At 38.9% G+C, this 144179-nt stretch overlaps 2 protein-coding genes across 3 annotated transcripts; both read left to right on the forward strand.

Annotated features, from left to right (window-relative positions):
• Positions 1-8941: 8941 nt before the first annotated feature.
• LOC118773142 (heparan sulfate 2-O-sulfotransferase 1-like) lies at positions 8942-67921 on the forward strand. The gene is made up of 7 exons (XM_036521928.1): positions 8942-9767; positions 59693-59928; positions 63839-63924; positions 65582-65720; positions 65869-65966; positions 66402-66559; positions 67257-67921. The coding sequence occupies exons 1-7, from the start codon at positions 9644-9646 to the stop codon at positions 67481-67483; spliced, it is 1068 nt and encodes a 355-aa protein (XP_036377821.1). The 5' UTR covers positions 8942-9643; the 3' UTR covers positions 67484-67921.
• A 38265-nt stretch (positions 67922-106186) lies between these two features.
• LOC118772953 (LIM domain transcription factor LMO4) lies at positions 106187-118570 on the forward strand. 2 transcript variants are annotated; one of them, XM_036521647.1, is made up of 5 exons: positions 106187-106611; positions 109049-109295; positions 114793-114889; positions 115153-115368; positions 118330-118570. In XM_036521647.1, exons 2-5 carry the CDS (start codon positions 109060-109062, stop codon positions 118336-118338), a joined length of 558 nt encoding a protein of 185 aa, XP_036377540.1. In that variant the 5' UTR covers positions 106187-106611; positions 109049-109059; the 3' UTR covers positions 118339-118570. The 2 variants fall into 2 exon arrangements, with proteins under 2 accessions (XP_036377540.1, XP_036377541.1); XM_036521648.1 differs by having other exon boundaries at positions 115213-115368.
• The last annotated feature ends 25609 nt before the right edge of the window (positions 118571-144179 follow it).

A 144179-nucleotide genomic window follows, 5' to 3' on the forward strand; every position in this document is an offset into this window, starting at 1 on the left:
CTCAGATCTTCAAGAAAATTGGGCCTTTCAAAATGTACAGTACATTCCTGTGCATAGAAATTAATGTGCCAGCCAGGCTTCAACATGAAAGCACACAGACTATCAGCAGTTTTTAGCTATATATAGCATACAAAGCATACTAGTGGGGGATCGTTTAATTAAATTCTTTAGTTTCCTATATTGAATATGTTTGCACTCAAGGGAGACAATGTTAACCTTGCTTTGTCTCATCAGAGAGTAATCATCTCTGAAATAAAGAAATTCATCTGCTTGGGAATAAGGAATCCTTATTAGTATTAATAAGGAATCCACATGGTTTTATGTGAGATTACATTCAAGTTCTGATGAAAGGATTACTTGGCTTTTATACCATTTAAAATCATGTGTGTTTATAAGTTATGTGCATATTGTTGATATTCCTACCATAAAATTGTTATAATGTTAATACAGTAAAATAATCATTCACCTGTATTTCTGTATTTCTGTTGCCACACTTAATGGTCAGTCTAAAAAAAACTAATTTCAAGAGATTTGTGCACTGTGATTCATCTTACCTTGAAGTGAAAAAAATCAATTGAAAACATTACCTTCAGGTTCAAGCATGTAGTTATTGAGGTCAGTCCAAACAAATGATTCACTTTTTGCTGTGATATCATAACTCTGACTTCCATGTTAAATTCACATAACATTAGGAACTAGAAACAAGAGGTTGTTTTAATCATTATCATTTAGAAAATGAACTTCTGCCTAAGCTGTGGCAACACTGGTATTTTTGGAAGGTTTAACATACTAATGGATCTGTATTGGTCCAGATATGTATCTTTTTGCATACTCCAAATCAAGAAGTTTTTACAAGCCCTGCCCTGAAAATCATCATTTAGGTCTAAGTGGGGCAGGGAGAATCATTCATCAGATCCATGAGTAAGGTGTGAAATGATACTATATGTAGTGTACCTGTAGTAGCTGCGTTTCATGTGTAGCCTGGGCAGCATTCACTTTTTGGGAAAATTTTTTGGTAGGAAATCTCAGTAAAATCTCTCCATCTGTCATTCACTGGAAAACCAATTGAAAAATGTAGTGGGTCAATACATTCTATGCTCTTTATGATTAGTAAACCAAACTTCATTATAACCAATTTTTTGATGTAATGGGGTGATTAAAAGATGAACGGTGATAAATTAATGCGTCATCTTGCAGAAACTAATTGCCTCACTAATATTCAGGAAAATTCATCTTTTTTTAACTCCTATGTCACAAAAAACATTAAGGGCTCGTCATCACCCTCAAAGGTAAATCCTGAAATCTTGACATTTGCCAGTGTTTAAACAAAATCTTTACCCTAACTTATTCAACTTTTGATCAGCCAAAGTAAGAGAATATTACATCTCCCTGCAATTTTCAGATGCCCCAAATAGGAGTAGTCAATGGAAAGTGACCAGCACAGAGCCCCCATCAATGCTACACCAACACATATACTTCTTGATTCCTTCTGTTTTGACACATTACTATATAAGGATTTTCAGTTAGGTTATTCTACAATTCACAGTTCCACCCAATTGTCCTACCCTTACTGTTTAGATTAGATTAGATTAGATTCAACTTTATTGTCATTACACATGTAACAAGTACAAGGCAACAAAATGCAGTTAGCATCTAATCAGAAGTGCAGTAAGTAGCGATGTTGATTTTGCAACCATGTTTCCTGACATACAATACAGTTATTGCTCCTGTCTGACCTAAGGACATTATGTAGCTCCACATGTTTTACTATTATTACAAACACTATACATCAACACATACTTATGTCTATGTGAACAATCATCTAATGAATTCAGTATTCAGAATTCAGAATTCAGTATATGATTATATTAGTGAATAAACAATGGTCCTTCTTAAAAAGCTAAGAGTGTATTTATTATTGTTTTCACTTGTCCTCAAACTTGTTTAATCTGCTATACCCTGTCTTATTTACTTATAAAAACATTTTTCCATCTCCTTTCTTTTGTTTTTAAAGGACTTTTTTGTAATAAGAATCAACTTCTAACAGATAATTCTGATGAAGCTGAGCCTTTGCATGTACACATAACCATGCAGTATTGCCACAGCACATAAGGATATAAGATTTGGAATAATTCATACTAACAGCTCTCTGTTACTTTGTCATGCCAGACTATTATTACATTATTAATGTCAAAAACAGGACCTAGCATCTATGACAGTGCTTAGTAAATTAATTTACAAGTGTACCGCTCATATGCAGTTTTCAGCTTATTTTTGCCAACTTCATTCCTCACTCATTTTTTCAAGTCTAGGAACACCGTCAAAAACCAAAATTAGGGTTAGGGTTAGGGTCATCGTTAGCTTAAGCATGTGATTGGCAAATTGTACCCCATATTTATAATAGTACTATAAATGATACTTGTTTATGTGGTCATAATGTTCACCCATACCACCATTGCTCTGATTTAATTCATACTCTTAACAAATTTTTATTATTATTTAAGTGTACTGAAGTCTCCTCAAGCCACAATTATTTTTGTGCAATGGGTTGTGAAATCATTTGAAAATGTATTTTTCCCTGCTGCAGGGAGGGCAACATCTGCTGTAGAGGGAGCACTGGATCTTTAGGATGTACCGAGTGTGTTCATCTCGGTCATCCTTCCTGTTAAAAATAAGGTAAAATGTAACACGTGAGTAAAAGTGAAAGTATGTGAATTGTTCATTTCTGTAGAGTTTCTCTTTCACTGTCCACACACAGGAATATACTCCTGAGCCTTCACTGCATACATTAGTGAATTGTATACCCTAGTGAATTTCTTGAGTGATTGTATCATCTGGTTGAACAAAGCAATATTAAAGGACTTGGGAAAAGTCTTGGAAAATCTTGGAAAAGCTCCTCACTACTTTCTTCAAAGTACTCCATGAGGCTTTGGATGACTGCGTCTCTTTTCCTCTCGATACTGTGGGTCTGTTAGGAGATGTATTTAGAGTGACCATAGGCTTTATAGATATACCATAACATTGCAAATGTTGTTACACCAAATAAAATAACTACTAAGAGAATTGTGGGCTTAATCAAAATGTACCCGATTCAGAGTATCCAGTTTTGGCCAGATCTTAGTTCCAGCCATTCCTCCCCTGGCTCTTCTGAGTTAAAGCAGACATTGTAGGTAACCATACAGTTAACCCATAAACATTTGCTTCACAAGAATATTTGTAATTGTTCTGAGTTCCTCCACCTTGAAAATCATCAATATAGAGTTTGACTGACAATTTTAACTCCAGATGAAAAAATGTTTTTCTCTTAAGTGTGAGCCATCACGAAAGGACTTGTATCCAGGTGAAACTTCAAAATGCCTTCTGTTCTGGAATACCTTGTCCTGAATATTTCTTTTGTTCAAAAGTTGTGACAATAATGTAGCAGAATTGGCATATACTGGTATGTTTTTGTGTCATCAAGCATGTATTCAACTGGCTCCATGATGGAAAAAATGTTCCTTTAGGAAGTGACCTCTCCTATAAAACATGCCAAGAGGTCCATCAACCCCTAAAGCTGCACTTGCCGGGTTTAACTGGCAAAGATTTTTCACCAATTTTGAGATCACAGGACCATCAATGTTGCAATCATGCTTTCTCAGAGTGCTCGGTATAATTTCTTTAATAACTGGTATTAGTAAATTTTATGCAGTTCATGTGAATTATATTTACCACCGCAAGAAATCATTTTGTCATTTTACAGAAGTAGCAATGTCCATAGAATTGCAGAGTTGTTGATCCTGGGCTCTTGGTAGAGGCACAAAAGCTCCTGACATGAACTTGGCGATCCACGACATGACTCTAATTTATTTCAGAGGACCCTGCTGTTGATGTCTATAGGGGGAAGGCACGTCCTGGTGGAACTGGACTGAAATACCTGCAACTAGAAATAGACCTCAGCAGCACTTGTGGCTCCTACCATCAGTTGTAGAGAGTCTTTTAGCAAGGGGTCGTTACCCTGGCCCAATGTTTTGGTTCATATTCACAGTTCTTGTTACCTACCTGTTGTCTATCCCTTAGAGTCTGTAATGTAAACACCTGCTTAGGGTTTTACTGTCTCCCTTAACATATGTATATCTGAGTAAGCTGCACAGCTCCTTGTCCAGGCTCTTGTCATCTCAAGACTAGGCTACTGCAATGCTCTCTTGGCTGGCCTTCCTGCATGCACCATTAAGCCTCTGCAGTTGATACAAAATGCAGCTGTGTGTCTGGTTTTCAACCAGCAAAAAAGGGCACATGTTACACCTCTCTTTGTCTCACGCCACTGGCTCCCTGTAGCTGCCTGCATCAAGGCCTTGTTGTTTGCTTTCAGAACAAACAACAAATCTGCACCTACCTACCTGAATGCTCTACAACAAGCATATGTTCCCCCCCGACCACTACGACCTGCTACAAAACAGCATTTGGTGGTCCTGTTGCATTGCAGCGCAAAATCACTATCCAGAACTTTCTCTGCCGTTGTCCCCCGATGGTGGAATGACCTTCCACACATCATCCATTCTGCCCAATCCCTCACTGTTTTTAAGAAACATCTGAAGACACAACTCTTCTGTACTGATCACCTAAAGCACTACCAGCGAAAGCAAATTCTTATGTCCTAAACTCCTACACTGTTATCCAACTCTGCACTTATGTCTCTACCAGCTAGCTTGTACCTTGTCTGGCCAACTATTGAAACTTGGTCATGCAGCATTTCTAATATTGTGACTCTGTGTAAGGCTTTCACTTGTGTTGTACTCTGTCTCACTTTTAAGCTGCTTTGGATAAAAGCGTTTGCCAAATGAATAAATGTAAATGTAAATGTAATATTTAAATTGAGGTAGAAGTGGGAGTAGTGGTAGACAACAGCAAGGAGTTGGGAAGCAGGGGTGTTATAATTCAATATGAGACACCAAGGCTACCATGTAGTTATTAGTAAGAATAAGTATTAAGTATAAATACTACAGGGTTGGTGCCAGGTTTTACTATACTCTTATTATGCAGCCCAGCAGCCACAAGCAATGGCAAGGTGACATAGGAGAATAGTTGATTTTCACAGAAATTTGTTTGGCATCTCAGAGCTCTATCACTATACAGAAAGGTTAAAAACAGAACACATTGCATTATATCATCACCTATACTCATAATACATCATTACATTCCAGTACTGGTATAAATGCAAACATCAACATGTGCAAAGGGTAATTTTGTAAATGCACAGGGTTAGCTGTTAGTGGGTTTTTTGTAAGACATACCTCGCAGACAGGAAAACAAGACAAGAAAACATATTTCAACCTATATATGCATGTAGAGCACTCTAATCAGATTTTCTTTTTTTTCCTAAACCAAATCTATTGCTCATCTCAATAATTTATTCTTTTTTATGCAATTTATTATACCTTATATAAAATCATTTTTGTTTCAAGTATGTGTTGTCCTTCTACTTTCTTTTACCAAAATAACAGTACAACTTCCTGTCCCCGCTTTCTCTTTACCACCAACCTAAAGATACCTGGGCAGATCTAGCTGGATCACAACCATGCTTCAACATATCACTTTCCTTCTTCACATATTTTTATTTTGATCATTGCTGCTGCCGAGCCAATGCTTGCATTTGTTGCTTTCTCATTGGCCAAACATTAAAATAACAGCATAAAAAACTAAATAAAACAGAGATATGATTTCCTACGTAGCCATTGCTACAACAATAGCCCAGATATCTCGCCTAGCCTCCCATTATTCAACAAGCACAGCTACAGATGTGTGAACTTGTCCACTGATGCCAGCCATCAGTGGTAACCCTGCGGTCACCATTGTGGAGAAACCACTTGAATCACCTTCGGACAAAAACACACTTCCCCTAGGTAGGTGCTGCCACAACAACCAACTCGGCTAACTACCCACAAACCTGTACAGTGTTCTTATCAGAGTCATCATAAAACACATAATCCTTGAAGATATGGATTATTGTCAACATCTTAAACTCTAATGAATCATATAAAAAATATATTACTAGAGGCCTGCCTAGAATGTCTCCAAAGGATTACATTCCTGTTCCTGATTATATTTTGTGTCATACCACAGTTTTCTTTTTGTATGTTAACTGATTATAGTCAGTAAATTATATGAAGATTAGTAACTATGTGTATCACATCATGAAGTAGCATCTTTCTCTTCTCCAGCAAAGTGTGTTCATCTGTGAGTAGCCTAGACATATCATATGGGCAAACTATACCAATCAGAAGACTGTGCATATTGTGTACAAAGGCAGCACACATATGAAGCTTGTCTCTTATTTTTTATTTAATGGTCAACTGAGAACAGAGAATTTTTTGTTGCACTGACAGTCTAGGAACTGTAATGACCACAATGAGTGACAGCCTTGCCGCTGACACTTTGGCTAGAGCGAAGAATGCTCCCTATGAGCCTACTAACACCACCTCCAGCAGCAATTTGGTCCTCCCAGGTCTCCCATCCAAATACTAATCAAGTCATTCAATCAAATAGCTTCAAAGAACTACAAAAGCAAAATCATACATCATCCACTATACTATCTTTTCTCAGGCTGCATAGAGCTGCACCAACACCCAGGCTCTTATATTTATTTTACATATTGACACAGTTATTGCATGTGCATGTCCGTGTAAGTAAGTATGGTTAAGTGCATGGGACTGTATTTTGTTCCAGACTACCAAAAGGTGATGTTCCAAAGGCTTGGTTGCACCTGTATACATAGGCATATCCTAAAAGTACAACTTAATTACTTGCTTATTATTGCATGTGGAATAGCAGCTGTTTCTTGCTTTGTCCACCTTGACATTTTCTACCCCATTCGCTTTTGCAACTCTTGCATGTCTACAAATACTCAGAACATAAGTTGTGAACAGTAGAGGCTCAATTCCTGCACAGTGGTTCTAGTATGGCCAATTCGCTAGTGCTTTCTGTGGAAAAAAAAAATTCAAGAAAACAAAAAACCCATCTTACAATAAAAGATGTTCCAGGCAAATGAAGTTTCATTTTTCATAGCCCAGAACATGTGCAGATACACTGATACTTTGTCCAACCCTGTTACTACATCACTACATAATTCACAAATATAATCCAATCTGTGATTTTTGCTCAGCACATGCATATTAGCGTCCTCTTCGTGTGCTTCTCCGGTCCGAAGATATCGGCAAAAGTTTTTTTTCACAGGTAAGTTTTTCACTTCACCATGTTCATTTCACATTAAATAGTTCTTTTCCTTATATGACTGTTAAACTGAACTTCGATTGTTGTAATCTTTAATACGTGCTCTAAAAACTGACATATTTCATGTCTTGGTGTCATTCAAAGTTATCGTAGAATCTAGAGAAATGGTCAATGAAACAACTTAAATTATACTAGTACAACTGCATTACCAACTAAGTTATTTCTTTATTGTTTCAGATTTGTAAATTGGCCTTTGACCTGGCTAGTTTTTATGGATTGCCTTTTCCTTCCAAATGGATAGAAAATGGCATGGCAAGTGAAAGTTGGTTTGCCAGTTTCATGAGAAGGAATCCACAACTTTATATTAGAAGGCCTCAGGCAACAAGCTTATCAAGGGCTACACATTTCAATCCAACAAATGTGGTGTCCTTCTTTAATAAGCTGGCCACAGTCCTTTCTAGGCATGGGTTTGAGGGAAACAATATATGGAACATGGATGAGACAGGTATCACAAGAGTCCAGAATCCTGGAGGAATTGTTGCTACAAAGGAAGAGAGATGAGTCGGGAGGCACAGCCAACGGTAGTGGCTCATTAATTGCAATAAATGACAATATCGCAATTAAGATAATGTAAGAACAAAGCTTCCAAACCATAATAAAGTCAGTAAAATCTTTTAAACCGCACAATTCTACACAATTTAGGCTATCATTTAGCAGTATAGCAGGCATAGGAGACATCTTCCGCTTATCTGTACAGGGTTTTTACGAAGGAATGGGCCTTTTAAGGAAGGCACTTTAATAATATGCCTGATTTAAAAATTCTACCTGTGTCTCCATTTCCTTTGTGTTTGATCCATATGATATTAAGGTTTCTAATTTTTAGTGAAACACTATAAAATGTCTGGATGTACGGACGCCAATGCTGTTATCTCGAGATCACGAGTTAATTATTTCGTTATCTTGAGATAACAAAGCTCGTTTTCTCAAGATAACGCATTCATTTATCTCATTATCTTGAGATAAAGCCCGTTTTCTTGTGATAACGAGTTAATTGTTTCCCTATCACAAGGAAACAAAAGGTTGTTTCCTCTTATTACTTATAATGTTTATCAGAGATCAGGAGTGCCATGCCAGCATGCATAGATAGCATCTTGACAACTGTAGCAACTGATTTAAGCTGAAAATGTCAGGAGTACCCATTACTGATCAACGCATCAGACTGTACTTCAGTCAAGGTCTAACACAGGCAGAAATTGCATTGTGTCTTTCTGTTAGAGATAACATTCAGATCCTCCCTGACAGTTATGACAGCGATCTTGAAGGCTGAAATCAGATGTGATCAAATGCAGCATTTCCCAAACTTCTCCTGGAGGACCCCTTGTCCTGCATGTTTTAGATCTCTTCCTGCTCCAACACAGCTGATTCAAATGATCAACTCGTTATGAACTCCCGAAGCTGCTTAATAACAAACCGATCATTTAAATTATGTGTTGAAGCAGAGAGAGATCTAAACCATGCAGGTCAAGGAGAGGTTTGAGAAACGCTGATCAAATGAACCAGGCACTCATTTTCGCGTTGTCCATAATTATCCCGTGATCTCGAGAGAACAAAAGTCGTTTTCTTGTGATAAATTATCTCGTTATCACGAGAAAACGAGCTTTGTTATCTCGAGATAACTGCATTAAAAAAATAATTGCAAGCACGGCCGTTCTCGGCTTCCGTACTGGATGCCGTATTATAAACATGAATTAACAGACTAGTTAGCGAGCTAGATAACGAACTCTAAAACTCGAAAGCATGATTCTCAGTAAAAATGTGTAATTTTATATTTCACTCGGGCAGCTCTGACTGTCATACGGAGCGTCCTATATTTTGCTGTAGAATATGGCAGCATGACCAACATTACCCAATCACGGCGCAGAAAAACGTAATATACCTTACAATTGACAAATAAATGAGAAATGGTGTTTTTGCAGCTACAGCCAATAGTTGTATTCCTGGGTGAGAATATTAATTGGCGTTGGCGTGCATGTGTGGTTATTGTGTGACGCAGGACACTCTTTATAAGATCAGCGGGGAGATAGAGGCGACTGTGTCCAGCACGAAAGCGTTTGGGTCTCCGGAGAAGAACTGAGTCTGAGCGCTTCCCCCACTCACATGGGAGGCGACTCATGGAGCGTCTGTTCTGTAGTTAGCGACATGCCGCTTTGCTCTGACCACCTTCACCCAGCCATAGTCATATCTCAGATACCTAAACTAGCTCTACAGTAATCGAAGGAGCTACACACCCAGTCAGTTAACCTGGAGGAAAAAAGCGTAGCTGGCTAGCTAGCTAGCTGGCTAACGTTAGCTATTGGAGCTGAGCATCATTCTTATTTTTGTTGCCGTTTTCTTTTCTTTAAACAAATCGCGACATGACTTGTGATCAGACAGTTTGATGGGGCTCCTAAGGATTATGATGCCTCCCAAGTTTCAGCTCCTGGCGGTGTTGGTATTTGGAGTGGCAATGCTCTTCCTTGAAAACCAGATACAGAAGCTGGAGGAGTCCCGGGGAAAGCTTGGTAAGTCCGGATGTCGAAACGAGCATCTCACTGCATGTAGCCAGCAGATCACTATGCACAGGAGAATGCTGCAGGGGATCATATCCCGGCGAAAGACCTCCGGGCTGAGCATGCTAGAGAGCGAGATGGAAATAAACAAAGACGTGCTCCGCCAGGTAGTCAGCCAGCTGGCTGGTTCCTTAGTAGAATAGCATGCGAGTGTGAGAGTCCCATGCCAGTTACCTAGTTAAGCAGCGATACCAAGGTTACTGGTTGGCAGGCTTGCAAGCTACATTGCTTTGGAAAAGGCCAGCTGTAGTGCTTGTTGCACATACGTAGCGTCTTTGGACATGGAATGGTGTTTGGGTTCCACAGACACAGCATGGGAATAAACCCGCTGTACAGCTTTTGAAGAATGCTCGTAGTTCCTAAGGTGCATTAGGTAACTAGCAAGATGATTACTATTTTAATTCCCAAAATTGAAAGGATCACGAGCGGCTCTCAAACCAGGGCTGTGGCAAGTGCACGAGGGGCGTATCTAGCAGATTAACCATTGTCTGCTGCCAGTTGTTGCTGCCGGTAAAGTGTCCGTTAGGCAGCTAAGTTGTCTGCTGCGTTACTATCTTTGTAGTATGTAACGTTAGCTAGCTGCGCCATTTAGTCCCGGCTCCTTTATACTTGCAGGTATTGTGGTCATTTTACTCATGCATACGCAAACGACATGCAAATCGATTTTAAATTCAGCATTTCAGATTGTATCTACCCATCTTAATAAAGTGGTTTTATTACAGTGGTGGCCAACTTGACCCAGAGTAGGAACCAGAATTTACCGGTGTCATTACAGTTGCTTGGCAGATACTCCTATCCACAGTAACTGTTATTGCTTACTCTTTGACATTTGCCAGTTATACAGCTGGATAATTACTGAGGTAAATATGCTTTGCTCAAAGATACAAGAGGGTACAACATTAGACAGCATTACTCCTGTGGGGAGTCGGACCAACACCAGTGAATTACGAACTCTCTGACTTATCACAAAACTACGCTGCTGTCAAAACAATTGTAAAATAATATTAACTTATTATATTGAGAACCATAACATGTTTTATTACATTTACTAGTAAGTGTATTTATACACTTTATTATGATTGTTTTTGTATTTATATAATCTATTTATTACATAAATTCATGTATTATTATAAATTATTATCCATCCATTTAATTCAGCTGTATGTTACAACTGTTGCACTTGACATGAGGAAGAGGAGATGTAATGGCTGTTTTGCCAAACGTTTCAGTTCTACTGGTTTTATGTTTCTGGTGAGATGACAAAGCAACCCTGAACATTCCCTGCTTAAGAGTGCTACTGTGTACACTGCATTAACATTTTACAGCACCAGCAATGGCTAATCATGGCATTAATTTAGCAGTTAATGAATGTTTTTTTTTCCTCCACATAAGGAACACACATAATGTTTGGAAGGACCATGTGATGCCACTAGGGCAACAAGTTGGCTACCCATGATTTATAACATGCATTTATTTAAACCTCTGAACAACCAAAAATTGTATGTATAAAATGTATATGTATTTTGCAGTCCTGCAGTTGAGTGAGACATTCTCACTCTGGTGCCAGACCAGATTCTAACATGACACTTATTTTTTACACATTTTATTCTACTTTATAATGATTCTACTTTACAAAAATGTTATTTACCTGCCAAGGCTCAGTGAAAACAAAGTACAGATTACCTTAGCAATTATTTTAAGCAAATTATTTAATCTGTTTTGAAAGGTACTGTATCTTTAGATTAATGGCTTTTTTGCCAGTTAACTTTTGTTTAGTTTTTTATTGAATGTAGAATCAATGTATCTGTTTCTTGGTCATTTCAGAAATTTTGCATCAGTGCATCTGCTCTCAATTTTGCTTTTAGTATAGGAAACAAAGTTGTCCATTGATAAGGTTTCACATAATTTGAGTTTTTTGAGGATGTGCTCCTCGATATTGGATATAACATAGACAGTGTTGAAGCAATGGTGTCCCTATTGATGTTGCCCAAAACCACTGTATACTAGATACAATTAACACAAGGGAACAGTTTTACTGCAAACAGAGGTTTGATCAAGGAAGGGAGAGTAGATTGACTGCATTTCACCTGTTCATTGCTATGGTGTCAATTCTCATTCATTCAATGCGAGGAAAGCTGGCTGTGCTGGACCAAAAAAAAAAAATATATATTTTAACTTTGTTGTAGAGCAGATGCAAACACACAGCAGTGTGGCCATAACATAACACTGCAATATACTGCTGGCAACGTGTCTTTTTCTCTATAACAATTTGAACCCATTGTGCCAAGTAGCACAAGGTCTCCACAGGGTCCCTCCATCTGTTCCTGTCCTGGACTATTTTGGACGCTGCTTTCCATGTGAACCCTAGTCTGATCATGAGCTCAGCTTTAGCAGTTTGGTGCCAGGTCATCCTTTGTCTTTTTTCCTCTTTCCCTCTGGTATCCAGTGTAGGCCTTCCTCTGTGATTGAGTGTGATGGTTTTCTTTGGATCTGTCTAGTCCAGCGTTTCCCAAACCTTTCCTGGAGGACCCCTTGTCCTGCACATTTTAGATCTCTCCCTGCTCCAACACAGCTGATTCAAATGATCAGTTTGTTATTAGGCAGCTTCAGGAGTTCATAACGAGCTCATCATTTGAATCAGCTGTGGTGGAGCAGGGACAGATCTAAAACATGCAGGACAAGGGGTCCTCCAGGAGTGGTTTGGGAAACACTGGTCTAGTCCTTTGCCATTTTTGCCACTTCGACCATGATGTCTTCTTAATTGAATTGCTAACTGATTGTTTAATTTCTGATCTTCATGGGCTATCTGGCTTGCAAAATAATTACCAGGCACTTGTTTATGAAGGCTATTTGTTATTTCCTTTGTGGCTTTCTGTCTTGTTTGATTTGACTGTTTTTATGTTGGTTTTGAGTGATATTGTGTTGGATCTCCAGAGAGGTTTCAGTGTTGCAAACGTGCCTGCACTTGTTCATGCAGCAGTGTATGCCAGCGTCACGGCCTCCTCCACCGTCCATGATGCTTCCTTGGCATTTTTGTTTGTTTACAGCCTCTGTGTCCTGCTTCAGTTGTTTGTGCCTGCTTCACAGTAAATAGATGCCATGTGGCAGTGTAGCATAGTGGTTAAGGAGCAGGAGTCATAGCTTAAAGGTTGCCGGTTGGATTCCCCACAGGGACACTGTTGCTGCATCCTTGGGCAAGGTACTTAATCCACAATTGCCGCAATAAATATCCAGCTATATATAGGGATAATGTATAAAACTGTAATTGATGTAAGTCACTCTGGATAAAAATGTCTGCTAAATACCTGTAATGTAATGTAATGTAATATAATCATCCATGTATGCAAAGTCCTCTTGTTGTGTTGGTAAATTATCTTGTAGATGTTTTTGAAGTTAAATTTAGAAGCATCTTAGAATCAGTGCATTTTATTTGCACCCTTTTGTTTACTTTCAAATACATACCCTCTTATGTAAAAGGGGGGTGGGGGGGGGAGGGGGAGAGGTAGCCTATTGTGGGGGGGATAAGATGGAAAATATGGCAATTCTACACAAGACATGCAGTCTGTTTCTTACAGTATTATAGTACAGATACTATATGAGTAAATCCATGAATCCTGAAAAGTGAATGCTGCCAAATTATATATGATCTGTTATTCAAATGTAGTCCGTTGATTAAAAAAAAAGTGGGTTTTCGATGTGAAGCATTACTATGTTTACAACGTTGAAGGAGGGGCATTTTCTTCAACAGAGATGCCTAATTGAGACCTATTTACAATGAGTGGAAATATCCAAGCAAAAAAGTGTATAGACTAAAGTCTTTTTTTCCTGCCTTGAGCTTTGAGTCACATTTGTGTTATGGATAAGATATGGATCATAAGTCCATTAAGACTTGTTCTAATTGAATGGGATTAAAAGGAATCATCTTGTGGAGGCCCACAGTATGTATGAGAATGTATGAGTACTACAGCTTATGATCCAGGAGCTCTACTGTTCCTAACTTTGTAAGTCAAAATGTGTATTCATGGTTGTTATTCAGAAAAGGTCTAACCCGTTTTTATAATGGTGCAACAACAATCTTTTATGTGTTCATTTGTTTGTTGAATGCTTCAAACAACTAGTGGCCCATGTGCAGGTACACGTAGCAGCTGTTTTCAGAGTAATCAGAAACACAGACTATAAAATGTAGACATCAGAGTGAAATGTTTTTCTCTGCAGCTCCATAATTTAAGGGAATATAAATTGAATCTGTGAAATATTGAATAAAAATCAACACACCATTGTTTAGTTAAGGGGTTAACAGAGGTAATAGCACAATTATCACAACTGGGGAATTTCCTCAAAGCTGCTTATTATTTTAGAAACGTGTTTTATCACAGTTTATCCTGAATGGCAAATGAATAAATTGTGAATGTGTTCAAATATTGTGTCATCAGTGCCTTAATTAGCTGAAATAATTTTAGTTGCTTACATGTGGACACTGTATTAGTTATAGAATAGACACAGATTCAGATCAGTTACCCTTATATTTTATACTGTGCTCTCGCATGCCTTGATACTGGTGATGATAGGCTGTTGAGCATAAAACAAACATTTCCCTGGTGTATATTCAAGTTACTTTCAGAAATGCATACCCAGCAAAATTGCATAGAATTGGAACAATACATAAATGACATGCTGCTCTGTTTGTTGTACATATGTATGAAGGTTTTATGCATCTCAACCTAGCTAGTCTGCTGTTGGATGTAACTGCTTTTGAAAAGTGGTGTTAGTTAAGTGAACATAAACCAGTAATATGCAGCGGGCAGTGATTTAAAAAAAAAAAAAAAAAAACCATGAACGGCTCTTGGAAAGGAATGGAGCCACCCGGCTCCCTTCAAAGAGCCGTTATTCCCATCACTAGATTGAACCTGTTGCAAAACAGGAAAATCAGCGGCCTGTAATACTGTCTATACCCTCTGGCCCTTGCTCTCCTCTTTCAACAGAAGTCTGTCTGGCCCTTCTGTTTAAAAAAGCACTCACAAACACAGGAGAATCTTGCTGCTTCTCAAAGTCAAGGAAGGATCCTTAATGGCTGCATTTCAAGGATGCTACGTCATCGAATCCCACCGAAGGACTGTTCCTTCGTTCAGAGAATTTAAGGATGCATAGCATGTATCCTTAGCGTCCTTAAAGCACCCACAATCCTATGCGCACGTACAAGAGTCTGTGGTGCGTAATTGAAGGCGGGACCTTTTCAATGATGCACACCTGCACACTCGCTAGACTGTTCCATTATCTGTACTCCAAATGCTAGGAAGGAGTCTTGCCTAGCCTCTGAAGGACCTGACTTGGAAGGACCCGTCCTACTAAGGAAGCATCCTTGACTTTGAGAAACAGCCCCAGCCTACAGCCACCAGCACCCAAAATGGGCTCCAGAAGTCTGAACAATTAAACAATTATTAAAAAATCAATCACGATAAACACAAAACCTGTCTACAAAAGCTGTAGTTGATTGATTAAAGCACCTATGCCACAAGATAGAAAATGGACAACATGAGGTTCCTCAGTTTACACAGCTGGACATCCAAACAACCAATTTAACAATTAAACAACCAACATTTAACATTTAGTCTGTTGGGGTGGGGTGAAGGGCTGCTCCTTCACAGTGGTGTTGTTTAAGACTTGCTGTCATGGGACACACATTTCCCTTGTTATCAATAAAACACACAGTTAAATAGTGTCATTTTTGTCACAAAAGTAGTTAAACTGAATATGAAGAATATCAAGAATATGGTTACATTGGTGATGTCTGACATTGAAATTTTTTTCTCCCCTGTTGCAATCTCTGAGAATAAAAAATAACTGTTCTGGCTGTGACAGAAAAACATTGACAAATAATAAGAGAATGGTTGGGTGAAAATGAAATTATACAATTGTGTGAAATAAAGAATGAACGATACGTGTCCTGTTGTGGTGCAGATCATCGCAGAGATTAGAACAAAGAATGTACATATTCATTCATGTCATTTATTAAACAAATTTGGAAAACAAACTCTCCCAGGAGAGTTGCATAGATTTGGACAATATTCTCTATGAATTATTTTACGTTTGCAAGAAAAACAAAGGATATAATCTCCAGATATTCCAAAACTAACAATCAATACTTGTTCAAGGTATCTCTCTCTCTCTCTCTCTATCAAGAAAGTGGGTCAACTGTAATGGTGGGTTGTCAAATTTGATTAGGTGCCATTCCACATATAAACAAGTCCCATTTGAGGCTAAGAATTTTCATCAGGGTCGGCACTGTACAGTGTATTTGTACAATAAATATAACTTCTGGTCATTTGTATATATCTGTAAAAAATGAAGAATGAACTGTTTCAACAATACATCCACATTAGATATAAAGATAATCCACAAATATCAAAGCAGTAAAATCTCAACAGCAACAGATCCATGGTTTGAAAACACTTGGTGCTTAGTAAAGAGACAAGAAATGTATCACAAAATCTCTCCTATTCTCTTGGTGCAGGGTGAAAGTGTCCGCCTGGGCTACCTCTTTCTCATGGCAATAAATGTGACGATACTGTTTCATACTGCTGTGGTTAGAGTCATAGTACAAGCACAGTTGATTGGCCCTGTCCACCCCAACCATGTAACAATTGTTGTTTTTGACACAGTGGGGCTTTTTCAGTCCTGAAGGCAGTAGGGCCCTTACAGCAAACTCTGTTTGTTTTACATTTTTACATTTATTCATTTGGCAGACGCTTTTATCCAAAGCGACTTACATAGGTTACAGTTGTTTTTACAATGTTATCCATTTATACAGCTGGATATTTTTTACTGAGGCAACTGTGGGTTAAGTACCTTGCCCAAGGGTACAACAGCAGCGCCCCAGCGGGGATTGAACCGGCAACCTTTCAGTTACAAGTCCTGCTCCTTAACCACTATGCTATACTGCCGCCCGTATGTCATCATAGAGCTGTCCTGCTTGGTGGTGAGAACTGTTGCTGCCTGTGTCTCGAAATAAGACCGTGAGAAGTAGAGCTCATTCATAAAACACTGGGCAGTAAGTTGGCTTTAGTTCTGACACAGTGGGAGTTTTAACATGCCTCTAGGTAAAGAGGTTGCCAGGTCTACCGCAGAATTCAGGCAGGAAAGTGTGTTCTGAAGGGAAAAATCTTACTAAAAATGAAACATCAATACTCGTTCAAGTGGATAATAGAGAAGAGCATTCTGAACTAGGAGTAATTGCTAGGGTATTTGTTTTACTAAGCTATCTGATTATAATTTGGTGCCTGCAGGTATTTTACTTGCAAGATCCTGTGCTCCAGCCTTTCCCATCTTACATGCGACTGCTGCTTTTTCTTTCTAGAGAGAGAGGCAGTCCGTGCTTACCTCCATTACTCCCAGTTCTTCTGAAGAGATGACTGAATGGAATAAAAAATACGATTGGGATTTTGAGTACTCTCTCAGAAAGATGTCACTCTTGGTTTGAATAATTATGTTGTTATTAGTGTGGCTAAGTGCACTTGAAGCAGGTGTAATTTTGCTTGTCATTTATTACCAGCAAGTAAATTATGTCTAATAACCCTAATGGAAAAGAAACTGAAGTCTACTGATAAATAGCACTGAATTTGTCCTTATTACAGGTCACTCTTCATTCTATAATGTCAATAATTCACTGATTTGCTGACATTGTAAATGGAAGGAATATTAATGGCAATGTGTCTTCATATATCACAGTGCAGCAACAATGCCAGGATTGTCAATGGAGAACTTACCATTGTGACTGAAGGGTTTTTACATGCCTTTACATGGCAGAAAAGGTTAAGGTTCCTTCAGCATTTTACAATAAAATCTACTTTCCCTATGGAAGAGGAAAGAAATGAACTGATTTGTTCAGGCTGTATTCATAATACCTGTATTAGACCCAAATACACAACCACATTATGGCACTGTCCATTAAGGAGACTTTCCACCCTTGTTCTGTACGGCACAATTGGGGTGAGAAAAGTTTAAATGGTTTTTAAGAATAAGCACTTTCATTTTAGGTATATTGTTGAAAATTTGAATTTCACTGTAGAGACCATGAAGAGACCATGAGGCGACCTGGTATTAAGAAGTTCCTCAGCCCAGTAATAATGACAAATAAATAGGCATTCTATAACCAATGACAGAGGAAATTGACAGTGTAAAGTATGCTGAGAAGTGCCATCTGCTTCTGCAGGGCGTATATCACCCTGTTATGTGGACTTTGCATGTTCAGCTTCTATATGCCTGTACCCTGTTTTGCTGCATTAAGACTAACTTGTTGTGAGGAGATTGATCCTTCTACTCATAGTGTATGACAAGTCATTTTTACCAATACATACCTGTTTCAGGGTGCATTTTAGAGATGGATCCAGTGTCTGTTGGAAGATAAGAAACTTGGAACAATAACGGCGATGAATTGAGAATTTCCTTGGCACTTGGTCCAACATTATGCCATTTAAAAAAAAAAAAAACTTTGCATTTTCCCCATTATGTGAGGCAGACTTTTACTATACATACAATTACTATGTGATTGTTGGGAAAGCTGAATACAGTCTAGTCACTAAAGCTGTGGGGGGTGATTGGAATAGTAACCCTTTGCTTTAAATCAGAATGACATTGTTTGTGGTATTGTGATATTCCAACCGAGTAAATTCAATGAGCAAGTGTATTACTGCACATGGATGAGAATGGAACGCTGCTATGCGGGCGGATTGGTATTTTTGTTGTCTGACTTTGCATCATAGAAAAAAATCTGTCCTCAGAGCATCTTAGTTATAATTGCTGAGGCAATTCAATACCCTGTCAAAGCAGAATTATTGTGGTGAGGTTGCTTTTGTTGGATCCAGGAGCTGAACCCAGCTCTAAAAAGCCTGCTTTTATTTAGCCAGGTGAAATACTAATAGTAAATACATTATCAAAGCCCCACATCAACGCTCTTTACATCCACAGTGATTCATGAAACAAATACTGCTCTCATCCTACAGGGAAGGCTGGCATAGGGAGGCTTTTCATGCACAATACTAGGTCACCTACACTGTAACTTGACTTTCAAGAACAGAGAGTCGAACATGACAACTAACAGATGTTTATAAGGAGTTTCAGGCGTTATCAGGTGACAGAATGGGGTTGCAGGTTAAAGGGCCACGTTGAGCGCTACTGTGTGAAATATGTATATGATTTTGATTGTGTGCCGATGGTACTACTGCCAGGTGAAGGCTTTAAAAAGGAGTTCACTTGTATACTGGCACCCCCCTGAATCTGTATAAAGTGTATTACTCATGAAAGAGCAAGGATTTAAGAAATCAACAAATTTTTTTTGCGAATACTTTTTACACCTCAACTTCACAGTGTCCCAAAACTATGTAATTTATTAAATGCAAATAAAGAAAAATGCAAAGCAAAGGCACAAATTGTCGTGAGTTCAGTGCCAATCTTCCCACATAGCTACAACACCTGTTTAGCTAACTGTTATAGCTGGGCTTATCACACATGTGCCTCACATGGACAAACGATTAACCAGATTGAGACAACAATGGAACTCATTGGTGAGATACAGAAGAAAAGGAAGAAAGCTTTGAGAATTTATTGTGTGGCATTATGGAGTATGTGTTCTGAATTATGTGTGTTTAATGAGGTGAGATGGAACAGAAGTAGAAGCTGGGACGGACTCTGACTTTCTGTCCAGTGGCACTTAGGCTGCATCCTTGCTGTGAAAACTAGATAGATAGCTGACATGCACTGTCACTTGATGTGTTAACACAGCAAATGTTTACAGCCTAATTTTGGGGATGTGGAGAAAATTGATAGCTATATTCAGATGGCCATTTCTGAATTGTCTATCCAAGGCTAGACACCCTGTTCAAACACTCTCTGAATAGCCAAGGACAGGTCACTTATTAGCTGGCAAATGAAGCTCTAGATATGGAAAATTCAGGAGAGCTCTATTCAGTATTAAATCCTGGACACTTCCTGTCATTTCTTGTGGAAACTAAAAGTAATTGTATGTGTCTGTGAATTGTGAAAAGCCTTGCACCCTGAAACAATGCACAGTGCATCTAAAATGATGTGATCTGGCAGTTCTGGTAGTTTTGACTCCTCTTGCATTATGTGTAGTCTTTTCTTTTCATGCTGGCAGGGATGCAGGTTTCCTTGGCACTCTCTGTTGTGCTGGAAAGAAATAAGCAACTTAGCCAGTAAATTGCTGGAGCCATTAACCAGTGGAGAACAGGGTATTGCTGTGTTTAAGAATGAGGTAAGTGAATGTATTAGTAGGGATTAATAATATATAAGTTCAATTGTGATGACTGCCTATTTATTATGATAATAAATAATGGAAAAATGGAAATAACCATTTTACCTGTAAACAGTAAAACACTTTACCTATAAATCAGAGTTGTTTTTTTTTTTACTCTTATTATATTTTTACTTGTGAGCTGTGAGCAGACAGGCCTCAGAAGTCTCTTCATAGTGAACACTGTAAATTTGGGGGATAAGGGATAAAAAAAAACAAAAAAAAAACAAGCTTCTGTAGCCATAAGGAATTGTCATCAGGCTGTCTCACTCGTGTGTTATTTGTAAAGACCTTTGTAATCGGAAAGGATCATGTTATGAGTGTCTGTCTACACTCCAGGCCTATATTTTTATGTGAGGTCTTTGGTTATTGCCTTACTGGACACCCATGCCTCTGGGCAAAGAAAGGGAGAGTGAAATTCAGCTTTTTTATGGACTTTGACTCAGAAAGGTCAAGCTATAACTGGTAGCAATGCCTGTGTCTGAATCATGAATATTTAATTTGTGATGTAAGTGGGTAAACTGAAAAAAAAAAAAGTTCTTTCTGGCTGAGAAGTAAATGTACTTAGTATATATGAAGCGTGCTTTGCATCTTTCTTCAGGACAGGCGGGCACACTGCCATTGTAGTGTGCCATTGTGGTTAAAGACCTGCACTTATAACTTATATACTGCACTTATAACCCATTGGTTTTATCCTGGGTGGTACTCTGATGTTGTAACTTTTACAGATGATGGTACTTTTTCTAAATTGCTTTAAATGCCCTCTGCTCCGAATGTTCTGAAGCAGAGAAATGCGTCATTTCACTTTCACTTAAAGTGTCGAATTTTACCTGAGTTGTTTCCCAATATGTTTAAAGCAGGTGTTTTGCTATGCAATTTATTACTGCAGACATATCACAAGCACAAAAATAACTGCAGTAATCTTAAAAGAATGGTTAGTCAATCACTTGGCAGCCCCTACTGTTGCCAAAATGGCTAGTCATGTAGCAGCATTAGCTGATATTCTCCTGCTTCAGCTGATTAAATCCTGTCCAATGCAGATGCCTTGATAATCCTTTCCATTTAGTAATCCTAGGGAATCCTGATCAATTTTTTTATTGGTAACAAATCAAAAGGTATATTCTTTGTGAATCCTTTTGTGTCTGCCTCACTGTGTACTCAGTGCAAATGTGTAAAACTTCTAGTGGGCATTATCTCTCTTTTGTAACTCTGCAAGAAGCGCCTCATCAGCAGTGAACATGATGTCAGTGCAGTGCTTTAAATCAGTTCCCTTCAAATCTTCCATGATTAATAGTATTAATCGCCTTTGATTCTGGGAAGCACGTTTCCCGCATGTGCACAGCTGATAATTATCCCTTGTTTCTCTTGCACTATCACTAGCTTTACTCTTAAAATGGACCAAGGAAGGCTGAAGGAGCAGTGTTTTGGTAGCAAATCTCAGTTTCACCTCCAGAACACGAAAATGTGTATGTTGTTCTCTTACATAATTTTCCTAAATACCATTTGAGCTCAGGCTGCCATGATGTTTGCAGATGGACCTCCTTAAAATATGCACAGAAACCACAATTTTACTTGTATGCTTTAACTAGAGTAAACTTGCTGTCTGAACAAGAGTCTTAAATCCTGGTAAAATTCAGCTGGCATGTACTAATACCTGCAGCTAATAACTGGACTAATAACTGGAAGGTGAGACAGAGCGAAAGTAGGATGTTAGCTCCCTCTCCGCCTCTTTGAGAATTTAGAAGAAGTGGGTGTTCAAACTGACTGCCTAGCAACTGAACAAAAACTACAGGGAGAGTTATGTGGAGGCAGCTCAATGGATTTTTTTTTTCTTTTTTCCTTCCCTTTGTTCCCTTTATTTCCCTTCCCAACTTCAAAGTAGCTGACTGCTTTTTTTGAGCAGACGTTATTGATGACAGGTGGCCCTCCCTGGCAAACACATCATGAGAGAGAGGTGGAAGGGTGATTGACAGGCGCCCCTCACAGCTGTCAGCTTTGTTCTGTGGAATTCTTATCTCAAAGACCGCAACTTCTTACAACAACCTGTGGGAACTAGTGTTGCAGAAATAGAAATCATAACTAAACACACTAATTGCTATTTTTTTTCTAGCAGAGATGTGAATTTGATGTTTGCTGTGCACATAGTTTGGAAAATAAACGATGTTATAATCCACCCCCATTAGTTTGCTCTCTCTCTCTTTGCATTTTCAGGTGGGCCATTATTTTGTGTTGTTGTAGTTTAATTTACTGCTACTGTGTCAATTATTCCACAACAGCATGGCCAACTGAATCAAAAATCATTTTCAGTCTGGTACTGCTTAGAGCAACTGTTGCTCTGTTATAAGGTGTACTGAAAAGAGTATTGGAAGCAGGTAAAAAGAATAGATTTGATTTCCGGGTGTCATATAATTTGTATCCTTCAAATTGCAATGTAATCACCAGACTATTTTCTCTGATTGCTATATTTATCACAGTTGACATCTTAGTTTATATTGAAATGCCTTGATGAATAAGTGTGATTTGGCAATTATAATCATGTCTATGCATTGTAAAATAACAAAGCATTAATAAAACCAATGAATAAGGCCCATGAATGTTTCATCTATACTGTACAGTATTCGGTTAGGGTTAGGGTTAGGGTTAATATATGATTCAGTATGATATATATCGTACCGAATCATATATTCAATGATACATCTATGTCTATTTTATTTTAAAATATTGAAACTCAAAATTAATTGTTTTAAGGTGACATTGGTTTTATGTTAAATATTTTAAGGAAAATAAAAAGAAAAAACTGAAATATGCTGTTGGCATATTCAACTCTCCCATATTAATATTTGGTAGAGCCGCCTTTTGCTCTAATAACAGCTTTTAGTTTTTTGGAGTAAATATATTCCAGTTTGTACATGTTTGCGGACCAGAACTTTTAAATAGTGCCACAGATTCTCTATGGGATTGAGACCAGGACTTTGACTGTGCCACTGTTGGACATTGACCTTTTTGTTCTCGAGCCACTGCAGTGTTGCTTTCTTGCTTTGGCCCTGTGATTGGGATCATTGTCCTGCTGAAAGGTGAACCTTCTCCAAAGCTTCAGTTTATCAGACTGAACCAGGTTCTATTGCAGTATTTCCCTATATTGTGCTTCATCTATTCTTCCTTCAATTTTAACAAGATACCCAGTCACTGCTGATGGAAAGCATCCCCATACCATGCTGCCACCACCATACTTAACGTAGGGAAGGTGTTTCTCAGGGCATGGGCAGTGTTAGGTTTGTGTCACACATAGCAATTTGAATTTTGGATAAAAAAGTCTAACTTTGACTCATCTGACCACAAAACATTTTTCCGCATCTTAGCTGAGTCATTCATGCTTTCAGGCAAACTACAGACGTGCTTTGAGGTGGTTCTGTTTAAGGCTTCTTTCTTGCCACCCTCATTTACAGGCCAGTTTTATGCAGAGCTCTTGATGTTGTTGACTGGTGGACCTCTTCTTCACTCTCAGCCACTGAACCCTATAGTTCATTCAGAGTGATTGTTGGTGTCTCTGTGGCTTCACTCACAAGTCTCCTTGCTTGGATGCTGAGTTTTGAGAGACAGTATTTTTTAGGCAGTGCCTCATTGGTGTGATGCAGCTTTCACTTCCTGATTATTGAAGTGAAAACAGTGCACAGTTCTCAGTGGGATATTCAAACACTTGTATATTACTTTGTGCCCTTTTCCTAATTTATGCATTTGTATTACTTTATTGCTACCTGCTGTAGAATGCTTTTGAGTCTTCAATTGCACACCTTTCCTTCCGATTCACGGGTTGACCAATGATCCTTAAAGAGAGTCTTGTTTTTATCTGTAAAATGTGAATATAACTTAAATGGTTCACAGGCGTAGGCCAATGGTAAGGCAGTTCTGGTCTTGTTGGGGCAATGTTTTCACCTCTGTAAACTTGGAGTTTCCAGAGCATGAGGGTTGAATAATTCTGCAAACAGCATGTTTCAGATTTTTTTTAAAAATTATTTTCTATCATAAAACCATTTTTCCATATCACATTAAACATCATAAATGCTCTCCTGTTTTGCATGATGCAAAAACTGTCAAAAGGTTGCATTAAATTTCAGTTTCTTTATCCTGAGTATCCTCCACAGCCCTGTGGAACACCACTGATGAGCCAACGTTTAGGCTTAATGCATACATAAATGCATGCATATGTATGCAAATGACACTTTAAAATCTTAGGTACTTTAAAACCATGGTCACAGCAGGTGGTCAAACATGAAGCTCCCTGTTTTAAAATGTGCTGTAACTGCTTTAATGTTTGCTTTTCTCTCACCACCATGCCTCTGGGTATAATTTTATATAAGATAGATTGTCTTAAAATGAAATGGGATTGGCATGAACTGCCTTTGTATTAATCTTGCTGCACTTTAATGAATAAAGTTGCAAATGTAGCAACAAGATTGTTAGATCGCAAACTGTGGAGCAGTATAGAAAGATTATAGAGCTAAAGTGCCTAGTTGCTTTAGTGATTCTCCCAAGCACAGACTTGCTGCACCAGGTTGAAAATCCTCAGAATCCATGGGCCACATGCATTCTGTTTTACACTAGAGCATGCTCTTTTTGGGGGAAGGCAGCGTTTGTTTCAGTACGACTCACTGTGCCTAAAAGGACAGGATAATCCTGTTTGGTATTGCATACATTTATATATGGCCAAATGACTGTATGTCCATTGTGCCTTATGAATAAATGGAAGGCCTTCTCTTTGTCAGAAGATATTAATAACTCCTCTGAAATTGGAATGCCAACACATGAATGTTGTGCCAAATGTCGGAATGAGAAGGGCACCATAGAGATCACAATTCCTTCTTTATTCTTGTTAGATCCCTCCCACCTCAGCCATGATGATACCACTCTTTGTGGCCCTGAATACTGCCTGTCGCTGCCAGAAATCAACATGCATTCATAACCTCACATTGTGAAATTATTAGTGTTACCAAAATGAGAAACACTGCTCTTATTTTTGGTGTAGTGTTCTTTGTTATCATTACCAAACTTTCTTAAAAGATTCATCTTTCTTTTTGGAAAGGATGAGAAGGGTTTGTCTATTGCAAAGGGCCGGTATGAAACACTGTGCTCTTATATGTCATACGTTTTTTTTTTTTTTTTTTTAAGGCAGCAGATGTATGTACTAAAATCCAGGTATCTAACTCAGTTACATTTTCTTCATTAGTTTGGCTTTTCTGATTTCCATTTTTCACTTCCTTGAGATTCCCTTGTGTAGTATTGAGGAGTGTGTAACAGTTGAGCAGGTGGATTCCAGTGGCAGAGATCACACATAACACAGATAGGTAGTAAAAGACAAAGAATCTTTACTCATGGGTAGAGACAGTCAAACTTAGTGCACAGGAAAGCACACAAGGCAGAGCAGCTCAAGACTGCGCATTGAACAAAGAAATAGCAGGGCTTATATAGGACACGAAACACATGACTAGACTAACTACACACAGGTGAAAACGGTTAACTAAATTAGGCAAGGCTCAGACAGGAAGAAGGGCCCTCTGGAGGAAGATTGGGGAAGTAGCAGGCAACAGGACTCAAAAGGACACCTGCTTGTTGCATGTAAAAGTCTCTGAAACCCTGACATAGTGTTGAAGAGAGAGGAGAAACTTATTGAGTTCCCACAGCTAGTGATGTCTTCAGCAAGCATGGCCTTATCTCACCCAAACCTGCAGGGGTCTGTGAAGACTAGAGGAGGGTCTGGCTGGACCTGCTTGATATTTTTTTGGTCATTGGATTTTTCATCAATCATTTGAGCCCAGTAAGAATAAACTGAAGACAATATTCCATTTTCAAAGGGGAATATGAACGAGATGTTATTTGCAGTACAAACTACAGCCTTCTGATCACTCGCCATGAGCTGTTTCTTTCTGTGTCAGTGCAAACAAGAGGGAACTGATTCAGCAGTGAATGGGTAATTGTAGAAATAAGAACATGTCACCTCTCTTTCTGTTTGGAAGAATTATCTGTTTCTTCCTTTCAGTCTCCTGGGGAGGCCTGAGGAAGTGAGGCTTTTATATCTGAGAATGGATGAGCTGTTCCTCAGGTTCAGGCCAAGTGTTGTTGAAAACCAGAGTTTGTGCCCCATCATAGTCATCATATTCATATGGTGTTCCCCGTGGCAAGAAATAAATGTGGTCATCCGCTCTTAGAAGCCCTAATGATAAGCTTTACGGGCTGGGTAAATGGGGATTGGCTTCTGGAATTTAGCATGTCCCTCATTACCTAGAACACTGAAAGAATCCTATGGATGTTTATGACTTGATATTGAGTCTGGTCCAAGAGTCCTGAATCTGACAGTATTGGCATTTACTAGACTGATGGCTGTGGTATATGACTCGTCTTTCCCTTTACCTGACCCCTACTATTTCTGGTGTAAAAGACATGCTCTGTTATGGCAAATTAATTTTTTCTCCCACTCAGCTACTCTGGATGCCTATGTAAATAACTTCCTTGTTCCTTGAATCAACAAAGAGAGCTAAAGGTTGCCTCAGTGTCTATGGGTATTAACATTTTTTTGAAATTTTGATAAATGGGGTTTTTGTGAATTAAGGATGGGGTGACCTTCCTATGATTTTCAGTGGAGGAAAGGCCTAGCCCTTGAACACATCGTCTCCTCTAAAAATAATAATATTTGGAAGAGCAGGTTAGAGCTACCGGAACAGATCTACCCCATTTCTCCCAATTTTCAGTGATGAGCTGAACTTGTGCTATGGGAGGGAATAGCAACACCCACACAGCTATTTTTATGGAGACCAGACTATCAGTTATATTTGTTGCAGTTTTAATTGCCATTTTGAGGTTGTGATCTAGATTGAGAATTGTGATAGATGCAAGACTATTGTTCTGGAAATGTAGCTGGGTACTGCAGCTACCACACTGTTTGTGGGGCCCACTGTCAGTTTTACTTATGGGCATTATCGTGAAACTCTGCAAAGGACAATATAGTTAACCTGTTTGGAAGGCAAACACAGCAGGCCCTTTTGATTTTCTGTCCAAAACTATAAATGAACACTACTCATGTGTTTCTCATGCTGCTTTTCCCAGACGTACCTCCTCAAACTCTCCTTACGGTGCTTAAGGGTGAAAGGTGTGGCTTTTGAAGATTGTGATCAGGTGGTTGACTGGCTCCATTAGAGGGTAATGAAAAGCGTCACTCGGTATTCCAGTTGATCTGCTGTCATCTGCTTCTGCAGAGTTCAGTCTTGTAATGCAGGAGAGGAAGCCTCAGTGGGATTCATGCCCTACACACAGACATGCAGGTGCCTCAGACTGCTTGATTCTTAACGAACAAATTATTTAAAAATATGTTAATACAGGAGCGATTCTGTCCTAGTGTTCTTGATCACGATATGTGAATCACTGTATGTGATTCTCATTCATATTAAGTACAACTGGAGTACAACTGGAGTATTTTTTCACCAAATGTCATGGGATACATGTAAGCCAGTGACATGAAGGGAATAAACTTTCCTAAAGTCCTAGGTGATGAGTTTCACATTGTTGGTGAAGAGCTATGGGGTGCCATTTGCAGTTCTCATATCAAGAAAATTTAGGAGCCCAAGGCTGCATGGCAGGGCAATGCAAAGTCAAGGTCACCATAGTGAGAAGTGGTCCTAGTGATCGCTTACTCTGTGTCTGATTATCTTGATCTCATAAACATTGCCTTAGAGAGTTTCATACTTTGTAAATATTTGGTCATTTCATTAAGGAACTTATAAAGAGATGTGTCTTACATTACAAAAAAAAAATCATTGTTTGTCAGATTGATTGACTCTGGATCAGAATTATTAAACAAAAGTAATCATTTTCCCTTTCAGAAGAGTCTGATGGCTAGGTGAAGTAGAGCAAGGGATGTGAGCAGTAATGTCTGTCACTGCCGTGGAAACCAGTAACCTGGGCATTTCACTATTCATACCAAAGCTTAGTCCTACATACTGTGAAGCAGCCGCCCAGCACATTCAGGAAGAGAAGGTCTGTGCTTTGAGGAGGATCCTTCAGGAGAGCCTCCTCAAACTGGTATCTGTAATGTCATTTAAGCAGTGTCCATGAAATCTTTTTTTCTTACTTCTGGCTTTTTTGTGCAAGTGGGTGTTGTGTATATGACAAGTACACACTGTGTGAGAGTTTCTGTATTAAGCACCTCCCTGGTGACTAAGTGGACGTGAAATTAGCGAAATGCATGTGAACAGGAAGTGCCCCCACCACTGCTGGCAGAAAGGCAATACTATGAAAGGCTCTTTCGGCTGGAGGAAACACTTTGGGAAGTTGATACACCAGGTGTCTGGTTTTGTTCTGTAGCATAGCTGGAGGCCAACAGCAGTGTGGCTAGGACTAAAAGCCCATTTCCCCGTAGCATTCTATTCCTACCTGTATAATTCATGTTCTCTGAAATGGTTTCAATGAAAATGGCTTGCCATGAAACAGAGCTTTGGAGATGTAATTCAAAGGCATTTCCATTACAAAGACACGCAATACATAGACATTTGTCATTCCCATTTTTCAGATATTGTTTATTTTACTTCTGCTGGAACACTTTTGTTCTGGTTGCACATTTGGAGAGCTGTTTATAGCTGACAGGAGTGAATGAAAAGTATACACAGAAAAAAATCAGGAGATGCTTGAAATTCTGCATCAGAGAGGGATACAGAAAAAAGGAACTGAGCAGCAGGGTAGGTAAATATTTTTGGTAGGTAAATATTATCCCTCAGTTTTGAAAGTTGAAAGTATTGAGGGGAAAAGATTCCATCTGCCCTGCCCTGATAAAGTAGAAAGTATTTTTAGTACATTATGATAAGTGATATCAGGTTGGTTTTGCTTTGAAGTCTTGTGTGATTTTTACATCCATTACACTGCATTACGTCATTTAGCACATACTCAAAACCAGCAACAACACACAAACACCAATATGCCATACACGTAACGCAAATAGTCTAGTGCAACGCTAGTGCGCTCAAAGTGTCAACAATATTAAAGTATGCATGACGCAATATATGGGCATTTTGCGGATCCATATACAAATAACACACCAAACAAGTCTGCAGGTGCAGTGTGATTGACACATTCCTCAGCAATTCTTTTTTGAATAGTTGGCCCCTGGTTGGCCCACATTTTGCCACCCTTGCCGAAGTGCTGCCCTAGGCAATTGCATAGTTCGCCTATATGGACGCGCCGGCCTTGAGTGCATCACAATGCTAAGAGTAGATCCCTTTCATATTACTGCTTACATTACCCTCAATGCTTCCTATACTTTTGCCATGCGCATGTAATATCAGTCAACTGCCATCATGTATTCATAAACAATATGGATTAAACAAGCATTTGTGAGGCATTGGTATTTAAATGGCTAGATGATCCATTATTTCATATGAAGCTATGCTAAGTTTTTAGAAACCATTTAAAAACAATTAGGGTCATCTAGACTGTCCAAGGAAGTACTATTTTGAAGAAATATGGACTCAGAAGGCAGAGTTATTGTTTTAATGAAATCAACAAATGTGCACATGCAGTCTCATTAATAATTATCATAAAAATGGTCTCAGGTATTATTTTAATGCTGTTATTTTGTTTTTTCTGTTATTTCTAAAAGCTCCTTTTGACAAATACATGCAAATGAAATGCATTCTCTGTAATAAATTAACATATGGCAGCAGGAGCAGTGTTCCTCTGGACCCCTCACTCCTCCTTTCACCAGGTGGTGATAAGGTTAATTCAGCTACAAAATTTCATTGCATTTACATCAATTATATTTCCTTTTTCACCATCTTTTGACCCTGCCCATCTCTGATTAAATTTCCATGATTAAATTCTTTGTGATTTTGAAATACTTGTGTACATTTTGCCCAATAAAACAATGAGATGCACTGGTGTGGTGGTAAAAGGCTTAATGGCTGTCTAAGTCGGTAACCCCAGACAGCAAACAAGTTCATTTAAAAAGTAATATTTCATTTCATGTTTCTTAAATTTAATATTTAATCAGTCCCATACCTTAAAGGCTGTGTTTTCTAAGATGAACAAGATGAACAGGAGGAGAAATAATATAAAAGGTTTTTAGTCAACTTAGCCACATTTCTCACAAACAGAACACTATCACACTTTTTAAAACATTGTGCAAATGCAGCACTGTGTGGAATATTAAGATTTCATTAGCTAATATTTTGTAAGGAAACAAAGATATTTGGCTGGCAAGATACATTTTCAGTTACAAATATTTTTGGCTAAAAGTTCTAATTGACAGAAAAATGCTTTCAGTGATATGCTGCTTAAGAAGTAAAATGTAGTGATACTAAAGAAAAAAACGTGAATTATCTTTTATGCTTTTATGCTTCACTTTATGTAAATAGTAAAGCCAATTTGTTTATAATATTTACCCCTTTTATATACAATGGATTAACTGAATATGTATTTAACTGTAGTTACATCCCCAGTGCACTGAGTGAGTTGTTCTCTGGCAGTGTTGTTCCTGCAACATTTTGTGTTTTCACTCAGCATTCCCACAGTAACATTACTGTTGGCACCTGTCACTTTATTTCAAATACGGAATAAACTGCTGGGTTGTGCTACCTCGCAGAATAGGAGTTCTAATTCTGTTTGGCAGACAGACAGTCAAACGTGCATCACCATTGTACTTGTCATTTGTCATTTTATTTTTGGTACATTTCAAAAAATAAACTACTATTTGAATTATCATAGCTGACCACTATTTTGGCAATTGATTGAGTAATACTCTTTTTGTAATGTTTCAGTCTATTGTGAGGTATATTGTGGTAAACATACCATTCAATTAAGTGAGCAACATAGTGCTTTGAGCGTATAGCGCCCTGGATTTCCACAGTTGATGGTCCATAAGTAGATTGGTGGCAGGATGTTTGTAAAAATGGTGGAAATGAACAACAGTAAACAAAAAGTGTCTGTGACAGCTACCCCATGATTTATGAGGCTGTGACACAGGAGGCCTGACCTCCACATCTCTCTGACTGCTCTACCCATCTACAAATAACATCAGGAGAATCAGTCACATTTGCTGAAATGCAACGTCAGACAAAAAACTCTGGTGGATTCTGGGGTAAATATGTCAAATGGAGGAAAGCATGGTCATAAGTGACAAAACAAGTGTGACCAGAGTCTCGTCTCCCATACAGTTAACTTCCACAGTAGCTTTAATACAGATTAAAGTTCACTGTTGTATGAGGAGAAATGACATTATGCAAGAGAATTACACTTTTATGAAATGATGTCAAACATGAAAATAAAGTGGGACTGTGCTTGAAATGAGTAAGATGGCAAAATATTTTGTCTGGTAAATTCTGATTGATTGATTGAAATAGCTAATAATATCCATATTTTCAGGATTTCTTCTCCGCTTGCCTTTTCTGCCACTTGCCTTTGATGCAGGTAAAATTATACACCATTAATTAACATAAGAACTGAAGTGCACATTAATTATTTTTTTGATTTTCATTTTTATGTTGCCGTTATACTTATCCATTGGATACTTGCCACCGTATACTATGGTCCATAATTTTGTATTTTTTCTGCATTACAGTCTATAAAAAAACACTTAGTTATGAAAAGCTAGTCATATTTTATATATGAACTTGATAATATCTGAAAGTTCAGCTCATTACAGCTCACTATAGGGCCGATTTAGACTTGAGATTAGTGCAGATAAAATCTGCTGTTACCACTAAACATATTCAGACATGGGTTGCTTAAGTTCTTATATGAGAGATGTGCTTCTGGGATGGAGATCTCAGTTCTCTACCAATTCTTAAGCCTTGGTAGGAGATGGAACAAAAGTGTGTGAAAAGATCCTTGTTTGCCAGGTGTGACTTTGTACTGAATTTAATTTACTTTGCCTTTGATACTTTAGTGGGAGCAGGACGTGGACACATGCCTCATTGCATCTTTGGCAGTCAGTGGTGTTCAGTCACACTTTGCCAAATAAATACGGCAATATAATACTTGATTATTATCTCACCTTGTAAGGCATACAGATATAAACAGGCAGAACCGAAACAGGCTAATACACTGAGACAAACTGGCAGAGAACAAAGAAAATAGAGGGATATTTATACACAGACTAATGAATTAACAGGGAACAGGTGAGCAGGATGGGCTTCAGGTGGTGGGTGTGGCAGAACGCAGATAGGCACCTGGGGCTGTAAACAAACACAAAAGCACATGCACGCAAAAACAAAAACAGACACACCCACACTGACAGACAGGAAGACAGAGAAACACAACACAAGCAAGACACCAAGCTGAAGTACTCACACCTTCTTCCTGGAATGGATTACAGAGAGGCATGACATTGCATCAGCTTGTCCCTCTGAATGACTTTAAAGTTATGGTTTCAAACATGGAATAAATTGAAACTGGAGTCTTTAACTGTTTTAACCTGTAGTGGCACCACACCTCTACTGAGCATGTTGACTGTACGCAGTGTCTAAACTGATGTCTTGTTTTAAATTGTAATGCCTTGTGTTTGTATTGTAAGTATGTCATTGTCTGAAATTTCATGTGCTGCTATTTTTTAACCTGGTCTGTCTTGAAAAAGAGATTTTTAATCTCAGTTTGGTAAATCTCAATCTGGTAAAATAAAGGCTAAATTAAAATAAAATAAAAAAAATGTAAAAGTGCAGCTGCCTACTCCTGCTCCTGCACTAAGCCCACATAATGGAGTTGTCTGTTACCTCTCCATGCACCTTTTGTTCCCTAGTGGTATGTGAGGATGTGCAGCAACACAGCATAGTGGAGTGCTGATAGAGGGGCATGTAGCAGTTGTGATGAGAGAGGAGTATGCCATCAGTCAACATGTCTACAGATGGTGGAGAGGAACATGGGGAGGGACCGTTCGAGAGGGATGCTACTCCCAACTCGCTGATCTATGCTCCTGTCCAAAGCAGAGAAGCAGCTAATTCATCAAACCCTTCACGGAGACAAACAAAGGCCTGTCATGGCACATGCCAGTGGCGATGTCTCTGTCCTGGAAGATAAGCGGTAATGTGAGTGTGGTGGAGCTGTGCCCAGGAGCCCCCTTGCTGTGCCGTGCAGTCGGCCGACTGTGACCAGCGTGGGGTACAACTGCACCCCAACTCCCACTGCACACATGTTTATAGAGGCACAAGAACAAGGGCACGCCACTGAGAGTGTGGCGGAAAATCTGCACCGCTAGCAGGATTTACTTCATTTGCTCAGTGGAAATACATTGTGTGCCTTCTCAAGGTAGTTCCCTTTGTGGGTTTGGGGGTCTGAGTTCCACTCAGTGCTTCTATTCTGCCTGTCTGTTAGATATTTAAGTGCTTGCTTTTATCCTTTGTCTCTTCACATTGCAGTTATTTTCTAAATTTGATACACTGGTTTTGTGTACTACAGGAAATGCTTGTTATATTGCTTTTTCCAGTGTCAAAATGCATATGAATGTTAATGTGACTTTAATAAGGGAGAAAGGTCTTATGGAGCAGATATTCTCCCTTCATTGAGATGAATCATTTCCTTTTTGAACCAGATTTCTGCTACATGAATGATAATGGCTCTGTATTTATGAACCTTAGTTTGGATGTCTCTCTTCATAGCTTTCTAGGTGGTGCCTGGGTTGCACTGTTTGATCCTGTAAAATTGGCTTTTGGTTCTGTTTTAATGGTGACCCAACCAGTCACTCAAATTTTGATAGCTGTCATAATTTTCTGTCATAAGATTCAGATTTATCCCTGGATATTCTTCTGGCATGTTTCCATCTCAAGAACACATTCGATGTATATTCCAAAATGAATACTTGATACTTTACATAAGCCTTGCCTGTCAGATGGTTTTTCTGCCATTATGACAAAACTGCATACTAGCAAAAATGGCATTTGATTAGCTGCAAGAGTATTTGCCCCAATTTTCATATATGTAATTTTTTGCATTTATAACCAAAATGGAACAACAATACAACAGAACAAAGTAGAACAAACAAATAACAATGGCAAACAATAACCTATTATTATTATTATCCTTCCTCTCAACCCAGAAGTCCAACAGAAGTGGCATTTAGCTTTTATGGAATGCGAAGGACAATGTGCCACATCAAATAACAAGCAAGTCACAAACCAGGTGGGGAAATTTGTGCTTTTTCAAACATTTTTCAAACAGATCTTTGTTTTTCCCTTTAAAAATGTGATCTAAAACAGGGTAAACCGATAACAGCCAAAACTGATATTTATGTTATGGAAGGAGTAAAACTGATTTCATAAAAAAAACTATCCAGTAAAACACCTTTTTTCAGGCATCATTGTTGTTAGTGAGCATAACTTACTACGTAAGGGGCAGGCAATAAAAGTATGTCTGTGTTCCAGGCACCTGAATTGGAATTGGAATATGCTCCGGCAGATTGTCTTTCTTTTACTGTGTTCCTTTTTGTTTCTCTCTGCAAATTAAACAGGACAGGTGACATACTGTGTTTCTTATGATTACCCTGAGTATTTGATCATACTCAGGGTAATCATAGATTATGTGATAAATTGTGTATTCCTAGCAGGTTTATGCATTCAAAACCACCTATTGAAGAGCAACAATTTTAACATTTAGCAACAATGGAGGTTCATACCCGATATCACATTATAAACACCATGTGTACACTGCTGCATATAAGCAACCCTTGTCGATCGGCTCCCTGGCCTCTTCATAGAGAGGCAAAAAGGGAAAGCAGGAGTGTTTCTGATTCAAGCAGCCCTGGTTCAGCTGTGACAGCTTCCCTCTCTCCTCATCCTCCTGCAGGAGATTACTTAACAAGGTTACTCTGCCCTGGCACATATCTCTGATGGCATTTTCAAGAGCAGCTCTTACAGTGCCACTGATTTTCCTGGCATTCGTTGTTTCCTGTGTGCTGTGGAGGCAAGCCAGTGATGGATGCCTTTATTCTTCACACAAAATCCCAGAACTGCTGCAGAGTGTAGGGCAAGGTCACTGCATTTTATCATACACCTACAAGGTTAAACAAGCTGCTTTAACCCTTGGGCTCACTTCAGCTACTTTATCAGTGGCAGCTGAAAATCAGGGGTCTGCTCACTGCAGTTCATTTGAATAATTGGTCCCTCCTTTCTTCGTGTATGATGTTGGATTGTACAAACTCAGCTTTCATTGCTTGAAGGAGTTGTTAGTGGCATCTGAATCCGTGAATCTATGTAATATTTAGATATGGATATAAAAGTGAATCATTACAGTGACTCTAAATGGTCATTCTCAACAGCTGTATAAATTTCTTTATCCCTGTCTCTCACGTTCCAGCATTACAACATTTTGTCAACATCTGAAATGCCCAAGGAATCCGAAAAGGTCATTAGCAGCCTGTAATGTCCTTGTGGTATATTTTTGGGCAACTAATAAATTAGTCATGTTGGCAATACCAGAAAAAGCAAAGTATTCAGTGGGCACTGCATTGCCATTTTTTTAGTGATGTTTGCACAACCTCAAAAGTGGCCTCTTTATTGTAGTCGTATACGAAGTGCAAAGGAATAGCATATTTATTACACTGCATTATTTATTAACATTAGTTCTGGATAGATCAGTGGTGATTACAGTTGTTATTATGCTGCTGTCAATTTCCAAAAAGTGGACTTGAAGTTGAACTGATCACTTACAAACAGGAAAAAGCTCAAATTGTACCTTCTTGAACTTGACTTGAACAGAACTGTTCAACAAGGTAGAAATTCTGCCAATTTTATTAAGCCTGCGTGTGGCTGCTTCCTTTTAATAAATATATAAAGATTGACTTTAGTGAACATTAAAATTAATTATGCAGTCCAGTGTCCATGCATGAAGTTTGGTTTCAATATACATTGGGTGTCTTAAAAGTCCTTCCGCAAGGTTTGTTCTAAGGGGATGTAAAACAACTATTGTATGGAGTATGGGGGTAGCTTTGTGATATCTCGTGAAAATGGCAATCATTTCACTGAGCAGATATTAGTTTGTGCATTAGGAAAATACTTAGGTAAGGGTGGTAAGAGGGGACTGCAAGGATAAAACTGCTTAAGCTGTGAAGGAGAAACCATTACAAGCCAAAAGTGTTTTCTGTTTGCATCCTGGTTCAAGTGACATGATTGTCAGATAGTGTACATAACCTGTTGCCACGTGTAATGACAGCATGAATCTACTGAACCTTTGCAGGGGAAATGTTGATAATGGTACAATCAAGTGAATCATCCACTGTATAGTGTAATCATCTGGCATCCTTACCCACTGTGCTTTGCACTTTCAGTAGTTGCAGGAGAGCCCAACTGAACAGAAGGAAAAGGGAGCATGGAGAATGAATAAATGAGACTGAATAAGTAGAGAAGGATAGACTACACCATGAACTCTGCCTGCTTGAGACTGATCCTGCTTGTAAAATATATTCCTAATTTAGCTGGGCTAGTCCTGTTTGGATTTATTATTATGCCCACTATTCCTATTGCCACTATTGTCAGATGTTCACTGTAGGGGTGCATGCACTTATTTATGCAGGGCAAAGCCATGAAGGAATAGAACTTTAAGAGAAGATCCGATTATTGCAATTGTATACATGAGCATAGTTGGGAACTTTAGTTCTTTATTCATATGTAAATTAATGAGACCTTCTTGAGTTGAACAAATGTATTCAGTATGAATGAAATGATTGGAGATTGCAGTTTTGTATTGTGATTGGACTTTATTTTCTTTCTATTAACATTTATGGGCAAACCAGGCTAGGCTGAAACCTTCATTGAAGGTTTCTTCATGTTTCATGTGTCATGGGTGAGCACCATGTTTTGAAACATGTTTGATTGACTGGAAGCAGCCACTGTTAGACAGAGTCACACAATGCCATGTCTGGGCATTTGTGCCCTGGATTGGTAGCTGATTGAAATGATAATTTTTTAAACTTTAGGACAAAACTGGATATCAGTTGTCATTATCCCCACCCATTAACCCACCCATTGCTGCAGATGATTTAAAGACAGGATGAAGGCTTGTGTGCTGTAATCAGAAGTCATGATTATTACCGTTTCTGACTAATTTGTCAGAAGAGAGGCACATGGAGATTTTCTCTGTGGACATCTTGGTCAAGATGGCTGCACTGTGCTGTTGATTTTTTGTGCTGAGAAACATTTCTTTAAGTTTGTGCTAGTTTGAAGAGCATTTCATTCTGGTATGTTTGTTTTCTCTTGTGTACAGTTGCATTTTAACCTTTGGATCTGAATTGACAAAATGTGAATATAGGTTGTTGGACTTCTTGCCTTGTTGCAAGCTTCTTAGGACATTTAAGAAGGAATAGTTAAAGCTGGTCTCCAGAGAAGTCAATACTAAAGATACTACTGGGTCACATAATGTTTAGATACAATACAGATTTTTCTATAAACCACATCTCACCCTGAGGACAGTGTATACACACCCTGAGGATGTGCTGGGGGTGTGGTCTGAAAGCTGGGGATGCCAACAGACTGAACAAGCTTGTTAAGAAAGCCAGCTTTGTCATAGGAGATGGAATTGAGCTGGACTTACTGGGGGCGATGGCGGAGAGGACGATGCTTAACAAGCTGGTGAGCATCCTAAACAACACCTCCCATCCCCTCCATGACGGGCTTGTTAAGCTGAAGAGCACGTTCAGTGGCAGGCTGATCTCCCCCAAATGTTCCACCGAGAGACACAGAAGGTCGTTTCTGCCGGCAGCCATCAAACTTTACAACTCCTCCCCTCTCTGCCGCAACATGGATCAGACTGATGCTTGATGCCATGTGCTGTTCCCCTGCACATATATTCATTGCGCAATTAAAATAACTATTTCTACCTATCTCACTCCCTCTCACAGTTAACTGGTTTAAGAATTGCACTATACAGTTATTATTATCGTTATGCACAAGTATAATAATAACAGTGTTTTTCTATTGTGCTCATTGTAAATAGCAATAATTTCTACTCTTGTTTATATTTGGGTCATATGTCATACACTATGTATATATTCATTGCACAATGGACAGTAACCTTTCGTGACCTTTCTATTTTTTATTTATTTTATTTTATTCTATTGTTGTGTTTGACCGACAGATGCAACCTTTTTATTGTTTTTATTTTATTCTATTGTTGTGTTTGATTTGTGCTGGATGGCTGTTGTGACACTCAAATTTCCCTCGGGATTAATAAAGTATTTCTTATTCTTATTCTTATAAGGAAGATTGTTATAGCTGGTTAGACCAATTGCTCTTATATGTGTGGGGAGTTTCGACAACATACTACCTGTTGTGTAATAGAACACAGATATTCTTCCAGCTAGTGGATACTCATCGGAGATTATCCATTGGAGATAATGGATGTGTAATGGGAGGGGTGGATGGTGACTTATGTTTTGCTTCAGGGCTCACATCTATCACATGGAAGGGTCATCCAGGCTGTCATATTTCTTCTATTTTAGTGACTGTGCATACCTGGACTCTTGAAGTTGGGTCAGGCCTGATGTCTTGGTTTATGTTGGTTTTGGCATAGCAGGTGTGGCAGAACAGCTATATCCAGTGGTGATATCTGTCCAGTCTGTGACAGTCCTTGAGAGCAATCAGGATAAAACTATTCTGGTCCAGCTTAGGACGTTCCAGGGTTGTTCAAAAGCATGTACTATGAAATACTATGTGAGGATTTCACCACTTTGTGCATTTACAAAGTGTTGCTGGTTTTGGTTTGTGTAATGCAACTCCTTCCAATGCAACGGACTGAAATAAAGGAGTCATCCCCAGGGCCTTGGAACCGTGAGTCAGAGGTGAGTTGAATGAGCGTCAGATGCTTTCAGTCAGTTCACCTGCTTCAAGTTTGTATTTCAGTTTCTTTTCTTGTTAGTTTTGCAAAATTTTCATAGGCCTTGTGTGTTTAATTCCACATATGTATTATTATTTATTGATGCCTACAGTGCTGTAGCAGTCTTTTTTAAGGGAATTTTGGAATGAACTCTTGAGATGACTGTTTTTCGGTTGTGTCAGTAGACAGTTTTCAATCAGTTTTCCTATAGTTAAGCTGTGTGCTATTCTAAGGCCATTTTAAAGGAATTGACAAGCACCTCCTATTCATTGATGGGGGGACTTTTTCCTGACCATTGGTGAATACTGAGCAGAACTCTTTCGTCTTATGTGTACAGACACATAAAGTATTCTGTTCCATTAATATCTCTGATCTCAAAGTTGCCTACTGCTTTCACCAATCAAAGATGGATGAGTATTGTGACAAAACCAGTCTGTAGTTTTTTTGTCTCTCATGCTTCTGTGTCCCATTTGGTAAGTCAGGGTGCAAATGATTCTGTAAGCCTTGTCCCTCTGTGGGTACTAGGAAGAGTATTCTACCCATATGCCCTTCATTTATAGTCCGTATGGAGATGATGTGACAGAGGGCAGAAAGAGGGGGAACACAACCGCTTACAATGCTGTTATGTGTCACGAAGGGTTTAAAAAACAGCTTTTTCTAAAATAGTCTCTACTGTACATTAACAAGGCCGCATGTCATTTAGTTAGGTCTTCATTCACTGCAACTGCAAATATTAAAAAAACAGGGGAAAATGGATGTAAATGATTGCTCAGGTTAAAGCGACTCCTGCTGTCTCACAGAGAGCCAATGTTATGTCACTGCAGAGGGCATCAGTTTGCATGATGTAAGAAATGGCTGGAATTAGTGTATGTTTGTTCCTTTGAGTAAGTTGGAGTGAGTACTGTAAGTCTACTACTTGCCTTTTACATCCTGATGTCTATGGGGCAAGGAGGTTGAAATTCAGCAGTTAATCTAGTTGCTGCAAAAATTAGTTCATCCATTTAACATGAGTTGATTGCACATGTTGATGGTGTCTTACAAAATCATGCCTTCTTAATTTCTGCAGGGATTTACTCACCAGTCTGTGTTTATCCATTGTGAAGCTGTAGTTTTCCAGTTGTCTCAGTAAGCCATCTGAGGGGAAAGTCCAAAAAGCATTAGGAATTGTGTCTGGGATGTCGAGGGAGAATAGTGTCATACCTCTAGTTAGTCCCTCTAGAATAAAGCAGACAGCAGAAACTGAAAAAGGCCACATGCTTAGATTTCCAGCATTGTCAATATCTCCACTCTTTCATCCACCGTCAGTCACGCAATCCTGGGTCATTGAAGGAGAATACAGTATTACAGCTGCTGTCAAACTCATCATTACCCAACCTGCTGAAGGGATGTGAAGTGCAAGATATACCACGGTGACCACACTTTTCTCTGGAACAAACTGTAAATTTGGTTAATTGAAACTGAATGGTGATACCCATAAATCACAGTTATATTGTTTAGATTGGAAAGGTTTTGCTGTCCATTATGTATATATGTATTTTTTTTTTTCATTTGGCTAAATATCTTAAATGTGAAAAATGAACAGCTGTTATAACCATGTTAAGGGTCCTCCCTTCTCTTAGCTTTGTCCCATGAAAGCTCTGCCCTATCCTTTCACTGCTTTTTGTCCTACCTCTCACCCATTCTTTGCCCCTGATGGTTTTGGTGGCGCAGGCGAGCTGAGGAGAAATGGGCCTAATCATTTTAGCCAGCACTTGTCAGGCTTCTCACAACTTAGATTCAAATCTCAGTAGTTTGTTCCACATTTCATCACATGTACAGAACACCTAAATTACAGCAATCCTAAATTCGCAGTTGCATATCTGATTTACTTCATTGATTTATTTAATATATTATTTAACAGTATTTAATAAGATTATACCACCACAACTACCTGTTAACCAAGCAACTATGTTTTGAGATCCACTGTGAGGTTCCAGATGATGGGAGATTTCTGTTTGTATTGGTTTATTTCTGATTTAAACCAAGAAGGTGGCATGCAGCCATTCCCTTGTCTAGTATTAGATGCTGTGATGTACTCACTTTCAGTGTACTCGGTCCCAGCTGGACATACCCTCATACATCAGTGTCTCTGCCTTTCTAAATGGTTTGCTCCAGCTGTAGCCTGTTTTTATGAGGATTAGATCTTCCCAAAGAAGTGGCAGGGCCCATCAGCCTTCTCCATAAAGCCCTGTACATGCATTGATTTTTTAGATTTATCTGTTTTAATAGCAATTATGACATTATGTGAGAATTATGTGGTACATTTGTATGCAGGCTGATAGTGCACCTGAACAGAGATACTTGGTTGTGTTATTTGGCTACAGGCGAAGATGATTGCTCTCATAAGCAGCAGTGAAATGTGAATGGATTTCAGGCATGCTTGAAATTTTCTGATACCTCAGTGTCAGGTTCCATGAAGCATGAGGAACTGCCAACAATGATGAAAAACGTGTGTATGTGTCCTTGTATTTTTTCTGAAAGATGTTTCCTGTAGTTCCACAATACAAAGCCGTACGAAATCAGGGGAATAATGTCAATATAATTTGATCATTGTGAGTGCCAAAACAAGAATACACATTGGGCAGTAAGGAAAGCTGAGGAGTTTTGAGTTTGAGCTAGAGGGTAAGTGTGAGGTTAAGGTGAGGTGTGGTAAGAGCATAGGGATTATTGCACCCACCCTCAGACAATCACCATGACAAACAATGGAAACATAAGTCAAAAGAAAGAGCCAGGCAGCTTGATAGACGTGTGGTGATTTCTAAGTTAAGTGCTTTTTAAATTTGTAGGGCTGCATCGCTGACCAGTGGCCGACACTCTATGGTGTGGCAGTTGTTGCTGAATCCTGACGTGGTGTCACATTGTATAAATTGCCAAAGTAGAAAGTCATCTGGTGTTATCTTGCTGCCACCTGTTCTTCAGGGGTGCACTTGTAGTGTCAGGGTCACTGGCAGTGCACTTGCTTGCATTTTCACAAGGCAGTAATGAAGCTACAGTTATTTAAAACTGTGCTCCAATTTGTCTAAAGTGAGAAAAGGAGCAATCACATAAGCATTGCTTCAGTTTAACATTGCTTTATGGGGACATTTGAACACAATAATCAACCAAATCCTTTCTTTTTAAACTTTTAGACGCAACCAACTGATGTTTCATAAGGGAGAATAGAAGGACATCTGTCAACTTACTGGAAAAAAAAGTTTTTCTTAAATGACCACTAAGTTGACTTAATTGACCCACATCCAAGATTCTCTTTTGTAAAGGTGCATGTCAAATTTATATGAATAACATTATGCTTAACTCTTTATTTATTTTTATTTTTCTCCTGCTTTAAGTTGACTATGATGCCTTCTAAACACCATAGTCAGTGAGGTAGTATGTGAATATCTGTAATTTAAATGAACTGTACTGTTGGAAAATGTATCATCCATAATTATTGCCCTTTTCACCAGTACATATAGCAGGCAAATGCATACTTAAAATCTTGATAAGCTTGGGACAAGATAAATATTAAAGTTCCAAGAGGTACAATAATTCTATCCTCTGAAAGTTCTGGGGTACACTCAACAATCATATGCAAGGACAAACACTCCTTGTCTCAGTTAATTTTCACTGTGAACTGGGAATATTCTGTTTTGCAGTTATCACTGTGCACATTAGCCCAATTTAATTTGAAATTTGATTTGCCATTGCCCTCATGAAATAGATTGTATTCTTCCATGCTTGACAAAGAGGGGACTGTGTGGTGGTTAAATGGCAGGAGTGAAAATCCCTAGTTTGGAGAATATCATTAATTGTTGGACTTTTGAGAAAAAAAAAAAAAAAAACTAACTGAAACAAAACATTTAAAAAGGGAGGACCATCAGCTGTGGCCTGAAAGTTCCTCTGACCATCTCAACAGGCCTCCAACTTGGCTGATAAAAGCATTTTTTTAAGATGGTTTGTGGATATGGGTAACATGGAGAGTAGCCACAGATATTAAGACTTTGTGGTCTCATATCCAGTCACCCTCCTTCTTTCAGTTGTACTTTGGATACAAAACCTTACTGTGATCCAGTACGTTACAAATGTGTTAGGTACCTAACATACCAAACAACACCTGTTGGGTGCGTTGTGTCACACTTATTGGGCCATGTGTCACATGTATTGGGCCAGATGCACATTTGTGTTGTTAGCCATGTGGCGTTGACAAAGGCTTTTGTTTGTGTGTGGATGTTTGTGTAATGTAGACATTGTCTGATGCATAAATGACCACTGCAACTTTTGGAAACACCTGCTTTCCAGAGATGATCTTTTCTACCACGTCATATAGTGACTCCTCTAATGTAATTATTGGCGGCAGTGTAGCATAATGGTTAATGAGCAGGGCTCGTAACCAAAAGGTTGTCAGTTCAATTCACCGCGAGGGCACTGCCGCTGTACCCTTGGGCAAGGTACTTACCCCACAGTTACATCCAGATGTATACGTGGATAACATTGTAAAGGCGTGTAATTGATGTAAGTCGCTCTGCTAAATGCTAATAATGTAATGGTAATTTTTTTTCCCTTTTAGTGTAGGAAGGGGTTGACCTTGAATCACAGTTTTTATCTAAATAATGTTTTGGATGGGGTTAGGATTAGGATTAACTGTTGGGGGCACCCAAGGAATGGACTCACCATCCTTCAACACTTTTGATTGGGTCTTTGATTGGCTCTTTATGACATAGTTGACACCCTATATCAGTTGGCTGATAACTCAGCCATCCAGTTGGTGAGGTCATTAATACCTTATGAGACATGGGCATCAACATGTTGGAGGTCTTAAAAGAAACCTCCAGGATATTTCTTTTCATGTTTTTTGTCCTCTGCTAAAAACCTTCCATCTCAGCTCTGGCATTGTTTCTTGGCTCCTTTTTGTGAACATGTGTTAAGTTCCTTTTATGTCCTTCCCATCATGCCTGGTAGAAACTGCCATCTGTTAGGAATTAGATGTCATCTGCATTGGGCAGACACCTCACGACCATCCAGATCAGAAATTAATAAGCTATTTTGGATGGGTGCAGGTCACTCTGTTAGAAAGCAGTGATTGGCCAATGAAGACACAGTGAGGGACAGCTATTCTCTCTGAGTAATGCTCCTCTTCTGATGAGGACATTAAAACGAGCTATGGTATTATTATAAAGTTCCAAGTTAAATGGAGTGTAGAGAATTTCAATTATGCCACCAAGCCTCTTAAATGATTTTTGGAATACAATGGGGAAGTGGGCAATCATACTATATGTGTGTTCTGCATTTTCTGTGTCAGATAATGCTGCTTATTGATTTTTCATGCTGAGAATCAACTGGGATCTCCTCCAATCATAGGCTCACAATATGTCACTCTCACTTTTAAGAACATTTCTGAAGGCCAGCCTTTGTTCATTTAATAAGTTTTAAATAGATGTCTCAGAGTTTTGCAGTTGCAGTTTTAATACCAAAACACCCCCCCCCCCGATTTTAAACTTAAATCAATTAAACTTTATTTGCTGAATAAGCACCCTTTTCTAGAGTGATATCATATCAAAGCTTTATTAAGGACACATACACGGCCCATGGCACAAAAAAAAACAAACAATAAAACAAACAAAAAGAAACAAATACAAAGAGGAAAAAAAAAGACATCCATCCAAAATATCATATATTTACACATAGACTAAAATGCCAGTGATTCCACTTACTAGAGAAGAACCTGACAGAACTTAGTGCAGGGTTTGTCAGTGTTGAAATTATGCTGTTAATTTATATGTTGTTCATATTCAGCAATCCATTTATATAACTGGGTATTTCCATGAGGAATTTATATAACATAACTTAGCATAGCTCAGTGGTGTAGCAGCAGTGCTCCACCTACAATTCTACCTACAACTAACACTAATATCCACAAACCAGTGCCCTACCACTACAGATTGCTCAGCAATCATTAAGTGATTTAAATTTGGTGTTATGGGTATTTCCCAGCTGTGTAAAAGAAAGTGGTTTATAACATTGACTATGGAGGAGTGACTAATCTGTTTGTGAGGAAACCACTTGTTTGTCGTCTCTAAATCTAAACACTCAACACAAACACAGAAGACACACGGCTTGCTTACTTGTCTAAGAGCACCACCTCTGGTGCCAAGTTTCCACTCTGACCATCAGCTGTTGTCCTAATCTCCGTATGTTACCTCGATGTAGCTCCGTAGAGTAAATGAGAGGAACGTAGCACTTCTTGCCTGACCTGCAGGTTGTGGTAACCTGTGAACTGTCGTGGGGCGCGTGGTGATGGTTGATGATGAGCCCCCATGCACTGGGTTCTATAGCTTCAAATGGGCAGAAAACTCAAAGGGGGAAGCAGACACCCCGGAGCTGCGACTCATAATTTGGGTTTTTTATCATGAGCCAGCTGTGATGCTGTACTGGCAATGATAACTAAACAGTGCCCCTGAGTTGTTTTCAGCAGATACTGTACAGCTGAAATTTTTCATGGTAAATGGCATGATCCCATTTCCTACACATGTCTGCACCGCTGTCCAACCCCTGTTATGATTTTCAATTAAATGCATCTATCTCAGGAACAATTACACAGATTATTGCGCAGTTTTGGCGTTTTCCTCCATGCAGAATGGTTAAGGCTGGGGAACATGGCTGCAAACTAGGCTGCAGCACAAAGAGAGATTTTGACTCCCTTGTTCCCAATTCTTCTGTTTGATGGCTGTAATTTAAAATTCTGTGTGTATTGCCCCCTGACATACGGTAGAGTGTGGTGTTTTATAATTGGGAACAAGCATTAGAGGGGACCTGTCATTCCTGCTAACTTGATAGTTCTACAGCTGCCAGAGTTGAGAAGGTGGGGTCACCCTAACCACTGAATGCATTGAGGGGACTGACATCAGATTTCTTCAATACATGGAATTTTCACTTGGGGAACAAAGATTTATCAGAGTATGCATAAAGATACATGAGAGCCAACATATCTTTGGCTTCCCAATGTATCTCCCCTGGGCAATTCCATAGCCCATATGCAAATGCAGCACAAATATTTCTCATTTATGGATGATGTATGGCATTGCTAAAACAAAACAGTCATGCCTGACATTTTCAAAAAACAAACCATTGGTGATGGTGAGAAGAATGAAATTGGAAGACAAATCTCCGTGGAAATGAATGAATGCTGCATGCAGTGAACTGGACACAGCCAAGTCAAAAACAGTTCTTATTTTCTGGGAAAATGTCCCATTTTCATGCATAACTTTCAAGTGGAAGGAGTTTTACAGGTTTTGGCATCAAAATATGCATAGGTGTAATCAAATTTAAGAGATTAACTCAGGTATTAATATCTTTAATAAAGACCCACAGATTTCCAGAGAACTTCACTGATCTAAAAAAAATCTGCATTGCTTATTCCCAAGAAATATTGCTTCTTCAGTAACTGTAACAAATGATTTTCACAACCATTACAGCCATCAGTCTTTTTGAATAAGTCTCTATTAATTTTGCACAAGGTGATGGAGCAATATTAGCCCATTCCTCCTTGCAAAATTGCTCAATGGACAGCAATTTTGAGGTCTTTCCACAGATGTTCAATGGGGTTAAGGTGAGGACTCTGACTGGGCCACTCAAGGACATCAATTTTCTTTATTTTTAGCCAGTCCAGTGTTGCTTTGGCAGTGTGCTTTGGGTCGTTGTCCTGCTGAAACGTCCTCCCTAGTTTACACTTTCTGGCAGAGGGTAGTAGGTTTTTATCCAGAATGTCCATGTATTGTGCAGCATTCATCTTACCATCAATCTTGACCAGACTGCCAGTCCCTGTTGCTGAAAACACCCCATAATATGATGTTACCACCAGCGTGTTTCAAGCCCTTTCAATGACATGAAGACACCATAACATTCACTAGTCTTTCAATGTAACCTTTTAAGCACTGTATGGTGCATAATTCAAACTGTAGCTTTGCCAACACTGACATGAAATGCTCACACATGCACATATAAAATGCTCACACACATTCAAATGAAATACCTGACACACAGTCATATGAAACACTTGCACACACACAGATGAAACTCTTGCATGTATACCCAAAGTATTGGCTTGTACACATACAAATGACACATTCATATATGTGAAATTCTCACACACACAGATGAAACATGTTTCATGTGAGTGTGTGTGTGCGACCATTTCACATGAGTGTGTGAGCTTTTCGTATGAGTGTGTACAAGACATTTTATGTATGTGTGCATGAGAGATCATCTGAAAGAACATCTTGGCTGTGAATAATGTGGTTTAAATGTGCACTCATTTCGTCAATTGATTCTGATTGCTATCCACCCTTGGGGATTTTGGTTACAGTCTGTTGGACAGAGACAGGGCTGGCTTGTCGACAGGAATGGCAGTGCATCTTCTTTTCCCACCATCTAGTCACCCCAGCTTACTTTCCCCTGTTAATCACAAGCTGACCTCTCCCTGTATGGAGTGGCTCAGAGGCAAGTGGCCCGCTAACAACTGTGGAGCATTTCTGGCAATATAGTTACCTCTTGAGGTAGGCTGTGTGTTGTGTGGGATAAAGGTGGCTCATTGATGTCAGCCATCAGACAGGAAAAGTGTATAGATAGATGACTGTTTAATTTGTCTCAGTTCGTTGAACAGTGCTTGGGTCACCATTCTGCTGTTTCACAACTGTAAGACTGAAAAAAATGAAAGCTTTCATTGTTTCTCTGTGCCATACCAGTTCTCACATCTATACAGTGTTTCGAGCACTTTAGTGCTGAAAGTCTTCAAATTTAGCTGCGTGTTTTCAGTTATCTGAGCATGTGGTCCGATGTGAAATGTTGTGATGGAGAAAAGACATGACTTAAAGAGAAGACACTAACAGTATAATGAAGATTTTCACCTTTTTCCGTGTTGTTTTCATATATCCATTTATACTGTCTCAGTGTGTAGCCTCAGTTCTTGCTCTCAAGAGTCATTTCTTGATTGTTGATTGTCAAATTGATTCCTTCCCGGGCAATAAAAAGATCTGCACTCAGATATTAGATTGAAATAAACATTACTTTTTTTTGGTAAATAAAGCACAGCGTACATAAATACCACAGCATTTCAAACTGAAGCTATCAGGCTGTAAAAGCAAATGCTTTTAAAATCAGTTCAGCTGAAAGCAAGTCTTAAAACTTCAGTATGCAAACTCTTTTGAGTACATGTGGACCTTAATACTGTACAGCTAATTTTAACCATTTGTCTAAGAATGTTTATCAGTCCTTCTAGCCTTTCTAATAATTGTATTTCCCAAGAGACAGTGCAGGATTTGAAAGGCTGAAGTATTTTAGCGCAGGCCATTCACTGGTCATCCCAATTGCCAAAGCCTCAAGGATCTGGATGAAGCCATTCCACCATAGATACTATTCCCATGTTGCCTGCCATCATAACTCAAAGGCAGTGGTATCTGTACTGTTTAAAATAATACACTGTTTGAAATAATACACTATTAATGTCTTACTCAACAGTATATAAAAGTAAATGCAGGCCAGATATTTCGTATTTTTCTTTGCCCTAGGTCACTGAACTCAGGAGATCTTTAAATCTTCCCCTCCTCACCTCACTTTGTGGGCTTCTTGTTATGTGCTGGTGCTTGGTGGTAGCATACAGGACAGTGAATGGGACAGCCCCCTCCTACCTACGACCACTCTACAAACCCTATGTTCCCTCAAGATCGCTGTGCTCTGCATCTATAGGGCAACTGACTGTCCCGAACAGACGGGGTCACTCTTCTCAGACATAATCCCTGTCTGTACTATCTGTATCTGGAATGGACTCCCCACGGAGGTTAGGACAGCAGAATCACTGGCCATCTTCAGACGCAGACTGAAGACCCACCTCTTCAGACTGCATCTCGGTTCCACTTCAATCCCCGCCCCCTAGCACGTGATACCTCAAGTATTTGATATTTTATTTTACGTGCAGTATTTTGATGCATTTTGGATTCTGCATTCTATGGTCTGTTGTTTCATAGTATACTTGGCCTCCGTCAGATTGCACAAATTAACTTGTGGTAGGGCTCGAATAGTGTTATGCTCACACTCACTGATCTGGGAGTGTTGTTAGTCTGGTCTGACACTGTTGTTTGTTTAAACTGAATGGATACACTTATGTTCTATTGTGCTAGAAGTAGCTCTTGAGCGTCTGCTAAATGCATGTAATGTAATGTAATCTTCCTCTTATGTGTAGGGAAGCGGGGGAATCATGATCAAATCATGATGCACATCCAGCTCAAAACTGAAACCATAATGCTTGGAGACATGTAATCAGATGGAAAATCTGTTTCATTTTTCTGTTTCATTCATTTCTTTGAATTTAAAAGCATTTTAAAGGCCTCTCTTTGGGCAACTGGTCCTTCTGTCCTATGGCACTTTTCAAGAGGCTCATCCTTAGAGGCTAAGCCATCCAAAAAGACTGTCTGCCATCCCTCTCAGGGAGTGGGCTGAAATCAGTTTGCAGTAGATGATGCTGACAAATGTTATAACATTTGGTTGTACTCATAAAATGACACTTATGGAAGTGAGTATTCTCCAAAACTAGGAAAATGGCAGCCTCACATACACATCTTGTGCATCAAGGTCATCTTAACCTTCACAGGCTATACACTTATTACAGTAAAACCCATGCTGGTCCCACAGGACATAGTGGAACATGCTCGCTTTACATTGTAATGAGGTATGGTTGTAGTGTATGAGGACAGTGTTTCATATTAAGATAAGCTGAGTGTCCTTATTCTCGTGAATTGTGAATCATTGCTGCAAGTTAATGAGGAAAATCTTGCTCGAAGTGGAGTGTCAATCATGTTTGCTAGATGTGCTTCATTTAGTATTTTATCATTTGGTAAATGTACTCTAATGATGCTGTGATGACTTATATAGGACCTTCTGCCTTAGTGTTTTACTTCATCTTCAGAATTATAATAAATACCATCATACTCTATTTCCCTTTATCAGATCTGAGCCCATCAAGGCAGCTTTAAAAAAGACACATGGGTTAGTTTGTTCTGGTGAGACACACAGACACACGCTTCTTGCGGCATGCAGATTACTGTGTCATAATGGGTTCTTGATATACTTTATTTATTTACTACAACAAAGAGGTGACAAGAGAACATTTGATGTCAATTCATTAACATCAAGGGTGGCTTAACTACCACTTTGAGGTCTTTTCAAAGACGATGACGATGAAAGAAAACATTGTGAATCTTTAGCCCTGGGAACAAAAAGAGCTGTGATGTGTTATGTCCAGCAGGCAATATGGTTAAAGCAATATCAGTTTTGAAAATTAAAACTCACAATAGGAGGTGTACTTCAGTTTTGTGTGGTATTAAGCCGAGGCTAAGGTGCTTATGCAATTTACAGAGGACTGCAGTAAATTAATTTTACCTGGTAGTTAAATCTTACACTGCAGCGAATGAGTCTTGAAACCTTCTTAAAAGGTATGATTTACTTTGTCCTTTATCTGGTGTGTTCCACAGAGTAAACAGGATTTGCTATTTGGCTGTAATGATGAAATGCAGCTTTAATGTTCTGTGATGTTATGCTATAATAATCCATAAGAACTGCATGGCTCATATTCTATTGATCTAGCTCCCGACACTTTCTCAGGATTTTCCCTACCATAGAAAGGCTTAGGTGCTGCGCCTAAGTGTTTTTGAGGCGCGCCTTAAGCCGAATGAACGTAAAAAGGCATTTAGGTAACACATCAGAATGAATGTAAAAACAACGGTGACAGTTCGATGTGCTGACTAAAAAATTTAAAAAAAGAAAAAAAATAATCTCAAACGGAAAGGTAAGATGGCAACAGGAATGACCTGCCAATCAACAATCAGTCACACACACACACACACACACACACACACACACACACACACACACACACACACACACGACCTAACATAATTGCGTAACAAAGTAACATAGCTAACATAAGTCTTAAAGGAAGATCATTAATCATAAAGAAAAGCAAACAACAAAAAAAGAATCATGGGAACACACACTTCCTTAGCAGCAGTAGCTAACTATCAACCGCTACAATTATGTAGCCTAGTCTAAGCATCATAATTAAAATAATCCACAAAACCACTGTAGTTTACTGAACTATTCAACAGTGATTCAGGTCAGTAGAGGGTAGTTCATGCTGTACTCTTTGGAGTCATATGGAACCATTGTAGTGAGAACATTTTGGGGCATTTCGGGTCTCATCGTCAACATAGTCAGAGAATCTTTCGAGTCTGAACGAACCGTTGTACTGAGAACTTGTCAACAGTTCATCAGGTCAGTAGGGGGAGTTTAGAGTCTTTGTATTCACCGGATCTTCTGAGTCTGCACAAACTGTTGTACTGAGAACTTATCAACAGTACATCAGGTCATTCAGTACAGTGGGGGCGTTTCGAGTCTTCCAGAGTCAGTCACATGCTGTAGTCACCATGGTCAACATAGTCAATGAGCCGCTGTGCCCTCTCCTGTATTTTTCTGACAACTGCTTTTCATATAAAAAAAAAAATGCTGTTCCAAAATGCAGTTGAGAGTGTCCTTTGTTACCATAACTTATACTAACCGAGAGTTAACATTAGGTAACAGGCTAGTTTTGCTAGCGATTGAAATAAACACAAACACCAACCAGAAACTCTTAGGACCCGTCTAGTTTTACTCCACAAATGAATATTGGTGATACACTTTAACTGTCATGTGATGAAATAAATGTTGAAATAAACCAAGACATTTTGTCTCCTTTATGTCCTTTGGTTGCATTTTCAAAATAATTACATATGTATTTCAACATGTTTATTCTTCCCATGTGTACAAGGTAAGGTAATCCACATATATTTTCATTAAATCTCAAACATGTTTGGTGAAATGGATAGACTTTTGACTGTAAGTACAATAAGTGTTGCCAGGTTTCTTTCACAAATATGGTAAGGATAATTGTTGAAAACAATGTGAAAAAAAAAAACTAAAATAACTTCAAATTTCCTTCAAATAATTTTAAACTCCCCAACCACCACCACCACCCTCTGGAACCCAGACAGCACCTAAGCCCTCTGAAAACCTAGGGAAAACTCTGTTTCTGTCCTCTATTCCAGTATCAGCCTATGCATCACTAATGCTGAGCCCGAAACATGTTCTGTTACAGGTGGATATGATTAAGGATCAGCACACGGCAGTGGAATCTGTCTACATCACAGTTCTTCAGCAAACCTTATTTTTCTTCAAGGAACGACAAAGTGGAGTAGCTTTCTCAAATCATTTTACATGCAAGTCTGTGTGTCTCATGCTAATGACACAATCGGCTGCACATTCAGACATGTGCATTAAATCGTGTGGTGACACAATTTGGGGATGGTGAGGAGCTCATTCTCATAATTCTGATTGCATTTGACTGCAGCCTCATTGCTATAGCAGTGGCTGCTTTATCACTCAGCACTTCTGACAAGAAAAAATACAGTCTGGCGGTGAGATATGTGAGTTACTAAAACCTTAACAGGGAAGAAGTGAAAAAGTCATTTTGCTTCCAAATTTATTTTTCCAATTTATTTATTTTTTTCCCCTCAGAATCCATTCTCATAAAACGCTCACAATCCAATGTAAGATGTTTACAAGTTACTGAGTCACTCATATGGCCAGCATTAGTATAATTTATTCCTCTTGCCCAAATGACCTCTTAAAAAACTTTGCTTTTACCCTGGCTGCTGTTGGAGCCTGGGGTCAAGTCATGGAGGGTGGCGGGTGCCTTATCTCCATTTGCAGCTCCACAGAGCTGTCTCCAGTAGCAGTTCAGCAGAGTCTTCACATGAGTGAATTGTGTATGCAGGCCAGCGTGTGACCTTTGTGCATGCTCTTTCATTCCCTGAGTGATGTTGAGCTTTGTATTTTTAAATTTTATTTAATATAGAGAGATGATTGTCAATGGACAGAGGGGCAGGCAGTGTGGGTTGACTCCCATTATAAGGCTCATCATGGTTTATTTTTATCTGCACAGGTGCTTTGATCATTTAATTAATCTGCTGATGGAATCCAGTTCCATCATCACAGGAAAACATTTGCACTTACTTGCAGCTTACCTGCTTTATGTTACTGTGACATTTGCTTTGATGCTATAAAAGTGAATATCATGCAGAAAGAATTATGTTAGTTACGAAAAATGAGCCAGAATTGCTGCCAAGTGCCTAGGATTTGTAAATCTTTGCCTCTAAAAATGTGTAGCAGAAAAGGTGCGCTTCTCACTTACATGATTTCCCCAACAAACTTTGATTGTCACACTAAATCATGAACTAGTCTGTCTGTAGCAGGCTTCAGACAGAAATACACAAGTCTGAACCTGCAGTAATGTGCATGTTCTCTTTTTACATAATCAGATTGTTACACTTCCAACATTCATCCCAGAGCTCTGATTAATAAGCATGTACACAGCCAGACTGCACTTATTCTCCTGCCTATAGCTGACTCTTGTTTTCAGTCATTTTAATTAAATTGAGACCACTCAAATAAACAGGCCTAATTGGCTGACTTTTCACCGAAGTCTGCTTGAAGGCAGAGGTAGAGGGAATCAAATGTTTAAAAAAGTTGTCATTGGAGTCCACAGTGGAGTATCTTTTCCATTTAATGAGAGAGAAGGTGAGTGGCCCGTCAGTGAAATTGTGTCAGACAGGGTCTCCTCTCAGCCACGGTTTGTGAGATAATGTACTGTACCCTTTCCCATCCCTCGTGCCACCAGTGTGTCAGCTATCACTGATAGGCAATAAATCTGTCTATATTCAGTTAAATCAACATGCCTTATATTACCTCTCTTTGCCCTCTCTTTGCCCCCCACTCTGCCCATTGAACACAGCTTTCATAGCCAAACAACCTTGTTGTTTATACCCCTCTGTCACTGGTAGAGCCAGGACTAATGTATCAAATTTAGGTTGAAATTTAAATGCCCAATTTCATCATAGTTGCGCTGTGGCTACAATACCCACCTCTGGAAGGGAGTGACTAACATGCGCTCTCCTGAAACACGTGTTGTCAACCACCACTGTCCCAGCCCGCCAGAGGGGGTCACTGTTAAGCCATGCAACAGGCTCCTGGTCATGCTTAACTGTTAAGTGTGAGACAGTTGAGGTAGACAAATGTGTTTACCCTGCTCATACTGCATGTCAACATTTTATAATGGTCGTGTAGTAGTATACATGTAGTAGTGAGCAATCCTGTATGACAATGTCCAGCGTGCAGCATTGCAGTAGCAATTAAGTATCCAATAGACTAGCATAACCTGGGATGCTTTAGTCATACCTGATGCGGGAGCACACCTCCAGTTTTCCGAGGCCATGTGGAATGCTTCCAGGGGAAGAAACGCCTCTCGTCATATCTATTCAATGTTGATATCACAGCAATGGCACTATGCTGCTTCCATGTGGTAGATAGAAACACATGGCTACAAAGATAAAGAGTAAAATCATGCTATGTGTTTTTCAAAGCTAATAGGTAAGTTAACCAACATATAGATACAAGTGATATTTTTCTGCCCCAGAAAAAGTTCACCGAACTTTGGAGGTGTGCTCCTACATCAGGTATGACTAAAGGGAAAACAATACGGGAAGAAACCTAACAGCGGATACCGGAGATAGCTATTATTGCGCTAAAAATAGCTATTTGATGTACTGCGACGGCTGTCGGCAGTGTTATAAAAGGTTACTTTATACAAAAGTTTTTATCAGATGGCACAGCATGATTTTATGTTAGACTGTTTTTAAATGAGGAAAAGTAGAGTAGAAGTCCAACTTGAACAGTTATCTATTAAAATATATGAAAAAACCTTTGCTTGAAAAATGGACGTTTCCAAATATCATTTTTAGATAATTTTACATTTTTCAGTCATGATTAGGTTGGTTTAACTTTGAAACCCAACTTGAAAAGCATTTCAGGTGGTATGACCCCTAAAAAACTTTAGTTCAACAGTTTGTACAGATGTCCAATATAATGCCTATTAGATTTCATTTGAGCTTGAAAAATCAGGTGGTGCAATAAACATCAAATGGTGCAACCAGAATGACTTTTATGATTTCGATGACTTTTTGTTCTGCAGTGAAGTGAAGATGGTCATTGATTCAGCAGTTCTGACTGTTGTGGGGAGCTCATTCCACCACTGGAGGACCAAAGTAGAGAATAGACATGACCAAGAAAATGGACTATTTTGGAGAGCAATGAAAAAGCAAAAAGAGGTTGCAGAGCTGAGTGGTCTGGTAGGAGTCATGGTTTGATAATAGACTAAAGATTAGCGAGTGCAGGCCCTCTTGCAGCCCCATAGACCAGGACCAGATATTAGTGAAATCGTTTCATATAGGGTAGCCAAGATGGGACTAGTCATTGTTCTTTACCACAACTACTGTCAGGATTCACATAATTTGGAGGTAATTATTGCTAATTCAGGTTGGGTTTGGCTCACAAAATATGACATGTTTAATGTATTAGATTTTACAGCTGTTGCTTATGTCTGTCTATTATATGAGTTACAAACAAGGTTTAGTGTTTTTCACCAAACTATTGGCACAGACGTATAATACATACTCCTAAAGACTGTTTCAGTCCTCCCCAAATATCAGGGGAATGCCTTATTCTCTGCACTTGATCATAGGAGAGTTGGCATCCAGTAGGTGTTTTTCCCCAGAAGTGAGGAACCTGCTGTTATACACCTGTTTATGTTCTGAGGGCTATCAGAGATAAATGCCAGTGATGGGGACAGAGAGCAACATATCCATCCATCTGTGTCAGAACCACGGTTGAAAAACATCCTTGAGACCCACTGGGAATTCTTGCTGACAAGACACTTCACTGGAGCTTGTCACTCAAGGGTGGCATGATGACGTACAGCCGAGGTGCTGCTGCGCTGTGGAGAGGAGCCCCAGTGGATTCCTGTAGCTTCCATCAGACTGCAGCACAAAAATGCCACTTATAATTACGCCTTTGCAAACTAAATGTCATCATCAAACGTTTAATCACCTGGCAATCTGTTTATGCCTCGTGATTGAGTGAGTTGTGCAGCTAATTGAGGCATGCTAATCTGCATGCTGAAGAGAGCAGAATTATTCTCCCATCTTGGAATGAGGCGGAGAGAGAGTGCAGCCGTGAATATGCAGATTAGTCGGTGCGAAGGATCATCGCCGTCCCCCAATGACACATCCGGTGAAATCTCTGTTCAGGCTGCAGCAACACTGTGCTTCTCCTTGGAGAACAACATGGGGGTAGTCAGGGGCCAGGGAGGGAGGGAGGAAAGCATGTGCCTCAGATAAAACAGCTGCATTCTACTTACTGTGGAGAGAAAAAATCACCTGCGATTTTATATGAACATTTAATCAAGTCATTGAGTAACTCCTCAGGAACATAGGACAGAGCAAAGTGTATTACAAACATGCCGGAGGACCACATATGATTCTGTACTTCTCTACAACCTGTAGGTATGAAGTCCCACACAAAGTTCTGCACACGTTGAGTAGCTATAGCTGTGATGGAGTCTGAGTTAGAGACTAATGACCTCATCAGCTCTACATAGACTAAAATAGTGAGTAAGTGATATGCAAATGTTGTTTAAGCCCTCAGATGGGATGTAATATGGATGCTTATTAAGCTATAATCAATACTTTAAGATGGTAATTTTATGCACTGGTGGACTTCCACTACAGAAGATGAATGGGCCTATTAACAAGCTGATTATTTGTGTAATTACAGTATTAGACTGTGCAGAAGTCAACAACATCCTCACAGTCTAACACACAAACACATGCTGCCCTCATGTTTCTCCCACCATCTCCATCTCTCACCTTTTTCAATGGACATCCCATCATCTATTAGTTTGGGGTTTGAGGGTCTCCTTGACTTTTCCTCACATTTTCATTGTGATGCTATTTGAGTTTTGCCTTGTCTGTATTTTTCAGTTTATAGATTGGATGTACATTATTGAACAACCTAAATGTCACATCAGTTTCAGCCAAGTGAACAATGAGTGCATTCTTAATAACAGATTACAACCGGGGAAAAAAGAGTACAAAAATACACTAAAATCCATAGGGGGTATTATATACTGACGACAGGTTTGTCCTCCCCTAATAAAGTGTATGTAACTTTTTTTTTACTAGATCAGTATCATTTCTGCTGTTACAGAGATTAACAAACTCAGTATGTGTAAATAAAAGTAAAAGTTGCTCAGATTTGTTAGTTGAACAAGTAGAATGACAAATTGCAAAGTGGAAGTATTGAACAGGCCACTGTGAGTAACAGTCCAACTGGATGTCTATGGATTTGGAGCAGTTGATTATTTATTTATTTTTTCAACTGATGTATGACCCTCTGCTCTGGGGTGTTCACTGATATGACCCACCGGTTTTCATAATATGATTTCGAACAAGATGTGATATGACCATTTCTGAGATTACAGTGATGGAAATGTAATATTGCACCTGTGTTCACATCCAATTATTGGTAATAATGGTAATAACTGAGTAAATAGTAAGTCAGTGATAATGAAGGTGTTGTGGTGCTTGCACTGAAAACAGATGTCAAACAGGTGCCGCTATGTTGTCTTTTGGTGGCAAGTGCTTGGCAGTGAATTCCTTTTCATGGGTGTGAAGGACACATTCCTACATCCTGTTCGCTGATGGGCAAAGTGTCATGCCTGATCGACAAATACATTGAGCCGACTCACTTGCGAGGGGAGACAGGGATCTGGATCAGCTCAACTGAGTCTGGGGTGCAATCTGCATTGATCCAACTTCTGCTTCTTACTTTACATGCTCGGGCCACAGAGGGCATGACAGGACTTATTTGTTCTTAGAAACATTTTCATTAAATCAGCACTCCAAGGAAAGGGCCTAGGTGAAGCCTTTAGAAGACTTTCTGATTCAAGGTGTGGCCCAGGGTGCCTTTACAGTGCAGTTTGATAGTGGCACACTCAGGTTCAGTATATTTGCATGCGTTGTACTGTGTGTCATTTTGTGAATGATAGCATGGCACCAGTGTGGTGCCTTATCACTAGAGTTGGAGGTGAGAAGAGACAAGGCCAGACAAATCAATGGGAAGAGAGACACTGACTGAAATAGCTGCTATATGAAGCCATTATCAAAGTATCGTAGTCAATGAAGGGACTTTTGGACTGCACAATGTAGCTTTCTTGCATAAATGGTCTGGAAATCACTATGTCTTATTTCTGAACTAAAGTCATCTGTTGTTCAGGACAGGATTGTACCAGCTGTGACACAATCCTCTTCTTCTCTTACTCTGCCTAACTTATTATGATCTTGTGATGAGCTGCTTAAGAGACCTCAGAATCTTTTGAGAGGAAGAAACACTGCATTATGCTCATGTTCCGGTAAATGGACATTTAGCCTTACACTGACCTGTGTTACAGGTATTTGCTGTCACAGCTCAATGACTCAAGGGTACAGTAGCAGTGCCAACAGTAACCTCACCACAAACAGACCACATGTTTGTTTTTTTTTTAATATGAATATAATTCCTTTCAGTAGTTTTACATTATCTTCAAGAGAAATTTCATTTATGTGAGATGTTTTACTATGGCCTGAGACTGTGTCACTGGTTCCCAGGTGTTAAAAAGAAAAAAAAATATGCAAAAGAGACCTTGAAGTCCAGTTGAGAGGAGCCCTCAATTAGACAAGAAAATGAGTTTAAATGCCACACAGATGATTAAAAGTGTCCTCCCTCTCCCATATGGCTCTCCCCCGGGCTTTTTTTATGATGGAGAAAAAGTGATCCACCTCTCATTTGATTCCTATCAATCATCAGATGCCTCTGGGGTTGACTGAAACAAAAACTCAGAGTCTTGTGGCTCTGTGGCAGTGAGCACAGCCATGACGTCCCCACAGGAGAGGATGGAAGTGTTTTATAATGTGTTGGTGAGAGACTGTGTGTCCTCTTTCTCCAGTCCTTCCTATTTCTAATATGATGCACGTATCCTTCAGATTTGTAAAACTTTGCATTTGCCTGTTGTTTTTTTCTCTTTCTTAAAGAGTACCAGAATTCTCCATTGGACTTTCCCACATGAATTCATGGTGGTGGTTAGTACCAGAGAAAGGTTATATTTTCAGCGTGAGTACACTACTTTGTGAAATCAGAGTGAAGGTAGAATAATTTCTGTAGTGCTGCTCAGTCCCAGTTGCCTGGTCATTTTCCCACACATTAATTTCCAGAATCTGCCTGCGTTGTTAGGGGAAGAAAAGGGTGGGGGAGTGGATGGTAGTTTACTCTCTGTGAAGTTTGGTTTGCATTCTAATTAGTGTCATTTATCATGCCATTTTTTATTTATACTTACTGTATCAGTGGAGGGAAGGTACCCAGATGAAATATTGTTGTCTCTCACAGTGTTGACACCAGCGTGGTGAAGCCACCAGGTGTAGTCTGAAAGGTTTAGATTAAGCTCCACAGAGGGCATCCCTGTGGCTGAGCTCTCCAGGGACGGAGCTGTTCTGGTAATATTATATAGCTAACTTTGTGCACCGACACTGATCCTGGATCAGTTGTTGGCAGCACCAGCAGCTCTACATGTGCATGGTATTGTATGTATGTTTTGGGTTATACAATGAGAGAGGAACATATTGTTTTATTGTCTCCAAAGGTGGTCCCTGTCCCAAACAATTCTTGAAATTCGATAACCACATATTTTCCCTTGTCTTCCCCCATGCAGAACGTGCCATTGTCAGACACGAGGTGCGGGAAATTGAACAGCACCACACCTTGGACGGCAGCAGGGATATTCTGCTGGAAGAGAGCGATGATATGGTCATCATCTACAACCGTGTGCCCAAAACAGCCAGCACCTCCTTCACAAACATCGCCTACGATCTGTGTGGCAAGAACAAGTACCATGTTCTCCACATCAACACCACCAAGAACAATCCCATCATGTCTCTGCAGGACCAAGTGAGTGTCTGACCATGTCAGTTTAGGTTAGAGGCACCCGCTGTTTCACCCCCACAAACTGTATTGCTGCTCTTCACATTTAGAGACCACCTGCTTAAGAAGCTTATCACTCCTAAGGTGTCATTCGTGTCCCACACAGTGTAGCCCCCTCGCTACCTTAGTCTTCAGGTTCCTTTCAGTATCAGTCAGATCTATGGTTGAGAAAACCTGCTTGTAAATAGAGGGGAAAGTCCTAAACAACAGATGGGAGGTTCACACTCAGGATTTCAGTTGGTATTTCGAAGCAGGAGTGTTAAAAAGCAAAGATCCTTAAAGGAAGCACATTCTTTGTGTCACGTAATGTAGTTCTGCAAATGTTGCAACTGAGACCAGTAGTAACCACAGTTGCTTGTGATGGTGTTTTCCTGCTATTGATGTCAGTGGTTACCAGATAAAATGTTAGTTTAAAGAGAAAACTAGAGTTGCTGGATGGCCTGTGCTACCACACATAAAATAATAAAAGAAAAAGGACCAACTGTATTCTAACTTATCAAATATTATATATTTTGCTTTTATTTTATAGGCCATCACATCACATTCACATACAAAAGCAAGAAGAGATGAACAACGTGTTAGTTTCTCTTTTCTTTTTTGTAATTTTTTTTCCTTCCTCTTGATCCTATAGGTGAATACACAAAGGATACTTTCACCTGTAACAATTAAAACAATTGATAGTAGGGTACATTGCAGTAATAGTGGTAAGGAGCAGGGTTCATAACTGGAAGGTTGCTGGTTCGATTCCCTGCTGGGGCACTGCCATTGTAAGGTGTTTAACCCACAGTTGCATCTGTAAATATCCAGCTCTGTAAATGGATAATCATGTGAAAACTATAATCTATGTAAGTCACTCTGGATAAGCATGTCTGCTAAATGGCAATAATGTAATGTAATGAGTTCTCATCGCCACAGATTATGGAGGAATATGAAATCAAATTCATGAAAGAAATTAAAAGAATTCAAAACATTCTGCACTTCCCGAACCAGAGGGTTGGTTGTTCTGTACTCACCCCCCAGCAGATGTCGTTCGGACAAGAAAGAGAGGGGTGGCAGTGTAGCATAGTGGAGCAGTATTTGTAACCGAAAGGTTGTAGGTTTGATTCCCCATGGGGGCACTGCTGCTGTACCCTTGGGAAAGGTACTTAACCCACAGTTGCCTCAGTAAATATCCAGCTGTATAAATGGATAACATTGTAAAAACCTGTAATTGATGTAAGTCGCTCTCGATAAGAGCATCTACTAAATGCCAATAATGTAATGTAATGTAATGAAAGATATCAGCACTTTGAAACTATGACAAGCAAATTTCGAATGGTTAATTGCTTCAAAATGGATTTTTCCTCCAAAAGTCACAAATTCCTTTTTGATGGAGCCTAATATCTGCATGCTTCATTTTTCAGGAAGAAAAACGTGTTTTGAGAGCTTTGTTTTCTTGGTAGCATCTTTGACACTCTCCATGGCTATCAGTGTGACTCCATGTGTCAGCAGTGCTTTTCACCTTGGCCCATGTCACTTCTCAGGCTGTAGCAGATGTCATGGGTAGACACTGCTGTGCTTCTCTATCAAGCTGTCTCTCTGGATCACAGTGAGATTTGCTTGGCAGTTGTCTCTGACATGTCATACATAATTTATGTATTGTAATCACCATGAAAATGACAATATCTCTAGCTCACAGAAGACAGCAACAAAAAATGAATGTTTAACTAAGCATGTGATCATACCAGAATCCTGTGGCCCCTCCTCGTCTATGCAGTTCCAATCTCGACAGTCGAGACCTTAGAGAGGGGGGTCAGCAGCCACCTCAGGAGATGGTTGGGGCTGCCAAAGAGCCTGAGCAGCATTGCACTCTACGGCCACAACAAACTGCAAATGCCCTTAAAATCCTTGGAGGAGGAATTCAAGGTAGCAAGAACCAGAGAAGTGATGCAGTACAGGGACTCAAGCGATCCAAAGGTGGCCAAAGCAGGGATCCAAGTGAGGACTGGCAGGAAGTGGAGGGCAGAGGAAGCGGTTCAGGAAGCAGAGGCAAGGCTGCATCACAAGAGGCTGGTGGGAGCGGTCACACGAGGCCGAGCTGGGCTAGGATCCTTTTCAACTCCCCAAATGAACACCATCAGAGGGAAGGAAAGGCGCTGCCTAGTTCAGGAGGAGGTGCGAGCAGCAGTGGAAGAGACGAGAACCTGCAAGGCGGTGGGAATGAAGCAGCAGGGAGCTTGGACAAGATGGGAGAATGCGACTGAGAGGAAAGTGACCTGGGCTGAGCTTTGGAAAGCCGAGCCACACCGCATTCAATTTCTCATCCAGGCAGTGTATGATGTGCTTCCAAGCCCATCAAATCTGCACACATGGGGCAAAGCAGAGTCACCAGCATGCCCTCTGTGTTCCAAGCGAGGAACCCTGGAACACATCCTCAGCTGCTGCGCAAAGGCTCTTGGAGAGGGACGATACCGATGGAGGCATGATCAAGTCCTGATGACCATCGCTGAAGCTATCAGCGCAGGAATTGAGTGGGCAAAGCGGTCTCAACCCTCCAAGCAGGCCATCGCCTTTGTCAGAGCTGGGGAGCAGCCAAAACCTGCCAAAAGAATATCTGCAGGCATCCTGACCTCTGCAAGGGACTGGCAGCTGTTGGTGGACCTCAAACGGCAGCTGAAGTTCCCCAACCACATTGCAGCCACCACCCTGCGACCAGACATTGTGCTTGTGTCTGAGTCCACCAAGCAAGCTGTGCTGCTGGAGCTGACAGTCCCATGGGAAGATCGCTTGGAAGAGGCCTTTGAAAGAAAGCTCTCCAAGTACGCAGGACTGGTTAGCGACTGTCAGCAGGCTGGATGGAGAGCGAGGTGTCTCCTGGTAGAGGTTGGATGCAGGGGATTCGCAGCCTGTTCCTTAGCCAGAGCATTCAGCCATTTGGGCATTGAGGGAGAGAGGAAGAGGAGAGCCATCCGCAGCACCACCGATGCGGCAGAGAGGGCTTCTAGATGGCTGTGGCTAAAAAGAAGAGAGCCATGGAGTCAGAAGTAGCTAGCCATCTGGACACAAGCTGGGGTCTGATCAGCCCCGGCGGGGTCACCTGGAGGAGGGTGTATGATGTTGAAAGACCCGAAACACCCGATGATTCCAGAAACATCACTGAAGATGTGTCCAGAGGCATCAGCAGATGTATGTACACAGGGAGAAGTGGAGTGGAGCCCTGACGAGCCCAAAAAGCAGCCAGTGACTCCAGATCATGTAGGTCTCTTAAGAAGAATACTGTTCCTGAAAAACCCTTAAAACACTGCACTGTATAGTAGATTTTTTCCTAGATGAAGAATTTCATAAGAGGCTTCACTGAATGAACAAATACATGCAGGAACAAGGATTATTCTGCTCACATGATTGGTGGTTGAGTTTAATTTAGAAACACCTTTTTTCCTCCACAAAAATACAACAGACATCATAAGCTGATCACTCAAGTGCATTGGCAGATCCGGGACCTGACCTCTTAGGCTCAGCTGGTCCTCTCACAGAGGAATACATTTTGACACAGTCCACTGACAAAGTTCTGTTCTTAGTGTTGTGTTACTGAAGCACTGGCCCCAGTGTGTTGTATTGATATTCATGTCACTACAGCTCAGAACACAAAATGTACACCCTCAAGGTGTGAAGATATTGTTCTTGGTGTCTGTGCCAAGGTAATATCCTGTCTGTAATTTCACAGCAGATAGTCCTGTGTATGGACAATATATCCCCATTTCTGGCATTGGAGGTGCTGCCTCTGAATGAAGTGTATGTGTTTCCACTGAACGTTTTATAGGAATCACAAGTAGAACAAAATGGAGGTGATGCGTAGGTTCAGGGTCTGCAGTGCACTGATGAGCAGTTATCCTTTCAGGTGCGGTTTGTGAGGAACGTCACATCCTGGAGGGAGATGAAGCCAGGATTCTATCATGGACACGTGGCCTTCCTAGATTTTACAAAGTGAGTGCCCAGCACACAAGCATATTGAGCTGTAGCACAGAGGAATGGCTAGCTTGGTAGTTGTTGAGCCTGACAGGAGAGCAGTCTAGGTAGTTTTATTTTTTCCCTCTATTTGACAGCAGTGCACCTTGCTGTGAGAGTTAAGGGAAGCTGTAAATGACATTCCCGCACTCTGGAAAAATAGTGTGTATTTTCAGTATTACAAACCTTTCCGCAGCAGCATTTTTCAGTTAGAAATGATTTTTGTTTTGTTTTCAGAGAAATGTGTAGTATGGTTTTGTTTTTACACTATGATGAAAGATAACGTATCAAACAATTATGGATAATGACTGCCAGTTAACATACCCTCTGAGAACCAAGCTGTTTTACAATATGTATTTAAGTTAACATGTATTCATGATGTATATGTGTGTGGGTGTAAAAATACCAAATGCACATGCTTTTGAAGGTAAATTAATGTTGCTTTCATTATAAAAAGTCAACCAGTGTAGAGATTTGTGAGTCTCCAAACACCCATTTATTGCAACTGTAACTAGTCTTTCTGGTCAAGAGAAACTGATCAATTTCTGTGGACACTAAAATGCAGATTTTCAGGAGGATGGTATTACATTTAAAAGCATTTTAAATTATGCAAAAAAGAGTACAATTTTACAGTGAATTCATCCTTTTAATGTATGTCAAATATACACTTATTATTTCATGCGCACTTTATGTTACTACTTCATTAATGATATTTTGTTAGCCTCTGTTTTACAAAACCCTTTAGCACATCTGTGTGTTATGTATGTCCCTGGTAATGAAATTTATAACAGTGGATTGACTGAACACATTTAATTGATCCAGTATACCTGTGCAAAATACATTTTGCTATGATGTTAACAATTTGATTTAGTTAATTTACTACAACATTCTGGACATGGAGAATAGAAGAAATTTAGTCGTATGTTGTTGACTGAATAGCCTTTAAATACTTCATGTTGCTACTACCCTCTTGTGGTGAAGTGGAAATTGCACTGCTGAGATGACTTGCTTATTTGTTGAACACATCTCTTTGATGTAATGCGTTCACCCTCATTTTATCCTCTCAATAATGATGGCCTCATTATTTCTGTAATGATGTTATGATGCTTCTTTTTGCATAACAAAGATTATGCAGCGCACTCCACTTATAAGATTCCCTGATAAGAGAACCACATGTTTATAATGATCAAATCCTTTGGGAGAAAGCAGTACAACCCTTTATAAACTTATCCACTTTACAAGAACTAAATAAGAATCACATCGTATGTGAAAGCATGGTTCCCATAAGAGGATAATTTACATTAATTAAAATAGATTAGAACAAGAATACTGGAAGTGCTTTTTCCATAATTTATTGTATTTTGAATGCAATAAATGTATGCATTTTTAAAAGCAATCATATTATTTTCAAAATTTATTATAATGAATTTATCAAACAGATTACTCAAATCAAAACTGACAAATTAACATTGCACAAATTACAAATATGTCAGTTGTTCTCTCTTTTGGTGACCTGATTGCTTAAATATTCTGTGCTATCATTAATACAGATATTATATTATGTAGTCTGACCATAATACTTAATAAGGTGTTTCAGTGCTGTTTCAGTCTGAGTGATGGACTGGCCTCAATACAGGTTTGGAGTGAAGAGAAAGCCTATCTATATCAATGTCATCCGGGACCCCATAGAGCGTCTGGTGTCTTACTACTACTTCCTGCGCTTTGGAGATGACTACAGGCCAGGCCTGAGACGGAGGAAGCAGGGTGATAAGAAAGTAATTCGTATTTTATTGTTCTTCTTATTACTTCCTTATTCAGGATGTTATATACTGTAGCTTACATGGTGCTTTTTAAGTTTATTTATAATGTTTTTTTTTCAATTGTTATTATTTATCTTTTTATACTTAATGTGTCATGTTTCAGACCTTCGATGAATGTGTGTCTGCGGGTGGATCTGACTGTGCTGCTGAGAAGCTTTGGCTCCAGATTCCCTTCTTCTGTGGTCACTACTCCGAATGCTGGTGGGCACCAGACTGCTGTGCGAATCAGACACACCCACAAATACCAAAACAGGCTCCTATAGTCTTGTATTAACATGGATGTTTAGGGGTCTACAGTTGTAAAAAGGAATGATTCTCACATCTCCATCTCGAGCAACAAAGAGGATGCTTGAAGCCACAACTGTGCGTGTGTATAACACAACACAATCAGATTAAAGGCCTCTTTCCATTTAAGTGTACTGTACACAATAGCTTGTAATTAGTATTTTCCAATCTTTATGACTGAAATGATAATTAACAAAGAACATTTGTGGAATGTGTCTTTCCACTATGTCTATGTTGTATAGTATTGTACAGGACCTGGTTCAGCACAACCTAGAATATGTGATGCTCGATGGCTAGATGCTAATGCAAGCTGATGCAATTGGACCTGACCATACTGTGATGTGGTTCCAGGAACGTGGGAAGTAGATGGGCTCTGGAGCAGGCCAAGTACAACCTGGTGAACAAGTACCTGTTGGTGGGTGTGACAGAGGAGCTAGAGGACTTTATCATGATGCTGGAGGCAGCACTGCCACGCTATTTCAGGGGCGCGACAGAGCTCTACCGCACAGGTACTCCATAGACCATGCCCCTAGCCACGCCCATCCTGCCACATTTCTGTGGCATGTGACTTTGACCATGCTTTGGAGTTTGATTTTTACTGCTGACCACAGCACCCGGTATGAGCAAATTCATTTTATTTGGTACACTTAAAGATGTTTGGTGAGGGCAGGGTATTTTGTTTAAATAAAGTCTTTAGCCTTTTGTGTCACATTTCTAGAATTAATCTCTAAAGATTCACATGGTTATATTTATCTGTAGTTATCACAGTTGTGGAATTTTTTTTACTGACTTCACTTCAACATGCTTATTCATAAGAACGCAGAAAAATATTGGATTGTCAAAAGATATTAACCTAAACATTCACATTCTTGAGGCCATATTAGTATTGCCCTTTACAACATGCCCTTCAAAATGAAACCATATACATATACATTATACAATTGTACAACCACACAATTTCAATGTGCGGTTATCACGCAGGAGAATTGAAAGACATGCTAATTCTTCAGATCTTTTTATTTGCATATAAGATTTGCAGTATGCTCATTTTGATAATCAGAGTCAGTATCACATTGATAATCAGTGTCCTGATAAATAGTACTTGAACCATTTTTGGTTGATTTAAACATGGGGAGAGTGTTTGAAAGAGTTTGCCGGTTGTGCAGGATGAACTCTGACCTTGCATCTCACAATGTCTGGTCCCAGGGAAGAAATCCCACCTAAGGAAGACGAGTGAGAAGAAGCCCCCCACCAAGGAGTCTATTGCAAAGCTGCAGCAGTCTGACATTTGGAAGATGGAGAACGAGTTCTATGAGTTCGTGCTGGAGCAGTTTCAATTTGTCCGAGCACATGCTGTGCGGGAAAAAGATGGGGAGCTGTACCTTCTTGCTCAGAACTACTTCTATGAGAAGATCTATCCCAAAATGAGCTAAAATTGTTGGATTACCAGAACAACATTTACAAAAGACTGTGAGCTTCAGCCTCAAACTGTTGTCACATACACTGCTGCGAAAAAGAAAGAAGGAAACCATTACACCACATTGCATTTAAACCACATGGCTGACTGTAGAGGGTGCTACTCATGGGAGTTTTAACCAGCCCGCAAGCCCTTGCCAACATACCACCAATTAAATTGACTCTTCCATTTGTGTCGCAGCCCACTGCGCCAGGTTGCAGTGGCCTGCTCTTGAGTATGAGTGCCGGCTAAGTCTTTGTAGAGGTCCAGTTCATCGCCTTCCATCATCCTGGACATACACTGTGACTGTCTGTTTTTCATTTCCTGGCCTGTCCCAACCAGGTAAGCCATGGGTGGTGTGCGCCAATGACATGCAATAGGCACAACCAAATGGCAGCATTGCACGTCTAGATGCATTTTAAAAGTCCAGTCACTTAATTTGCTTTGTCATTTTCCTTTGTCATTTTCTTTCTTTTATCAAGGAAGTTGTTTGTTTTTGTCAGTGAGGGATGTTATCAACAAGAATTCCAAGGTAGCAAGTGATCTGATCACCTAAAACATGAAAAGAAAATATTTGTGACTGAGATCCTTATCATGTTGAACAAGACTGTTTTCCCATGCGGCAGGATCAGTATTAAAATCCAGTCAGGAGCCCATCAGTGGCAGTGACCTCATGCTCATTTGGTTGACACATTTTTGAAGTCATCACCAGGATGATGAGGAAAAGCTATTCACACATTGATTGTGTGGACATCATTTCCTCCTTTTGCTAACAATTGTGGTATTGTACATTAATGGGACTTGCTTTTCTGCATCTTGTATACTTTTACCTGTAGAAATATTTTTTACTAGAGTGCTTTGTAAAGTGTTTACAAGTGTAATAATAGAAGAAAGAGTTAGAGGGAAAACAAATTAGCAGCTGTAAATACTGCATATTTTATGTATCTGGACCAAATGGATACAAAAAGGTAACGGACTGTACAACTACATTTCACAAGACAATGCTTGATCCATTATTTCTGGTCTTTGTACCATACTAGCAAACTCAAATACAAAATATAAGGATCCAATTACCTTTTGAATACAATTTTAAAAATATATCTTCTGTTTCATACTGTCAGTTCAATTCTCATCAAATATTCATTGTAATCACCACACAGAAATATTCATCTCTTAGATTTTTCATTGCATCTGTAAACTTTCACATTTTAAATTTTGTTTATTAAATTGGCTTGTATACACTTTGATTTTAAATAGGGTTTTCCCTCAGGTGCTACAGACTGTACTATAAGCATGTGGGCTTACTGTTGACTCCAATAGAGTAGACTCACAAATTAACCAGCAAGTAGACACTTAATGCCACTGCATGAACTGTGTCATGGAGTGTGTTTATTGTTGTGGGTATATTAAAATATTATCTGTTTGGTACAGTAAAGTTCACATCACATTTCCCAAATACTAAATTGGAGTTTTCAACAATATGGCAATATTCAAACCGCCAATAAGCAAAAGATGTGGTTCTCACAAACACACATACACACACACAATTATTTATGCTCATTGCACCTCGTGAACCTTCAAACTGTGGAGGCTCATCTGCTATGGAGGAGGATCGCTGACTGTATAAATAAATGAGTAAATAAGTTAATGTTCATTTATTTCTACATTTACTCATATATTTCTACATTTATTATGTAAGTCTATATTTCTGCATTTATTTATTTATGTTTTTCCATATTTCTACATTTATTTATTACTATACTTCTGTGTTCAATATGTTAATGTGGTGGGCAATCCTAACCTCTTAACATGATTCTTGCGCACCACCAGTGTGCACGGATAGGCGTAGCAGACCGAAGCCACCAACAATCAATTCTACTCCTTAATCACTCTGTGAATGCTATGAAATGTGGCAGACCAAGTTGATAATTATAAGTTAATTTTGTCCATGTCTCCCAGTTCGGTAAAGTCACTAGCAGTACTGATAACATTAAACAACAGCTCTTCAGCTAGCTTCTTTAGCAACAACAGACAGCTTTGATGCAAAAACTAAGGCTTTGTGATAGTTTATTTAGAACAGATAAAAAAAATTTCTGACAGAAAACATTTCAATCATTGAGTCATGACCAGCCATATCACTGGCTCATCCATTTATTAAGTCTAAAAAAGATAAGGTACATCTAAAGCTTTCTTTCTCCAGTCTCTGTGTTTAGCATATTTTATCCCGGCCAATCCAGAATGCAGCTGCGCAATGTCTCCAACCTCCCTAAACATAGTTGAGCCACATCTCTCCTCACCTCACTTCATTGGCTTCTTGTTGCTCGCATCAAGTTCAAAACTTTGGTGCTGGCATACAGGACAGTGAATGGAACACCCCTTTATACCTACAGTTGGTCTTCAAATCGTATCTACCGTCCAGATCACTACGCTGTCCAACCATGGGACAGTTGACTGTTCCACCCCCTAACACCTGCTACTTGTATTATTTGCTGTTTATTTGATGTGTAGTATAGGGATGTGTTTTGGTTTCTGTGATCTAGTGACTGTGATGTATGGTAGTATACTTGGCTTCCCTTGTCTAGTCAGGTTGCAAATGTTATCTTTTAGTACGGCTTGAATAGTATTACGCTCACACTCACTGGTCTGGGAGTGTTGTTAGCCTGGTGTGACAGTGTTGCTCATTCAACTTGAATGGATACACTGCTGTTCTTTTGTGCTGGAAGAAATTCATTTAGCATTCCTTTTTGTGCTGGAAGTAATGTAATGTAATTTGTTCTCAACAACAACTGTCCTAAATCTTTCATGAAACCCTCAAGGCGAAACAAAACGTAGTCATTGAGTACATGATTGTCCACTTCCTTCCCCAACAACATGCAAAAAAGTTGACTGATTGGCTAATTGTCACTCTAAAATCAGCCAAGAGTCATTGAGCTGGCTCTTGAGTCTGCGAGAAACCAATGGTATGTAAGACTAACCTACCTTATCGTAGTGAAGGCAGAAATACATAAATAAGTAAATGTGGAACTGTAGAAACGTAGAATTCTGTAAATAACTCTAGAAAAGTAGAAATAAATAAACATAGAAATTTAGACATAAATGAACATTTTTTGTTTGTTTATTTATACAATTATTCTCAGCATATTATTTTTAAATAAGTCAGCTATCGTCCTCCATAATCTGCAAATTTATAGATTGTGACTACACATGCTGCAGCGCCTTCTGTGGTTTCTGGTTCTCACAGGATTCTGTTCTGCAGTGAGGTGGCAAAAATGAGAGGAACTCGACAGTGCCTTCATCAGAATCACTGAGAAATCCAGACCACAAAAGTATCCCATCTTTTTTTAGTCATTGTTCTACCCATTGAACTACCAGCTTCCTGTTTTGTTGGTTTGTTCTTTTATTTTTCAAATTACGTAAGATATTTCAAATAAATACCGAATTCAGTCATCTGTGGCCGCCTGACTTTGCTGTTCTTACCATGCCTTGGAAATAAACTGGATCCCTTTGTGTACTTGTGTGGTTCTTCCAGTTAAGCTGGAACAAAAATCATTTCGGATTATCCAAATGGTGTTTAGTAAGAAAAACAGGTCAACATTTTTGGAATTATCAACACTTTGTAATACAAAAAATGTACAATTGTACATGTTGAACAATATGAAACTAAAAGATTACAAAAACAAAAAGGGGGGGTAAATTATAGACCTTACAGTGCTATACAGATTGTTTACATTTTCCCTCTTGCATTTTGCTCACATCCATTTTGCACCTGCATAGTTAATCAACTTCATTACTAAAGGGTTGAAGCCTACACCAATTATCCAATCAGAAAATATCATGTTTTGTACATTCCCATACTCTAAATGTCAACTTACTTAAGTGTACAGCTGTGTTATTGACACAATAGTTCTGTTTTGAATAGTAGCACTTGAAATAGTGATTTATTATGCTAAAAGTAATAACAAACAGAATTGAAACAAGCATAAATTTCATTTATTCAACATATAGTATATACAGAAAGTCCTGAAGTAGACCAAACAGCCCCAAATTGTTGTCAGCTTAGTATACTTTAGCCTTTATCCAAATTTTGTACTGCAAAAACAACAAGCTGTTGAAGTATATCAGAATTACAGTTCAATGTCTGCCAAGTGGGTTCCCATATAGAGCACATTCAAGACTGAGGAACAGGCTGTGCACATTTAATGCAAATTTACATTCAACATTTTACCCATAAAACTGGTGGCCAGCAGGTTTATAGGTAAAATGAAGCATTTATGGAGGCTTTTGCACCAGGGCATTACCCTGGGGAAACAGATCAGTACAACAACTTTCATTAAAAAAAGGCTGTCACATATTTGTGGCCAAATGCCCTTTTTAATAAAATATTCACAATTATGGTGCGATATAATATTGTTTTCACAATTTATTGTCTCAGATTCCAAATTTAAAATATATTAAAGATTTTTTTTCAGCTGGTCCGCATAGTATTGTATCTCATGACAGATGAAAAGAAACATCCAAAGCCTTTCAAAGATTTACAAATGTAAACAAATCACCTGTTTTGAATTACTTCATGAGCATAAATACCTTCCCTCTCTATAAGGACAAACAGTATGGTTGGATTTTCCATTGAACAAACCAAAATGAAGAGGAAAGAGCATTCAAAACAAGTAAGATTTAACTGGAGAAGCACAAATCTGGGGAAGGATACAAGAACATTTCAAAGGCACTGAACATACCTCGAAGCTGAGTGCAGCCCATCATACAGAAGTGGAAGAAATATGGAACTGCAGCCACACTGCCTAGGGCAGGCCACCCCCCCCCCCCCCTAAAAACTTAGTCACCAAGCAAGAATTGTACTTGCCAGAGAGGCTACTGTCATGCCAACTAACACTCCAAGCAAGCTACAGATGTGGCTGCAGCTGAAAATGATGTCCATGGGTCAACAATATCATAGCTATTGCACAAAAGGGGACTTTATGGAAGAGTGGCAAGGAAGAAGCCCTGTAAGAAAAGCTTTTTTCCCTAAGTGCCTGCATTTTCTAATTACTACAAAGAAGTTATGGCCAGGTGGCCCCTATGCTTTATCAAACCACCTTGTTTCACCTTGTTTCAGACGATCACTTAGTTATCCTACTCTGTCTGGTTCAGTTGTTTGTGTGCCAGCTAAATTCTTACTACACGCAAGTTGTTTTAAACATTGATACAGCATTTTTCCTTTACGTACTTCTTTTCTGGTATTACATATTGTGTGTGGTAGGAACTCCTCCTTCTCTAAGACAGCCACTAGAGGGAGACAGTAAACTGGTGAGCCTGTGTCAGCAGAGGTGATCACAAGGCATTCCTCAAACAATTTCCTTACCTCACACAGCCTCAGACAGGTCATAGCTATTAAACAGGTCCCACTGATATAATGTGTCTGTATGATGTCAAATTAAATGAATGAGGATATCTAATCGTTCAGAATAAATAAAGCTCTGTTTCTGTGTATTCAGTATAAAGCTTTTCATTTCTGGTCCAGGGACAAAACTCATGTTTTTGGTATGTTGTGTGATTGCAATATGCTGCAAATGTTCCTTAGGGCCCCAGTTTAATTCAATGTCTCCTAATTGCTGCACTGTACTGAAAATGTCACTTTTTGGGAAGATGGACAAATTAAGCTTTTTTTCACACTGTCCTTTCTATGGGCTCACCTGGGAAGACAAAGTAAACTTGGTTGCTCTTGTGCACCTCATCTGCGCAACCCCTAATAACTTGACTCAGCAGGGCTACCTTAGGGCAGGTGCGGACTACTTATGCTAGCCAAGCTTGACTCACATTTTCCACAGCTGGTTCCTCAGACATAATCAAAGATAGCAAAAAGCAGGAACAAACACAAAATTTGGGGGTTCATCAGAGAACACTGGGAGCGTTATGGTTCTTGTATTAAGCACTGTACTGAAGCTGGACATGGTGCTGTACTTACCTGGAGGTATACCAACATAATCACCCCCATTTTCAACCCATATGTTATGTCTTTCCTTCCTAACAGCTGTAAAACAAAACTTTTTGCAGTTCCAAGATCCCTAAGATATCTTCAACTACAATGTATACCTAGAATATATCAGTCAAATAACATAAATTTACTATTGTACATTTTAACAAGTGACGTGTGACAAACTGCTTATCTGAATCCATCTGAATATGCACAATAGTGGCAGATATGTACCTTCTCGATTCTTGGTAATTCTCATCTGTGTGCCTTTTTCTCATCTGTGTACCTTTTTCTCTTTGTCCACTCTTCCTGTTTCTATCTCACCAGCCATTGTTCAGCCAGCTACACTGCAAGACTTTCTTGAATGAATATGGAACCCATGAAGTGAGGGTATGGGCTAGACCAACTGGGAGTGTCGCAGAATGGGACTGAAATGGGTAATATATTAGAAAAGATCTAGAAAAGTTCTTCTTCCATCATTTCGTTTCTAAGAAATCACCTCAATGAAAAATCTCAACACAACTGACATTACCAATCTGCGACTACAAAGGAGAATGGAGTGTTCTAGAAGTGAATGATCTCGGGGTGCTTCGTTAGGTTTTTAGCCTACAGTACACCTTAGAGATGTGCTTGTCCCTCTCTCCACACTGCCAGTGGGCTGAATGCATGAATTTGAGCATGGACATCTCTCTCTTCGAGGTGAAGTGCAATTGGAAATTCAATTGCTACATTGTAGGGCAACACTGATGAGCTCACAGAACAGATAATGGATTAAATTATTTATTTCTTCATACCCATTGTCGCCTGCTTTTCGTGTTGCACTGTATACAGGCACGGTTCAAGGCCGAGATCACTCGCTGCTTTTCATGGATCTAATTTTTCTAATTAGTCCTTGAATAAAAAGCTGCTGGGACTCCCCCCCGACGCACACACATGCACACACAGGCTATCTCCCTGATGCTCTTTGTCAGTGACATTCCGGGAGGTGAGCACCTGGCTCTCCCTCCCGCTCCCTCTAAAATATGGAGCTGTCTCCACTCCCACGAAGAGGCATCTCCACTGAGTCTTTTATCTGTTTGGCTGATTGTGTTTCCTTTTCATTTGTAATGAACAAATTATATTTTTCAAGGACTATGACAGTAAATTAATAATATCCAAAGAACAGAAGGTAAAGTGAAGAGCGGGGTGGGGATGGGGGCAGTGCACAAGGAGTGTTTTAATACAGACAAAGGATTCTAACTCATGAAATATAGTTAGGAAGAAAGAGCAAAAGAGAACTGCAAAGGGCAAGAACATGAATGTCAGGGCAGGTTGTAATTGCGTTGCCTCTGTGTATTGGCCTACAATGGCATTGTTCTGGTGGAGGTGGAGGTAAATGAGGAGTGGGGTGCCTTGGTTTGATTGAGACAGTTCTTCTGTGAAATTCAATTTCACATTCATCACTCTTTAAAAATGACTAATTACTGCAAGGTTAATAGTGGGCATGCAAATAAGTGTTGGATCATTCAGGGTTATTATACTGGCTGCAGCTGCTTTGTCTGCATGACTTTGTCATCCAATTTTATTTTTCCTGAAGATGCTGTTTTTCAGATGAGACTGTAAACCATGATTATTAAAGATCACACTTATCACAACAACAGAGAGCTCTCCAGTGTCCTGACCAAATTTCCAATAAGGCTTTGCCTCTCTGGCCATCCAGTCGTCCCCTAGTTTAAAGGATAAAATAATCCTGTCCCTCTCTACCTCAGCTGATGTGTGGTGAACCTTCAAGAGTGCCATGTGTCCCCCAGGTAGATGCTACATATTTGGAATTCCCCCTTTCCCCACACCATCCCCTTTATAGTAAAATCACATTGTGAATGGACATTTATTCTTTTCCTTCTTCTTCTTCTTCTTCTTATTATTATTATTATTATTATCATTATTATTATTGTTGTTGTTGTTGTCCTTGTTCTTGTTCTTGAGCTGAAACTGATACAATCATCAAAAAGAGTTGACAAGCTGTGGATTTTTGAGCCAAGGTGTATTTAAATTGGGAAGGCAATTCTATACGGTCAGCCATTCTTGTCCTCAGTTGTGACGTTGAAGCTCAACACCCCCTGTCTAAAGCTAGTGTAAATTCATTTCCTACAGACATTTGTCCCCCATAGCAGCTCTTGGCAAATTTACATTACGGTCCTGAGTGGCTCCACACAGACCGGAAACTAGAACCACACAGAAGGAAACTACCCACACAGAGTATCTGGGTAGTCTATGTATGGGATGCAGATCCCATACATAGACTACCCAGGCAAATACCTCTCACCTGTTGTTTGCGATGGAGTCAAACACAATCTGAATAACTATAACACCTTTACACAGCAGTTGCTCTATCCCAGTCTAATTTTGTAGGGGTGCCAGGGTGCAAACCTGTGCAAAATTCACTACAACCCCATGCAGGCTCTTAGCCTCCCTCTGCATGCTTGTGTAGCCACCTGGGGCAGCCTCATATAATTCCCCAGCCCTACATTTATCGCCTTTATTGCTGTCCAAGGAAAATAACTGAACTCACCAATGCTTTGTGTAGATCAGTTGCCTTTTTTTTTTGGAAACCTGCGGAGTATTTCACCTAATATAATGACAGTGATTACTAAGAGGGAAAACAGCTGTATGACTTCCCAGAGACCACAGAAGACAATCTGTAATTTTGACTCATTTGCATAAACATTCCCCGAAGAAAGCATCAGTGAACATTATAGTAACTTATTGATTCAGTGTTGGTTTATGGTAATAATAAGATCTCATTTACCAGTGTGTTTACCTCCAAGTGTAAGGGAGTAGGAGCCAATTTATTTGCTGGGAAATGCTTCACAGAACACCCCCTACTTGGGGAGAAAGCTGTTTGTTCAGTAGAAGGCAATTAAATGGAAGACAATATGAGCTTAAAATGGAGGTGTAATGGACACAGATGATTTGAAGGGTGAGAAGTCCAGTTTCATCAGCGCTTTAATTGTGTGCTCCTCGGCTTTGAATGCAGTTATTTTTTACATAAGAAAAGAAACATTTGGGTCTCAGTACTAACTCTTAGCCCTCAAAGTGGTAATCAGAGTACTGTATCATTTCAAGATTGGTGCCAGTTGTCATGGTGTTTTCTTAATCAGTCCTCATCAGCTCTGATAATGTGTTGTCAGTGCAAATGTGCAAACAAAATGAATCTGATTGTGGATGACAACGAAAATCACACAAAAAAGAAACACTCTTGCTGCTCTCATTGAAAGTAGATGGTATTATACAGTATGGTAGGCATTCTTTCTGCAGACATATATCCAGCCTACACACTTTGTGGGCCTAAATATAACCGGAGCTGAGGAGACAGCTGCAGTGCTTCCCTTATTATTTTCAATGGGTCGGTGGTGGGACATACCTTTGTGTTCATTGCTGCCCAGTACAATCAGGCCTCGTTAAGAAGGCCATATTGCACTCTGACTGATGCAGGAATGAGGGGCCATGTTTGCACAGCCTCGTTAACTCTGTGGTCAGAGGGGCGATCCATGTGCCATGCTGTTAAGCCACTTCCTATATTCCCATGTGAACATGCCCCCGAGAGGATAAACAACAGTACTGAGCACACTCTAAAACCACTTTTTTTTTTCCTAAAATGATTACAGTTCTTCGTTTCTGCCACTAGACAGTGCTGCTCCCTAAAGTAATTCATACTATTTGGTCACTGTGCACAATACCTATACTATTTCCTATTTTTTTCTCTGTTAGAAAACAGCTACATTATAGCTCATGCTAACAGTCAGAATGTTTTCAATAGAAGCAACTAATACGCATCAGATATTGTCACACAGTATTCACAAATTAAGCAATGCCAGCACTGAAAATTCTGAACCTATATTGATGTCTATTTAATGGAACATAATATTCACACTGTATTAGTGCTTGTGAAGCCTACATACTCGATAACAAATGACCTCTCTCTGTCTGTGTGCTTAGGAAGATAAATCTGAAATGACTGCCAGCACCATTTAGCATGGAAGAATGTTATCACCGCCATAAACTCATCAGCCAGGTGTTGTTTGGTGGGAATCTTATTCCTGAGGTCACACTTACCACGTCTTTCTCAGAGAAAATCTCAATTTGTACTTTACTTCCTGAGTCCCTGTCTAATATTTGTATAGTCATACTGTAATTAAGAGTTTAACACCACAACCAGCTCTATCTTTATGTACAATTAATTTAACAGCTGTTACGGCAACAAACATATACATAAGGAAAAGTACAAGCATATGACTAATTTGCTAAGTCGACAATCTTACTGTAATTACATAAGGTTGCATTGCTGACATTTTGCATACTATCCATTCATCTAGCTGAATATTTAGTGATGCAATTACCATTAGATGCCTTGCTCAAGAGCACAACAGCAATGCCCCACATGCAATTAGAATCCGCAACCATCACAGTATGGTTCCCTGCACAGTAAATGCACTACATCTGTAGTCATCTGTACATGCGGATAGAGAAATGTCAGGATCGGAGATCGGGACACAAACGCGGACCACCGGATAAACGGAACCAGGTGTTTAATCACAATCAACAGGCAGTTCGTAGTACAGGGACAGGCAGGATTCAAAGGCACGAGGAAGCAGTCCGGGGGCAGATCCAGGATCGGAAGTTGGGGCAGGCAGAGTCGGGAACCAGGCGGGCGAATGGTGTCAGATGGATCCAAGTCGGCAGGCAGAAACGAAGTCGGGAAACAGGCAGGAAACGGCAACAGCAACAGCAAACGACTCAAGGTAACTAAAGCGGGGACAAGACAGGAAGAACTCACTGAAACGAACTAGCAATGAGACAGGGACACGCAGGGAAGATATAGGGCAGAGGTAACGAGGCAATGGGATGCAGGTGAGTAGGCAGGCAGGTGCCGGTAATGAGGGGATAAGGTGGGCGTAGACCAGGCAGGGAGCGGGGCGGGGCTGGAACACAGGGGAAACAAAAACACAGGTAAGGGGGAAAAACAAAAACACAGCGGCTTAAGGGGGCGGAGCCCTGACAAGAAATCCTACCGTATGAAGGGTCTACGCTTATCGTTTTGATTGATCATAAATGCAAATCAGATGGAGAAATCCTATTTTTAAAAGGCTTGCACAAGAGCACAGTCAGCAGCCTCACGACACAGTCCCGTTATCCCTGTTAGAGAGTCGGTATAATACCCCAAATGCTGAAAGGGCGTCCTGGCAGAGCTCCCTCAGGCTCTCAAACTTGCAAACCACTACTAAGGTTTGAATAAGGAGTTTTTCACACTTCTGCAACTGTGATATCACAGCAGTGTAGGGCCTATACCCTTGTCCCTGTAGCCTTGAGAAGAACAGAGCTGCTCTGCCCGCCCATACTTAATTACAGCCAAATACATACAATACATAATTACAGCCAAAGCAAATCTGGTAGGTGATAGAAATACAATGCTTAAGACGTTTTTCACCCTGCCACTTGCATTTCCTTCCTCTTCATCTGCTGGCAGGAGGCCACAGGTTTCGTGTCATTCCAGAACCCTGTATTAAAGTTCCATTGCTCCTTGGCCAGCGCTGTCATGCACTTTGTGGGTTGCCTCCAACAAACGGGCAACAGAGAGGCCATTCAGGAGATGCAGCGCATGCTGCTTTGATGGGTAATCTACATGCCTTTGTAGAGGGACCAGAGTCCTGTTCAAGGAAACAGGTGCAACTAATTATAACAGCCCACCCCCGCCCTCCCGCTCTGCTCCTTTCAAATGGCAGAATTCTTCAATGGGTGAGGATATTATGTGTACATGTTTGGAAAAGGCAGAGGGGTCCATTTATTCTCTGACTTCAAAAGTATGAGCTAAAAATGGACCCTGGGAACAGCGGTTAAAATCACAGGCAGTTTCACAGGCAGTTTCGTCCCTCGAAAGAGGTGTCATACACCTCCAACCTTTTGTTTTCACAGTCCTTTTTCTTTTTGCAGTCAACTTTCTAGTCAAAATATCCATATCCCATCAATATTCCACAACAACAACATCAGCAGTACAATCATCTGAATCCTATCCCTTTAAAATGCACGCACGCGCACGCACGCACGCACACACACACACACACACACACACACACAGATAGACTGTCACATTTATGGTCTTACAACAATAGGGCAATGAATTTTTCCAGGATTTTACTTTATTTTTGTAAGATGAGGTATCTCATCCTGTGTGCATGGAGCCGTGAAGGGCATGGTTCAAACACCAAAGACTTAAGTAATAAATCAACAATTTGAATGTCACACAGAGCATATTCTGAAGCCAATATTAGTACTTTTAGACAAACACAGATGTATTTTCTGGAAATACATCAACGCTTTATAGTGGTGGGATGTTTAAACATGACCCACAGATTAGTACCCAAATGTAGTTCCTCTGAAAAAAATCAATATTTACAATGGGATGACCTTTGATTGACCACAAGGGACATGTATCCACTGCTCTGAATATTCCCCTAGCAGCCATCTGAAGACTAATGCAAAGGATTTTCATATTTTTGCAATTTCAGACTCCAGTCTGGTAGAATATGTTATAAGATCAGGATACGTTTTTTCCCCTCAGACCAAAATTAGGAACTGTGAGATTAACTTCCCAGTCGGACTTTATTGACAAACCCATCACCACAAGAGGCTGTGAACAACATAGGTTTCAAAGTGTGCAAGAGAGGAAACCTTAATTCTCCACAAAATTAATCAGGGGCCCCTTCTTTTCCTATAGGGCTAGTTTGAGCACCCTGTGGTAATGGAATGGTGACGTTTCCTCACACCAATACCTCCCCTGACAGTCCACCTTTCCCATGTGAATATTAGACTGACATCATTATTTGAATGCTAATTTCCCCATGTTATTCTATCATAAAGTCAAATTACTTACAACAAATGAAAAGTGCAACTCAATAAACACATACAGAGTATACAGTGTATTCTCTATAAATTAGTATATAAACAATTGCTAAATGCACTTGTTAGAAGAGTTTTCTGCAAGGAAGTTTAGGAAGGTAGATTACATGATCAGCGAGTTTGTTGTATCTTTATTTTTTTCAAATGGCAAGTGTAAAAACTGTCAAATGGAGTCTTCCAATTCAAGATGGTTGACAAGATGATTACAAATATTCAAAATTGTTGTGAATGTTAAGGCTAGCCAGTAATGTTAAGGGTACTGGAGAATTTGTGAAGATGTAATTGGAAGGACATTTAAGAATGAGTTGAAGAAGAATCAGAAGAATGTCAGGAAATAAGTGCAATTTAATGTGTGGCCTTAACAGAGTTGTATCCAACGTCGGCATGTTTGCGAAGACTCAGACCGTTGGTGCATTTTGGTTATTTTTGTATAAAATTCCAAACTATTAGTTTCTGTCCTGCATAGTTTTGTGTAGTATGCCTTGTCCATAACTTGTCTAGGTGGCATACATGCCATCTCATTTCACTTGATCTACAGCTTTACATAAATAACGGACTGGCAAGCAATGACAGCATTCTGTGGAGTGAAGTGGAACATTGACTGAAGTGAAATGAAATCAAAATCTCTATTGTTGTGCTAATTACTCTATAATGTCTTAGCGTACTAGCACACAGAGTGACCCTATTGCAAATAAAATAAAAAGATGGTGAGATGGGGATCTCGGTTTTCTACTTAGGCAACCAGGGGGCGTGGTCACTACTGAAAATGAGGATCTTTCTTTGCTCTGTTACAGATAAAGACCCCAGGGCAGATTCACTATTCATGTGTATACATGTTTTTTGCATATAGTGTGCATATGATCTAAATGAAAACAAGAATTCATCAATTTCTTCTTACCTGGAATTTCTTCCTATGTATGAACAAATCTCAAGTCTGCTCCAGACCACTCATACCATATATGAAAGCACACACATTTCAGCAAGATGTTTTTATTTGTATTCCGATAAAATTGTACAATTATCAAACATAGATATGTAAACAAAATGACCCTTTGAGCTGAAATACATAAAACACGATTCAATTTGAAATAAACAAAAATATATGAAGTGAAATCAAATCAGTAGGGTTCTGTTGTCATTTATTTACTTGCCCAATTATAATTGCAAGTCTGTCTATACTGTGTGTAGGTGACAGAGGTTACATGATGGAAAGTATGTGATAAAGTAGGTCCTGTCTTTACAAACTCCACATAATACAAACCCTCCAACCATGCTACATTCAATACACATTTCTATGATTTCTGCATTGTCCCATTCCTCCCAGCAATGTTCCATTGCCATTTGCACTATCAATGAAGCCATGACTAAGAACTGGGGGTAGTAAGCCAGGCTGGTTTGTAAGAGCTGCAAATACAGCACAGTGAATACCTCACTGTATCTGTGAATACTTCATAGCATGTGAAGTGGAACGGAATATTCATGCTTAAAATATGACTGCCTTACGGCACTGTGAAAACAATAATTCCTTTGTCCAACATGGACAGGTTTGTTTATTGCAAAGGTCAAATACACCCAGCTGTTGAAAATTGGGAAAGTGTGGCTGTGTGTATAAATAATATAATATAATATAATATAATATAATATAATATAATATAATATAATATAATATAATTTCTTGTTGCTATACTTACTGTATGCACTTTTGTACATTGCTTTGGACAAAAGCATCTGCTAAATAAATACATGTAAATGTAAATGTAAATATGTATAATATAATTTATTGTCTCAGATTCCAAATTTAAGATATATTAATATAAGATTGTCCAGCTTTACTTATTAACTCATCTAATTTGTTGATGGTCTCCACCTGAGTAGTAAATTAGTGGATCACCTGTTTTGAATTACTTCATGACCATAAATACCTTCCCTCTCTATAAGGTAAAACAGAGTGGTTGGCTTTTTCACTAGACAAACCAAAATGATGAGAAAAGAGCATTCAAAACGTGTGAGGGGTATAATTGCGGAGAAGTGCAAATCTGGGGAAGGATACAAGAACATTCTAAAGGCACTGAACATACCTCTGAACTCAGTGCAGTCCATCATACAGAAGTGGAAAAAATATGGAACTACAGCCATACTGCCTAGGGCAGGCCGCCCCCCTAAACTTAGTTGCCAAATAAAAAGGGCACTTGTCAGAGAGGCTACTGTGATGCCAACTGTCACTCTAACCAAGTTACAGAAATCAGTGGCTGCTGACTAACTGAATATGATGTCCATGGGTCTCCAAGCTATTGTACAAAAAGGGCCTTTATGGAGGAGTGGCAAGGAAAAAGCCCTTGTGGTTAAGCACATGCTTGCCCATGAAGACTTTGCAAAATGTCACTTGGAATATACTACAAATATATGGCAAAAGGTCTTATGGTCTGATGAGACTAAAGTGGAACTTTTTGGTTGAAACACTAAGCAGTATGTGTGGCATAAATCTAACCCTGCACATCAGCCAGAAAATACCTTCCCCACAGTGAAATACACTGGTGGTAGCATCATGTTATGGGGGTGCTTTTCAGCAGCAGGGACTGGCAGTCTGGTCAAGGTTGCTGGGAAGATGAATGCTGCACAATACATGGACATTCTGGATAAAAACCTACTACCCTCTGCCAGAAAGTGTAAACTAGGGAGGAAGTTTGTGTTTCAGCAGGACCACAAACTAAAGCACACTGCCAGAGCAACACTAGATTGGCTTAAAATTAAGAAAACTGACATCCTTGAGTGGCCCAATCAGAGTCCTGACCTTAACCCCATTGAACATCTATTGAAAGACCTCAAAACTGCTGTCCACCACCACTCCCCCACTAACCTGGTACAGATTGAACAATTGCAAGGAGGAATGGGCTAATATTGCTCCATCACCTTGTACAAAATTAACAGAGACTTATCCAGAAAGACTGATGGTGGTAATAGCTGCGAAAGGTGGTTCAACCGAGTACTAAAGAAGAGGGGTGAATACTCATTAATTTTTCACATTTCAGTTCTTGATTTTTTTCATTGTTTAATGGTTCATAATTTTATTTCTTTTTTGGACTGTTGCAGAGTAGAGTGAATCACAAACAAAAAAAATCTGAATCTAATTAGTTAAGATCTCAGGTTCTGGAAATCATTTGTGTGAAAAAAGCGCGAATACTTTTTCAAGGCACTGTATATATGTATGTAAATGTACAGAGAACCTTTTCATTGATTTGTGGTGCTCTTTTCACAGGCTCTTTGATATGTTCAACCATTCCAACCACCCTTTTTTGTCTAAATTTTCATTTGTTTTATTTGCCTAAACATTCATTTCATCATATTTTGTGGTAGACTTTTGTTTTTGCCATCATTAAATACCAAAAAAATGTATGTATAAAAAATACAGAAAAAATGTACATTTTTGATCATGTTTTATACTTTTATTTTTACTTTTTATATTTTAATCTTAATAGTACTGCAGGGTGCAAAGTAATATTGTTCAAATATAATGCATTTTACTTATTTTGTTAAAGGTAAAAATAGAAGTACAGGAAAAACTCTTCAATGAAGAGGTTACACTAATTATCCAGACAATTAATCCAGGTAATTTTATTACATATATGTACACTTTGCAGTAAAACACACACAGAATTTGTGCATCATACTTCTCTGAACTGCACACATAATCATCCATATTAATTGAGTGATAGCAGATGTAGCTAAGAAATTATTTCTTTTCATCTAATTCTTCCAGGTGAATGCTTTACATTAGAGGTTTCTTTTTTAAATTTCAACGGATTATTATTCATTATTAAAATTTTATTATATATCATTATTATATACCACATACAGATCAATATGCATTGGTCTATTTTTGGTTTGTATCAAGCACTGCTACACACAATGCCAGTTTTAGGGAGATAATTTAGCACCACCAACACTGTTGGTTTACACTGCTGTCTACTGGAGTAAATAGGATGTTTTGTTTCTTACTGAATTTGTGTCGTCCCTCCATGGCTATCGCATGTTTGGAATGAGTGAAAAAAAGACATCAATCATGGCTCTGTCAGGGATGCATTATGATTTGTTCTAAAAGGAAAATCAATGTCGTCATTGTGGTTAATAAGATGCGGAAGGCTTTTCGTAATTTGATTTGGAGAGAGGCATGCAACAGAGAGTAGTACAGACTCAGGACATTCCTCTGCATGTGTTTCATCTAGTGTGCAATATCCTCTCTGATATGCCACTCCTTCAATAAAAATTACCTCAAACTATTAAAGGGTGAAAAAAAATCTTACACTAACAAAACCTTTATTAGTTTGGTATGAACTAGGTCAAGGCAATTCCATAGCAACATCTGCAACTAATAGGTAGCTGCGCCCAACTTCTAAATAGAGCACAGTGAATAGTTTGTTCCATTAATGCTTTTATAAACACCAACGGGCTGTAGTCTTTGAGGTTTAAGTTACGTCTAATACATTACTGGATACAGCTTCGATGTAATATTCACATATGGCTCAGCATTTCTGAATGACTCACGCTCCAGTAAAACACTACTGTTCTTGTTACGTCAGTGAAAGTCTTGGGTTTCAGAGGCAAGTCAAAATCTTTCGTCAAATGTTTCAAAAATGGGGAGCATTTCACGGAGATATAAATTCAACTTTTCGGTGCAGAATTTTGCCCACTCCATTCTCTGGAGACTCTGCTCAAAATGCGGACAGAGAGCACATTAATCAAAACAACAGTAAAAACAAACAGGGAAACTCACTGTCTTGCCACAAAAGACAGCCACCAGCTGGTCCTGCCTTAATGAAAGCTTTATCTTATTTAACAAGCAGAAACATCCAAAGTCAATTAAAACTATTCCCTGAAAGTCTCTAGACCACAACACTAAGAAATGTGCAGGATTAGCATTGTGAAGCGGTCTGTCATGAATCCAATCTCCATGTCAAAGCCATCATAGTGCCTTGCTAGATGAAACAGCATGTGACATTCCTGAGCCAACAGCTTAAAAGAGTGCCCTGGGTATGAGAAAAGGACATCGAAATTGGCCACATCATCAGCCCCTGCACCACTCAGGTATGATCCTGTTGTCTCTCTACAGGCAATCTATCAGCACAGCCTGATCAAAAAGGGATCGCTCTCTGAGCATTCCTCCTTTCCCTTCTCTGGCTTCTTGGGAAGGGGGGTCCTCCACAGTCCTACTCCAACCACTTCCTGTAAACCCAACCTAGTCGGCCTCTCTTTCTCCCCTCCAAGAGTGTTAGAAACAGAAAAAAATCTTACATGGCCAACTGGGGAGCCGCCAAAGATGAGGTTAATAACTATGAGAGCAGCTTCAACACAGATATGGTGAACATAGAATCCGCCTGATTTCATAAATAGATGCTTATGCTACATTCTCACAACATCCTCACAAATTCATGAGAATCTTAATTTTTTCAGTGGATTTCTGAATTGGTAGTGATTTGGTAGTATGCCATTTCAATCAGACATGGATGTGACTAAACAGTGTGGTGGAGGGGTAATACTCATAGTCTCACAGGATGAGGTTGAGAATGGCACAGTGAATACCAACCTGATCTCATGAAAAAGTAGTCAGATTCTGACATTTGTTCATGCAAGAAAGAAGCCTATAGGGGATGTTTATCTCAACTGTAGGTGTGCATAATTCACCAGTAGATTCACATTCATCCCCATAGGCTCCTTTTCACAGAGTAAGACTCACTAATGAAAGAGAGCGGCCAATTGTTGGTGTCTTTATTGAGAAAGGTAGCCATTTCCTGGCTCACTATTAATCTGCATGCACCATTAATTAATTGCACATTAAGCAGCTTTGGCCTAATCTACTAAGAAATTAAAGATGCTAATTAAATATCAATGATACATTTTGGAGAATTACAAAACATCATAGGCCAGTAGTTGTCAGCTGATACCATATTTATTTTTTCCCAAACATCATTGCCATACTAACTAGTTTAATTATGAAGATTGGCTTGAATAAGACAGTCCCATTGATCTCTCATATTTGAAACAGAAATTTGATATCAATCTAGCTATCAGGCTTTAGCACCACATACACTGATTGCCCTGAAGTTTTAACAACACTGAAAATCTTTACAGGGGTCTTTGGGGAAAAAGTGTTTGAACTGCACTGATGAAAAGAGCCAACACTTAGCAACAGAAGTGAGAAGCCAGAAGATACCATTTTTCTTTTAAAAGCATTTGCCAGAACATCTTTTTCCATGCATTTGCCATGACATTTTTTAGGATTTCAGAGGCATTTTTTGTGTTGATGCGTTTTTAATAAAATTGGCTGTGACCTTTCACTATGTGTTTTAAATTGTATCACTGTTTATTTCATAATATATTTAAAATGCATTCAGGTGCATTAATCATTGAAAGATCAAATAAAAATTGGAACCTCATTTGGAACCTTGCAGATTGCATAGCCTATAGCTCAGGAGCTGCTGTGAAATTTTTGCAGTAAAAAACCCCAGAGCTTCAAAAGGTAACAACACCAAAACACTTAATTTGTTGTTCCTTAACTAATGGTTTAGCAAATACATATATTTAGAATCGATGTTATCAGGTTCTCTGTTGTAGAAGTCACTGGGCAATGTCTCAGCCATATAGAGATTTATTGTATGTATAGTCTGTGAGACATGCTAATGTCAGGTGACGAAACAGGCAAGTGCAGCCAGGTGTACATCATTATCAGCCACTTGTTGAATAATCCAGTTCAACCAATGCCCAGTTACATTGATCTGTTGCAGCATTCCTCTTTTTTTTCATTTGGAGTTTTGCTGAGGTACATTTGGTGTTGTTTGTGGTATGGGACCGAGAATGTGGGAACCAGCTGGCCCGTGCTGTGAGAATGAGAAGGCCATTGGAGAGGAGAAAACAGATGTGGAATCTTGTACTCACCTGGGGAAGATATGACATCGGGTTTTTAACTTTTTGCCTGGCAACCCCTGAAAAAACATTGGTCAAGTCTTGCGATGTATCTATGTCTGTGTATGTGTCAGCCATCCATGATCTTAAATGGGCCACAGGCACGTCAGAGCAGCCAAACTCTCAAAATCTGTGTAGGGAAGGAAGGGGAAAGCGGAGGAGAGGAAGTGAACACACATACACACACACTAATAATAATAATAAATACAGTGAAATACCAACCACGCATGTCAAAAAGATTCCCTCATTCACTGAAACAGTTTTATTCTTTCACACAAGCTAAACAGTGTAGGCACCTGTTCCCACTTTCTAAGCAAAAACAAAGCTGATCTCAGTACACTGAAATGGGTTTAAATAAATTGATATATATTCAGCTCGTATTGTCTCACAATAGTTACTATTACTTTTATATGGGCTTATTTTCTTTAACTTACATATTTTAATGAGATGGAGGGGCCTGCTTACTCAAACATAGCAGTTGAATTCTTGGCCTGATGCTGGACACAGCGACACAGATTTTCCTCCACTCTGCTGGGCCGACATCTGTATTTGTTTTTTTTTATGTACGACAGTGAGGAAAATGTCTTCTCGCATGAGTATGTTGACCCAAAAGGCATAAGAATGTCCATGGCAGCCTTTGACAATATTCTTGCACAATTGATAGCCAGAACTCATCCAGTGTTCTTGCGGCAAAAGAAGTCTGTAGTGTCCGGTCACTGGAAAGCTCGAGCAGTGCAGCTTCAAGCTCAGACGGTAGGTCATTGCTAGAGGAGCAGGTAAATGGCGGGCATACTCAGTCGTATTCCTCCAGAATTTGCTCCTTGGGGAAATATTGATGGAAACTGTCAAGGACACCTCGGAGATGAGTGGTAATCGTGGATTTCATGAAATTAACATTAATGGCATTCTCCTCCAAAAAAATCATGTAGCTCTGAAAACATTTCAAAATCCCCACTCTCCACATGGGCTGCCCAGCACTGCAACTTTTTCATGAAAGCATCCACTTTGTTTGAGAGGGTCAGGATATTGCTGTTGGGGCCTTGTAGTGACGAGTTCAGTGTGTTTAGCTTGTCAAATATGCCTGCCAGGTACGCAAGACTTGCCATTCATTTCGGGTCAGTGAGGTGGTGTGCGAGAAGGGAAAGCGCGTCTGAGAGGAAGATGCGCACCTTATCCCGCATCTCAAACAGGTGTGTAAGGACTTTGTCCCTTGAAAGCCACCTTATTTGAGAATGGAAAAGAAGAGACTCATGTTCAGACCCCATTGAGAGTGAGAAGAGTCTGGTATTTAGTGAACGTGATTCAATATAATTCACTATTTTGGTTGCTGTTTGGAGAACATCAATAAGCTCGGGCTCTAGTGTCTTGGTAGCAAGGGCCTCCCTGTGAATAATGCAGTGGGTAAATTTGATGTGTGGCACGACACATAGAACTTTTGCTTTCAGTCCTTTGTTTTTTCCCTGCATAGCTCCAGCGCCATATGCCAATGCAATTGTCCCAACACAGCCTGTAAGGAAAATGCAAAACCTGCTTCAGTGTTCTTGGATGAAGAAGAACCAAAACTAACTCAATTATCAATGGGGGGGGGGGGGGGGGTTAGAGACAAAGGGAATTGATTGGCATGCTTTGATGTTGACAATGACCATTTGGTTGCCTTCCACACCACACCCTTTGTTCCTGTATGAGGTGCGATACCCCTGTCCCTTCCCGTGAGCAGGATGAAGGAAGAGACTCTGTCCAAACACTACTCTCTCTCACTCACTCACTCACTCACTCACTCACTCACTCACTCACTCACTCACTCACTCCACACTTTTCCCTCAACGGTACTTTGCACCCATTGAAAGATTGAGGAGCCTTAAATAAGCCATGGGAGAGCTCATTGGCAACAGGTGTGTGACTGTGGGCTGGCTGGAAGATGTGGCTTGGTTCCAGTCTTCCAGGGAATGGAGCCACTGTGCAGACACATAGCATCTTTTTAAAACCACTCTCTGGGTCCCATTACAAGAAGAACATAAGTAGTGAATGAGTGATGAGAAAACTTGTCAAGTCCAGGTGTGAACAATTTCAGATGTCTCCTTGGTGAGGTGATTTCTTTGGCACCATCTGGTACAGCTGTCATGTCCTCATGTATTAACCTTCAATGACTTCACCACACAGCCTTCCCCGCAGCTCCAAGCATAAGGGAGGGGTGATCGCGTGTTGACAGGGCATCTGCGCACCACTAACAAACATGTGTCACTCTGGTGTTCATCTCTTTCCAAGTCATCCACATGAGCGCTGAACCATCAGTAACGGTGAAGTGTCATCCCAGTACGTAATATTTCAGGCTGTCCAGAGTTATTGCTAGATACTTTTTTCTCTATCAAAGAATACTTCTTTTCCCTTGGCAACAGCTTTTTGCTAATATATAAGATCTTATGTTGCTAATCTTGGATCTCCTGGGACAAAATGGCACCCACCCTTACCTCTGAAGTATTGGTCTGGATCACCATATCTCTGCTAAAGTCTGGAGTCACCAACACCAGCCTAGAGAAAAGGGCCAACTTCAGATTCTAGAAGGCATCTTCAGTGTCCACAGTCCAATTTACCATGTTGGTCTAGTTTTTCTGAGCCTGTAATAACTGGTCAGACCCAGAAGTAATCTCACCTGCTTTTTTGTTAACGCGCTGGGACTGGTTCTGTAAATACTGGATCTTCTCTTCTTGGTATTTCATGTACCTTTTTGGGTTCACTTTCAGGCCTGCCCTTAAAGCCCCCATTACTATGCACAGTCTTTGTTAGTGTTCCTCCCAGGTGCTGCTGTGTATGAAAATGTTATTAGTGTTGGAACACCACTTGACTGCTTGCAATGGAATTGTTGCCAAAGCTAAATTTCAAACAAATGGATCTTGTATGGCCTTGCTCAAAATTGTTTTTTTTTTTTTTTTTTTATTTAGAGGGCTGAGAAGTACTGGCACATTTTCCAGTAGCTCCACAGCAGGTGGGTACCATTCACCACCTCACCCTCGTAGCTCATTGATGCTGTTGGTGTAGGCCTTCTTTTTCTTATAAAAACCATTGATTGTTGGTGGCCTGCTGATTTTCAACTTTTGTAAAGTAGGCTTAGTCAGGTATCATATACATGTAACCCCATGTCACTTTTGCCCAACCAGAGCAGCTGCTAGTGTATCTACAGACAGCGAATGTGACTGGATTGGGAGGATAAATCATATGTAACACAGAGCTAATGACGTGTCACATTTCTAGACACTAGATAGATTGTTCATGGTCAAACTCTTTGTCCTCACTCCAGTGGGCTGAGACAGCCTATTCTCTTTCTATACACATTATCTTGTCCATTGTCCGTTCACTCTAAATATGCTCCTAATGATGCTAACTCATAAAGTATTTCAGTATTAATTTTGGCGTTCCCACATAACTGGGTAGTGTAATTTGTAATGATTTGCCATTTAACCATCTATTATTACAGGTATGAGTAACTTTTATTATTTTGCATATTTTGGTTATTGTTAAGTAGCGTTAGCAGTTAATCCAAGTCCCTAATGAAGATTCTTTGGCACTTGATTATAGCATTTCAAAATGATCTGAATGAAGATCTGAATATTATTATAAATAATTTGTAGCTCTACCAAACTACCCAAACTACCCAAAACACAGGGCCGCAGTGAGCTAGCTAACTACCTTCCTGGATATCTCTGGATTCCTGGATTTCTTTGCCGTTGTCTTGCAATGGTGGAATGACCTTCTACACTTCATCCGTACTGCCGAATCCCTCACTATTTTTAAGAAACATCTGAAGACACAGCTCTTCCGCACCCACCTGATCACCTGAATTGCTGCCACCTAAAGCAATTTCTTATGTCCTAAACTCTGTTTCCCTTTAAAAAAAAATTATGGTTTAATGCAATTGTGTTTTTACCAGCTAGCTTGTACCTTGTCTGGCCAACTATTCCAACTTGTATTATTGTGACTCTGTGTATGGCTCCTGCTTGTGTTGTACTCTGCCTCACTTGTATAAAAGCATCTGCCAAATTAATAAAATATAATTGTAAAATATCTCTCTATATTGTCAATGCTGGTCAGTGCGGGGAAGTGGCCCAGATTTCAGATGAACTTTCAAACTTTCTGAAGTCTAATGATTTTAATGCGTTCTTGAATGGAATGATCTGAAGCTCCCAAAACAGATAGGTAGGTAGCTAGGTAATTATAGTCTCCCAACTGCACAAATGCATTCAGATCACAGTTATAAATCCATTGGGGCATAATAATAATACAGTATGTGACTTCACAAGGACTACATTGGCCGCTACTATGAGAAATACACACTGTGACAGAGGGTGTTGAGCACAAATGGTAACTTTCTAATGTCTTATCTGTAAAGCATCTCCACATGCCCTTACAGGGGTTTTAAAAGTGGTGTATTGTGTTAATCAATGATGCAGTAGCAGAAATGCCTTTTAAGTGTGTTATTTTCTTCTTAAGATGCTTCTAATATTGATGGTGGTAATTAAGAATCTTCCAGGTCTGTTTCAAACTCTGCCTGTACAGGTAGACACAAGAATGGTGTATTTCTACCAGTGGCTAAATACTTGAGTTTACTTCTACTGGTGCACTCTCCACAGAGATTGAGGCAATGTTGAAGCCATCATGGTAGTCATCATCATGTTTAAACATGTTTCATCAGTCATTTGACATGAAGTATTGGTACAGAACAATTATCTTATGAGTAGAAGCATTTCAAACTTGTCTTTTTTAACAGTGAAGCAAGAAAACAAAGACCGTCCAATTCATGATAAAATCTCAAGAATATTTTTAAACAGTAAGGATGTTTCAGGTGATAAAACAAACATCTTTTATTGCGATAAAAATTTGATTATAATTGATACTATAAGTGATAGAAACCTTACTGTGCGTCTTATAAATTAAGCTTCTTCTGTCCACTTTGTAGAGTTACATGAAAATTGCTGTTTTGTGTTCCTCTGGGTTCATAATCTCCTGATTGCAAAAAAACAATTGCAATTGCAATGAATAGCTAAATCAACGTTGCCTGCTCTGTGATTGTTTTTGCTCCTGATGTGTTTTCTTTATATCTTTTACCATAAATAGCACTCAGCTAGATGTGCAAATCTGATTTTACTTCTTTAAGTAAAATCAGTTTTTACTATACGTACACAATACACCATCTTTGCATTAGTTCTGAATCAAATATAGATGAACTTTTTAATGTGAAATGAGAGATTGTTTTGCAGTTTACAATGCACAATCAATAAGCAATACGTAATGCACAGTTCATAAGGAGGCTGTATTAAGCCGTTTTCTAATACATTTTGGTTCCTTGTTTTAGCCTTTCAACGGGTTCCAGTTAGTTCTGGCCACATCAAGCCTCTGTTAAGGCATTATCTTAACTCCAGTAATACACTTGAGGCTACCAGCACCAGATACAGCAAGTCAGATAAAAGCAGACTTAAGGGCTGTTAGCAAACAGCATTTCAGACCAGCGTAAGGGAACATTCTTTAGTACTGCAGAGTTTCCAGCCACCTGCATGTCTTGCAATAAAACCATCAGAAATGAGCGAAAGTAAAAAAAAAAAACCTAAATAAATGTAACACAGATGTCTAAATAAGAGTGTGAATGATTCATTCTGCTGAGATTAGCAGGGAGAGGTGGTCACCCGTAGCAACTTCCCCAAGACAGAATCACTCCTACTTTTATTACTTCCTTGGATTGTCATCATAAATTAATCCTCTCTCTAAAAGACAAATTGAATAGTAGCATATGAATACAACAGAAGGAACAAGAGACTGTCTGTTTTACCACTCCCCCCCTTCTCTCTTCCCTTTTTGCCATCCTCAGCCTCTTATATCCAAGCAATTTGGAGTGTTCAAACTTAAATTAAGATCAGATAAACAGTTAAAACTGGTTCCCACAGCTACCCTTCACACAGTGTTGTGATTGTATTATAATCCCACAGTAATCATTTAATTAGTAATTAGTAATTCCATAATAAGGTCTAAAGAAGTGTTTAGGTATCTTGTATGATATGGCTTTGCAGAGGGGATTTTCAAGTCTGTTTCTTGGCAAAAGAGGAATCTCAGCAATTCCTCAAATAATAGGAATAGCAAGTAGGAGAACTCAACACATCAGATCTGCATTAGTTTACATATTTTGTGTTAAGAGAGCAGAGTTCCATCCACTGAATCAACATGCCTGTCTTTCTGGAGGTGAGGGACTTTTGTGTGACTAAGGGCTTTATGGGGCAAACAGAAAGGGAGACGAATACAGACCAGCTGAAAAGCTTATTCAATTTACTAAACAATTGAATATTTTCTGGTTTTGTATATGGAGCAATACAATTTATTGATTGCTTGTTGAGAGTTGTTTATTGTGAAAGGATAATTATAATTCATAATAGGCATTGAATTAGTCCATGTAGGTCAAACCAAATAAATTATGGAACTGGAAAATATGAGGATGTTTTAATAACATTTTACCGTCACATTACAAAATGCAGACTGTACTAGAAAGCACAATGTTTTCTGTCAAGGTTGATAAGTGAAATATACAGATGACCTTATAAAGCGCTAGAATAAACAAGTTGTTTTTCATATGATGTGTAAATAGAATAAGAATTAACAAAGCATAAACTGGAACAAAACAAATTATATCATATTGATGAGGTATTTATAAGATAATGATGAGAGTATTTACTACATGAGTTATTTTTAAATAATGTAATTCCTCATACAAGTTAAGTTATCAAGGTATTCATAGGACTGCACCAGTTAGTTACATTGTCAACGCTTCTCTGTGATCGGTATGAGGAATTTGCTCTCTGTAAACCACACCAAGGAAGAATAGCAAGCAATCTAACAATGTAAACCATGTTGGCTTTGATAATAGCGTATGCATAACATAATAAATATTCCAAATGTAAATGCAAAGATCTGATTTTGCAACCCCTGAACAGTACAGGTGGATGATATGTTAAATTGAGCAAAAGGCTGAAGGTAAGGGAAACACAGAATATAAATGTGTAAAATAATCCAAAGAATATTGTATCAGGACTATATTTCCAAGAAAGTCTGAAAATCAGAAAATATTAGCCTTTCTGAAATGCATCACACTTTCCATCAACTAAAATGTTGACCTTAGTACAAGGTATGAAAGTAAAAGGAGAAAATGACTTTTGATATGAGGTCATTTTGCACAGTTAAAAAATTTGGATCGATTGTACCAACTGTATTCATTATCAAAAAATTCACACAAGCAGGCATGCACTCTTGTGTCCATACAGGATTCTAGAGACAACATAGCATGCCATATGATGTGAGTGGTGTCCATTCTCAAGCAAGGAGAGATGGTGGAATCCAACAGAATAGGTCTAATCCTGCTTCCCTTGTCCTAATGCCAGAGGAAGTGTTAAAAATAGGTGAATTATTTTTGAAAATTAATTTAAATACAGTATCAGATTGGCCACCACACGCACCCAGTCACTAAAACAATAAATCCCTAGACCTAAGTAAGGTATTCTTTGCCCTCAAGGTCTAAGGGAACAGTGCTTTTCTACATCAAATGGTCTTCATCACTATGTGGTGCAACCATTCAGGTTTCATGGAGTGTCCACAACATTCCAGTTGTTGACAGAATATGCAACCTCCTCAGAGCTATGCAGCCACAATCATTGATGACATCATAATTCACATCTTAAACTGGCAATCACATCTCACATACAAGCAGTGCTTGAAGAAAGCAGAGCTAACTATAAAAGTACAAGTTGCAATTACATACAACAGAATACATGGGTTGCACGATTGTATGACTCAACACGAAACCCCCAGAACAGAAGGGAGTAGCTGTGGACAGCCAGTAGAAAACAGGTGAGGGTTTAGGACTGAAATGTTTGTTGAAATGCTATCCTCAACCAGCTCTCCAGTAGCAGTCAACACAACAACCCTATCTCAACAGACTGGGGATGAGGAGTACCCAGTGATTTATATATGCAGAAAAAGTACCAGAACAGAAATTAGTGACTATGGAAGACTAATGTCTTGCTATAAAACAGACACATTAAAAAATTTGACCTTTAAACATTAAACTATGATCTGTGGCAACTTGCATTAGTATTGGAACATGCTCCTCTGACCTGGATGTCCCACCGCAATTTCAGTCATGCACACGTCAGCCACCACTTTCTTTTGCTCACATGATTTACTAGTTTGGGTCCCAGCACATAAATAGAAATGCCTTGTCCAGATGGAACATGATGTGAATGTCCTTTGGCCCTCCCTTCCGGCCAGTGCTGTGGGGCTGTGGGTGTAAACCAACAAAGGCCTCTTTCTGTACAGAGCATATGTAATACTCAAAATATGGCTAGGCCACAGAGTGACAGAAAAGAGAATGTTATATCATACGTTTGAGATATATTTTGTCTCTTTGGAGGACTTAGCCCAATTAGCCCATCAAAATTGGTAATTACTGGTAGCATCAATCTGTAGTGAACTGAAACAGTGTTAAACAACAAATTTAAAAAGTAGCTCACTAAAAACAAAATGTTTGCTAGGGTTATTATTTTTTTATTTTTATTATGGCAAATTGGCCATGTCATATGCTCAATAGAAGTTATTTTTAAAGTGCACAACTGATATAATCTGTTTTAGATCTCTATAGCCATTTATGGTTTTGTTCCCAATTTCTTTAATCCCTTGTCAGATTTACACTGCTCCTGTAGAATTTAACTGTGCAGCTAATCTGCTCAAATTAAGTTGTATTCACAAATGCAAATATATAATACAAAAATAATGATATTTGTTTGTTTTACCTGAGTCCACTTTTCAGATTTAATGATCACACAGCAACGTGGCTAGTTTACAGGGAAAACTACTTCTTGATATTTTGAGGAAATAAGAACCCCGTCACAGTGTTTTTATTCTGCATTGCTGCTCCATTCCTTTTTGAGTGCAAGCGCAAACATTCAAAATAATGTCAAATCATTTAAATTCCCCACAATTCAGAATAGGTCCACCTCCCGTCCACATTCCCACACTATGCAAAGTAATGAGAAACAGCTAATGAAAATGGCAGTATTGCATCATTTATACTTTGAGCAAAGATAATCACCTGAAGCCTTGTACTACAGGTGAACCTATGGTGACACTGAGGCTTTCAGAGCTGAACATTAACAATTTTTACCCCAGCCAAAATTTTAATACCCTGGTGAACACTTCAAATCAATGCATTATATTAATATTGATCCTTTATAAAATATGCTTGCTGGAGGGACACCAAATACAAAATCAAGAGAGGTAATAAAAATAAAAATATATAAATTGTACTTTTAATGTATTTTTATTTTTTAATCTCCTGTGGTTCACACATAAGGGTGATTCCCACTGGTGCCTTCATATGACAGTCATGGTCATCACAACAGAGTAGCACATAACTTTATAATTTGATTTGTTTTGTCCCAAATTGGCGTTTTTGGTGTTTGACTTGACACACTTGACACAATCGTTGTAGGTAACCTATCAGTTTCATATAACATTCCTGCTCTTGTTTGAGCTGGTTTTTACCATGAGCTTTATGTGTTCTTGCAAGAATGTAGCCACTGGTTTCATTTGTCCAAACCATTCACATGATGAGTTCTGTGTTCTTGTCTAATTACACTATCAAGGGATGGGTGTAACAAAGGGATTTCATAGAGAGGATTAAAAAGACATGTTCTGTCTTCTGCTTTTCTGTTCATAATTACTAAAAAGCGCAGGCATTGCCCGGACACTACAGATTTTGCCTGTGAAAGATAAGGACAATGAGAAGCTATTGGAGGAGAAAGGATTTCCTTTTTTCTGTCCTAGACTGTGTGTCTCGGCTTGGAGAATACCTCCTGTCAGAGATGTCTGCAGGTTGTCAGAGAGGAGCATGAGACAGCGTACACCCTGAGGCTGTCCCAGGACAACAAGAGGAGCAACTGTAGGGGCTCTGCCATCATTCAACTTGAGAAAATGAGCCCTGTGATGACACTGCTGCCGTGCATCATTCACACACACACTGCTCTGATTATTTACTCAAGAACAATATTTCTCTTTCATACCATGCTTGTTATGTGCATTAAAGATCCTAATAAATCATATTTATCCATCTTTTCTTCCTCTAACTGCTCACAACAGGAATGCTGGTAATGAAGTGGAAGGCCTGAAGGATATCGGCCGGAGGCTAAGAAGTCCAGCTAAGTTAGCTTCCTTAGATCTTCGGGTGCCTATTTTATAGGGACTAAGGCCTTCAGACCCTTCTTCTGAGAGCCTAGCTGATCCATCTCCTTAGAGAAGCCTATTCTCTGTCACTTAAATGTGGAACAAACTAGGAACCCACACCATGGTTTCTTGTGTTTTTTCCCCATTACTTTTGTGTTTTAGTTCGTAATAGTCCATTGCAAAAATCGACAATTAAAGGGTTTCAGACCATTCTGAGTTTGCTGGAATTCTGTAGCCGTGCTCTGTTTATTAGTGCTCGATCATCTCTGTAAATACAGAATGGTGTTTGTTGTTTCTTGCCTCTCTAGGTCTGATAAATACAATTTTACCTAGAGGTAAAGTGCATTGATTCTCAGGTTTGAACTTCTCGAAATTGCACATAATACATTTAAAGCCTCATGTTAAGGCCAGAGCGTAACAGTATGATACATTTTGAACATCCTGTGCCATTCAAAGAATAGCAAGATGACATTACCTTGACATCCACTTACAGCTACGACAAAAGAAGTTTGCCAGTAGATACTACTGTGACACTGAAGGCTCATGTAGTGTTCAGATGACCCAAATTAAAATAGGTCTATAGTAGTTACATTCAGGGGATGACCTCCCTTGAGATGGCTGGACACAATGTTGCTGCCAAAAATGAACTGTTTTTCCAGAGTGAACATTCACAATTTGTACATGACATTATGTGAAGGGCAGAATCATTCTTGTAACTGTTCAGCTATATAGCATTCAAACTCACTCTCTTGCTTTCTGTGGGATGATGGAATAAGAAGGCATTGCTCTTTGAAAATGTAGCATCTTTCCATCTGTGGTCTTCCCAGAGGTAATTGTAGATCAGTCCTAGGACTAAGTTAAGTATTGAGTAGTATTCTGTTGTAGCCATATACGACCTAATATAAACATGTCATCTTATGAACTGGATGCAATTAGGCTATCCTCATGCATGAGCCAATTAACATATATACATAAAAATAAGATCTGATGAGACCCTTATTAACTAAGCAAACCTTTTTAGGGGGTTATGCTGTTAACCATGGTGCCATTGTGCACTTGATGGCTTGTTATTGTAAAGAAGAGGGATAAAAGCAGTGCTTCACTGAAGTAGGTCTAGCACAGTGAAATATGCACCCAATTAAAGCAATGGGTGTAAGGGGCTAATAAAGTGTATGTGTCTACAAGATGCCGCATCCTAATGAATCATGGCTAATTTGCTTTGACTGATGAATTTCGACTCTAGTCGTAGGGGCTGAATAATTATGAAATTTATCACAAGACATAGCGACTCATTAAGGATTAGCAAGGTTTCATTAGAGCAATGTTGTTCTAAAGGCACATGCGGTCTGATCAGCATAATTACAGACAGCTCAAAGGATGCTGGGATAGATGCTGTGTGAGGGGGCTGCTTCTCGGTGCTCTGCGCTGTTGTGCCAGCATATGCTGTGTTCTTTAAAGAGCAGCAGGGGGATTAAAGCCCAACCTTTCTGAGTTCTTGCTGGGAAAGGAATGTATACATCTTCCAGAAAGGTAACCTGCTTCACTCCCTCTTCAAAATGTCCCTCTGACAATAGTTCATTTTGTGTCATCAATACAGCAGCGTGCTTTACACAAGTAGCCTTTTGCACTTGCTGTTGCTATAACATTCCTGGGGTGTCTCTGTAGCCATTTGGTCCAGCTAATTAATTAACTGCTGCATCACAAAGTAATGCATGACTTATCAGAACAGTAGAAACCAATTCTGAAAATCACTTAGAATGATCATCACTGAAAAATTGTTCTTAAAAAGCCATGTTCCAAGAGAAAAAACACAGAGCACCACTTTGAGGAGAAAACTGTATTCTGCATTCTTCATGCAAATTTAGCAAAGACAAAATCCTATTCACACAACATTGGTCAGATTATAATTTAGGTAAACTAGAAAAGAATCAAACCAAATGTTTTAAATATAAAAAAGTATCTCCCATTCCTAGATCGAAGACACTAGAAAGTTAGCTTAATATTTTTAGTTTAATATTATCATTGGCATACTTTTTAGTGTGTCTGCCTGCAATGTATTCTCCATACAGTGGCTTGTAAAAGTATTTTCTCCCTTCTTGATTTCTTCTTTTATTGCATGTTTCAGTCACTGAATGGTTTCATATCATCAAATAAAATTCAATATTAGACAAGGGAAACCTGAGAAAACACAAAACATAGTTTTTAAATCATTATTTCATTAATTTAATAGAAAAAGTCACCAGTTACTGATATTGTCCCTGTGAAAAAGTAACTGCACCTTAGTTTTGAAACAAAGAAATCAACAAAACTTTAGTTGATAATTAGATTCAGGTAACTGGACACAGCCAAGCGTGATTGCAACCAGACCTGTTGATGTTGAACCTTACCATGACAGAGAAGTAGTCACCACAAAGCTTCTACAGGTATACAATGTCACAATCAAAGGAAATTCCAGAACACCTGAGAAGAAAGTTGTTGAGATAAATCAGTCTGGAAGGGGTTACAAAGCCATTTCTAAGGTTCTTGGACTCTGGCGTAAAGCGAATACAGCATTCCACTGTAAGAACATCATGCCTACAGTGAAACATGGTAGTGGCAGTGTGACGGTATGGGGATGTTTTGCTGCCTTGGGACCTGGACAACTTGCTATCATTGAATATTGCTATCAAAGTCCTGATCTGAATCCAACAGAGATTAAGTGGCAGGACCTGAAAAGAGCAGCTCATGCTTGAAGACCTACCAATCTGTCAGAGTTAAAGCAGTTCTGCAAAGAGGAGTGGGCCAAGATTCCTCCACAGAGATGTGTAAGGCTCATATCAAATTATAGGAAGCGTATAGTTATAGTTATTGCTGCTGAGGGTGGTCCAACCAGATATTTGGTTTAAGGGGGCATTTACTTTTTCACAGGGGTGATAGGGGTGTTGGATGTTAACTATTTTCACTGAAGGAACAACATGAACATTAAAATACTGTGTCTTGTGTTTACTCATGTTCCCTTTGTGCAAAATTACATGTTTGAAAATCTGAAACCATTCAGTGCTCCAAATAGGCAATAATAGAGAATATCAAGAAGGGGGCAAATACTTTTTCACACCACGTCAAAGAAACGCAAAACAGTTACTGAGACTGCATTTTTATTGGATATGAAAATACTTAGACCCAATGAGCATGATGAGAATGGTATTGAGTCAAAGGCTGTAAAGTTACATAGCATCTGTACAGAACAATATCACAGCAGAACTTGAGATTTGTGAATTAAATAGGATATGATAACAAAAGACCTCATATATATTTGCATCATGAACAGTACAGAGAGGATAGCCTAGCAAACAATCAATATGCTTTAAATATCATATGCTTTCAGGACATGAATCACAAATACTACTAATGCACAATATGTTCTCTGAAACACAGAGGCAGCAACATCAACCATAACATGATCATTCCTCTTTTACAAAGGTTTATGAGTTTAAAGTATTTCTATTACTTTGATAATTCATTATTTCATCCAGTTGACAAGCTAGTGACATGTCTGTCATTTCTCAAAAAAGATTTCACCATATTTTTCTATTACAGTGAGTGTGCACATTGTTTATGGTTCTGTTGTAGCTGTAAAACACAGGTGTTTTCAAATGCAGGAATAGGCTTGATCACATATATTAGAACATTATTCCTTCACTTGATTTCATAATTGAATGGAATTATTTTCTGAAATGCTAATTGGAAAGAGTCGAGATCATCAAAATTAATTAATAACCGTGTTTTTATTCGCATAAAGTAACAAATACAATTGTTCGTGAGTGGACGCTGAAATGAGTGAAATGTTGCCTTTGGATTAAACAGAGAAGAACATGACATTACGAAAAATGGTGTAGGGGAATTTAGTTCTTTAAAGAACTACCATTTGTAGATTACAGAATAAAAGTACAAATAATGACCCCAAAACCAGTACCTATAATCTATGTCATTTTATGGCTATGAATATAATGGGCATGGGTCCGAAAATAAATGAATGGATAAAAAGAGAAAGAAAGAAAGAGGACCACAGAAGGAAAGAAACACAAATGCACACACATACAAATGCAACAGGACTGAATTTGTAATGCAATTTCCTCCTTCTTTGGGCTTTCCAATCCCCGATATACTTTCTAATGGAGCTGTCTTAACATTTGTTCTGCTGTGTCTGTTTTGCAAGCCCAGGGTGCTTTTTATTAAGGAATTATCGATTTGTATTTAATTAAACTCCCACTAATTTGCTCTCAACTGGCATGAAATTGATCGAGCAAATCAATAGTATCATATTAAACAAATGTGTCACGGCTTGAAAGCTGAAATGGTGTAAAACTGCAAATTTTTCCAAAAACATGCTGTTTGTTACTTTTTGGTGTCACAACCTGGCCAGGGAAAGCAGTCCTGCTGGCTACTCTTGGGATACACAAAAGCACATGGCAGAAAATAAAAGCCATGGCAGATAAAATGTGGCAATTCTCACTGGAGGAATTTATTCACAGGGAACCTCAATTATCACAGCAGTTTCATCTCGGTGCCATTTTAACTGTAGAGCTAATGATATCTAGGGATTTTGAATACTATTTGAAGTTTCAGTTTTAGCGTATTGATCTCCTTTATGTCACAAGAATTTTGACAGGGTTGTGGAAGGGCAGGATTTAACATCTATGGACATGCTTCAAATTGTACTAACCACACAGGGACGGTACAAACATATCCAGATGATGAATGATTCTGACAAAGTTACCTTTAAAAAGTAATAAGTAGGGACAATATCTCAGGCAAGATATGACCATTACAACTTCAATTCAGCCTTACAATCCAGTGCTGTTTGCTGAGACAATATTATAAACTTGGTGACACAACACTTGCTTAAATGTGTTAGTTAAAGGTAATACCAAAACCCACTGTGGTTAGACTGAACAGAGATCTACATCTTCCGAAATCCACTTCCACATTCAAGGTCATAAGGTACAAGTTTCCAAAGGAGAAGTGAACAGATAATGCTTCATTTTAAACATCCTGTTATTTGAAAGTAGGACATGTTTTGAATATTCAGTGAACAGTATCACTACATAATTATCTACAACACAAATTATATAAACAACCACACCAATGTGGTATATGTAAGTAAGCAAACATTTCTTTCTTGTCTCGTAGCTTTATTGTGAATATTATGAGAGTGTTTCAGATGTATTCAACTGATAGAATTCAGACATTATTAGCAAGGGCCAACTGAGCAAGCAAACTTCATAAAACTGAATGTACTATGGAATGAAAAGGAGATATAATGACAATGCCTTATGAAGTTAGTATTGTTTATGCAACCATATGTTTCATGGAGCTCTGTCCATTAGTGTTTCAGTACAGTGTCACTATCATTGGCCAGTATACACTTGTAGAGACCTCTTGAAAGAGACTGAGGTCACACATGTAAGACGCCCCCACATATCTACAGAAAGCTGCTCTGTGCGTCTACTCAAACTGCCTTTGTACAGGAGGTCCAGTGGATGGAATTCCTGATCCACCAAAGATTATGATAAGATCATAAGACTCATTATGCTTTGCTGCTTGCATTAAGTGATTTGCACATTTAAGAGATTTTTTTGGAGATTTCTCTGTATGCAGCCTGAGCCCTTCCAAGCAGGGTTACATGCATGCCTGCCAATAGTTAACTATAAGACATACCCTGTTGATAACCCAGAACAGTCACATAATATGTACTTAATTTCACCATAAATACTTCAATGGAAAGATCTACTATTTTTGGTATTAATAACTCCTGTCAGAGCAAATGTAATGCTATAATGCAATAATAATAATAATAACTACTACTATCCCTACCACTGCTGCTGCTACTACTACTAATAATAATAATAATAATAATAAGAAGAAGAAGAATAACATTTTATGGCTAACACTGAAAATCTGATGACACAATGTATAATTTCGTCTAAGAGGATCACACATATAATAATGTGCATTCATTTATTTCATTTTATTACAAATAAAAAACAAAAAAACTGAAAACTATAAACGCAGGGTGCAATGAGCTTATGGTGTTTATGAGCAGCAATGTAAAAGTAACAAAATACATCTGCTAATTCTATGAATATTTGTTGTCTTTTTCATTACTGTATATATTGGAGAAAAACTACTTTTACTTCCTAAGTGACCCTTATTTTTTCATGATTAAATACCAAAGCCTTTTTCTCTGCTAAACAGAGATAAATCCAGAAAGTATTTATCCTGATCTTGCCAAAGAACATTTGCAAGAGAAATCACTGTTGAACCTAACTAAACTTAAAACACTTGATCCAGATCTACACGGAGAAGAAGCTCTAAGTGTTCCACACACACTACATAGGTCAGAGTAATTGTGAAGAGCGCTTCCATGTGATGCTAAAGATATCTGAATTTGTCTGCAAAACTGAATCACAACATGTACTCATCAGCATAGCCCAATCAGCATCATAAATTGTCAAGCTGGACGAGATGAGGTATACTCTGATGTCCGTTAACAGATACCAAAAACAATGATATAATAAAATCGTACTTCACCGTGAGGTACTTTGAACATCTATGCTACATATGCAGGGATACCAACCCAGCTTGGCATCAGCAGAGTTATATAAAAAGCTACCCCACAACATAAAGGCATTTGAAAAAAATATAATGAAGTGTGAATTTCTAGTCTGAAGTGTACCATCACCAATAATGTGTCTTTTAACAGCTATTCTATCAGTTTTCCCCCAAGGCCCACAACTTCATTATGAGGTAGGACAACTTTTGTAGACAAGCCCTGTGGGGGGTGTTATACTGTGGGCAGCTGCAGCCCTCTCTCGGCTCTGTTTAATCATTTAAATAGTATTGCCCCACGTTTCTGCAGTGCTTTCATCCCTGTTGTTTGTAATCACAATGTGAATGCTTAGACAGCCTTGCAGGACAACAGGACAGCGCAAGAGGGGTGGATCTAGAAAAAAAACACATTTCCATGGGGATCCCCCAAGCCCCTTTCATTATCTGCCTCTATAATATTGCAAAAAGAAGAAAGTCATTTTTATCAATTTCAAACAGCTCATTAAAAAACAGGGAAGAATGAACAAAGCCTCTCCTTTGAGGCCCCCATTCAAAGTCATTTCATAACTCTTCCTGTTAATAGTTTCAATAAATATTACATATTTGCCAAGGGTTACAACAAAATATTTTTTGTGTATTTTTGATCATCACGAGATTGGTCTATGTAACAACGTGGCAACTGTAGAAAATGATTTGATGAGCATTTCAGTGTGAGTGTGAAAAATGCGAATGAATCAGACATGAGCATTTTTCGAAAAGCATCATTATTAAAAGTAAAGGTACACAAAAGTGCACACTGAAAAAACAAAATCGGATCATTTAAGATCCAATGACATATCTCAGTGTCATATTTATATTTTTAATTTTAAATGTGACCTATAAATGGTCTAATGAAACCTATTTATTAAACCGTGAAACTTTCTTTGTTGTGCATGTATGCGCCACACATATAAAACTGCCAGGGGTGACATAATTGTTTATTCATTTGCTGTCAGACAAAACAGTGAATAGCTAAAAAACAAGGAATGAAGGCTTACATTACCATAATATAGTGTGCCTTGCATCTCCATTTATACTCACCCAGTTGCTTAACTTTAGAACGTCTGAATCTGCTGTTCCTTTCACTGACAGAGGATGGCGTCACGGTGAAGGCACAAGCAAAAACACGTTTGCCAAATCTGCAGATAAAACGCAACTTTTTTTATTTTTTATAGACTATTACGAGTCATATTGAAACAATACACTTTGACGATGCACTAGATGCAATACATAAACTTGTCGATGCAGAAAGTTCCGTCACATTGAAAACCGTTGAAAAAATTAGCCAATTATTAAGATGAGCGAATTTTGAATCAAATTATAATGAGCACCGACGTGTTAACCTTCTACTGTGTGTAAATGAACTATCTAGAAAATGAGTAATTTTTATTTTAAAAAATTACATTAATAAAACGCGTCGGCTAAAATTTGGGCAGTTTGAGTGTTAACATGCCATTTTAAACGAATAACTTAATAAAAGTAATTTATACTCCACCATTGACATTTTTTGAAATTTTTTTGGCATTTTTCTGAATACCACAAACTTACCCCACTTTCTGCCTACACTATATATAACTACACCCTTATAAAATAAAGCGAAATTTTACCTACCCTGAAATTTTACAGACTGGATTTAAGAGATAATATCAAAAGAATGCCATTTGCAATGTTAACTCCTTGTAGCTAGAATGGACGTGCCATGTGTGAAGTGGCGAAATGAGTACGTACGTAGCCGTGAAGACGAAATATCGAGCATTAAGACGCATTTTACTTCCTTTAGTCGGTGTGCCCAAGTCAATTTCACATTCTTCTGATTGGGTGGTTTTGTTATTCCGCCTGAATGGACCGCGCAGAGATTGGCTGTAGATTGATTTACGTCATCCTCCCAGAAAAGATGTGCCTGGGATCTTCGTTCTGTCAGTAACACATGTGGAGCAGGAGAGCGTAGGATAACCGCGTTCGTGGGGGAGGAAAGACAAGCGCAAGTAACTGTCGTTTGTACGGTAGAAAAACAAATAGGTCTGTTTTGAATGGAAATTTTCCAGTGCGTATTGCAGAATATTTTCAAGGACACGTCTCAGTCGCTCGTGAAACAACAGAACAAGACCGCGCCAGTGGAAATACAATCTGAAAACTCCATTTGCCTTATTTCGCTTATTGCCAACACAGAACAGTATTCCTGAGGACTTAAGCCGCGCGCTTTCTGGTCTCGGACTGGTGCGCTGTCTGCTCTGCCATTTGATTGCGGAGTCAAACCAGTTACGCTGACTCATTTTGTTATTTTTTGTTACAAATTCATAAAGCACATCAAAGGTCTGCGCGGCTAACTGAATCAGCCATTGCACTGAAAAGAGACAAAGGAGGTAGGTGTGCTTTCATACGAATTCAAAATCGGTACACTTCGTGTACTTTGTCAGGATCTGATAATCTGGTTTATGAGAACAGAGTGCGGTACACATTTTGTATTAAAATGAAGTCAGCATCATGAGCAGTGAAAAAACTCTCAAGTGTATGCTCAGTCTGACGTAGTTGGATAGGATTGCAGCCTTAAATCGTGTTTGTGGCGTTTTCAATATCGCAGAAAGGCAGCGAGGATGGAAGAGAGGATATCGGGGTAAGGACAGCTTTTCCGCGCGTAATTCTCCCTCAAACTAGGACTATGTCGACGCAATCACAGGGGTGTGTATTAAGCCATTTCGATTTAAAATATGTCTCATCCTTTACTTTTACTTACCATTAAAACGGCACAAGCAACTGTTAAAATGAGGACTGTTTGCCTGCAGCTGCCTGGTCTGTTTATTTCACTGACTCCATCTCAGTGCCTAAATTGCCTGGCCATGTAATTACTCACGTAAGCCCATTTAAGTTAAAAGCTCCCCTCAGTCTATTCTTCTTTCCCCTGCAAACTCGGAATGAAACTTGACGATGGCCCGATCCTATTTATCTGGGGACTTACTCTGGCTGGGCTCTTTGATTCATCTCCTTTTAGATTTAATCAGCACTAAGGTATTGCTTGTCCTTAAGAGTCTCAGCTAATGGGGTTACTGAATGCTTTTCTCAGTGTAACGTCTCCCCCCCTTCTCTAATTACCTTTCAACAAAGATTTGGCTTAGCCCGCCATGAAGTCCGGAGGACGAAATTGGAAAGGATTAAAAATTAAAATGCATCAGCTGAAAAGTGAAATAGACAATTGTGCGTAGGGTGCAAATCCATTAAACCACGAGGTAATGTTTTCGTTACAATAAGGTGCGAGAGAAAACCAGTTAAACCGTATACCTGTAATCAATTGTTAAAAAACGTACGTAGCTCCTTAGGTATGGTGGTCGACAAAAACAAGTATTGGATAACTACAAGGATATTGTTAACTATTGTCGTTAACTATTAGGATATTCGTCATAGGAGTTTGGTTAAAATCCGTAAATTATATGTTTTAATACACAGTCAGTCGTCCTGTGGAGATTAACGTGTTGTATAGACTTTGGTACATCTTGTAAAACTTTCGTGGCTTAGCAGAACTCCAGTTTTCTTGTCTTTTTTTTTTTTTTTTTTTTTTTGTCAAGAGCCAGTTTTACTCATGGACAATATGCGTTGACCGCTTGAGTAATGGCAAAGGGAAAATGTCTTAAAATCCGAATCGGGTATCTCAACAAAACCATCAGGCAGAATGTTATCAGTCAGGAGCATTCATCTTGGAGGAACCTACAGCCAATCACAGCATTAAGATGAGAGATCAAGGACAGATTGGGGAGCAAAAGTTGTCTAAATGTGTTTGTATAATAGGTAAACAACTCCTCTCAGGGTCTATGTTTGTGGCTGTGTAGAATACAAAAGCAAACACAGCCATGCTGATTAAATACATGGGAGTCGCCCCAAAAACAAATATTAGCAGCATAAATAAGTCTGTTGCTCTACCATTCCAAAAAGTTGTTTGTAATAAATGCAAGTGGTGTGACAGCTATGTATGAACCCTTCAGACTGTTTTACTGAAAGCTTTTCAGTTCTGTCAGGTAGCGGAGTGGTTTTCAGCCAGGTGATGAATCCCCTTTGGTATAAATAAAACGCATCCTATGCCTTAATGCTTCCTCTAATTTTTTCAGACAGCACAATATAAGTATTTAGAAAAATATTTTCAATCTGTCACAATTTTGTTCGTGTGTTTTCCCCCGCCAGAGTAAGTGGTCAAATTTGAAAGTCTGAAAAGTCGCATACATATATTGACAAAATATTAACAGAACGCAGAATGTAAGAATTGAACATATCAGAGATGCACAGCTGAAATAACAAAGTTTGGGAAATATCTAGAACTTGCTGTTAGCACATGTTACCTCAGTCACTAATATGGATAAATCAGACAAAAGTGAGACAACCCTGTGGTGTCATTGAAGAGATCAGATATTCAGATTATTCAAATGTATGACCATTAGCTCAGATTGATTACTTGCATTAGTATCTTCATGCTTGTTGAACAAAAATGGAAGGAAGATGTGTCCTTCTTCATCAGCATTCATAAAGGAGAGCCTAAGCGCCCCAAGAGTTCTTAAAATAAGAATTGATATTATTAGTTTTTCTGGCTTAAAGCGTGAGTGAATGCAGATCTCTTTTGCATCAAGTCTTTATTTTCAGATAATAAGGTTCATACAGTGGGTAGGGGTGTATGTGCTATTGTGAGGTGGGGGTTTAACTACCCACGACAAATACTCTGTCTTGACAGTGATAGAATATTTGAATATCGAAGCATCCAAAATTCCTATTCATAGTGTCATTACCGTCACTAACCGGCCTTCACACTGTCTTGTTCAGCTACGGAAACCATGGTGAACCCTGGCAGCAATGCGCAGCCACCCCCAGTAGGAGCGGGGTCTCTCTCCTGGAAAAGGTGTGCTGGCTGTGGAGGAAAGATTGCAGACCGCTTCCTCCTCTACGCTATGGACAGCTACTGGCACAGCCGGTGCCTCAAGTGTTCCTGTTGCCAGGCACAACTAGGGGAGATTGGCACATCCTGCTACACCAAAAGCGGCATGATCCTCTGTAGAAATGACTACATCAGGTAAGTCTGCGCCACAGTACTGTTACACTGGATGTTTACTATTGTTTACACAACTTGATTTTGAACTGGATACTCAGACATCCCTTGAGCAAGCAATAAGCTATCACCAGTTATGTAAGTGTCTGAAGTAAAAATGTTATGTCTAGCCCTCTCTGAATTTTCATGTAAAGTGAGATTTAAAGACGCATACATTCCTATTAAGTTGTTATACTTTTTATCTAAGACAAATCAACATTGCAATGGGTAATTCAGGCCAGGGTGTTTGTGGACATTTAGATACAATCTTCAGGTTGTGCAGTCCTTGATTATAATTCTCTATCATATTTTTGACAAAAACTGTTTTGAATCCTTTCAGAATGAGATCTTTGTTCTCAAATTGTAGCCTTCTTCATGGGCCATAGGATGATGAAGTGGTGTTTCAGACATATTAACAAAATAACAAATCCCATGCCATTGTTCAGTGGATACGGTAGTTAAAGACTGAGTCACACTTGTTTTCATTTTAGAAGACATTGAAAAACTGGTTTCACACCTCTTTCTTTCAACGCTAATGAAATTCTAAAAATCATAATTCCATGGACATGCTTGTATCAGGGAGCAAATTTAACCAAGAAAAAAGGCCATTTAAAATATTTTTTGAATATTCCAGACACTGAAATAAGGATGGGTGACAGCATTCTTATTCAGCTAATGGGTGACAGCCTGATCATTTAACAATGTGACCTTATGAAGCCTTATACAAGCATTTTAAAAGTAGTATCTGCTGTATACAAGGAACAGACTAGGCTTTTTAGGAATAATCATTAAAAGCTGTATATTTGTCCTCTTATAATATCTGTATGGTTTTTATTTCTGCATGCAGATTTTGAGACAGTGGACATGTTTTAAGAGGCACACTCATTTTTGAATTCATTAGATTAAAACATAAAGAGGGCATTTAGTTATTTTGATAATGTTGCTTCTTTCTCTGGAGTCCAGCCTCAATCAGCTAAATTGAATCAAAAGCACATAGGTCAGGGAAAAAGAACTTCAAGGAAGGACATTTTACTAAGGAGGGAAAAAAACAAATAATATATTCTCTGAAGGCTAGACTTGTTAATAAGGACAATACGTTTAACCTTGGTTTTTTAGTTGAGACAAAGCGAAAACTGTATGTTGAGTTAATGCACAACAGGCGACAATGGCTAGAGTGTTTCAGTTTCATCAGGATTTCGTTTTACCTTTTTTTTTTTTTTTTTTTAAACCAGTGTTTGTATGTTCAACTGCGGGTGAGATTATTGATTCTACCCTGAGCTGAAAACAAAGTACCAAATGATTCTCATTTCTTTTACTTGCACTGCATAATGTGCCTTGAAGAGTTCAAACTGACACACTACCCTGTAATGCAACCTGCACGGAGGAGCAGAAATTTTGAGACTGCCAGCACTTCCCATCAAAAGGATTAAGTCAATGGGGCGCTTCACTCGTAATGGGTCTACAACCTAATTAAAACTGGGAGGAAAAGTGGATACACCTTTCCACTTGTAATGAGAGCGTGGTCGGTAGAAGAATGGAGCTAAAACAACGCTCACAAGCCTGGTGATCTGGGTAGAGATAAAAACTGGTTGACAGTGAGTCCACACAATTAAAAGCTTTAATTAGTGGCTCTTCCATTTTTTTTAGTCCTGATGGGTTTTATCTAATGAGATCTGGTCCCTGGCTTGGATCTGCTCAGAATGACATGTCTGAAATGAATGAGAATCCACATCACAAACAAAACATTTAATTAACAAAATTGGCTTTTGAAAGAGGGGGGGATTATTACAAGAGCCAGTTGCCTCCAGGGTTTAAAGGGACAGCCTCATTTTTGTAATGGATTATTAAATTGTCACCGTGGCATAAATGATAGAGAAATATCTCAGTCTTTTAGTAATCTGTTAATTCAGAGAATTTGCAGATTGATCAGGTATATAAACAACATGCATCGTATCTCTAAATGAAAAATGCATATGACCTAGGATAATACCATCTCCTGCAGATAAACCAGTAATGGCACATGCCACAGACATTATGCAGAAGACAATTGTTGTCATTCTTCATTGTGGTATAAAGCAGATGTCAGATATTGACAGACTTGTGTTAACTTTAAGGAACCAGTATACTACACACCAAATCTAAAGGAAATGTGTGGTTGTATTGCCTTGTTTTGTTTTAAGAAAGGGGGATTGTATGGGGGCTGTGAGAGGAACTCGGCAAGGGAATTAATTTAGGTAGTAATCATGTGGCTGCTAGATTCATGGAATGCGGCCCCTTTAATTGAATAGGCTAGGTAATTAAATGGCACTTTTCCAATACAACGTGCTAGGTAAATCTAATAGTTGGTTATTTAATATCACTTTGAAGTCTGCCCACTCAAGCGCTATGACAGCATAGGAGCATGTGAACTATTAGCGAGGAAAAAGCAGGATCTCAAAAATTAATTAAATTGCATGCAATTTAAGGGAAACGTTTATCTTGATTTGTCATAACAGAATTAATTCAAGGCCTCCAATTCACTTGGGGCAAGATCTGTTACTCTGAATTAACCAAGCATAATTTGGCACTTTTTTTTAAACTCCTCTAGCTCCCCACCTCCTCTTTCTCCAACGCAGTGCTTGCCATTATGCAGAGCCCCTCTTAAGTATCAATATCTCCTAGTGCTTTTAAGGGGCTTTGGCTGCTGTTTTACCGAGGCATCTTTAATAACCTGTGTTTTTTTTTTTTTTACAGTGTTTAAGGGTGTTATGAAAGACATGTCTGTTTATGGTACATGTGCCAGCATTTCTTCTTTCCCTGTCATAATTCTCATGCTGATTACTCTTGTTTAAATATACTGTATTTCACATACACTGTTTGTGTAAAAATAAGTCCCCACAGAAGATATTAGCATGAATGCTACGCAAAGCGCATAGCATGGTTACCTGGATCGTGTAGTCTGACCATTTCTCCTATGTTAGTGTTAAAATGAAGGCATTGTGACCCTTACGAAAAGCATGGCATGATGTTTGTGATGTATTATGTAGAATGTCTGTGTGGCTGAAATACAAAGGATACTACAAATCCACAAATCTTTCCGAAAGAAACTGAGACCAATTATGTCATCGCAATTAGAGTCTCCTGGCCTTAATTACTTCAGCCCAGGGTATCTCTCCCCAATGCAGGAGTTCAAGAGAAAAGAGCCCATTAGGCACCAAGCACAGACTGATAGCAATGTAATTGAGCACCTAAAGCCTTCAGCCTTTTAAATCAAATACAATCCTGGGCAGTCCCCTGGTTAAATAATTAACCTGGTATGTATAGATAACCACAATGAAATGAAGACCTGTGTGGTGAAGCCATCAAAGTGTGTTTACAGAGTATTGTATTACAGGACTTTATGCCAGGGAAATTATTTGTTGAAAAAAAATTAATAATTTGCTGTAATAAATAGTATGATTATAAACAACTGAATAATTCAAACACTTGTTATCAGTTGTGCTTTTATAATGATGTAAAGACAGTAAAAGTATGTACAGTAATGTGACACATGCTCCATGTCTTTGCAGTGCTTCATCATTTGAATGGTTTGCTTATTTGACATAAAGGACTTTTGGAAATGTATACATTTTTCATAATTACTGTGTATATATTTGTGTCACACAACAATGCTCTCAGCCTATTTTCCTGTATACAAATGTATAGAAATCATCTAAAATCTTGGCTTGTGGAAAAATAGATTGAGCTTACTGCAGCTGAGTCTGGTGTATAGCTGTCAAAAAGGTTTTTTTTTTTTTTTTTTTTTTTTTGGACTTTCCTGCCCTGGTCATTCCATTTTAGATACCAGGTGGTGATGTGTCGTGGATCTCAAGCTAATTAGTTTTGAAATGGGGTTTTGATTGAACCCTACAAATCGATGCCACAGCAAAATTTGTTTCTCAGGCTTCCTATTAAAAGCCATTTTAGGGGCAGTTTTACTACTCTCTCTGTCGTTCTGTCGATACATTTAATAACAACTTGCAGGCTATTTTCAATAAAGTGGTGACAGCAAATTAGTACTTGGAACATGTCAAGTCCTCTCCTTGGGGTCTAGATTTGAGAGATCTCTCCTGGTTGCAAGGAAGTGTAAAGAGGGGCAAGAGGATTGCTGTTGTATTTCAGTGTTAAGAGGAAATAAACATTCTGACATGGATGACAAGGATTAAAACAAGAAACAGTCCCCTTTTCGTAGCCTCCTTGTGAGACTTGAATCTGTTGATGTTAGGTATTAAATAATATTAAACTTAGAACTTCTTATCCCATTTGCCTTCATGATATTATGTACATGAAACATTCACATGACAACGTAGTACAATTTTATTAATTCCTGAAATCAGATATCTTGGTTTAAATACAAATAGAGTAATGCTATATCCCTCCACTCTCCTCCTCCACCTTTTTCTCAAGCATGTCAGATGCTGTGGTCTTATTTGATTGCATAGGAAGAGTGCGGTGATAGAGAAAACACCCAGTGAGATATGATGACAAATGGATCCAGATCCCAGTAAATTACTTTCTGCTCAAATCGAAATTTCATTCAGTTTGTTGCTAGCAGAGATGAAGTAATCTAAATTGTGGACTCAAAAGCAGATAGAGGGAAGTTGGAGCAAGCATTTCATTATCAAGAGGGAGAGAGAAGGTTAGGATGAAAGAGATGAGCAGAAGCAAATCTAAAGTGTTGACATCGTGATTGAAAAGGTTAACCCATGCACATTATATATCAACCTGGATAGCAGAGTTTTTCTAATGGAAACGCTGCCCTGCCAGAGCCCGTGCTTGAGTTTTATTGGCAAAAGCACTATGTCTCTCTAGATGTACAATCAAATCTTCTTAGTTTTCTGATTGCTTATGTTCCAGGTTATTATTGGTATGCAAAATATACAGATTGATCAGGTATATAAACAAAATGATTTTTTTTTATATACCTTTAATACCTTGTTTCAGTGGCAAAGCTTAGAGATACAGAATGTAATTTGTTCCTTTTATTATTTTTGCAGTATGAAATATTTCCAACTCACAGTTGTTTTCTACATTGCAATTTCCATATATAGGCTTAAGATAGACCTCATTAAAGCCAAGCTAATTGTATGAGTGATGGAACTGTGGAGTCTGACGCTATGACTGTGTTTGTTGTGTATACAAGGCCATGTCCATTTGTATGCTGTTGTGAAACATTTATGTATACATACATAGGTCATATTGCATGTACACAGTATAAATATAGTTTACAGTATCCCCTTGAGCCTAGACAACCGATGGATACCGAATGGATTACAGTGATATGTGTTGCAGAAAAACTTCAGCATTCAAAACCACCACATTGTGTAAATTCAAACAACATATTACATACAAGGTAAAACAAGCAGTTTGAGTCCCATTCACATTATTTGGACAATTGACAGGGATATTTGCAAATCACTGTTGTAGTTATGTTGTTATTAACATTCTCTGTTCTCACGTGCAGGTTATTTGGGAATAGTGGAGCATGCAGCGCGTGTGGTCAGTCCATCCCAGCCAGCGAACTGGTCATGAGAGCACAAGGAAATGTATACCATCTCAAGGTAACTCCCCCTCCCTCTTGAAGCACCTTGCCGCAAAGCATGCCAGCAGGACAGTGGCAGAACAAACTTAAAGCACGGCCCACTCGCACCACCTGCACTAAAGATATTTGTCAAAGTTTGTATTTCAAGAGGCGATATTTGTATCTTTCTCAGAAAATGCTGTGACCTCTCCTATTCCATGTTTAGCGATCAGTCCCAGAGTCCCTGACCATTGACTGCTGGTCTTCGAGGTGTCTTTGAGGCCCTGTCTGTTGGGATTACAGGTGCATGGAATGATCAGTGCTGGGGCTGGTTGTGAAGAGTGTCTCTTCTCCCTGTCGCAGTGCTTCACCTGCTCCACCTGTCGGAACCGCCTGGTCCCCGGCGACCGCTTTCACTACATCAACGGCAGCTTGTTCTGTGAACACGACAGACCTGCAGCTCTTATCAACGGCCATTTGAATTCATTGCAGACGAACCCACTTCTGCCAGACCAGAAGGTAGAGACCCTTGATTTCATTCCCACCCCCCCATAAAATGAAATGAGGAGTGCCTGTTAGTGTGCGCAGATGTGTGGGAAACAAGTGGATGGGCTCCAGGAGGAGCTCCACTGTTTCTCTTTGAGCCTCTGTACCTCAGGGCTGCATGTCCTCAGTGCCTCCCCGGCCAATGCATTGTCCTGCTTCATGTTTATTAAGGAAAAGTGTTTGTGCTAGTGAGTTCTAGAGCAGTTCTTCTGTGATTCATAACTGTTTCAGCTAATTCACTGGTATTTGTGTAATCATCTGTTTTTTGATCTAGTATATTTAAAAAAAAAAAAAAAAAACCCGGTTAGGTCATGGGGTCATCGGTCAGGGGGGCAGGTTTTTGTAAGAAGGAAGCAGAGAAATTAGAAAGCACGAAAGCACAAAATCGGCATTGCTCAAATGGACTGTCGCCGTCAAGTCTGAATTCCTAAACATGTCACTACGTCTATCCATGACTGTTTTGACATGCACAGCTAAAGGTACAACATACTTTGAGCAGAGGAAGGAAGACAAGTGCAGTTTGATTTTGGCTAAAACTAATTTGTAGCAATTACTGTCAGCCCTAAAATGAGAGGAGTGCAAACGCAAGCCTATGCCAGTTAAAAAAAATAAATAAATAAAGCAAGAGCCCTGCACATAAATGCATCCGCATCATGTTTCATACTGATTATATATTGATGACATTGATTCATTTACTCTTTACCACAAGAACTGCATGGATATTAAATCTTATTGACCGTAGATGAATTTTAATTTCAGATGGGTGATAGATTTTTCCATCATTCCTGATTGCGTCTTTGACTTTTTCATCATTAAGAGAGCCAATCAGACCCTTCTGACTTATTACAGTGTAACAAAATGTACACACATCACAAGGTAATTCTTTATGGATTTAGAAGTGGATCTGTTTGAGGCATCACATGGATCATGTTTTGTTTTGTTTTCATCAGAATGGTTTAATCTGTGTTGTGTATAATATGGCTGAATTAGACTAAACCAGAGTCGGAAGCCTTAGTAAGTGTAATCTGTAATCATGTGATTTTAGAGGAGAGACAAAAATGTAAATGTTTTCTTTAATCCTTTAAAACCAATAAAAGTGACCCTCTGTGACAGAATTATTATTCTGGAGAACAGTCTGCTCAGAATACAGACCTATATTATTTTGTTAGCATAAATATACAGTGCGCTGTCATGAAAGACTTCTGGATATGAGGGAGCAGCAAAATACATTTGTGCAATTTATTGAAGGCAAAATGTATCGTGCATCATGCATATAATTCTGAGTGAGGTTGCAAGGCCTGGAGGAGGAGAATTGCATTAAGCTTTTCACCCATTAGAGGCTTGTTAAGGCCTAGTAAATTTACCAGTCAGTGTAAAGAGCACCTAATACTGAAATTGAAAGCCTTTGCATTATCTATCTTCATTTTAAATGTTTGTTAAAGCCTTTACCTTTCTCATAGTGATTGAAGTGGTAAATGTGAGGTCACATTGTTTATTTATGTGCCGACATCAATTGTAGTGAAAACAGATTAATTATTGATGTTAAAATGCAATCTTAATATTGGGCTTAGTGCTTTAATTATAGTAGAGGAAGAATTCTGAAATACAAGCAACCACCTCCCTGAGATAAAGTATGGAATTTTTTGTTTCTGTAATTGCAGTGTTTAAAACGAAGCGCTTAAAAGAGTTTTGTAGTAAATATGATTTATCCTTAAGAATAAATGCAATACCAGGCAATGTTTTCATGTGTACGGATCTATTATATAATTTTTAATGATGGAGGGTCACCCATGTCCATTTGACAGGACAGAACTAATCAGCTTGCCATTTTACTTACTTCTTCCTGCAGTGGTAGAAAATCTGTAAAATCAAAATACACAGGAAAAGAGTAGGGGAAAAAGCGACGCAATCCCACTAACATGGATATGAAGCACCTTCCTTCACCCGTTGTTTATATTATGTGCGATTTCACGGTGACATAATTGGTGTTGTCTGTGTCCACAGCAGAGGACATTTGATGCTCATTTATTAAGTAGGCTCTCTGGCTTCTCCCTAATCTCTTTGTTCAAGACAGACAAATTACCTTTCTCACACTGAGCTTCAGCCCTGGGGAATTAAACCTCTCTGCCTCAGTCACTTTAATTAGCCTGAAAGTGGGGGTTTGCAATTACAAATATACTGCAGCCCTCTTAGTAATTTGAGGAAAGGGGAAATGCGAATTCTGTAGAATCTAAAAACAAAACAGTAGAGGGAATAAAAGTTGGTGAGAAAATTGCTCAGAGAGAATATAATTTTCTTTGTTCAGCATCTCTGCATTTCACAGAAATCTATCACCCCAAGGGAGAGTGTGTTACTGTATTGTTAAAATGACAGAAAGAAAGACTCACTTTATAAATGTACATTAAAGACAATGCAAACGAGATAAGACACCAGATGGCTTCCACAGCCCTGCTGATCAATAAATTAAGCAAGGCTTAAGTGTAGCTGGCAATAGATGATGCAATCTTGACTTCATTAAATGCAGAAATGGAGGCACAGCAATTTTGGAGCACTCTGCCTGTTTGTGATATTGCAGTTGCCTTGAGGGAGAAAGGAAGGATTCACGTCTGCCTGTGTGCACACGTAATTCCCCATAGACTTCAAATTAAACCCAACTTGTCATCGCCAGCAGGACTCTTGCTTTACACGTTAGATCCACCAAAACAAAGGAGTTATCTCCAAGTTATTGTGAACCATGCGAGAGTGAAAGTTTGACATTTATCAGTTTTCCAGGCAGAATGCTGTAAGGATATTTCTTCCTTTCTTTCAGTTGCTATCAAGTGGATTTACTAAGTGTGTACAGGTATAAATGCAGGTGTTTTCTCTCTGGGTTTTTGCCAGTTTTTGGATTGTGTCATTTGTGTTTAAAGCGGTGTATTTCTTTCCCTCTTTCAGGTGTGTTAGAAGGGAGGTGTTCCGGAAGCAGGAGGCGTGCCTTCATTCTCGCCCTCGCTCATTGTCCCCTGCAGCCTCTCAGAGCGCCGCCATCAAGGCTGGCCCTCGTACCTCACCCTTGTCATCCCAGCTGCCTCCCTTCCACAGATGAGAATCCTGTGTGCATGCCACTGAGATGGGAATCTGTGGACTCCATGACTCTGGACTAATGGGAGGCTGTTCAGAAAATGAGAAAGACAGAGAGAGAGACCAACCTGAGGACATTTTGGGTTGAGAAAAAAAAATGACAAATGAAGCTAATTATGTGCAGCTTTTTAAATCTGCATCATATCCTCGTTAGCAATTACTGGTGGGAAATAACTGTTTTTTCCCTTTTTAACCCCCCCCCCCCTTTCTCTAAAGCCTGGTATTCCCTCTGTCTATATTTTAAGTGTTGTAAAGGGAATGTTTTTTGTTTAGGGGATCAAAAGACTATGGGATAAAAATGATATCCGTGGCTTTTGTGGAAATCCAATCATAAACACTTTTGGTGTATCTGTAAAATGCCATGTATGTATGCATGTAAGTGTTTTTTGTCCCAGTGTGGCTACACTCCTCTCCTGACACCTTCCACACCCCTTTCCTCAGGACTCTGACCCCAACACCTAACCTTATCCATGGCAAATGAAAAACAATACTCATAGCTGATAATGTAGAGATTTTCACCAACCTATAAATGCTGAATAAAATAAATCTATTTGTGATATTTTCAGAGACATTTGCTTCAGTATGGTGTATTTAATTAATAAAAATGAAGATACTCAAAATATGAACCCTGATTTGTTCAAGGTGCAGGTGATTGTGCACTTCCTGTGACATCATAGGTGTGAAATTTTCCAGTTAGTCAAAGTTTGAAATTCAGGAACTCTACAATATATCATTTAGAACCTTATTACATGGAGAACAATGTACTGTGTATATGTAGACATTATATATGCCACATGTCAAGGGGTTATTTTTATTTTGTATCATGCATTTTCAATTATCATTTTATCATGGTTGAAATACACTATATGGACAAAAGTATTTGGCCACACCTGTTAGTCAGGGTTTGGGCTAGGCCCGTTATCTCCAGTGAAGGACAATCTTAATGCTTCAGCGTACCAAGACATTTTGGACAATGCTATGCTTCCAACTTTGTGGCAACCGTTTGGGGAAGGCCCTTTTCTATTCCAACATGACTGTGCCCCAGTGCACAAAGCAAGGACTATAGACATGGTTTGATGAGTTCGGTGTGGAAGAACTTGACTGGCCCGCACAGAGCCCTGACCTCAACCCCATCGAGCACCTTTGGGATGAACTGGAATGGAGATTGCGAGCCAGGCCTTCTCGTCCAACATCAGGGCCTGACCTCTGACCTAAATGCTCTACAGAATGAATGGGTACAAATTCCCACAGAAACACTCCAAAATCTTGTGGAAAGCCTTCCAAGAAGAGTGGAAGCTGTTTTAGCTGCAAAAGGGGGACCAACTCCATATTAAAGTATATGTATTTGAATATAATGTCATTACAATGTAATGGTCAGGCATCCGAATACTTTTGTCCATATAGTGTATCATGCATATTGTACATATCATTAAGAAATAAGCAGTGTCTTGTTTATGGATAAAATAGACATTACTGACGGCATCACATTGCAAATCACAGCATCAAAGCTGTAGTTTCCAAATATATCTTTTTCAGGAAAGTCATAAACTTTATTAACCTTAAACAGATTCCGTCCACACTGGCTATTAAGCTTGCCCTTTGTGCTCCAAATCACTCATACTAATAAACGGCACATAACTTTGCATTTGAAAATGTATAGCATTTTTTTTTAATGACAGGTGAATGAATAATGCTATTCGTTTTCCCAGTGCTGTGTAGAAATGGATGTAAATGCTCTTTGGAGACTTTATTATCACAGCCAGTAAACATGTCTCTTTGTTAGTGGTAAATGCTATTTAAAAGGCTATTTAAAAGACAAACTGGTATTAAAAGCTGTTGCAGGATCTAGTGCTTCTACCTTGTTTTGACAAACCAAGACATCATTATACATCCATGAAGTTCTGCACTTTTAAAGCAAATTGTTCAATAACATCAGAGATAAAGTTCATTAAAGGTGATTACTGTAGTTTTTGAGTGCTGTCTGCTCATACATTTGAAATCTAAAGATTATATTTGAATCAATGTTTTGCTATTAATAGAGTGCAGAGATCATGAAAAGTTGTGTAGTGTATTGGTCCATACAGTAGTATTCTTGGTGGGTTCCCAGAATAATTTTTTGCATTCATCTAGCTGTGTTCCACATGAAATAAATATGTATGAAAGGAATTGGGTCCAAAAGGAAAAATGTTCCATGTGTAATGGTGATCTACCACATGTGGTCATGTGTTGGAAACATGCCTTCTTCATCCTGTCTTGCAGCCATTAAGACATCCTGAAATACTGGTAGAGCAGGTGCACTAAATTGCATCTAGAGTTGAGCTCCATGTTGAATACATGGGTTTTCTAAAATGGTTTAAAGGAGAGTCAAACATTTAACAGCTGAAAAATAAAATAATAAAATAAAAAAACAGTCCTGACCCAGGTTAAGAGTTCAGGGATTATGAACGCATATATGGTTAACTGTATATAAGCATAAGCACACTACAAACTGTTACTTGAACTCAGTCAATTCATTCCAGGTTTACAGGCCTTGCTTATTTGTAGGAAAGAAACAACTGCTTATTGTAAATGACAAAGCTGTGGTAAGAGCATCAGCGGAGCATCTCATTGCAAAGTCTGACCTTCCAACAAAGGCACTGTTTTTTTGCACCAGCTTTTTCTGATCATGGTTGATTCATGCATAATATGTAATGGATATAACATTAGTCTTAAAAAAAAATAATGAGCAGCTAGAGGTGGCATGGGAAAGCATGGCAGCTGTTTTCTGTTTTGCTACATGACAAGCCCATCTGAAGCAGATGTTGGAGACTTAGCAATAATGATAATAACGGCAGTAATCATAATATACAGGGATACACATTAGCTCCATTTCTGTATCTCATTGTCATTGTGATGGTCACTCTGAATAGCATTTCCACTAGCATTGTCACTTGCCTTTCTGTAGCATTTCCACTTGTTTGCAAGGGTGTGTTTGATATTTTCAAATCTGAATAGAACCTTTATTATGAGTTTACATTTTAGTTGTTTTTTAATCCAAACAAAAAGTAATCAGAAACGCATCTCTTTACACCAATCAAGTTAAAATGGAATCGTCATAAGGGTCATTGTTCCCTGCAATAATACAACAATGCTAATATAATTATAAAAAAGTGTTAGCATGGGCAAAGTACATGCTCACATAGATACTTTGTTGTTGCAAATGGATTTGCAGATGTAATTATACTATTTTGTAAATGCATTTTTTCCGTGGTTCTAATAAGGCTGAACATTAGCATGTGAACATTTCTCCTTTCTTACATCTGCACAGCATGCCTGGGACCCAATTGGCAATTACTACCTTTTTCTTCATGAATATGATCCTAATGAACTATTGTAATACAGCATCTAAATTTTCACTTATTTAGCAGCAAGCATCGAAAGAATGTTTTAGTTTAAAACCTGTAAGATTATAAATGTCTCACATCAGCATAATCCACATGTCAGCGCGGGGGCTGTTTCTTTGATGTGCTAAACTGGAGAAGCCCTAATGGGTCCCACTCGCAACAATTGAGCACACTTAAATGGTATGTCTGCTTAAAGGAAAACACTTTGTACAAACTACAGCTGTTCTCAGGCAGACAGTGGGAATTCTGCAATAGGAAAACTTTGACACGTGTGGGTAGCTTTTCACCACAATACAGACATACCCTGGATATTCATCTTAAATTGTTTACAACCTGCAAGACTTAAAGACAAGCAATGAAATGAACACTGCAGATGTGCCTTAAAATGACTGCCTGTATATTACAACCTTGAACAAAGGTTGGGATTCAGTGGGAACACAGTCTGAAGTTGCAAAAATTGCACTTAATCTTGTGAAATGAGACATTTCACATTCTGGCAGAGCTGAAGGATTGCACATCTCGAGTGCCTACTCGCCGTTTGGATAACTGTTCTTACAGAGACGTAAGAAATCATGAAACAGTAACTCTGGTAAATCTGATAGCTCAAAAATAAGGCAAGGAAAAACACATAAATGCACTAAGCACATTTCTAGTAATTTGTACATTGATGATGAAATAATGGTAAAATTATTAGGTGGGTAGACTCTCAAAGATGGAGAGTAAAAATCAGTGACATTTGTGAGTTAGGTTGCAAGGTGACAGTAGCTGTGAGAATGGCCCAACAGGTTTGGGCATGCCCTTCAAATATGAACTCAAGTCATGCTGTGCTCGTCTTCGAGGATCAGTAAGCAAGCGTATGAGGAAGAAAAGGCAATCTATCCTTTACTTAGGCCTGTGCTCGCTAATGGGATGTGAAGGCTTCATTTAAATGGAAGCTGCTTTTGTCTGAGTCCCCTTTCTCCTGAAGAACCTATGTCAACCCTCAGAATTAGTTGACCTTAATGGAGCATTTGCTGCAGATGTTGAGGATTCAGGGAAATGTGATGGTTTTGAATCTGAGAGACGTAAAGAAACAACTTCCGAAGGAAATATTTTGCTATCTCTATTTTAAAACTCCATTCTGCTTTGGTATTCATATATAAACCTAATCAGAATGTTTCTTTCTTTATTGTTGAAGTTTCTGTCATTTGTTAAAAATTAATAACAAAAAAGTGATGAATCATTTATAATGTACGCCTTACATGATTTCAATTAAAAATGCAATTTCACTGTCACAGCTAAAATGAAAGTATAATAATAATAATAATGATAATATAATAATAATAATAATAATAATAATAATAAGCAATCATTAATATCCAAAAATAAAACTCACATACTTAGTGTAATGCTCCATAGAGTTATACATATTAAACCATTTTCAATCATGCTCGTCCCATGGATGAACGAAGTCTCTTTTTAAAATGAACGAGCAGAAAATTACAGAATAGTTCCAGGCACTATCACCCCATAGGTTATGAAAACGTTTTTACTTAATTCACATTTTTAAGTCAAAGTATAATCATTTCAAACTCAGATTGTGGGAACACAGAAAATCACAGCATAAAGAGGACCTATAGCACCATTACCCATGACAGATTCCCTCATTGCTGAGCAAAGTGTATACTATTCACCTCAGATGAAAGAATCTGTACAGAGGCCATTCTCCTCTCAAATGAGCGTGTCTCTTTCATTCTGTTACTCTGTGGTCTCAGACTCCCATCATTACTATGAACAGCTCACATTATCAGCTTTTGAGTGTCACCACTGTGCCAAATGCCAGCTGTCCATAAAGATATTATGAGTCTTTAAAAATCACTTTTACCTCAAGGGTTTTAACTTTAAGGGTTACATGGACATAAACACCTAATGTTGACCAATTTAATCAATTAGTGATAGTTGTTACCTCCTATTTTAATAATTGTCATTATTGAAATGACCATCAATCTTGGGTTGTGTTTTTGCTCAAGGGATGTAATGTAGAAAAGAGAGATTGTGTGTGTTTTTTTTATTTTTTGGCTGCAGATTATGATCAGCATGGTCACCCTTACCTGCTGCCATGGTCAGATTACAAATACATAATTAATACTTTGAAGTTAAAACTGGAGCTAGAATGCTGCAGAGCAAGTGATACCTTTTCCCCCTTTGGGGCAGGAAAAGGCCTAAGAGCGCCATTACAGTATAAAATCTGGTTTGTCATTCCTCTGTGCCTCCTCAGTGGTGCCCTGTTATTTAGTAGGGTGTACAGTGACAAGACAAGGGCAGATATTGGGCTGGCAATTAGACATTGTCCTGTTTGCCATTACGTAAATGTAAGCTAACAGTTTTGCTCGCTTACAGGATTTTTTTTTTTTTAAAAAGTTGTTTGTGGGGTTCTCCATTTTCCAAGGACAAAGTGAGCTTTTATTTTCTTGCCACACCTATGAGGAAACAATGAGACACACCTTCCTCCCTTGACTGCAATCTTACACTCTGTCCTCTTGCTCACCTGCTCACTCACAACTTCAGCGAATAGCTGCAGGCTTTTACCTCCTGAGACAAAAAATAACAATGCACAAGAGGCATTACCCTACTGGTAAAAGCAGTGATAGCTTCTTAAGTTGTGTTTCAAGGAAGAAAAAATATGTCATGCCTTTATGATAGTAAACAGAATAACAATATGTACAGAAATTAAATTTATATGCTAATATGCTGATTATACAGTATGTCAAACAATGGACCGAACTGAATATGATACGTTTTAATGAATGGAGGCTTTCTGTCTTCAACAATTTAAAAAGAAATCAAACTAGTGTTCAGCCTTTATTAACAGCTAGCTTTGACAGTTCTTTCTTTCAGTTTCTCCCTCTGAATTGAATAAGTGTAGCAAATAACAAACTTCAGTCGATAGCCTCTACTTTAGACCACAAAAAGGCTTCATCAATTCTACAGACCATGCAGAGTCTATACAGAGGATATATTTATAGCCTTGCATTTTCTGTTGAAAAGCCTTTCTTGGTCTGTTCTGCCCCTTTAACAATTCCATGTAAGAATGTGAAAACAATAATATTGCATACTGGGCAGCCTGACGACACTCAGTGTGTGCTCTTAAGCGCTGGGTGAGGTAGTCTGCGAAGGAGAGCACTAAGGATTTCCCAAAGTCTCCTGTTGAAAACCCAAATACAACAGGTCACAAAAAATGCAGTGGGGATGTAGCTGTTAATAATATTAGCTGAAATGAGAGAAAAAAATTTAAATGGGTAAAATGATAGCAGTAAGGGAGACCGTTAACCAGTGTTGACAGGAAGTGGAATAATTTCTTCTTTCCTCATGGTTGGCTGTTAACAATTACTAGGCATATAACGGTAAAGCCAATTTCTGCAATGTATGATTTCCCAGAGCTAGGCTTGGATGTAACATAACAGTGGCCATGATGTCTTGGTGTCCTGCCAGAGTGGGGCAGCCAAAGGTGGCACAAAGAGAGGACTCAACCAGCTGTTCTGATGAGGCCTATATTTGCTTTGGATAACTTTATTAATTGACAAATACTTGGCTAACTCTAAAATACTAACAATCAATAAACAGACACGTGACAAAATAAATTGATAGATAGATTACTAATATATAAATGTGTGACAGAACAACATCACAAACATAGAAATATATTTTTATATTTTTACACACAGTATATGCATGAGTTTTCCTGTTAATGTGTGTACAGCATTCGGTATTTCAGTATATCTGTCATTTTCAAATCCTGTATTTATGTTATAGTTGAAGAATGTGATGTAATGTGCAAGGAACTGAGGGATAGCTGGTGTAAATAAAACTAATTTGTACCAATTGGCACAAGGTGAATGAATGTACATCACAGTTGTATGCTTGCATGTAACAAAGATTTGTGGAGGTGACGTGAATGGTGACGCATATTTATGAAGAGTTGCTAATACTTGGTGTGATCTCTAAAAGCTAGGGGCTGCTGGACTGATACCCTCGACTGTGGCTGCAACACCACATGCTGTGCCATAGCCAAGTGGCTTCAACAAATGGCGCCATGTCCCCTGCCACAGCAGACTTGGCCAGATATGTGGCCTAATCCAATTGCACCAATCAAAGTCAGAATTTTTCTTTGGTTGCAAAACATGCCACAGAGCTGATCATACTGGGGCAAGAGTGTAACTTATAAGACATGAATAAGTCACCAAATGTTTGCATTTAACATCCAGTCTATCATATATAGGAAGTGTGGACCAATGAGGTTAAAATGTGTTTTAGTGGACATGTTTTGGAACTGTGCACAGATTGGTGTTGGTGAGAGGTAAGGAGCCTTTTCACACAACAGTTAAAAATACTCATACTGCCTTGTAATGAGGTGATCCTTTCCCATACAGAATTCCAGATTATTTTATTTACTGCCAGATTCTTACATCCAAAAAAGGACTCTGTGTTAGCTGGTCAACATAAATTAAGTCTGTGCTATGAATTGTCTGATATAGACTGCATGCATTTGCACTACACATGTACTTGTTTTTAGAGTATAGTGCATTATTCTAAACACATTGAACAAATGGTGGGAGTGACATTCAGGTGGGAGTGTCACTGGTGGGAGTGACATTCAGCATACCTTATAAAGCCCAGTTTACATCAAGCTTTACAATGGTTCTGGATTTAATGTGACCAGTACTTCCCCAGGACATGGTATAAATCACACTTTGGGTTTTGAGATGCACTCTAGGAAAAGACGTGCCCTTCAAGTCCCTGTTCCTTTCCATAAATGGTTGCTATTCAAAACCCATTAGAACACGCTGGTTGAGTAGCACACTGGGCTGCTGCTAAATGAAATTCGGACCAGTGAGCACACAGATGAGTAGAGAATACTGTGCAGTTCCTATGGATTGACAGCAAAATGGACTGATAATCAAAAAGACATTCATTTGTCTTATTAAAGCCAAGAAATGCTTTTCAGCCTAAGGGAGCAGGCATGGAAGGAATATATACTCCAGCTCCTCTTGGCCTCATCTGAGCTTCAGCATATTACAGGGACAAATGCACGTAAGTACCTTTCAGATTAAGTTAATGACTTCTGAATGAATTTTGAATGAATACCAATTACTTCCATGTGTTAATTGAAAATATCCTTTGCTGGGCAAGATGGTCTTAAATAGAACAAAAGTGTGTCCCTACTTATGCAGTGTGATCTCACTGAAAAATTTAGCAGCAGGGAAAAACACAGGGAAACATGAGAGGTTTAAGCTAGGAGAAAAAATTAAATGCTTTACTAATGCTTCTTTTACAAGATATCATTTTACCCTGGCTTTTTCCATTTTGAAAAAAAAAAAAAAAAACAGAAAGAAACAGAAAAATCTCATTACCTATTAATGAGCATTCAAGATCCATTCTTACCACCTCTCTCAATAGTGTTGCCTTGAATGTGTTGGCAATGACTAATCTGATCACATTGTTATATTTATTAATGATTTTCCTTAGCCTTTGAAGTTCTCACCATTAAAGTGTAGTTAATCACAAAGTTGCTGGCTGTTTCCTGTGGTATCTTTGTGAGCTTGTGCTATCTGTGCAATTATAGAGAAGGGAGTGGGATCTGCTTAGGATTGCATGTCCACCTCCTCCTGTCCCTCCCCTCAGATTCAACCATCCCCCCAAAAGCAATTTCCACTTCTCCCCAGATTCCAAGCTTAACCCTGCCTCTGACTGGGCCCAGATGTTTTCCCTGGCTTTTAATGATAGCAGGTTTTGTTAGGGACCATTTGCAAAATAATGGTTCGACACTATTGCATTACACTTCATGGCTAGTGAAACCCAGCACACCTTGGAAGTGGGACTGTGCTGATGATACATGTCTGCTGGATACTCCTGTGGTGGTCCTACATCTTTGATCAATTGCAAAATCCAGCTTGCCCATGACTGGTCCCTCTGGTTCAAGCCAGGTTCAGCCTCATTTCCTTGTTCTGTCTGTGGCCTAAACAGAGAATGCCATCAGACCCTTAAAACCCTTCAGAGCAACACAGCAAAATGTAACAGTACAGGGTCTTTTGTGAAAAGGCTTTTCATTGTTCATGTCAATAATCATTTTATAAAATACTGTATTTTCACATTTACAATAACAGATAGACTGCCATTGTCTAATTTATGCTAAGGAGCAGGGCTTGTAACCAAAAGCTTGCTTGTTTGATTCCCCGCTAGGGCACTGCTTTTGTACCCTTGAGCAAGGTATTTCACCCACAGATGCCTCAGTAAATATCCAGCTGTAAAAATGGATAAAATTGTAAGTCACTCTGGAAATAAGCATCTGCTAAATGACATGTAATGAAATGTATGGCTACAGATGCGACAAATAATCCTCTCAAATACAATGTACTCTGTTTTATAAGAATTACTGATATAACAATCAACCACATATAGCAATGAAAAACAGACATAATCATTTCTATATTAACACTGTTTAAATATTTTGCTTTAAAGAATCAAGAAATCCACTTATGAGAATCATTTTGAGCCACATTATATGTAACACAATACTCAATCAAACACACGATAGTAGATAATATCTACATAATAGTATATACAAAAGCAGTTCACAGTTTGAATATAGAGGATCCTGTAGCTCATGTCAAGCATCACAGCACCTATATATAACACAAAAAATATTCTGTACAGTTTAGTGCCTGTAACTTATTTAAAGACATTCCCAAAATAAAAAACAGAAAAACAATCTGTCTACAGCATAAATGTCCATTTTACACTTTCATGTGGGACTGTTTTTAAGAGTCAATTGCTGATATTCAAAACATACTGAATAGATGATTCTTATTTGACAAATAAAACAATATTGACAATGGCACACACACACAATATTGACAATGGCACACACAGTCTCATGACAATAAATAAAAATACTGTTTTCTTCATTTTACATTGTACAGTGTATGAGGTCACCTACTTCATACAGGTCAGAATGGACCTGGAAGAAGTTCAACTTTCTTCCTTCTTGCTCTTCAAAATATTGCTTTTTTTCTGTTTCAGCAGCTCCTATTTAACACAGAAGAAGAGTTGGTGACCTAAATTGCAGTGGGCAATAGCCAACTTTCCATTGGGAACAAGGGTTAGGGCCAATGATGCTGCCAATTGAACAACTGAATAAATAAATGTGTAACCTTAATTAGTCGTGCATTGTGGGGTGATGGAATTAGTGTGGAGCCTGGGATGGAGGCTCAGTGCCTGGGTTCCTCCTGAGACCATGGCCTGGGCACAGGGAGATGGCCTTTGAGCAGATGCTCCTCCTGCTCTCTGCTGGCTGGTAGCTCGCCTTCCCTCCTGTCACCTAATCTATTAAGCTGGCTCTCACTGAGCTCCTCTGGCCTGGGTTTGGGTGAGATTTGAAATGCTTGAGACTGGAATTAGCACTCAGGGATGATGAATGGAGCATTACAGCATGGTAAGCTACAGGAAGAGTGTTGTTTCAGTGAAGAGCATAAATCTTTAACAGCAAAAAAGTGCCTACAGAAGAAAATTTCTAAGTGTTTCTGTTATGAGATCGTTTATGTTAAAATATGAATGACAATTTTTTATTTTTGTTTTTTTTTTTTTAACTAAGAATTTTTTTTGTTAGTTATTTTTATTAGAAAATGTCACTCATTTGATATATATTTTTTATTCTTCATTTTGTCCTGTAAAGATTAGGGAATATCATTGCTTACTTTTCATTATGACAAAATTATAATGGATAATGAATGTCTTGATAAGAACTATAATAGTCTCATAATGCATTACATGTAGGCCCTTCACAGAAAACATCAGACTGTCTGGTAGACTGTTATGCCTTGTTTCCATACCCTATTTTTAACTATTGCTTGAGGGCCTCAGTGGATATGGGGACATATAAATAAATAGACAGCATTACATTATTCTAAATTGCACTTAGCCAAGGAAGGACATGAGAGGACAACTCCCTTTCCACCACCACTTCTCTCTGATAAACAATAACTTCTGGCTAGCTGAAAAAACTAACATCTGGTCATTAGATAGGTTATCATATTATCATATCCTCTTGCAGTCCTCCCCCCATCTCCCACTGATTGGACACGTTCAATAGCTGCCTTTAAAAAATAGTTGTGTTTGTGGGAGATCACACTTTTCACATGCCACTTCCTTCTTTGTCATACACATAGCAAGATTCCATCAACATGCCTCCTTCTTTAAAACACAGTGTAACTACATCATGGCCCTGTTGAGTACTAGATAGCCAAATGTGGAACTCCATGGAGCTAGGCACTTTCAACCACACCACATCTACAGCTGGCCATAAATAAACACATTGTGTCAAGTGTCAAGGAATCATTACTGTACTTGAATAGAACAAATATTGTGTTATTGTTTTAACATAATGTACAAATAAATATAATTACAATGAATATGGAAAAGTGATTTTCTACCACTAAACAACAAACCATTCTTTTAAAAGTAAAGATCTTCTAAACCTTTTAAAAGGTTTGATCGCTGTGAATTTTATTTTGGAGGATCCGTCAGCGATGATGTGTTAAAACACAATGGAATGCCGGAAATATTTTCAGGACGTCATTACACCACTACAGAACTCAGCTTTGCTTTATAAGGTCTCTTCATTACAGGTGATAATGGCTATGGAGTGAGACCTGCACACTGGTGGGGCCTCACAAAAGATATTTTCATAGTTTATATAATAACCAATTAAAAGCACACAGTGCATGGCAGTATATGGGGGCTTAGCCTGTGGGCCCCTGTTAGCTCCTCTGGTAGAGCATCATGCATTTTCCAGCTGTCTGTGGCCTGATCTGCACTAGCTCTGCATGTCCACAGCTGGCACTATTATTAGCTTTACATTCATTTATTTGGCAGACGCTTTTATCCAAAGCTTACATAGGTTACAGTTCCTCACAATGGTATCCATTTATACAGCTGGATATTTACTGTAGGTTAAGTACCTTGCCCAATGGTACAGGAGCAGTGGCCCAGCGGGGACCGAACCGGCAACCTTTCGGTTACGAGTCCTGCTCCTTAACCACTATGCTACACTGCCGCTTATTACCTTGTTCTACCTGCCTGGAAGTGTGGGGAACACAGGATGAGTAATTCCGCTGTCACATTGCACTGTTAAATGCTTGAGAGAATGCTAGGAAGGGCTTACCATCACAAACAGGCCAAAACATAACTGGTGTGCCAAAGATTCTCATCTCCAGACAACACAACAGTCACCTTTTTCCCTTTTTTTTTCCACCTTAACCGTGGTTTTGCATATGAAATATCATGCTATTGTTATGCAACACCATACTTTTGGAATTATGGCAACATGAAAAATCAGGTCTGAAACACGTATACACTGATGTACAAAGCTGGTCACAGGTATTTAAATTGCAAGTGAGTGAATATTGGTGCCAGCATCGCATGACAGTCCAGTGAGGTCATGTGGGACTGAAAGTGACCTCTTCAGATGGAAATTTTAAGTGCATCCCCTTCACTCAAATGAGACACAACATACACTGCCCATGCCCATAGCAACAGAGTTATTTATGGTCTCAAAACAGAAATGACCAGTTGGTTAATTTAATTGTGGGCAATAGGATTACACAAGGAAACAAATTACCTAAGTGGGGGTACTCCACTACCAAAATCTTTTAACAATGATGGAAACCATGGACACGATGTCTCCATGCATTATTCCATTATTATGTTTAGCCTCTGCATCTGTTGGCCAGGCTGGGCTCCAGTGACAGGGCCAGTCTGTGGCACTATCACAGGGAGATCACAGCTGCTCATTCTCAGACCCAGAGGGACCCACTCCTCACATGAGCAGGGCTATACAGTAGACAGTGGAACTCAGCACAGCAGTACTGTCATCACCACCTCATACCTCTAAACTTAAGTCAAGAAGCAGGCCTTTTTCCAGCCACTATCATCACACAAGGAAATATTAGGATGACAACCATGAAGTATAATGATCACTGACCCATGCAAAACTTCCTTGAGAACATGGACACAGAGGAACACAGGTAATTATCAAAGGTAGCATTATTTAATTATGAATAACCACAAGATATCTTTGAATAAAAAACCTGTAGGTTAACCATGTCACCATGACAAATATACAGAATAACAATTTAGGGCATATATCAACATAATTTTGTTGATAATATTCTTCAGAAAATTAAGCTGCTTTTGTTAGTCACGTTTAATGTCTGTTTACTCATCAAAATAATGTCTCAGTCTGCAGCTGATAAATTTAAATGATTATTGTACTGGTGTACACATTTTTCTTGATTGTGTGTTTTTATTGGTATATTTGTTTCTCTGGCATGATGCTCCCTCTCTCTCTCTAATTGCTAATCGCTAATTGACCGGTAGTGAATGATTGGCATTGTCAAGAGGATGGGAAGGTAGGTGTGACAGTTCAGCCAATTCAATATTCAACCGAGTCACGTCTGTTAAAATGGGAAAAAAAAAATTGAAAGTGTTTGGTTTGTTTGGCTGGCCAGCTAAATTTGTAAGGAGTTTGCAAGATGAGAGAAGCTGCTGCGATCTGTTGATTTTAAACTGGTTTTATTTCCTTTCCCTGCTGAGTAACATGTCGCTGGAAGTAAGTAGCGGTCTGGAGTTTTTATATAACTGGCGGCATTGCTTCCTCCAACTCACGTTCTTCCCTGCTGTCAGGTGGGTATTGTATTTTAACGCCTTCTGTTTTTATAAGAATTATTGAAAAATGTGTGGATTATATGAAAGTGTGTAGTATCTATGTTTTATATATATAGATAAGATTACACTACTGAGCGTTTAGGTTTAAGAAGATCAGTTTTACACTGACAGCATAAAAGCCTATAGTTAAAGCCACTTCAAACAAGAGCAAAGCAGGCAGACAAACAAACAACAAAACATAGGGGGGTATCTAAAAACAAGCTTACTTACGTCACTGAATATGCACTCATATTTTATCCTGTGAGGGAATGACCAATAACCTTAGCCATATCAATTCCAAGCCAACAAAATTATTCTCTTAAAAAGAGTTGTGTTAGTGACATTTCGGTGTTATCAAGGAATGCAATTAGACTTCAGCCTTAATATCTCTGAGGTTGTCACATCCCTGAACTGCTCTGTGGTGCTTGCCAACTGCAATCAGGAATAACTCTGTCCCTTCAACTTAATGAAAAACATGTACTTGGCCATAAACTTGTAGACATCCTCTATCCAATCACATTGTCTTGAGTAATTAAAATGATTATCTTAATTAGCTTAATTAACTAAATTTGACTACAGGACATGGCCATATGGTGAAGCAAAACAAAGATGGGAGCTAATTAAAGTTAAAATAATGCAGGTTTTAATTAACTCAACCCCTAGGCATCAACATTTTCAAATTTATCCAAGCTGATAATTAAAAAGTCCTCTTGTCCAAGCAACATTTCTTCTCAGAGCTAATTAAATCTGGAAATGAATTAGCAACATGAAGCTCAAAATATTAATTCCTGCTAGAAGATGACTTCACTTTCTAATGAAATTAATTAGCTGCACTGGACCCTCAATCAGATGCCAAACACTGTCCATGAACATAGACCTAATGTAATCTAGTACTAGGCTAGGAGCCACGGGGCAGGAATTTACAATTGTAATGAACACTCTTTAACTGTGTGCCTCTCTTAATATATCAGATGAACATGTAGATCTATTTAGGCCACAGGCTACTTCATTTAAACCTGGGATAGAAGAAGCAGCTAGTTAAAACAGTAATGAATGTGCAATGCATGTTAACCTGTGTTGCCAAAAGCCAGGGTTAAATGAGACTTACTGCTCTAAAATGTCCATGGCTTCCAAGTTCCACAGCTTTCCACCTTCATTTTTTATTGCTTCACCATTCCTGCACATTGAATTGATTAATTACATAAAAACTCTATTAGCTCCCCAGTTAAGAGGTTAATCAGTTAAATTGAAAACAGGATTGTTCTCAAGATTTTTGTATGTGGTAGCTCTAGAATCATTGCCTTAAGAAGGGTAACATCAAATGCCATTGTATATGCGATAGATGAGGAGGTGATTTTGGTGAAGAGTTCAAAATAGAAGCCATTATATTTTCCATTTTGGCATCTATTCTGTTGCAGACCTTGATTTTAATAGATACCATCTCAAGATACAAATTAAAATTTAGACTCATTCAAAAGGACCAGAGTGCTGTCTGAGATTGCTTATCTCTACTGTGTACCTCTAGTGCTGGGGGAAAAATGGATGGGTCATGACGTCTCCTTTGAATTCAACCACATTTTGTAGCATTTACCATTGTGGAACTATACAATGATTTAACATAACTGTAATGTGATATGTATGATATGCCCCAGCCATCTAAATATATTTTCAGATGAGCAAACAAACAAAAAACACTAAGCAATATTTATTAATTATATTATAATCATTATTATTATTATTATTGTATAATAATAATAATAATAATAATAATAATAATAATGACGAAGGTTGCAAAGGGTTGGAAAGTTTCCAGTAAATGGCAAACTCCTACACAAGAATTTTGTTTTGGAAACTTTGGCAATGTATCATTTTTTTTTTCCCCACACATGCAAGCACACTGTTATCTCAGTTTGGACAGGGCCCCCTTTAAAATTACTACTAGAGGGTGACTCCTGATCATGCTTTTATCACATGCATGCTGGGAAAAAAAAGCATCTTATTATCTTCCTGCAACTGATATTCAACTCAGGGCTGAGTGCTCTCATGAAGGAGTCTAATTTTTTGGCTGTATATGTGGTGGCAATGTGTATAATATGATATTGTGTTGTGATGTTATCTGTCAAAAGTACACCGAGTTATTACACATCATACTTTAATATGACAGGAATGTACACATTATACAGAATGGATATGAATTTGGTGTTCATAATTGCTAACAAAGCCATTTTCATTACAAGTATTCAAGACATACTGTAGCTAAAGTACTATACTTGTATGCATTTCTTTAAAAATTGCACACATGGGCTGATGTTACACAAAGCAACTAGGATCAGGCTCGAAGCCAGGAAAAAATACAGAGGAGTGCAATTGCAATCCATGGCGTATAAGCATAAAAGTTGTGCAGAGTAGTCATATCATACCAATTACTTTAAACATGGAACCCACTGCCTTTCTGCATTAAAAGAGATATATTGGGGGTAAGTGCCCTGTGATAGCTTGTTAACCTGTCCAGGGGCGCACCTGTATATTCAGCTGCTTCATGCCACAAAAATTACAATAAGCTTCAACTCTATGAGCCATCAAGCTAGGACATGGCTTATTTACTTCAGTTAATTCAGTGAAGTTACTACAGGGTGAAAATCTGAAATCAAATGTGTGCAAAGGAGTGAGCTGATTTGCCAAACCTGTGACAGTTGATGGATTCTGCTGTTACATTTCTTTTCGATCATAGTTAGGCAGCTGGTCCCCAATCAGCTCGATCCATCAATGTATACAAATACCAGTACAGGATAAAAGCAAAGGAGTGTGTGAACACTTGTGAAAGACATTAATTGCGCATCACCTGCAGTGCCATCTTTTGCAGCTTTACAGCTGGTCCTTTCAAGCAGTTCGTTGGGAGCACAGGGCACATCTTATATATACACATCAGTCAGGATGAAGGGTTGTTGGGAAGTAGGAAGCAGCAGAAGTGCTTGTATACACCCCATCTCAGCAGTCTAGATAGCTTCTCCTCAGTGTACTACTACACCATAGGCAGGATATTAAGTGTTACAGAGACACAAAAGACTGTATTCTGTATTTCATTGCCAAACTGTTGATTCATGGTCCATGTGTGTACATTTATTTCTTTTTTCAAAAAAGTCACAGTGTTTTCAAAATTGAAATAATTATGTTTACTGGGCTTTGTGTGCTTCTCTGTCAACACAGGCATCAAACCACAAAGAAAAAGGCTGTCTTTTGATTTTGTTGGATTTAAATTTTTAATGCCCTCTTCTGGCAATTTTGATCTGATATGTAAATAGTTTCTAATCCCATTATGGGCTGTATTGATAAATATGACAACATTCCAACAGTTGATGGTCAAGCTCACAGTAAGAGTTTTGTTTGAATTTGTCTGAAGAGCCCTACAATACATGAATATACTGGTCCTTTAATGTTACTCTGAGTGAAACATTAGAGAATTTAGAATTAAAGGTACAGTTGGCACAAATTACCAAGCAAGTGTCCTTGTATAAAGGGAATATATACATCAGTCAGGATGTGTATATCATGCACTATAAAGCTATACTTAAAGCTAGTTAGGCCTCACATCAAAGAGACATCATCATGCCCAAGATCTGCAGTGACCATTTATGTCTCAGCAAAGCCTTATCCTTTTTTACATTTTTCAGTGCTGCTGTTTGGAGGCATCCTTGACTTCAACGCCATTAAAACAAAAATATGGTGTGCTTTTCTCTTTTGTTGGCTCTTCATTGTTTAAGATGCTGTCCCTTGAAACACATAGTTTTATTCTCACAGATCTGGGTAAACAAGTGCTTCAAAGTTTCAGTTATGCCAGGCCACTTTCTACTGTGGTGGGAAATGCAGGCATTATCGCAGTCGAGTAAAGGAGAATGTCAAGTCCAGTAAAGGAGGTGTGAAACCCTTGGATGTGATTGGAGCAGATGGTATGAAAGTTGAATTGTGGCACAAGAAGTGATCAGAGTGAATCCCAAAGTGCTGGACACCCTGCTGGTGCAGAGCAGTATCCCTCCAGCATTAATGCAATTCAAAAAGAAAGAAATATAGATTATAAGTATCAAAGTCAGACTTAGCCATTCAAATATTTAACATGGTTTAATTTGAATGGGTAGAAACAGATTTTGGAATTATGTTAACAAATTCAAAGCATGGTAAATTTGTGGATGGAGTCCTATCTTTGATGGCTGGGACTTGTTTGCTGCTTATGTGTATTAGAGGTTTAGGTTTAGGAGCTGTTTTTATCATCCGTACAGGGTATCTACAGTAAACAGCAGGAATAAAGAACAGTGCAGTGTCACTTCACTGCTTCTTGAGCCAGTTCAACAGTGCACGGTTGTGTTGAACTTTAAAAGGGCATTTAAAATGGCTTTCCGCTCCCCTATGGAGAAGCCTTGTTGAATATTTCTAAGTGATGCTTTCGGAGAAGGCAGAGCTACATCAGCCTTGCTCACTGACCCCAAGATTCCATTCTTTGCTTTTATAAGACCGGACGCTAAGGTGCAGTCACTCATTTGGCCCACAGCACATATACTTGTGGAAAAACAGCAATGCTCAAACCTTTTTCTCCTCAAACGAGAATTAACTCAATTCAAAAAGTATCTTTCTTTATCTCCTCTTCTGAAAAATGCAAGACCTTGATGGGGTTGAAATTCTGTCGGCCAGCCCCAGCTACACAGCCCCGTAATTACCATCCAAGCTCTGAGGGAGTACAACAAATAAAAGTCTATCTCAAAGTAAAAGATAAATTCTTATCTTAATCTAATGACTCCACAGGCTTAATTTGTCAGACTGGGCTAGTTGATAAAAAACAGGTTTCTGGTTCCCAGTGTTAATAGGAACATCTTTCAAGTCTTGGAGTCAGCTGGCAGAGGAGAGAGGATCATTCTGCAGACGTTCAAGTGACGACGCCAATGTGGGTTTTGTTCTTTGCGACTAGTATTGCTGCTAAGAGACGCTAATTAGCACTTTATCACACGCCAAATTGTTTCATAGATAGAGCAACACAGTAACAGTCTATTTTTTAATCCCAGTCCCATGACTGTATGAGCAGCGACTTCTGAGGGAGTCTAGTGAAAGGTCTGAGAAGTGTTCTCTGGAGTAATAAGAGCAATCTCATGACCTCACAATGCAAACATTTCACATCATCACCAATGGAATTGAAAAAAAAACACACCAAAACAATTCACATTTTAATTCCATCATGAAATCGTTACATTTATAATTCTGGATTTATAACTCTTCCTTACATTTGCAAGGTATATCATTTGTAAATGAGCACAGAAATTTTGGTTGCAGGCCCAGTGTGTCACAAAATAATGAACATTAGATTATTACTACACCAGCCATGAGATATACACATGCACACCCTGCAAATGTCTTAGAAAAGCACTACATACAGAAGGGTCCTGCTCCTCTTTGTGTGCCTTTTAATTGGATTCAGCCTGACATAATTTAGCTGTTCAGGGAATGAACATTGTGGAGTTTTTAAATGTAATAAAAAACTTGTTTGTTTTTCACAACCAATACCAGTAGGTTATAATGAGAGCTGGTGATTGTGGAGGGAGCAAGTGTTCCTTGACCTTTAATCTTCACACAGTAAGCTGTGCAAAACAGTCAATTAAATTCTCACAAAAGGCAAGGTTTTATGAAGGCTTTTCCGTCTTTGCAAGAGGTTTTACACTTAGAGTAAATAATATAAGATTATGACTTGATCCCCCAAGACACAATGTCACAAATGTCGTATTGTTTGTCAAATTCCAGTATTGCTCAATTACTGCACATTTTTTTACCAGCCTAATCCAAAAAGTGTACACACATCTTTCATTTCACAAAGCCATGAATTATATTAAAGTGACATTATGAGCATGCAAATGTGAATAGTTGTGTGTAGTTGGTGTACACTTGTGTCCTGCCTATCTATGAACATTGTTATATTGTCAAAATCGGGTTTCTCGAGAATGTACAGTGTGCTGCTGATTGGATGAAAAAAGAATATTTATACTTTAATTTTAATAAATAATATAATATGTGTTACAGTAAATCTCAATAAATTAATTTGAAGTGTTCACTGAATTGTGGTTCCTTTTTAATCAATGGTAGAATCAATTTCTTTGTTAATACATTCCAGAGGGAACTGAGCTGCTGGCAAATTGGCAAAGAACAAAAGAAGGAAACATTTCTCTTGACATTCACATTCTAAATTCTTCAATGTCAAGGTACTATTGCTAATGTCGGAATAAATGGAGCTTGCAAGCACATTATGTTTCATGAAGATGATTTTGCTTTCAAGTAGGAGGTTTTGACAGAAAATCATTGAGATCTCAGGAATAACGGTGACAGAAAAGGAATTGTGCTGGGCTGTCAGAGGCTTCATTACATTACATTACATTACATTACACTGCATTAATTTATCAGATGCTCATATCCAGAGTGACTTCCAGCACAAGTGAACAGAAGTGTATCCATGCAGATTAAATGAGCTACAGTGTCAGGCCAGTCAAACAACACTCCCAGTGAGTGTGAGTTCAACACCATTCAAGCACTACCTGACTAGACAGCCTAGAAACTAAGGGAAACCAAGTACACACACTACCATACATCACAGTCACTACATCACAGTATCCTTCACACATTGTGACACTGTACGTAAAAAAATAGCAAGTAATACTTGTAGTGGATGTTAGGAAATGGGGATTGAGGTGGAACCGAGATGCAGTCTGAAGAGGTGAATCTTCAGACTGCATCGAAAGATGGTCAGTGATTCCGCTGTCCTGACTCCCATCGGAACTTCACTCCACCACTGGTTGACAAGTACAGACAGGCAACGTGTCTGAAAGGGGCGACCCCATAGGGGTGGAACAGTCAGCTGTCTCATGATTGCAGAGAGTTGTGATCTAGGTGGTACATACAGTTTGAAGACCAATTGAGGGGGGGGTTATGAGTGGGTTGTCCCATTCACCATCCTCTATACTAGCACCAAGGGTTTGAACGTGATGCAAGCTTTAACAGGAAGTCAGTGAAGTAGGCGATGAGGGGTGTGACCCTCTTCTTCCAAGAGGGTCATGGAAGAAGAGGTAAAGAAAAGATAAAATCGTGGTCAGAGAGCTGGAGGGGGGGTAACTTTCAGGTCTGAGGTGGAGCAGTCCCTCAGGAAGACCAGTCCAGCTGTTTACCTGCCTTTTGTGTTGGAGGTGATTGCATTAGGATGAAGTCAAAGGAGTGGAGCAGAGGAGTCTTGAGGGGTCTCTAGGTGAATGTTGAAGCCCCCCCAGCAGGATAAAGGGGGTTCCGTCCTGGGGGAAGGAGCTGAGGAGAATATCCAGTACCTCGAGGAAGTCTACCAGGGGTCCAGGTGGTCTGTAAACAACAACAATGCACATTCTAGAGGGGTTAGTGATAGTAACAACATGAAATTTAAAAGAAGAAATGAAGAGAAGAGAAAAAGGAAGAACACAGGAGTATGCAGTGGAGATGGCTGCTGGGGTTGCAGTGTTGTCTTGGGTGATCTACGTCTCTGTGGGGCTGAGGAACTGAGAAACACAAAATAATGCAATTATTAGCTTCAAATAATGCTGCTAACATTATTTGGCTATCAACAGTGAAACTAACCTGATCTAGTAGAACGATGGATGCTCCTTCCACAACTGATGAAATACAGTCTTCATCCATGTAGCAGAAGATGTGCATAAATTTCACAATATCTGTGTCTACCTTTAATGTAAACCACTCAGGAATATTAGGACATTATAGAAAGTAATTTTCAAAACCACCTAAAAGTGTGATGATGAAATGGCCATAAATGACTTCAGGATGGAAGTGTTTCATCTGAATGGACTGGCCACATTTCTGTGTCATCTGGAACACTGTGGAAGATGATCATCAAGTATTCAAAACATCAAATGTGATATACAATGAAGTGTCAGTTAGTCTTGCTGCCAATGAAGATGATACCTTGACTTAGATGTACACAAAGTCATGGTGTACCCATGTCTTAATTAATGATCTTTATGTTCAACAGAAATGCTGGCAGTGCTTTCGGACATATGAGAAGCTCAGAACACAGAGTTATCCACAATTGTTCATGCTTAAAACCGGAGCAATTTGCACATATGGCAAAAGTGAGGTCAGCCATACCCAGAAAGCTGAAAAGTAAACAAATGTCACCTTGTGGTACCATGAGGCTACGTGGAAGGTGAACCAAATGCAGCTCTATTTAAAGACAAAAGCATATGGAATAGGCCCTATATTGGAAGTCAGCGGATTCCTCCCTGGGCCTGTCGCACATGATGTACGCATCAGGGCAATATCTCTCCCAGCAGAGTGCTGATTCCTTTGATATTTTTATTAACATGTCCTCAATCATAAATCATTGGGAGACTAGGGCCAATCCCTCTTTTCTACATGGAATCAGATTACAATCAGGAGACAGAGTTATCAGGCAGCATGTCACGTGTCCCATATTTAAGACACTCAGCCTTGTCTTGTATTCAGGAAGTACCTCTGTTTAGTAGTGTGCAAAGGTGAACCCTAAAATATGTGATTTGTATAGATTACAATACAGACAAGAATGGTAATTAGTAGCAAATTACAAATTAAAATATTCTGCATAATGGTATGTTTATTTATTGGTATAGCTTATTTGATGAAACAAATTCAAAATGGCCCTAACTATCCCCATTATACAAATACATTAAAGAGCTGGATGAATGCATCATCAGATCATGTCACTTTAAAACTTCTTTCTTGCTTTCAGGACATCAGTCAGTTTTTGATCATTCCCTGTCTTGCAATCTTATCTTTTAAGAGAGCACAAATCATTACTGAAGCACAACACAGATAATTTACACAACAATTATTCATTCTTAGAGTGACACTATCTTAAAGCCCACGATGTGGAATTCCTTTAACACAACTATTTATAAATATCCTTCTCATTGGTGTAATGATCCGTCCATGCCAGCTTATGTCCCAAATCCTATGCAAGAATTCAGTAATTCAGTTAAATCATTCTTATTGGATTGTAGGTTAAGGTTTTTTTTTTTTCACTTGCATGCATACCATACCTTATACTTGACTTGTAATAACAACCTTCAAATTTGTATGTGTGATTATAATGACTGCAATATACAGTGTGGTATACTAGACAGGCAGTAACACCTGACCTAGACCAGAACCAAATGTTACTATACCCCACCCTAACCAAGTTAAACCAAAAAAAAAAAAAAAACCTGGCCAATTAGAATATTTTATAAGATAGTCAGTAGCTACATTTTTGTAAATAAACAATGAACTGAGAAAATTAAAGGGATATTAAATGAATAATATTAAATAACATTAATAATAAATCTTTACATTACCTTTGCTTTGCAGAGGCCCTAATCCAGAGAGCTTTACCAAGATTACATTTTTTAGATGGCATCCAATTATACATCTAGATATTTACTTTTTTGCCAAGAAATACAAAAGTGGCCATCCTGGGAATCAAACCAACAGCCTTTGGGTTACAAGTCATATCCCTTTACCACTACACCACACCTGACCAAATCTAAGATAGTTTCCACATACAATATATTTTGCAGCCAATTTTTTTCTCACTTCCATCAATATTGATCAAAACCTTATCCTACAACATAGACATCATTTTCTCTGTTATTTCTTTTGCATGGCTTTTGCTCATGGTATGTTTCTTTGGTATTTTCACACCTGACCCCAGCTCAGACACAATCATCCTATTCCAGTTTGGATCCCACTTTGAATGGGTTCAGTTGTCAAGGTCAGATGGACCCCTGATGTCCTTTATGCCTATAAAAATCTGATTTTTTTGTGGCACCAATGACAGGGAGCCCACATTAGCAGAACAAACTGGCTTTGTTCCATTGGGGATTGCAGTAGATTTAAGTTTTCCAGGGGCTCCTTACCTCACTGCTCTCAGCTACCCTGCAAGTCCTCAGGCACTTGCAAGTGGCACCCACTTCACTGTGGTGTACTTGTAGCATTAAAAATAGCTGTTGACTTGTGTGCGAGTATGTTGCTGGATTGCATTGGTCTTGTTTCAGCGCTCATCCATCACTACTGAGGATATTGTGGTGAGACATAACTAATGTGTAATTTGCAATTCCACAAACAGATCTACAAAGGGAAAAAGCATAACAAAGACTGTTTTGTGTCAGTTGTAGAAATAATAATTAAGCTATCCATTGCATATATCTCAAGCATTTCATAAGAGTTTCAATTTAGATAAAAAAAAGACATCACAGAGACCAATGTACAAGTCCAATCATCTTGGTTCAGTCTGGTGCAGCGAGAATGTAACTGTGAGCTGTGGTACCACATACCAACTCTGCAGGGTACACCTCGTCCCTGCAGACAGCTGGTAGCCTTAGCTTTGAAATAAGACAGCAATACAGGCGCTCTCTTCATCTGTTTTCAGCTTCCATTTGTGTATAAAATGCAAATGTGGCTGAGCCCTGTTTAATCCTCCTCAACAGGTAGCTGAATGGGAGGTTGCCCAAGCCACAGATCAAAAATGTCCCACAACAGGGACATTTGGCTCTGTGGCCCTGACAGCCAAATCTTTGTTGGTACATCAAAGCTACCTGCTATTTCACATCTGATTAGTGCTCAGCAGGTCTCTCCACCTGGGCTGCAGTCAGGGAAGGAAAGGGCTTTATTTTCACATTATGATGCACCCTGATGGATGACTATATATTATATTAATTACCAGCTGAACTTTTAACACAGTTCATGTTGCTGAACACTGTACTTCATTTTTTCTTTATCGCATTTCCAAGTGCTTCAGTTTTTTTGTGTTCCGTGGAAAGCCCATTGGTGGTTGCGTTTTTTTTTTTTCTGTGTGCAACCTCATTTCACCCATTATTTATTTTTATGTGGAACTGTTATTGTTTTTCCTAAAGGATACATTTAAATTTGCCTTATCTTTTACATGCGTTGTCACAATCCCTACAAGAACAGCATTAGATTTGTTTGCATGTGTGCTCATTACAATTAAACGAGTCATGCTGACACAGAGCAGCAGCAAAGGAACAAAGGACATTGCTACTTGCATTTCTGTAATAGAAGTAATTAGCAACACTTATTTCGGCATAGAGAAATAGATGTAAGAGCGGGACCAGATTTCCTCCTAAGCTCCTTGTCTTTGTTAAAATTAGGAAAAGGGAGATCAAAACAGAAATGGCAAGGGTGATGTACACCCAGCTCTTTGTGTTTGCCAAGAGGGTGCAAGAAGAGACACCATATCCCTCATGAAACAGAGTGTCATCAATGGGTAAACAGCTAGTTACATTGTCAGATCCTAGCCACAGCCAAAGCAGATTACCCATATGACTTGGAGTTTAATGGTGAAAGCATTTTTGTTATGTTTCCAAAAAGGTAAGTGCAGAATGTGTTCTGAGATGGAAGCACTATACATGAATTGAAAAGGACTTAATTCATATTACCAATGTGCCTCTCTAAAAACATTTCAGAGCAACTATAAAAATATGTCACATAATGCTGTTAAGT

The sequence above is a fragment of the Megalops cyprinoides genome, chromosome 2 (genome assembly GCF_013368585.1).
Source record: "Megalops cyprinoides isolate fMegCyp1 chromosome 2, fMegCyp1.pri, whole genome shotgun sequence".
Lineage (NCBI taxonomy): Eukaryota > Metazoa > Chordata > Actinopteri > Elopiformes > Megalopidae > Megalops > Megalops cyprinoides.

Bases quoted from the DNA above. Each gene is read 5' to 3' on its own strand.
- LOC118773142 (XM_036521928.1), top strand. From the start codon at position 9,644: ATGGGGCTCCTAAGGATTATGATGCCTCCCAAGTTTCAGCTCCTGGCG. The intron at 59,929-63,838 runs GTGAGTGTCTGA...TTATCCTTTCAG, and splicing joins TCATGTCTCTGCAGGACCAA to GTGCGGTTTGTGAGGAACGT. The intron at 65,721-65,868 runs GTAATTCGTATT...GTCATGTTTCAG, and splicing joins GGAAGCAGGGTGATAAGAAA to ACCTTCGATGAATGTGTGTC.
- LOC118772953 (XM_036521647.1), top strand. From the start codon at position 109,060: ATGGTGAACCCTGGCAGCAATGCGCAGCCACCCCCAGTAGGAGCGGGG. The intron at 109,296-114,792 runs GTAAGTCTGCGC...TCTCACGTGCAG, and splicing joins TGTAGAAATGACTACATCAG to GTTATTTGGGAATAGTGGAG. The intron at 114,890-115,152 runs GTAACTCCCCCT...TTGGGATTACAG, and splicing joins GAAATGTATACCATCTCAAG to GTGCATGGAATGATCAGTGC.